This window comes from Rattus norvegicus, chromosome 8 (genome assembly GCF_036323735.1).
Source record: "Rattus norvegicus strain BN/NHsdMcwi chromosome 8, GRCr8, whole genome shotgun sequence".
In the NCBI taxonomy this organism is placed as follows: Eukaryota; Metazoa; Chordata; class Mammalia; order Rodentia; family Muridae; genus Rattus; species Rattus norvegicus.
In genome coordinates, this window is record NC_086026.1 from 108,812,997 (window position 1) to 108,935,858 (window position 122,862).

The window sequence follows — 122,862 nt, forward strand, 5'->3', positions numbered from 1 at the left end:
TTGACTATGCTTAAACATCAAGTGTCGATGAAGAACTTGACCAGTCCATGCTATTTATCGTAAACAAGTGGGTGGGACTTTTAAGAGCTATTTTACTCATTATTATTGTGTGGGTGCATGGGGGGGGCAAGTACATACCGCAGTGCACGTGCGGAGATCAAAGGACAGTATTTGGGAATCAGTTCCCTTCTTCCACTGGGAGTTCAGGGGACCAAACTCAGGGTCTTAGGCTGGAGCGCATGCACTGTCATCCACTGAGTCACATTGCTAGAATTCATAAATAGAATCTCAAGGGTCCCACTAAGAACTTCTATGTCATTGAGGAGAAGCAAGTCTGTCAGAAAACCAAGAAGGCCTGGCCTTTCATAGCAGGACTCTCTACCAGTACACACAGAAGGCGATTTGACATCGTCTCTTGTTAAATAGAAACAGGACAAATAAACGACCTTCTTGTTGGTGCACTTGTGAAGTAAAGGGTCCAGTCCCATCCTTCCGGAGGCGGGAGTTGTTTATGAGTTGGTCTTGATTTTATGACCATCATCTTGTAAGCAATCCATGGCCGACTGCCCATTTCTGCGTCTCTGGCCATTTCATATTCGATCAGCTTTGCTCTCTCGTTTCTTCGCGTGACGTAGCTCTGTGGCATTGCTGTGACCATCTCCACTGAAGACTCGAACCTCAAGGACCTCTACTCTCGCCATCTTTTATCTAGCTAGCGCAGTAAAAAGTTCCGAGAGGTCCACGGTGCCGTTACCAGCTTCTGCCTCCTAGATCAGATCCCGCAGTTCGGCCTCTGCTGGGTTTTGACCATGTGACTGCATGACAGTTGCAGGGTGCTTTGTGGTGACTGCCCTGTCACCATATTTACTGGGTGTGGAGAAGATCCTTGGTTGGATTCAGCCACCTTCTCGAGCCAACTGATCAGCCATGGAGATGCTGGAAGATGGGGATCTGAGAGTGAAAATGGCTGCGACAGTGACAGGGCTATGATGGTGCATGCAGTGGTGACTGAAGACACAGGGTCAGGCTGTGTCTCTGTCTTGTGCTGTGCTGCAGCCCAGGGTCCCGAGGCCCCCAGCACTATTCTTTGTTGTTGTGATGGTGGCGATGTTACCGTGGTCTGGAAATGGTGATATAGAATTCCAGTGGCCTGGAGGAGAAACAGGGTCTCTCCTGGGATGAGTGCATCATCTTGCCCTCGGGTCCTCTGCTGAGAGGCTGAAGGTAGCGGCTGTTAACTTCCCCGTGGTTGTCAAGGCCAGAAATGCAAAGTCTGGTGTTGAGAGGACTAATTTGTTTTCTTTTCTTCTTTAAACAATGTCGATATTATCATGACTTGCATGCACGTATGAGCACCCATGGGAGTATGTACCACGTTTGTATGTGACCGAGCAGAGGACACAGGAACCCTGGAGCTGGATTGTTACAGACAGTTGTAAGCCAGCTGATGTGAATGCTTCAAACAAACTCAGGTCCTCTGGGAGAACAGCAGCACCATTAACCACGGTGCCATCTCTCCAGCCCCGGGACTAGTCCCTTCTGAGGCTCCAGTGTGTCCTCACCTCTTTCTTAGCTTCTAATCACTCTAGAACCTCTTGGGGTTCCTTGGCATGTAGACACAGGTTTGGGACGGAGTTATGGCAGCACCTGCCTGTCTTTACAAATTCCTCTACCCGTAGTCTCCAATCTCCTCTCCTATATCTATCATATGAGGGTGCCAGTCATTGGACTCCAGGCCTCCTTGAAATTGAGATGAACCCATGAGATCCTTCCCCACTTCTACAAAGACCTATTTCCAAAAAAGGTCACATTTACTGGAGCTTAGGGCGTAGACATATCCATTCGGGGCCTGTTATGGTTTGACTATAAAACCGTAGTCTGATGGGTTGAGTACTTCATTCTGGGGTGGTGTGCTATGTCGGGAGGGTCTGGGCACTTTAGAAGGAGGAGGAGGAAGAGGAGGAAGAGGAGGAAGAGGAGGAGAAGCTGGCAGGATGGAGTAGGCTGGAGGAAGGAGGGAAAGTCTTTGGGGCTGTATCTTATCCTCCCCTTTTGCCTCCTGTTTGCCATGAGGTGACAAGCCTCCCCAACATGTCCCCTGACATGACTTACTTACTACCTTGCTATAGGCCAGAGAAATGGGGCCAGGCGAGCATGTCCTGAAACCTTTGAAACTGTGAACAAAATTAATCTGCCCTGTTTTTATAATTGTTTTTTTTTTCTTTTTTCTTTTGCCATGCACACTATGGCAAGAAGAAAGTGAGCCATCGGGGACCGCTGTCCAATGCACATGAATTTGAATTTAAAAAGGAATCAAGGGCCCGGGCAGTGGAGTCCTTGCTTTGTAAGCACGAGAACCTTGCTTGGGATCCCCATCACTGAGGTAAGACATCTGCATGTGGGGGCTGGTGCCCCAAACCTTACTGTGGGAGGCAGAGACAAGAGGATTCCCCAAGACCTGCTGGCTGAGTGTAGCTGGACTGGAGAGTTCTAGATTCAGTGAGAGATCCTATCTTGAAAAAAAAAGGTGGATGACACCAACATCAACCTCTGGCTTCCATGTGGACATACATGCACAAGTACTCAACTGAACACATGCGCACAGACGCGCACGCACGCACACATAAGTAAAATAATAAAATATATTCTGGAAGCTTCCAGTCATAATAAGAAATGGCCCTTGAGCCATATTCTCAGATATTAGGTCTCTCTCTCTCTCTCTCTCTCTCTCTCTCTCTCTCTCTCTCTCTCTTCATGTGTGCTGTATTTGAAGGACAATTCTAAGCACTGTAAAACCTTTCTCGGGGGTGATCAGTGGGAATCACACTTTCTGCAGGAGCCTATCTGGAGATTTGATGGTAAACTTCCTGAAGAGTATGTCTGCACCTCTCCTTCCCCAGAGCTTCAAGCTTCTCCTTTCCCTTGCTCTTACACAGGGAGGGACTTTGGCTGGCCTCACAGGGCAAAGAAAATACTGCCTGCCTTCTCTCCCCTCCCTTCTGGGTCCCAGTACCACCTCCCCCAGCCTTGAAGGAGACAGTATCACAGAGGGCTCACGTTATCTGACCGTGGGCTGTCTGTCCTAAGTCAGGACTCTCCGCTAAGCAGCTATAACAAAACATGACATCTTCTCCTCAGGGATGAAGGTTAAAGCCACAGCAGTGTTCCATACCAACATACAGAAAAAATGCTTAATGTTACATGAGACTGGGAAAACCTCGTCCTGGCCAGTGATAAGTTGGACTGTTGGAACATTTCAAGAGCAGCTTTACCTGTCTGTGGAAGGGATCCTGCAGCTCCCAAAGTGGGGAGGTGTGCAGGCCAGGACGTCCTCAACAGCCCCATGCTACTCCAAGAGCTACCTACTTAGCCTTCCAGCCTCACCCCAGAGACTGAGATGCAGTGGGTCTGGAGAATATCCATTTTTTTTCTTCTATTCTTTTTTTTTTTTTTTTTCGGAGCTGGGGACTGAACCCAGGGCCTTGTGCTTGCTAGGCAAGCGCTCTACCACTGAACCAAATCCCCAACCCAGAATATCCACTTTTTTACAAATCCCCAAGAATGTGCCTTTTGTACCGGGACTTCAGTACTTGGAAGGCTCCTGACCCAGTCTTGGACTTCGGAATCTTTCTCTGAAGCCCCACCCACAGAAGTGGCCCTCACCAGACGACACTGGATACTGGATGAGGGGTGTGCAGGAAAGCCAAAGGTCAGCAGGAATTTGGAGCTGTCGAGATGCGGGTGATTTTCTAACTGAAGAAGCTGGCTGGATTCAAAGAAGACGCTCTCTCCATATGTCGAGTGTAGAAATGTCCGAAAAGTCTCCCAAAGGCGCATGAAGTCAACCGTGAGGGACTGGAGCTGAGCCTTAGGCACAAAGTGTCCAGAAGAGCCAGCCTACCCTGGAGTGGCAAAGTCTAGTTCCAGGACGCTGAGCATCCATCCAGTTGTCTAGATGGGCCTTTGATCTGGCAGTTTGACAAACATTTGACACATGAAAATGGTGGACTTGAACTCCAAATGTATATTTCCCTGGTACCAGAAGTCTAGAAGGTTAAGAAGTCCCACAGAAAGGAAAACGGGCAAGCAGGCTGACTGACATACCTGACCTGTGGCCCAGAGCTAAACCTGGAGATTCAGCCAGAAGACTGTTTTTCGCTCTACGATAGCGCCCTCTGGTGGTCAATCGAGGCACTGTCCCAGCTTCCCAGGACAATAGCGATACTAGAAGTAACAGATACTGAGGAAGCTTCTTCAGCACGTACTCAGGATACTTTGCTAGGATCTTAGGACGCATTAAGTCGTTTGATTCTCACATTAGCCTTAGAGGTGAGTAGCCATGTGATTCCAGCATCAGAGGAAGAAACCCAGGCCCATAAAGTCATCAGCCCAGAAGAGACACAGTGAGTGTACACCACCTTGAGGGTTAGAAAGAAATGGAGTCAGAGTCCCGTGTCTAGCTTCGTCAACAGGCCTGTGACATCTAGGGATGCCCAGTTCTTTCAAAAGAGCTAGGGGGATGCAGGAAATAAAGGTTTTAAGGTTATTGGCACACTGGCTGCACCAGCGTTTGATATACTGATGTAGTATTTAGTTATTTAACCATCCCCTAATTATGCTTCACCTAGGTCCTTGACACTTTGGTTTGCAGATGCAAAGATCACCTTTACCAACTTCATATTTCTATTTCCTAGGCGAGAGTAGAGATTTGGGGGTAAGAGATTTTAGGCTGAGACCTGGATTTTACTGGGCTTATTTATTTTGTTTATTTTACTTTTTGAGACAGGGTCTTACTGTATTGTATAGCACTGTCTTGTCTGGAACTCACTGTGTAGATCAGCCTAGCCTAGAACTCACAGAGATCTGCCTGCCTCTGATTCCCCAGTGCTGGGATCATTCCCAGGCAATGGTGGAGCGTGCCTTTAATGCCAGCACTCAGGAGGCAGAAGCAGGCAGATGTCTGAATTTGAGTCTAGCCTGGTCTGTAGACCTAGTTCTAGGACAGCCAGGGCTACACAGAGAAACTCTGTTTCGAAAAACTGTGTACCACCACACCAACTGACCCTTTATTTTTTTTTAGACAGATTCTTTCACTGAACCAAGGAGTCTCACTTCAGCTACATTGGTTGGCCAGTGAGCTCTGAGGATCCTCTTGTCTATGAGCCTTCACCATGCACTGTTGCTAAAAATGTCTTCCCATAGGAGATCTAAGTCCTGTCTAAGTAAGTCCCTCTTCCTAATGTCCCAAAGACAAACTGAGGGGCAATTCTATTAGAGTTCACCCTGGAAAACTGATGAATTTAGTGGGCTTTCTTACAGAGTTACAGTGAGCAGTTACTTACCGACTGAGGTGGCAGGGGTTTCCCTCAATAGATCACACTTGGAAAGTCTTCACCCGGTAGGGAGGAAGGGATCCCGGAGCTACAAAGTTAGAGCCCCTCCCCTTGGTCTTCCCCTGCCTATATATCCCAGCTCCTCCCTGAGATCACCAGCAACTAAGGCAGAGTGGTGAGTCACTCAGGTGAGGGTCTCATGACCCTCCCCACCCCTCAGTGAAGAGGTGTAGAGAGTGAACAAACCCAGCTGGGGATAATCCTTCTGCAAGAGGGGGCAGCTGGATTTCCCAAGATGGCAGATAATTGGCTCAGCAGATAGTTGTAGACAACAGCACATTTCATTCCCCACGTTTTACATGGGTGCTAAGGATCCAACCTTAGATCCTCATACATCTCAACACATCTCTCCATCTCTCGACCTGGACTTTTTTTTTTCTTTGAGATAGGGGCTCACTTTGTATTCTGGGTTGAGCTGAAACTTGTGCTGTGCTTTATAAAAAGATAGAAGAGGACAGGAATATGTACAGAGGCGCAGTATGGTGTGGGGGAAGGGGATGCCTCTGCAGGCCCATGCTGACACTCTGGAAAATGACTGTCACTGAAGCTCAAAATGCAGTGCTGAGTCACTCGTGGGGAAGTGTGATGCGCACTGAAAGAGTTCCCTCAAACCTGGGTAAAACTGAAAATGGGTGTGGGGAGACGGGCTGGGCTGGCTCGTCTTCAGTGTGGCAGGGTGGTGGGGAACAGGGCGCGGGCTTCAGGAGCAGAACTGGGTGCGGGAGCAGGCTGTCGTCTCCGTCCTGTTGGCTGTTTCCTTTTCGATGGAAGGCGGTGTCGCCTACTCTGCAGGGTGGCCATGAGTAACGGAGCTGGGTGCAGACGGACAGTGTCTGGCTTACAGGGAGTACTCAGCCACGTGAGCCAGCACTCCCTCAGTGTGTCCCCTGCGTTTGCTGATTCATGCTTCTCCGAGGTATCAGACAAGCAGCGTACTGTTACCTGGAAACTGTCTAAAAAGTAAATCAACACTGCTAAGTAATTAAGCCTGTGTTCTAACTACCCCCACCCCGAGGACAGTTGCTAGGACCTGAGGGCCTGCAACTAATTCATAGTTACTAAAGTCGTTAGGCAAGAACGGGGTGAACGCGACATTCTTAACACTAGGGTAAGGTTGGTCAAGGCCTGTTCTAGACCAGTGACAAACCAGCATCCTGAAAATCCCTTGCCTAAGCAACCTGGAGGCTTTAGGTCGCCTGATTATTTCCCTCTAGGAAGAAATTGTGAGACTTGGCTTTTTAAAAGCATCTGCATTGGAAGGGGGGAGGGGCATTTGACATAGGGGAGGAGCTAAGCTGGGAGAGGGTCTGGGGGCAAAGATCAACTGAGAGGCCATCTTAGGGCCTACAAGTCCTAAGGAAAGTTTAGAGATGGTTATGAAGGTGGGTTTTCTTTGTAGAAGCTGAAGGTTAACTTGAGAAGAGAGGCTGTGGAATGGAGACAGACGATGAGGTCCCCAGGACATCATGGTCTTGGGTCTGCTACAAGCTATGAGACTAGGGGCAAAGAAAGCACATTTGAATGGAGATGTTTGGGTTTAAGGCACGGAGGCCGATATCTATAATAATTATTGATTTATTTTACAAACATTAGGAATCACCTTTGTACTACCAGCTTCTTCCCTGGGCCTGAGGGCATAAAAAGGCAAGGAACATAGAGAAATATCACTGTAGTTTGTGACTAGCCTCCAAGGGGACCTGATTTATGAAAATTAAGAGTTGCCTGCCAGGTTGGGGATTTAGCTCAGTGGTAGAGCGCTTGCCTAGGAAGCGCAAGGCCCTGGGTTCGTCCCCAGCTCCGGGGGGGGGGGGGGGGGGGGGGGGGAGTTGCCTGCCGGACTGGGAATCTAGGTCAGTGGTGGAATTCTTGCCTAGAATGAACAAGTCCTGGGTTCAATCACCAGCACTACCACAAATATATACATACACACACACACACACACTCACATAAACACACACATACACACTCATGCACACTCACACACACATACATACACATACATAGGGTCACACACATACACACACTCACGCACATACACAGTCACACAGGCACACATGACACACAGAATCACACACAGAAACACACACACACTCATGCACACTCACACACATGTGCAATCACACACACACACACAGAATCACACATATAAACACACATCCTCACACACATACACACTCACATACATACCCTCACATACTCACACATAGAACCATATATATATATATATATATGTACATATATATATATACACACACACATAGTCATCATACACACTCACACACATATGCACACTCACATACACACACGCACTCACATGCACATAAAATCAATGGTGTTTGCCACAGTGGGGAAGGAGGTAGTTGAGTCATGGGTCACACACTTGGTCATGTAGAGGGAACTGGGAAAAAGGCAGCTTGACCCCCGTCCCCTCCCTCAGGATATTGTGGGAGGGCATGCAGGGACATGTCCACTCAGTTAACAATTTTGTCAGCACTTCCTCAGAGTAGCTGGATCTCCTCTCCTTTCGTTTCCTCTTCCTGTTCTCCGTGGCTGTGAGTCTGCCAGAAGGGCCTGACTGACATCAGAGAAGAGCGCTGGAGAGGCTGCTACATCTCCTCACAGCAGCACCCTAGGCCCAGTGAGAACCCAACACAATGTGACGGTCACCAACCCAGAGGTGTCCGCCACCCTACCTGCAACTGTGTGGAGTTAAGGTCAACAACCCTGCTCCTGGGAAGGATCTTTAGTTCCAGATGTTGGAGAGTCCTTATTAGATGTGGGAAGGAAAGAGGTCCTCCCACAGGACCACAGCTGCCTTGCAGATGAATCACCCCTGTAGCTGTTCATGTCCACAGGATGGAACCATGGTGACTGGGTGATTCTCAAACTTCAGGGAGCATCAGAGTGCCATGGAGGCCTTGTCAAACACAGCGCAGGGCTTCAGCTCAACTGGAGGTCTGGGGTGAGGCAGGATGGTGGATATTTCTAATAAGTAGGCTGTTGATGCTGAAGCCACTAGTCTGGGGGACACACCAAGAAGCACTTGTCCCAGGACCTTAGCTCTGCTTGTCAGCCCAGGCATGGGTTTGGGAAAGTGTGGTCAGCTGTTCCCTGTACTGAAAGCCCATAGCTTCTTCGCCTGGTATGACTCAGCCCTTTGTATACACTTAAATATCTGTATTTCCTAATAGTCCTTGGTGACCTCTGTGAAAGGGTCATTGACTCCTGAAGAAGTTGAGAGCCACAGGTTGAGAGGCAATGCAGGTTGGATATGGGGAGCTTGGCTCAGAGGCTGAGAGGCAGCAAACCTGGGCTGAATGTTGCTAAGTTACTATGCACACAAACCATTTCAACTCTTGCTGAAATTAAGATTCTGATTGAGAAATTTGTGACAGTGCCCAGGGTAATGACAATGTCAATGTCTGTGACCCAGGGTCCTTTTATCCACGGCCTCTTCAAATGAAATCAACATGGACTCTTCAAGTAGTCCTTCTGGCGATGCAGGGTGTCTCCATTGGTAGTGTTTGTTGTGCGAGCATGAGCACCTGAATGCCAGCGCCCGTGTGAAAGCTGGGTGAGCGTGTGCCATCTGTCAGCACAGCACTGGTGAGGCAGACAACCAGAGCTTACCGGCCAGGTAGCCTAGCACAGCGCATGAGTCGCAGGTTCGGTGAGAGAGCCCGTCTCAGGACAAGTAGAGAGCAGTTGAGGAAGACATCTGTTGTTAACCGCTCCTCTTCAAAAGCACATGCACACAGTGCTTATGCACCAGCATGTACATAGACCATACAGATAGGGGGAGGGAGGGGAGGAGGGAGGAAGGAGAGGAGGAAGGGAGGAAGGGAGGAAAGGGGGGCGGAGGAAAGAAGGGTGACTTTGAAGGCAAATCTTCACTCCTTAACAGCGATGTAATTAGCGAATCCAATGTGGCTGTGGTTTTCAACTAGTCAGGGGGACAACCTGGTTCTGATGTCTCTGGGACCTTGCTGAGGGGCTCAGAACTCAGTGAGTGTTTGACATCAAGTGAAGGAACATGTTAGGCTGCTCTTCTAGCTAATGCCCACCTGCTCGTTCCTTACTTATGTGCATTGGCATAGCCCACCTTGGCATGGCTGGAAAAGGGGATTGGGGGAGCTACTGGGTGATGGTGATGTAGACAGAGTGGAGATGTGAATTCGCTTTAAAGTTCCCCAGAACTTCTGTGCTGGCTGAGTTGAGAGTGAACTGTGAGAAGACAAGAGCAAGACATGAAGAGGAGCATCGTCGACTCACCCGTCCGCTGGGAGGTAGAGGAAACAGGTAGATTCTAGACACATTTGCAGGGTGGAATCGACAACCTTCGCTTACAAGACAGGGTGGAGGGGGGTGAGAGCAAGTCCAAGACTTGAGAACCAGAAGCAAGGAGCTGGGTGATATTGGCACGAAGGATGACAGGGATCAGGAATTCCATTTGAATACAAGAAAAACAGTTTCCCACAAAAGGCAGAGGGACAAGTGGAATCCCACTGAGGAAGTGGCCTTTAAAGAAAAAAAAAGGGGGTCTGGTCCTTTCTCTCAGACACATGCTTCCAGAAACCAAACTCAGACTTTAAATATATTTACAAATACCTTGGCCACATAGCTAGGCTCTTCTCCGACAAGTTATAACTGAAAATAACCCACGTATTCTAATCTAAATTCTGCCACATGACCATCTCAGCACACCTTCCCGGGGAAACTCCCGCCCCCAGAATCCTTCTGTCTCCTGGATGTCCCACCTCCTATTTCCTGTCAAGGCACAGGCCATCAGATTTATAAATGACAGGTGCCACGTCCATACAGACATAAGATATTCTCTCTCAGGCTCCTGCAGGGAAAGATACCTTCATGACCACCACTAGGCTCCCTCTTTACCTGAGGTTTGACTAAGTCCAGGGCTTAGTTCATGTTTCAGTAAAGAGCTGAAAACTCCTCGCAAAGCCAGGAGTGTTTGAGGAAGAGGAAAGAAGACAGGAACTCTGTTTGTTTATTAATAAGTAGAGATACACAAAGACTTGATAAAAAGTACATAAAAGGCTCAAGCATCAACAAGATATCCAGGCATCATCATTCTTGCTTGCCGCATGACAACGGCCACCTGCTAATACTGTCACACAAAGGGCTCAGTGTTTCAAGTATCTGGCATTCTGGGTAAACCTGACCCAATGTGGAGTCTCCAACCAGGTGGGCTGCTAAAAGAAGAGACCCCTCTGTGGCTCTGGACTTAGTGTGGTGGGTCTGAGGGGCTTTGGGATTAGAGCTGACATGGTCAGTGGGTCATCTCTCCTGGGAGGCAAGACAGGCCGCACTAATCCAATCAGGTACTCCACGTCGAGAGTCATGGGGAGATGGGGAAGTCCTAAAGGAAACATCCAGATGTTCCCCGTGTGGCAAGGTGCTTGAGAAGGAGGGGGTCACAGCATAGCCCTATACTGGGGGAGAGGGGATGGCTAGGGGGAGAAACGAACCTATGAAGAAATGGCAGAGTAATGGAAGAAAATCAGCACACAATAGAAGCCAGGGGTGAGGGGATCGCAGGGGTGCATCGGATGTGATGGGAACACAGGTTTCTGGCTAGAGGGGACCTCGGAATGACAGCTCAATACAGACCCAAAGGATCCTCGGTCCTGTGGTGTCACGGCCAACAGTTTCCCGATGTCCCCTGTCAGCTGGTGATGGGGACTCACTAGGCATACTCTGCCTCCCTGGAAACTCTGTCAGAGGGCTCATTTCTAATTCTGATGTGTCAGCTATGCGTGTCATACACGGGGAGGGGGCGGGATTGTGGGAGATGAAAGCCCTGCTCTAGAGACTGCAGAAGGCGGGATGCCAGCCGGTTTGTCCATCCGCATGTGCAGTCAGTTTAGGACGTGGGCAGTTTGGAATGGATGCCCTGGATGATGGGTCTGAATGCACTGCTGCCTCGGAGAGGGCCGGGGGTGCTGGGAGCCTCCCTTCTGGTTATCTGTGTGACTTGGGGGCTTTGGTCTAGGCAGCTGTTCTGCTTCCGGGGAGAGTCCCCACTCTGCACAGTGGAGGTGCTGGTCCACAGAAGCAGGGGTGTGCCGGGAGCAGGTGGCAGGCAGGACATGGCTTCTCTGGCAGTGGCTGCTGCCCTGAGTGTGGACTATCCTGACCTTTCTTCCAACTGTCCTCTCTCCAGGCTGCAGCTACTGTGGCCCGAGGCTGGAGCAAGCCTGGTCCTTTTAGTGTTGAAAATAATCGTAAGGATTACAGGATCCGAGAAATGGTGTGATACCTCATCTGGCATCCTTTTAAGGAATAGAAATAAAAATCGGGGTGGGTGGCAGTTTGGTAAGTAGGAATTTTGATCTCTAGCTGGCACAAGCGTTGGGTCATCTCCTTCTGCAGCAGAATTTTCCCTTGAATGGGGGCCTTCTGTCCTGATGACCCTGTGTTTGAACAACTTAGGACTTTCTGGGTTGAAAAAGAATCACGAGGCTGGACATCCATTCGGTGCCTGATTTCCTTGGACTTCCTTCCACCTGTTTCTTTCTCCACATTGGCCCAGCCTCTGAGGGGAGCCTCAGTTTTGCAAGGTGAGCTGACAGGTCACTAACTATGCTGCCACCTCCGCTTCTGACCCCCTCACAGGGTGTACTTTGTTCTTGCTGTTCCTCCGTGGGGAATCTTAGCTGGGAAAAGGCAATCTCTACCCCACTAGCAGCACCAGAGAGGGAGGGGTGCATCATGGCGGGAGGTGTCCCTGCTGAAATAAGTGTGTGGGCCATGCCACCGGCTCAGCTTTTCTTCCACTTTGACCAGAGAGCAAAGGAAGTGTGTCCCAAAAGGCAGCCATACCACTCGTGCTAGAAGGCGCTTGCTCATTGGCCGGACCAATAACGGTGATGGTCAGCTGACCCAGGTGGAGATGGCTTCAGTCCTGGGGCTTCCCAGACAGCAGTGCCTTCGGTTCAGAGCTGTCACCTTCGACTCCTTGAACATGTCCCTATGTTTGTGTCAGAGGCACGGCAACACACAGTCTGAGAGCAAACAGGGACACTTTCGAGAAGCCCAAGGTCCTGTCCACATCTGAACACAGAATTTATCCACTGCCCAGAAAGCAGGAAAGCAAATGAGTACTTGTGCAAAACCAGTCAGTGGCCTCTCCACACTCAGGGAGAGAGAATCCCCTCCAGGGGTGAAGCGGGTCCAGCTGGCTCTCACTTCAGTGTGGGCGGGGATGGGGATGTATTGGCGAGGGGGTTTTATTTTCTAATCTCTGACATTTTCAACCACACCAAAGCCCTCAAGGTAAATCCACCCCAGTCTCTGGGGTCTGTTTGCTTCCTGGGTTTGACTCCAGGCTTCTGATAAGAATCCACTCGATTCGGCCGGCCGTCTTTCATCCATCCATGGAGTTTGGCACTGCTAGGAACACTCAGTTAAGAAGACAACAGCCCTGTTCCAGACATTTATCGGAGGTCTGCCAAAGACTTGGGGCTTTGCCAGGCAATGGGCACAGACCTCTTTAATAAAATAATCATTACTCAAATAATTTAAAAATCTACAAAAGACACAAGAGCTCAGACACTGGGGACGGGGTCAGGGAGGAAGCTTGCTCATGGCTTGTCTGGTGCGTTGAATGTGGATAAAAGCACTTCCACAGCAAACCAGCCCTATGGAGTTAAAAGAAACAACAAGCCCACCAAGAGACTGGGAACTGGGCTCAATCAACAACAAGGGTTTGGAAGCTGTCTCCATGTCTCCATGGGAGAAGCAGCAAAGCCAGCCCCTGCCTGCTCCTGCCCCTCCTCCCTCGTTCTCTTCCTGTGCCCAGTCCAGAGCCAAGGGCTGTGGTTAGAAATGGTTCTCAGTGCAGTTAGGCAGTGGGCTGGTCCCAGGGCTGGCAGTTCACGGTTGCTATGCCCAGGGCTTCAGGCTGTCACAAGATGACACACTGTAGTTTGTGAGTGCCGGTGGCCCTGTCCCCTCGCCATTTTGTCTTCTTTTTCTTCTTCTGGTTTTTCTCTGGAACCTGTTGCCTATTGAACAACAATGGAAGCAAAGACAATGTCAGAGTAAGCCTTCTGCTTCCTTTGTACTGTGACTCCCTCTCTGTCCTCTCTGTGACTCCCAGTCTCTGACAGCCCTAGGCTGAAGGACAGCTTGAGAGTGTCACTGTCCTAGCCACACAAGGAGACCAGGCTGGGTGGCATCTCTTAGTTGGAGAAAGCAAAAGCCGAAGAGGAGGGGAAGGGAAAATGAAATCCTCTGCCGTCTGGTGGTGACTACATTTATCCGTAGTAAGCCCACTGGCTTTATAACGGAGTTGGCATTTGTGCCCAGTTCTCTTTTCCATAGTTTAGATAAAATAACTGGCCAACCAGGTACCAACGCTTTTCCATGTTTTCTGCTAACATTTCCTAGACCCAAGGGTTGCTTTTGGTGTTACGGCTCCATGATCAATACACGGCAGCATGGGAAGCCCATCAACAGCCGACACTAACGTGAAGTGAGGGCTGTGCGGGGAAACGAGGGTGAACCCAGGCTGTGGAGGAAGCGTGTGTGGGTGTGTGCAGGGGTGTGCACATGGCAGGGGACCAAGAGGCGGTAAACAAGGGGCACCTTTACAGACCTAGGTCTGAGTCACAGCTGACCTGATTCAACAGCCTGAATCATCATATAAGACAGACATAAGGTGCTTTAACTGTTGTGGATGCTAAAGGTTTAGAAACTGGATTGGATGTGGTGGGGCCAGAGCCAGGACTCAGCTTCCATTATCCAACCGGGAGTGAATACTGTTTTAAAGGAATGAACATCCAAAGTCTGTTCTCAAGGCTGCTGGCACTTGAAGACCCACAGGTCTTGGAAGGCACACACAGTGTCTCTGGAATTTGAGTTCAGGGACCATACTTGGCTATTTTGGGGCCTCTAATATCAAGGGCAGTAGAAAAAGGGGCTTGTTCTTTGCTGTGTTGGATATGTTGAAAGTTTGGGGTTCTAAGGTACTAGGATACCTGATCTCCACTGCATGCCTATAGCCCCACCCCACCCCCAGTCCCCACTTATACCTGGGAGCAGTGTAGAGGTAGGAGGGCAAAGGGCAGAGGGGAACTGTAAGGTCACAGGAAATGGCGAATGAGGCCTGGACACGCCCAGTCTCTCAGGAGTTCTGTTCCTCACGTGTTCCTGCTGTAGTCTGACTTCCCCCTTTCCACCATAGAGGGTGTAGCCAGGGAGGAGCACAACTGTCGCGGAGGGTACAATGCTTACCTAATTACTCTAACTAGGTCATGGAAGGTTTTGTCCACGTTGAGAGGCGGGTCCTTGGCACTGGTTTCTATATATGGGATCTGGAAAGCAAAGCTCAGCTTGGTTAACCTGGCACCTTGACCCACAGGGCCCTCTTCCACCTTTAAATATACGGGTGTAAGCCGGGTGGTGGCTGCTCACACCTTCAACCCAGAACTCGGGAGGCAAGGGTAGGTGGAGCTCTGTGGGTTCGAGGCCAGCCTGGTCTACAGAGCTAGTACCAAGACAGACAGAACTGCACAGAGAAACTGTCCCAAAACCAAAACAAAACTCCAGAGGTTCCAAGGATCTGGCAGAACCCCCAAGGCTCTTCTTGCCTTGTAAGGCTGGAGAGTTTGGCTAATGGCTTCTCTAACTCCCTCTTGTTCTCTGGTCACAGAGAGATACTTAATAGCTCCCTAGAATGGAATCCAAACACTCTTTTTATTCTCAAGAGCAAACTGTTTCGCTGCTCACACTGAGTTCTCTCATTCTTTTGGGGGTGACCTCTGACCTTTTCCCTGGACTCCTCCAGAGTGAACTTCGGTGGGGAAGGCAGGCTGAGGAGGTGTGAGCTAAGAAGGACCCTGGACCTAGGTCACCCTGGTCTCTTACCTCCAGCTCTCCAGCCCAGCCCTGCTCTTGTTTGCTCTAGAAGCCTAGGACCTTGGCCATGTTTACTCAAGGATGATGCTTTGATGATAGTCTCTCCCTGGAACTAGAGCCGCACCGGGAAGCTGTGGTTGACAGGACCCCATGGGCCATGTCCCCAACCAAACCTCAGACCAGCAGGGAGGAACAAAGGCTCAGGGAGGATAACACACAATTCTAGGTCCTGTGATGGGTATCCCAGGAAACTAGGAAGTCCTCCACACACAGGGCTTGGGAGTTCAGGAAAACATGCCCTGGCCTCCTGGATGTGAATGACTTTGCACCTTCCCAAAACTTATTGTTCCTGATCACAAAATTGGTGCCTTTTATTCTAATACATTTAAAGAAGCTAAGTATGGTGGAGAGGGTAAGTCATCTGTTCCTTAAATGCATGGGGAGGGTGGCAGAGCAAGCTTCAGAGCTGACAGTTAGGGAGTTGACGGAGTTAGGGCAGTCAACGTTGCCTAGGGAAGCTTTTCCCAGGACACACAGGGGTCAATATCCATGTTACCACCCTGTGAGGTCAGATGCTAGCAGGTTGCAGGCTTCAAGCAGAGGTCTTACTGTAATGCAGAGACAAAGGCCCCAGGTCAAGCCTTTGACATTTTTATTTGAGCCTCTGCTAACTCTAAAAGGACAGTGCCCTCCACAGTGGAATAACCATTTGGCTCCCCAGTCTCCCATTTCCTACCTTTGCTGAATTAACCAGCAGAGGCAAGCACGATCCTGCTGTGAGGAGACTGAACTCAGAAAGACAGGCCTGCAAGAACTCTACACTGCTGGGTCAACAGAGAATCAGTGTCAGCCTTCTACTTGGCCTCCCACGGGCACCTGTGTGGTAGGTCAGCTTTGGAGCGTCTCGTGAGCTGGGCACCACCCCTGTGCATGGCAGACGTTCCTGATAAGAACCAGGTAGAATCCTACCTATGGCTGGAGACACTGTGCAGCCCGGGATACATGCAGAAGCGAGGTAGGAAACCACGCACAGCCAGATCCCCTTGATAGCCCTCCCTCCTGGGAGTTCAGCCAGCCCCAGCATCTAGGGGTCTGCTATCACAGATGCCTGCGGATCCACCTTTCTTTCTCTTGCCCCATATCCAATCTGTGAGCAAATGCTGTGGGTTCTAAGACATTCAGCCCAAATCTTGCCACCCTCACGTGCTTCTCAGCCTCTCGTGGGGCACTGGGGCAGCCCCTGCGTGACTCTCTGTGCGTCTTCTTTCCCAGCGGACTATTGTCAACATGTCACAGGAGAGAAGCTGCTCATCTACAAGTCACATCTCTCTTAAACCCTCCAGGGGCCATCCTCCTCCGCCTCCATGGGAGCCATAACTGCTTCAGTCACACTGCACTTCTCGGGACTCGCCCGCAGGTACCTGTTCCGCCACCTCAGCTCATTTGCCGACTCGCAAACTCCAACCCTGGGGCTCACAGATAACAATCCTTTGCTAGGATGTTCTTTTCTCAGATACCTGTCTGGCCATTCCTCTGTCTCCTTAAGTCCCTGCTAAGGTGGACCCAACCCACCTGTTAAAAAGGCACTTCCTCTTCCCATCCCCCCCATTTGTTTGTTTCCATAGGACCTGTCACCTCCAGACAAATGGTAATTTACTTTGCTTATTACCTGTCTCCATCACTAAGCACCTAAAGACAGGGAATCATTGCTCTCCAGGACCAAGGATGATGGAATTAATAAAGGAATTAATACAGAAGACAGACAGACAAAACTAGCTCCCAGCATGCCTTTCTCTATGTGTAGTCCACTGGGTAGAGATAGGGCTACCTTGCAGCTGACTTTCCAGCTGGTAGGCAGGACCCAAGGAGACCGGCACACTGTGCCAACATAAGGTTGGGGAGCAGAGACCTGACCCAGCACTGTGGAGAGGGCAAGGACATTACAGTGACCTGAGAAAGCTAAAATGCTTCTGGTAGGGTACAGCTGAAGCAACCTCAGTGCCAATGTCTACCAAGTAGGGATAATGATGGCTGTAAGGGTAGAGGACTTGATATCTATGCTTCCCTAGTACACTCTGGACCTGGAGGGGGCGGGGGCTCCTCAGAGAACACAGCAGGTAGCAGCGACTCAGCATAAGCAGGTGCTAGCTCTCGAGCAGGAAGAGCTGACACCTTCCTATAGCCCATTGCTGGATATGTGCTACCTCAGGCAGGACGGCTCTCAGCCAGGAAAGCCCTGAATACCACAGCTACCAGGTCAATCTGAAGGCAGCTGTTCACACCTCTACCCCAGAGCCTCTCGTGGCTGCAGAGGGTGTTTTCTCTGCTTGTTTCAAATAATATCCCTCAACACGGCACCCTGTGGCCTCCCTGTGGAGTCTCAGTAGGAGGCCTCAGTCCTATTTCCAAAGACCAGCACTGCAGGAGGGATGGCATATGGGCTTTCACACATAGCCCTGAGGCCCAAACACGTAACACGCACGCACGCACGAATGCACGCACGCAGGCACGCACGTCACCTACATTGTATTTGGTCGCCATTTCTTTTCCTTGGTCCCTGGTGATTTTCCTTAGGTGCATCAGGTCCACTTTGTTGGCCACGAGGATCATTGGGAATGACTCCCTGGGAAAGAGGAGAATTCAGATAATAGCGGTGAGATTCGTGAGTCTACACCAGCAGGGGATGCCAACCAGACTGTGAATCAGCCTACTCCCACAGCAATTCCCCAGTGGGCCTCCTCTTGTCCACAGGAGACAGGGGCTCAGGCAGGAGGAGCCTGGGTTCTGTTACAAGGCTAGCCTGGAGGTTGGCCTGAGGCTGTTGCTGTGGGACCTGGCTTCCCAGACTCTCCTCAGCTCTCCAAGGCTCTGATATACAAACCATGCAGGCCTCAGCCAGGATCCATGAAGAGTAGCAGGGACAGGGGCTGGCACGCAGCTGGCACAGCACATAAATGGCAGCAGCAAAATGAGAATGGAGAAGAGAGACCTCCAGAAGTGGGGCATGACGAGGCACGCCCCCGTCAGCACCTTACTTACTGACTTTTGAACTAAACAAAACAGCAGCCCATGGCATTTGGGGTAATGTTGATTATTTTCACATTAAAAAAAAAAAAAAGAAACCTAAAATTCAAAACGTGAAAAATGCTACTTTTTGTTTCTTTGATTAGCGAGTAAATTAAGATTTTCCCACCTCTGGAACACTTAGGGTGTCTCGTTGGAGGGTGTCTGAACTCACATTAATCAGCTGCCGATCACTCTGGGTGTCTGTGTCCCCCTGCCAGGCACCGTTATAAGCCCTTCCTGCTGTGGAATGGCCATCGCCTGGGTTTCTCCATCTTTGCTGGGTTTCAGTCAAAGCTTGCTCTTCTGCATTTACATTTTCGTTTTGCACTGCTTCTTTGACTGGCAGCGTTAGACGGGCTTAAGCCAGACACTAGGCTTTGATTTGTTATAGATTTGATTTGATTATGTCATAGAGTATGAAGAAAAAAAAGCCGTTAACGAGGGACTTGTAAACCTTGTTGCCAAATGCAATTTAATCAATTTCAATGTGTTCCGGAGAGGAAATTCACTTTTCTCTTTGCATATAATGCAATTGGGTTAAATCGGGCCTGGGTGGGAAACAGAGCTGTTAACAATGATTCCTTGATTGAGGGAGTTTATGAAAATGGGAGGGGCTAAGGCCTGGTGCCTTTGGAGCGGCTTAGAGAGCCAGGAAAGAGTCAGGGGAGACCTTAGAGCAGTGGTTCTCGACCTTCCTAATAACCCTTCAGTGCAGTTCCTCATGTTGTGGTGACCCTCCCCCTCCGACCAAAAAATTATTTTGTTGCTACTTTGTAACTGTAATTTTGCTACTGTTGTGAATCACAATGTAAATATCTGATATTCGACCCCCAAAGGGATTGTGACCAACAGGTTGAGAACTGCTGCCTTAGAGGAAATAACAGAGAAATCTGTAGCGGGAGGGAAAGAAAAGGAGAGGGAGGGAAGAAGAGGAGAAAGAAGAGAGGGAGGAGGAGGAGGAGGAGGAAGAAGAGGAGGAGGAGGAGGAGGAAGAGGAGGAGGAAGAGGAGGAGGAGGAAGAGGAGGAGGAGGAGGAAGAGGAGGAGGAGGAGGAAGAGGAGGAGGAGGAGGTGGTGGTGGTGGTGGTGGTGGTGGTGGGAGCTCCCATAAGCCAAGGAGGAGAGTAGGGAGGCCCTGTTTGCTGCCCTCACCTGTCCTTGACACGCAGAATGAGCTGGTGGAAGCGGTCCACGTGCTCGAAGCTGGCCTTGTCGGTGACAGAGTAGACAATGAGGAAGCCATCCCCTGTGCGCATGTATTGCTCCCGCATGGCACTGAACTCCTCCTGCCCAGCTGTGTCCAGAACTGGAGAGGAATGAGATCATTCAGAGACTGCCCCCCGCTCCCATTGAAGTCACTACAGACTATAGAACCCCAAGATACTGCTGCTGTCCCCATTGTGGCTGGCTCAGACCCAGCTGTCCTCACAGGAGGAGTTTCAGCCACCTCATAGCCTGCTTCAGTGTAAGCCTCTTCCTGGCTCATTTCAACCTCCTTGCTCACTGGACGGACCACAGTGCTGTGGCCCAAGGACAAACCTCATGAAGTCAGAGATCAACTTTCCCAAGGCCCTCTGGGAAACCCCAGAGCTGGGTTTGGATTCCGAGGTTTAGCTCTTTCAAACTGAGGTTCTCTGTGGGGTGTGCCTGCCTCTCTGTGCTTCTATTTCCTCCTGCACATGTATGGAAACAGGGCCTCCACCTTGAAGCTCTCAGGTGGGGAGGGCTCCAAAGACACCAGGCCAGTTAGAAGGGCCTCTTTAAGCCTTGTGTGTGTGGACACATGCAGAGCTTGGAGGAGGACGAGCCTTCAGACATCAAGGTCCACATCACAGGATGGAAATGGCAGGAAGAGGCATCTGGGGCAGGAATCAGGTATAGGTAGGAAGGCACTGCAACCCTCAACCATCCTCAAGACTCCCCACTGCACAGACCCCTGACGCCCACTTTTCATTCCCTGACATACAGTGCTCGTGTCTAATTGAGACCTAACCCCAAAAGTACCCATTTTGTATGTGAATAATTAAAGGCACATGCAGCTGGGCAACTTCATCTATTCACTTAGGAGATACTTGAGAGCCTACTGTACGCCAGGCAGGCTGTGGGCCCCTTGGTTGCAGGGTGAAGGAGGCCAAAACTTAGCAACGAAGCCACAGAATGATTGCTATAACCTTACTAGACATAAATACATAGACTAAAGGTTGATCTAGTCAGGTGAAGGTCGGCTGCAGATTTTATTATCGTTCTGAACAGGTCAAGAAGCTACCCCCTCAGTAGGTGACCTTGAGCAATGACTAAGTACAGGAGGAATCACAGCCTCATGATCTGGGGAGCAACATTCCAGCAGGGGGATACCCCGGAACTTCAGAGGTAGAGGTGTGGTCAGTACCTGATGGTCCAAGGTCAGAGTCTATTGCCCTATGCCCTTCCTCCTGCTGAGCATGATAAGGCCCAGTGGAGAATGTGGGCAAAGAAAGATGCCATCCGAAGGACATTGTGCAAAGGCTAGCCCAATGCTGGGGGTCAGAGGGCAAGCTATGAGTGGAAGTGGAGAACTAGTTAGGAGCCTCATGGTAATCTAGGCAAGCCAGTGACTGGACCACGTTGGGAAGAGAAGTGACCAGATGCTGAACACTTTCTAAGACATAGCTGCACTGAGGGTGCTGCTGGGCCCTGAGCTGAGTAACTGAGGAGAAGACAATGAGTCTTGTGGGGCTCAGATTCTCACATGCGCTGATCCTGGCGGACCACATGTAACGAGTCAGATCTCGAGAAGAAAAGAGGTGAGAGATACTCGTGTAGAGTCAGCGGTGGGCAGGGGGCAAGGAAAGTCACAGAGTGAGGAATCTGGGGACCCCCAGATTCTAAGGCGGGCTGGATTCCGTCAGTTCTGCCCCTTCCCCTAAATAAACCCTACCCTACCTGGCAATCCACAAAATGTGTGAAAGTGAAATGATTTCTCACATGATTCATTTCTTCACGAGAAGAGATGAATGCGAGATCAGAAATCATGATACTAACGTACTTGATGTACTCGCAGACTTTGAAGGTTTCTGTTTAAAAAAAGGCAGACATCATTCAAAAGTTAATATAAATCTAGAAATAAGAGCGACTCCTCTGAAGCCAGCGTCCCTGTACCCCCAGCACTTGGGAGGTAAAAGAAGGAACGGGAGTTCAAGGTCATTCTTGGCTACACAGGGATTTCAAGGCCAGCCTGGGGTACAAGAAAAGCCTATCTTCAAAACAGTAATGCCAACACAGAAACCCTCTGTGAAGGGAAATGCTCATGTCTGACATTGCAGGAACCCCCTCATGCTTTCTAGAGGGAACGTAAGTCATTAAAGTGAAAACTAAATCCACAGAAGAGAAACGGCGGCGGCGGTGGGCAAAAGGAAGGGCAAGCATTTGGATGCAGTAAAACTTGTCACTCAATTAGAAGACTGTGGAAGCCAGCAGGCTTGGTGGTCAGGTGTGTCCTCTCCACCACTTATGAGGCTGAGAGAGGAGGATGAGACGTTTATGTTGATCCCTTGCAGGCAACTTACCAGGACCCTATCTCAAAATAAAGGTAAAAAAGGTAAAAAAAAAAAAAAGGGGGGGGAGCGGGGGGGACTTGGATGAAGTTCAGTGGCAGAGAACTTGCCTGACATGTGTGAGGTACCAGGTTTAAACTGCAGCAGGAAACGGTGATGGTTACAGGCTGAATAGACCTAACTAGCACGTTCGACATCTGAAGGGCTCTGAAGTAAGAAATGCCGTCTTTCCAAATATAAAACCCCCTCAAACCTAAAGCAATTATGGTATTTAAAAACCGCTTGTTGAGAAGAGGAGGGGAGCATTAGTTTAAATTTTAAAATTATTCTTATTTTTAATTGTGTGTGTGTGTGTGTGTCTGTCTGTCTGTCTGTCTCTGTGTGTATGTGTGTTGGGGTTTCACTAGAGTACAGTGCCCAGAGGAGCCATAAGTAGACATCAGAAACTCTGGTCTGAAGTTACAGGCTGCCGTGAATCCCTCAGCATGAGCTCTAGGACCCCAACTCAGCTCCCTACAAGAGCAATATTTTCCCTTACCTTCCAGCCATCTCTCCAGCCTCAAACACTCTGGTCTTAATGTGCTGTCCTTATTCTGGTAATGGTTAAAGGGTATTTATCCCCACCTGAAGGCCTCACTTTGTTGGGGAAGAGGCTCCGGGTCCTGATTATATCCTGATACTGATAGAAAAATACAAGTTGACACACTCTTATGTCTGTGCCGTAACTTTCCGAAGAACAGAGATAAAGTCTCAAGCTTCCTAGTCAATAGAAGAGAGAGAGGCAGAGACTCTCTCTCTCTCTCTCTCTCTCTCTCTCTCTCTCTCTCTCTCCCTCCCTCCCTCTCTCTCTCTCTCCCCCCAGACACACACACACACACACACACACACACACATGTAAAAAGGAGACTATCTGAAAATTTTTAAGAAGGGGTGGGGGGACAAGAGAGGATCATGGGAGTAATTGTATATGTGCATGAAGATGTCATGACAAAGTCTGTTATTTTGTGCAATGTATGCTATTAACACTTAAATAATTATAGAAAATTATGAATGATCAAAACACATACAGCCTGATATACCAGTAACAACAGCATATAAAACTGAAGACACAAATGGCTGAGAGTTACCCTTGGCCCGAGGGGACATGCAGCCGGAGGAGGTGGCAGCCTCTGCTTTGACTCACGTGCCTGGAAACACCTGAGACAGACCCGACCCCATGCCCTGCCACCCAGCCTTCCTGGGGCAGCTGAAGGTCCCCAACTTACACTCTCAGGAAAGCAGCTCTGCCTGCTTCCCTCCCTGGCTCATGAAGGTGGGAGGCCTCTGCATAAGTAAGAAGCCTTCATCACTGTGGGGGAGAGGTGTTCTGCCAGCATGTGGTGGTGCAGGCAGCACTGGGAGGCAGAGAGAGTCTTCAGATGGAAAACACCAGAACAGCAGGGTCATGTGGAGGCTGCTCTGAGCTCTAATCCCACATGCTAACACTGCACAAGTCTCGGGTGGGCGGACAGCCAGCATGGAAGGGTGCCAGACTGGGTCTTTGATGCATCTGTCAAGACTGACTCCTCCCTTCCTTCTTCCCCTTTTCCTTTCTCTTTTTCCCTTTCTCCTCTCTTCTTCCTGTTCTTTATCTAGATATGGGTCTGGCCGCCTAGACCCAGGCTGGTGTCCACATTCCAAACACATGCTGAAGCTATGGCCTCCAGGCCTATCCCTCCTCTCTGGTTTGTTCCAGCCACCCTTGCTCAGAGGCAGACCTATGAAGAGGTCTCCCTCAAGGACCTGTGCCTTGTAACCTGGCTCAGCCCTACACTTCACAACTTCACAGTGAGTGGCAGAGATCAGGAGTCAGGCACTGTTCTCTCTCTCTCTCTCTCTCTCTCTCTCTCTCTCTCTCTCTCTCTCTCTCTGTGTGTGTGTGTGTGTGTGTGTGTGTGTGTGTGTACACATGGGTGATGCCCTCCCCTGAGGCCCTGGAGTCATGAGACTGGGTGAGCTGGCCCTGTCTCTAGTGACTGCACCACTTGGGAGAGCTGGCCCTGCTCCTGTCCTGGGCAGCACAGTGGAGCTGGTCCTAATGGCGGCGAAGGCACAGGTGAGCCAGTGTGAGGGTGTGAGAGCAAGAGAGCTGATCCTGCTTCCTGATGACGGCAGCAATGATGGGTGAGCAAATCCGGGCAGGGCTCCACGTGGTAGTGTGAATAAGGGAGAGGGGGCAGGCTGACCAGCTCATCTACCACCTAGGCCCAGACCCAGGGCTCCGAGTTGGCCCACCCCAAAATCTCTATCATCTCTGAATGGTTGGGACTCAGGAAAGGCCAGTCCTGCTGACTCAAAGCTGCAGGATCTTCATGACGCAGGGTAACAACAGGATAATCGGGAGGAGTCCCAGTGAGGATTCAATATTGATGATGTCACAGAAGCCAGAGACCTCACTCGAACCAGACCAATGACTCATTGCAATGAGCACCTGCAAGTGAAGATGCGTGGCCAGAGGGATAAACTGTGGGACACACTGTGACACACTACAGATGATGACACACTTGACGACACACTACAATGAGATGTTTTCTGTGCTGTGTGTGTGTGTGTGTGTGTGTGTGTGTGTGTGTGTGTGTGTGTACGCACGTGTGCATGCGTGAGTGCTATTTGGGGGGGACTGCAAAAGCAAAGGGTGGATTTGAAGGGATAGGGAGATGAGCAGGACTAGGGTGTATGATGTGGAACTCACAAAGAATCAATAAAAAGTTAGCATATAGATATAGATATATAGATTTCTAGAGATGATATATCCCCAAGGACCGCATCTAAAGTTTGTTCTTTCTGTAATCCAGGCCTACTATGGGGAGGGAGGACAATCAAGCCTATTTTCCAGGCAAGTTAGGTGGGAAAGCCTGTGTCTCCACAGCTATAATCCATCCGCATCAAGCCACAGCACCTCGCAGAGCATACATACACAGCGACAGGCTTGCTCCTTCCTGTCAGCACTGCGCTCCCTCTCTAGGTCAGGTGTATAATAGGTCAAGGTTGGGTGCCAGGAATCATGGCTGGGTGCACCAACCACTCACTGTCCCTAAAGAGGAACTGCTTTTCTTTTCAGCTGCAAAGCCCTGGCAGGCTGTGAAAGCCAGGCCACCGTGGACCGTCTCCAGGGAAGGAGCCAAATTTTTACAGAGCCTCCAGCTGGCTTCCTGGCCACGAGGAAGGATTCCCTCTGGCAAGGACACCAGCTTTCTCAACATGATGGCCAAAGGACAACAGTAAGTAATATTCCACAGCTACTAGCCCCAGGGATACCTGTTCATGATGCTATACTATTCCAACTGTGAGGAGACTATGGGGTAGGTGTGTATGAGGCCTGAGATCCCCTGGGTTGGTGTACAAATTGTAGGCGTGAGCGCCCCCATTCTGGGAACTCCATGACTTTGCAGAGTTCTTAGACGAGCTAGGGACACTCGTCCTCTGATGCTGCTCTCAGGGATGGGGATGTTATGACTTGAATATAAAACACACTGAAGGCTCGGCTCCCAGCTGGTCGCTCTATTTTGGGAGGTGGTGAAAACTTCAGGCAGTAGGGCCTAGGTAGAGAAAGTAGGTCACTGGGGACAGGCGCTTGAAGGGACTCTTGCCTCAGGTCCCTTTCTCCCCGCCTTTCTCTCCCTCCTTGCTTCCTGACAGACAGGGAGGAGGAGAAGGTGCAGAGGTCAGCAAAGGCCTCAGTGGCATGACCAGGATCCAGGAGCATCACGAGAACACAACAGAGCCCTGGCAGCTGGGAAGAGTGGAGACACACCACGCCGGTCCGCAACCTGGATTCCGTCTCAGGGCCACTCTGGGAGGCCAGTCAATTACAGTGAGGAAACTAAGCCTGCTGAGCCCGGGAAACTTCAGGCTGGTGTGCCAATGAGCCATGGAGGAGGTTTTGAACTCACCTTTGCATCTTGTTCCTGATGCCTTCCTGTCTCTGAGCTTGTCCAAATCTTCACAGCAGACGGGTAGTAAAGGGAGGGTAAGGACAGATGCCTTGGCTGTGGAGGGCTTAAGGCTGCTCTCCCAACACCCACTCCCAAATGGCTTCACCACCCTCTCCCCAGACTCTACAACTGTGGGCAGACATGTAGACCTGGGAAGAGAAGGTGTGTGGCTGTGCCTAGTGGAGTCCTGAGCGCCTAAGGATTCTAAACACAGTCGCCTCCATCTAGTCCCCTGTCGCCATTTTCTCCTTTGTTCTCACCTCCATTCTTATCTTAGAAACAAGGATAAGTTTCACAGTCTCCCTCCCCTCCCAGAACAGCTCACCAAGTGGGCCCCTCATACACTGTGGGAGGGACACAATGTTAAACACGTGACCCCTAGCAGTACACCCAGGAGAACCGAAAACTTTAAATCCACAGAGAAACAAGAAGCTGGGTGTTCCAGCAACACTTTCCACCCAAGAGCAGACAGAGTGTCATGCCAGTGCCGTCCAAGGGGAGACAGTCCCAGGAACTAATGGAAGAGTGAACAGAGCCTGTGTATCTGTGCACCAGAATGTCAGCCATACCCGAAAGAGATGAATCTGAATGCCTTCTGCAACTCAAAGAACCTTCCAAGCACCTAAACTATGCACGAGGCTCATGCCATATAATTCCATGCATACGAGACGTGAGAGCAGGTAACCACACAAGGGCAGAGAGTAGAGTTTGGGGCCTGGGGGAGGGAGGATGAGGTGTAGCTGCTCAAGTATGAATGTCTGGGGGATACAAAAACATCCAGGAATTAATGGCCGTAATCTTAGTGATTATTAATTTGTGAATTGATTGGTGATTTATAAGTGCACAACTTTGATAGGCATGGTGGTTTGGATAGGTATGGCCCCCGTAGACTCATCTGTTGAATGGGTTGGCATGGGGGGAGGGTAGCACTTTTCAGAGGGGTGTCGCTGTGGAGTCGAGCTTTGAGGTCTCCTATGCTCGAGTGTGGTACGCAGTCTCCTTCTGCTGTCTGCGAATCAAGATGGAGGATTTAGGCTCCTCAAGCAACATGTCTGCCTGTATGCTGCTGTGCTTCCAACCCCTGAAACTAAACCCCTGAGACTGTAAGCCCAATTAAAGTTTTCCCTTATAAGAATTACCATGGTCTTGGTGTCTTTTTCACGGCAATGAAACCCTAGTTAAGGCAATAAGCATGCTAAAAATTGCAATTGTGCATGTGGACTCTATGTTTTTCTTCCTTCCCTTTTTCTTTTCTTTTTTTCCCCATCATCACCATCGTCGTCGTCGTCGTCGTCGTCATCATCATCATCATCATCATCATCATCATCATTTCAAGACAGGGTTTTTCTATGTGGTCCTGTTGTCCGGGAACTCACTCTGTAGCCTAGGCTGCCCTCAGACTCACATAGATCCGGTGCCTCTGCCTCCCGAGTGCTGTGGCTAAGATGTGCACCAGCCCTACCCGGCTGACATCTTAATGAAAACTTACATGAGAAAAGAAAATCAGCCTCCCTCCCCTTCTCTGAAACCCACGCTCCACCCCTCCTCTCCTGGTGGTAGATATCGGTCTACGGTTCTAAGTCCATCGCTTCCTCTAGAAACACCTTGATTCTGCTCTTGATATGAAAGGCAGTCCATATATGATAAGCCCCTCGATTCCCAGTTCCACTCCATAATTTTCTTCTCTTTCCCCATCCCACGCCATTCTCTATCTCTGGAACCTTCTCCTTCTTGTTTCCTCCCCCATAGTCCTCGGCTACCACCTCATTGTACCCCAGTTTTATTCCTCTACACACGGACCAAAGCAAACCTGAACCAGTCAGATCACATGCCTCCCTTATTGAAACCGTCAGTCCCATCTCGTCATCTCCTCACCTCACCTGCCTGTCCCCTTTTATTATCTGTGCAGAGCACCTGTGTTTACCTCAAGGCGAGCTCATCTTACCCGTTAGCTCTCTACATGCTACCTAACCTGGCGGAGCTGCCAAGGACTCGAAGGAACAATCTTTGCGAGACCTGGTGGCCAGCAAAGAAACCTGGTCAATAGCCTTCTGCTAGCATAGCGCGGAGTCAGATACCAGCAAGAAAGGATTTAGGAGCTGGCCCGAGTGAGGAGAGCTTTCTACCTGCAAAGCCTGCCCCAGGCCACTGGAAGCATTCCTGCAGGAATGGCTCACATGGTCAGGAGAACAGGTCAGGCACAGACCTGTAAGGCTGGATTCAACACTTGAGGTCAGTGACCATACTTACTCCCACAGGGGAAGGGGGAAATCCCCCCAAATCACTGTCTTTAGGAAAGAGTACAGAGAGTAGAGGACATGGTGAGTCTACTCCATTCTTGCTTGGAGGCACTTGATGTGCCCCCTGTATTGCTGGCCGCGGGGTGGCCAAATGGGTCAAAGCCCCAGTCCAGAAAAATCTCTCAATATGCTCTCTAGTTCCTTCCTGCCCTTCCCATGTCCTCCTCTCTTTCTGCTCTCCACAAAGAATGTGGACTCAAATGTTCAGGGAAAAGCCAGGTCCAGGCCCCCCAAAGAAGACAAGAGCACTTGTGTCTAGCTTTGGTCAGAGGCCAGGGTGGAAATGTCCTGGTTTCCGAGGGTGCCAGGGGACACATGGCCAGGCTTTTGCTCTTCACAAAGAACGAGCCCTTGCTAAGGAGAGAGGCACAGCGAGGTTATGAGCCTGGGACCAAGAGCTCCTGGGCAGGAAGGCTCTGGAGAATGGCTCTTTGATGTTTTGTGGCAATGGATGTTCCAAAGGCTGGCAGGCAGAGTGAGCCTGGAGTCAGATGGGGAGGGGAGGCCCAGAAACACTTGCTTCTCCTGTGAGTGGACAGAGGTGTATGCCAACTGCTGTTCTGCATGCTTAAAGCTTGTGTCAAAGCAGAAGTCAACATGAGAAGATGGAGAACAGACTTGGTGGGGTCTGGAGGCTGAGGCCTGGCTCGGCCATTAGTCACACAGGTGTGGTTCCAGGTTCAGGTCACTTCTCCATCGCACTGGGTTGAAGGAAGAGGCTGATCTGATGAGCTAGCAGCCTTCAGGCTCTAGCCCAGCAGAATCAACAGGGACACAACATTGCTAAGACAAAGGACTGAACAGAGGAGCCCAAAGAGATACAGGCCACATTTATAGTGGTGCTTTTCATAGCAGTGTTTTTCATAGCGGTCACAAGAGGGGAAGGCACAGGCGTCTATCATTAGAGGACGTGGCATCGGATAGTGATATACAATGTAGTGTGGTATTATCCACCTCGTAAAGGGAAGGGAAGTCAATGCTAAGTAGAAGAAGCCAGCTATGACAGGACAAGTATACATCCTCATAGATGCTCAGCACATGTATTAGGCATGTAGTGTTCCCAAGACAGCAAGGAGAATGCCATGATTGGGTAAAACAGGAAGTGTGTATGTAGATAGCTAAGCAGGTGTCAGTGCGAGGAGGGTGAAAAAGTTCTGGAAATGGGTGGTAATACACTGAATAATATATCCAAGGTTATACACTGAACAGCACATACAACTACATTTCAGTGTAGTTCCAATAGTAGATTTTATGGTATAGATATATAGATATAGACAGATATAGGTGTGTGTATGCATACATATGTGTATATACATATATGTGTGTATATATATATATATATTTGAGTATACACATACACACACACAACACACACCTCACAACAGAAAACCTCAAACATACAATTCCAAGACTCTGCTAAGCTTCCTGATTCAGAACTGGAATGAAGTGAGAGCCACACAGGTACAAGCCAGGGTAAGGAAGGGTCCAAGAGACCAGGAGAGAATCCAGACAGCCAGGAGGAAGCACTGAAGAGCATCCACAGTCAGTGGGTGGACAGACTGTATAGAAACGTTCACAGCTCCAACCATGGGCTGTGAAATGAGGGTCTTGAGCCCTATGGGAAAGAAGTCAAAGGCATCTTGATCCCAGGGGCTACACAGAGAGGGATGAAGTGGCCTTCTGCCTCCACCCTCCAGGTTCTGGAGGACATTGCTTCTGTAGCTCCTTGAAATAAAACAAGAAACAGGTTTGTAATATGGCAAGAACCCTGAGAACCTCCTGCGAGTGGAACCTCAGAGGCATTCTCCTGGTGAGCCTGCACACATGACCACAGACAGGGGAGAAGAGCACAGGAAGACAGGCCAGGGGTGGGATGGGACCCCGACAATCCAGCTGTGTGACTTCTCCCTAGAGCCACCAGAATTGGCTGTCACATCGGAGACGATTCTCATGCCCAACCGATTATGCAGTATGTGTGGGGGTCTCTGGGTGTCTGAGCCAGTGTTAGCTGTCACAAAACCAATGTATTGGTTGGTTTCACCAGCACTGACCAAGTACCTGAGAAAACCAGCTCAAGGGAGGAAGGATTTACTCTGAGATTTTTAGTTCACATTCTGTTGGTCACGGGACTGTGCTGAGGCCATGGTGATAAATGTGGAGGGTAAAGCTGTTTGTTTCATGGTGGACAGGAAGCAAAGAGCAAGGGAGGGACTGGAGACTGGATAGAACTTTCAAAGACACACCTCCAGTGACTGCTTCCTCCAAGAAGCTCCCACCTCCACAAAGATTGCCACTATCTAGTGACCAAGCATTCAACACAGGAGCCTGTGGGAGCCAGACATTCCATATACAAATGGTAACATTGTCAACCTTATTTTCATCTCCAACAGGGGTCACCATGACAGCATGTGTAAGAGGTAAGGAATGCATTCATGGGTTTTCTAGCAGTAACGGTTGATGACATCATCACTATCACGATGACCCCACCCCATGACATCATCACTATCACGATGACCCCACCCCCATGACATCATCACTATCACGATGACCCCACCCCCACCACGACCGTCACTGCCGTCATTGCTTAGTGCCATGTTACCATGCTTTTACCCTTCCTCGGTCTAGGACAAGAAAAAAGCAAAATCCAGAGCACTTTGAGATTGGTGGGGTACAGGGCGACTGAAGGCATCTACCCCCAGATTTAGCACATCCCCAGATGGTACCCAGCAGAGAAGCAAGACTCCAGAGCACTTCCACTTAGGAAGAGCATAGGTCCTCCAAGGTTTGCAAACCTCCCTGAAAGAGACTGACCCCAGAAAGGGTCAGTGATGTTCAGGCCTAAATATAACAGGCGTTTGATTAAGGTTCTCTGTTGAGGTTTGATCTGTTGCTGTGTATTGTAGTGCTAAATACTGGCCCTGGTTGCCTCAGGGATGCAAAAATCAACACGCAAACCAAGTGATGTTATGTGACCTTACTCCTTAATTTAAAACTATTGGTTGATTAAAGATGCCTACAGCCTATAGATGGGCAGGAGAGAGGTAGGTAGGTGGAGTTTCAGTTCCAGGGCTTGGGATCTGAGGCAGAGACCAGCAGAGGAGAAGAAGCGGGTGGAGAGGAGACGATGCCATGGGGTAAGAATCTTGAAAACATGGCCACGAGGCCCAGCCAATTGAAGTCAAGAGCTGCCCAGGTAGAACGTGGCAAGTTATAACTCTAGTGTATTAGAGGCTTGTAATAAACATAGACGTTTTGTGTCTTCTATCTGGGAACTGTATGATCAGGGAAGGGTAGAAACCCCCTGGTTGATATTTATTATTATTACAGCATTTTCTATGTATGGGGGATGCTTTTAAAAAGCCGTACTCAGCTGAAATGTTTTCAGCCTTGTTTAAAGTAGGAGAATTTATGTTGTAGAGTGTGCTAGTCTGGGCATCTAGTATCTATTCTTAGGGAAGGCCTAGGTGGGCAATGCCATATGCTAAGTGTGTTGGCTAGTTTTATATCAACATGACACAAGCTAGAGAGGAGGGAGGCTCAAACTGAGAAAAACGCCTCCATAGGATTGGCTCTGGGTATGCCTGGAGGGCACTTTCTACATTAGTGATTGATTAAGGAGCACCAAGCCTATCATGGGAGGGGCCACCATCCCTGGGCTGGTGGTCCTGGGTTCTATGAGGAAGCAGACTGAGCAAGTATGGGAAGCAAGCCAGTGAGCAGCGCCCCTCCATGGCCTGTGCACCAGCTCCTGCCTCCAGGTTCCTGCCCTAACTGACTCTTCCTATCCTGACTTCCTTCAGTGGTGGGCTGTGATGTGGAAGTGTAAGCCAAATGAACCTTTCCTTCCCAACTTGGCTTTGGTTATAGTGTTTTATCACATAAAAACCCGATCCCATTAAAACAGAGAAAACTTAAGACACTAAGTCAGGTCTGGTCTCACGGATCTGAGCTTCTGAAGTAATCCTATGACCGGGCTTAGCCTGTCTCTGCTGTGAAGAAATGTTATCACAACATCTAAAAGGCACTCTGGAAAACACTGGTTTCTCCCTGAGAAGCAAATGTTCAAAGTTACTTAGAAAAACATTAAAGAAGCTTACATGGCAATAAAAAGAAATAACGTTGACTGAGCCACAACTTGTACCAGGAGGTGTTCTCTCCATGTATTATGCAACATTTCTCTGAATGTTTTCTGTGGAACACAGCCCAAAACGAAGTGCCAAAAAAATGGTTCTTTTGGGGGAATCCTAACAATATACTCTACTAATGTGCTCCTAATATACACTTTATGGGAAAGGGTTTTTATAAGAACTGCAGTTAGGAAACTTATTTCCCTGTATTTAACTTAGCCTGTCCTAAAGTGTAGTATATATTCCAGTAGATGGTGCCTGCAATTATCTTAGAAAGTGCGAGCCGGGTAAGACAGTGCAAGGCTTTCGTCCAGCACTCTGGAATCAAAGGCAAGCAGGTCTCTGTGAGTTCAAGATCACCTAGGTCTCCATAGAGAGTTCTAGGCTAGCCAAAGCTACATAGTGAGACCTCATATATTAAGGAGGAGGAAGGAGAGGAGGAAGAGAAGGAGGAGGAGAGGAAGAAGAAGAAAGGAAGGAAGGAAGCAACAACAAAGAACGTGCATAAATGTAAATTTTTAATAGTTACATTGTATTCTTTATTAAGAATTAGGAAAACAATTAGGAGAATAATGTAACTAATCTACTGAGCCTGTTACTGCTTTATACATGGTCAGTGTTTGATAATTCATCTACTTATTAAAGAGTATTTAGTGATAGAAGTAACAGGGGTGGGTCGATACTAGTGTAGCTGTCTTGGTCATAGAAGACCTTACAAATAGTGACATTTAAGAGGCTATGACTGTTTCGATCCCCAGCCCCGAAAAAAAGAACCAAAAAAAAAAAAAAAAAAAAAGAGGCTATGACTGTAGCTCAGTTGGGAAAGTTCTTGTCTACCGTGCCAGAAGGCCTATAGGCGTACTATCCTAGAACTCAGGAGGCAGAGGCAGTAGGGTCAGAAACTTAAGTTCAACTTCAGCTACACAGTGGGTTCAAAGCCAGCATGCCACACAAGACCTGCCTTTAAAGAGAGAGAGAGACAAAATCTTAAAGGATTATTTCTTCAGGAAGAACATGCTAGAAGAGAGAAGAGCACATGCAAATTTCCGAGTAGGGACCCATCTGGCTACCTGTGACCCAGTGAAACTGTTTGCAGACAAGGTCCCAAAGGCTGATGTGCTTTCCGTGAGACGAGTTTCATACCATAGCATGTATGGAGTGCCCAGCTCAAGGTCCTCACGGTTTCAAGGTGCAGCGTAGGGAGCACAAAGTCAGGAATGATAAAAGCCATTTTAATATGACTAAAGGGCCATTTGTCAGGTGCATAAATCAGTCCTAAATCAGGCAAAAGCCCAGTAGAAAATAAGGAAACTTGCAATTACAGCCTGACACATGCAACACGCCCCTCTCAATAACTGCCAGTTAAGTATTCAGAAAACGAGTGAAGATGCAGAAGATCAACAACGTTATCCACCGGTGTGGGAAGCACTCACAGAGCATCCCATCCAGTGACAGCAGACTCTGGGAAGGTCTATGAAGACAGCCTCAATAAAGGCTTCAAATAATGTACTGTATGTTCCCTGACACGCTGGAACACAGAGACTTTTGGACAATTCCCAAACACTTGAAAACTAAATAAGATACTTCTAGATAACCTAGGGGTCAGAGAGGAAATCTAAAGAGAAACTAGAATTTGAACTGACTAGAACGAAAACACGAGCCACGCACACGCTTTTAACCCACCCAGCACTCAGAAGGCAGAGGCGGGAAGATCTTTAGGAATTGAAGGCCAGCCTGGTTTACCAGTGAGTTCCAGGGCAGACAGAGGTCTATACAGTGAGAGACTACCTCGGGGACTGGGGGCGGTGGGGGGGTGGGGGGTGAGGAAGGAAGGAAGGAAGGAAGGAAGGAAGGAAGGAAGGAAGGAAACATAGCTAGCATGCTACAATTTGTGGAATACAGCTAAAGGAGTAATTCCGAGAATTCATAGCACCAAATGAATATCCCAAGTTAAAAAATAAAATGACTCAAATCAACAATATCTGCTTGCATTTCTGGCAATTAGAATAAGGCGGGGCACTGAGCTGTGTCCCTGCAGTCTCAGGTACTTGGGATGCTGAGGTAGAAGGATGATCATTGAGCCCAGGAGGAGACTAGCCTGGGTGGGACAGAAAGACATTGCTCTTTGGGGACAGGAGAACAAGAGAAACTTAAATCCAAAGTACGAACAGAAGCAGAAGCAATGGCTGTGAGTAAAAACCAATGGGACCAAATGAGAGGACAAAAAACCCAACCGTGCCTAATCAGGAAAAGGAAGGGGAAAAAGAAACAAACCACCAGTATTGAGGATGAGAGATGACATCACTGTAGAATTTATGAGCATTAAAAAGATAATAAAAGAATATTATCAAAAACTGAAACTGATAAGCTGAGCAAATGTAAAAAAAAAAATCACAAACTACCAAAGTTCACTGAAGGGTAAAACGGTGACTCGATGACCATGTATCTATTAAACACATTTAATTTATAGTTTAAAAGCTTCTCCATGGGGCTGGGGATTTAGCTCAGTGGTAGAGCGCTTACCTAGGAAGCACAAGGCCCTGGGTTCGGTCCCCAGCTCCGAAAAAAAGAACCAAAAAAAAAAAAAAAAAAGCTTCTCCATACAGCTCAGAGTCCAGATGGCCAGTAAATTCTACCGAACACACAAGACAGAAATTAGAAGAGGTTTGTTTAAACTCTCCTAGAGAAATTTAAAAAGAAAGGTTCATTTCTAAACCATTTTTGAAGGCCAGAATTAGTTCCATATGAAAGTTAGTCAGATAAATTATAGTAAGAAATATGGCCTAAAATCACTCAAGAACAGAAGTAAAACATTTCTGCATCAAATCCTTTCAACTGAGGGTACATAAGATTCGTCATCGAATTCATCATAACCACGTACCATTTATTTCAGGGATGAAAAATTACTTACACATTGAGGAAGGCGCCAGCAACAGGTTCAGTGCATAGAAGCACTTGCCACCACGCCTGATGACGTGAGTTAATCTCCAGGACCCGCATGGTGGGAACGAGAACGGATCCCCGAAGTTGGGCTCCCACTTCATATACAAGCAATAGCTGCACCCCCCCCCCAACATATACCCTAAATAAAAGTAACTTAAAAAGCATTGGGGGAAAGGTCAACATAATTTTCTACATTAACAAATATTTTTTAAAAAGTCACACGATTATATCAGCCAGAGAAGGTGTTTGACCGCATCAGCATCCTTTCCTGATTGAAACTCCTCTGCAAGGAGCTTCCTTAACCTGATAAAGAGCGTCTCCACCAAACAGATCTACAGTTACCATTCAACTCGGGCCAGAAGACCGACCACTCCCTTAGGATCACCGCAGGGATGTCTTATTAGGTCACTCAGCATTAGGGCTGGAGGCTGAGTCACTTAAATAAGGCAAGAAAAAGAAGTAAAAACCATTCAGATCAGAAAAGAAAACTGCCTCTACCACAGCTTGATCATCTCAGGAAACGGAATCTCACAAAGAGCCAGTAAAGCCAATAACCAGCAGGCTGTGTGATTAATATAAAGACACCAGTTAATATAAAGACACCAATTCCAGTGGGGGGGGGGGGGGGTTCAGCAGGCACAGGGAATGCAGTGCAGGGCGAGGAGTAGAGTAGAACAAATTACATATAATGAAATATGTTAAAAATGCCTCAATGAAACCCGTTCCTTCATAAGCTATCTTAAACTTATTTTAAAAATTAATTAGAAATCATTTATCTATTCTAATAGCAAACGACCATAGCTGAAATTAAAAACATTTACCACAACATCAATGCAGATGTAAGTAGAACTCTGACAAAATGTACATAAGAGACCTAAGTGTCTGAAGGTACAAAACAATTGAAAGATTATTTAAAAAGATGTAAATAAACAGAGAGTCAGAATGTGTCCACAGGTTAAAAGGCTCGGCTCTGTCAGCTAAGACATCAGTTCTCAAGGCTGAGGATGTGGCTCGGGGCTCTGTCATTTGCACAGCTTAAGTTAAAGTCCCAGACTCAGTACCAAACAATACAAAAAGTCCTTCAGGTTGTATACAAATTTAACATTATCCCGAACAAAATCAGAAACTTTAACTGTGTCTATAATCCATTCTCATGGCTTTGACTACTGAGTTTATTATAACGTTATAACTGTTAAGGCGATGGTAATTTGTCTTAAATTAGACATCCAGACCAAACACAGATTGCACAGGGAATTGGTTGTCAGTAGAGGGACGAAGGCAACTGGGAGCTGGAAGGAAGAATCTCTTCGACAGGGAACTCTGGGAGACTTGTTCCCACACAAAGTATACAGAATAGGCCAAAACCGAAATGAAAAACCCCAACAAACTCAAGGAGAAACCATGAGAAGTACTGTTGTGACCTTGGGTTAAGCAAAGATTTCTTAGACAAAATACCAAGAGCACACTCTGTAAAAGAACGAATAAACTAAACATCGTCAAAACAGAGACGTCTAGTCTTTGAAAGAAACTGTCTTGAGAATGGGAAACAAGACACAAACTGAGAAAAATATTTGGAAACCGCATTTATCTGAAAGAAAGAACCTTGTAAGTCGGCAGCTTCCCAAGTTCTCTTAGACCAGCAGCCTGGGATTAATGGGCCTTTGTTTAGGAAAGAGACTTGGGCAATAGAAAATCATGACCAGTGGGAATCTAGAGCAGTGAGTGGCCTCCAGCTTCAGCAGTCCCTGCAGGGTGTGCTAAAAACAAGCCACAGTCCTTTATCCTCCAGGTTTCAGAATGAGAAGGGCCTGGGAATTCACGTTTCCAGTAAGTTCCTTGATCACCACACTAATTTTGACCAGATGTAAGATCTCCCAACAAAGGAGATCCAACACTTCCTAAGTAAACTCTGGTTATTGAGTGAACTGGCTGATTTCATGTGTCAACTTGACACAAGCTGGAGTTATCACAGAGAAAAGAGCCTCAGTTGAGGAAATGCCTCCATAAGACCCAGCTGTAAGATGTTTTCTCAACTAGTGATCATGGTGGGAGGACTCAACCCATTGTGGGTGGTGTCGTCCCTGGGCTGGTGGTCTAAGGTTCTATAAGAGAGCAAGCTGAGCAAGGCAGGGGAAGCAAGCCAGTGAGTAACATCCCTCCATGGCCTCTGCATCAGCTCCTGCTTCCTGACCTGCTTGAGTTCTAGTCTTTGGTGATGAACAGCAATGTGGAAGTGTAAGCTGAATAAACCCTTTCCTTCCCAACTTGCTTCTTGATCATGATGTTTGTGCAGGAGTAGGAACCCTGACTAAGACATTAAGAAATAATTTTTCAGGCATTTTGAGCAACTCCTATTCTTGGGAGTTCGTTCTCAGCTTTCCTTAATAAATCTGAGAGAGAGAGAGAGAGAGAGAGAGAGAGAGAGAGAGAGAGAGAGAGAAGAGAACGAACTCTAGTTTCTCCACTTTTATTAGTTTGAACTTCTATACCTGTCATCAGTACGTCTGCTCAAGCAAGCAACACCTGACATAGCATTTCTGAGCTGTCAGGATCCCACCCTGGCCTTGCTTGGTGTCCACTTTCATTGCCACTAAGGTCTTTAAGCACTCTAGCAAGATATGAGCTCTATCTAGAATTCTCCCCAGGAAGCTGCATATTACCTCATAGCAACCATCTTACAATAACAGGAAACCATGTTGCCCCACTAAAGCCTATCAAATTTCCCTGATCTTCCCCATGTAACCACCCACCCCATGCAAGGCTGTCATCAGGTCTCACCGTCCAAGATGGCCCATTGATTGTCGATCTCTGTATGCTTCAGGTAGGAGTCTTCAATGGTGGGGTCGTAGTCAGGCACGAAGATCTTCTGGAAAAACTGAATAGTGAGAGCACTCTTGCCCACACCGCCATCTCCCACCACTACCAGTTTATATGTGGGAAGGTTGTCACTGGGAACAGCGCTGGTCGCCATGCTTCTGGTAGTCAGACCTAGGGAAGAAGGACACATGAAATGAGGGAAGGAACTTTTCCTTTTGAACTAGGCGAAAATATTCATGGGCTATCTTTCCTGAGTTGAGAAGAACTATTCATCTGTTTGGTTCTAAAGGAACACAGACTCCCAACAGTAGATTTGAATATGAAGCAAGGCAAAGGAGTGTGAGCTTTGTCACGCATGACCTTACCACCCTGAGACGGCCACTGTTCAAATGGTCCGTTCACCATTATATGCTGAACAGCAACTACGTGCCAGGTCTGGTCTTATTCACACCATGCTACCGATCTTTTTTTTTTTTTTTTTCAGTTTGCAAGAATTTTATACATGCTACCGATCTTTAATGAGTACAGCCAAAAGCCGTGCCAAGGGACTTCCCTCACAGCTAGCCTCTGCCCCCAGAATGATGCGTGTAAGTAAGAGGGCTCCGGGCTGAGCAGATAGAGCAGACATGTTCACCTCTCACATCTCTTATCAACTAGAGCATCTCTCATCCACTGGACTGTGCTGCTGAGAAAGTGCTGAGGCCATTGTCGAGTGCAGAGGACAAAGAGGACATTAGCACGGCTGTGCTCTGGGAGGCCCCTCCCAACTCAGCCCTGCTGCCTTTCCCTCCACCTTTTAGTACTTTATCCTACGAGTCAGGAATCTCACCTGGAGCCCTTGCTCTGCCTTGCCCTGCCACATGACTTACAGTAGAACATACCTAGGCTGACTTTTACATAGCGATGACTGTTAAGTGTGATCTGCACTGTATGGGTTTCCACTCAGGGCAGTAGAGAGGAAGCGGAAACTGGGCACAGAGGGATGCAAAGTGCACAAAAGAGTTAGGGGGGGAAAAAAATCACACATTCGGATGCTTGCCTCGCAGAACCTAGGCCAAGGGTGTGTGCTGTCTGTGAAACATCGGGAAATGTATAATGTTCAGCTCTCATCAGTAATGCTACATGCTACATGCTATATGCTACATGGTGATGGTTCTCGGCCAAAGGCAGTTCTCTCCCCTACTCCAGGATATCTTCAATGTCTGGATGTTTCTAGGTACCACTGGCTCCTAGTGGGTAGAGGCTAGAGACATTGATAAACATTCCAGAAAGCACTGGGCGGGCTTCCCCTAGAGGTCCCACAGCTAAGGCAGAGAGGAGACAGCTGGAAATGTGAGTGGATGGTTCTGAAGAACAATGGGGTCTTCACAGGTCAGGACTGACTGCGAAGAGGTGACAGAGAGGGTGAAGAGTGAATGACCTTGGGAAATGGTGTCACAGGGTGCCAGAGAGAAGGGCTGGCAGAGATCATAGAAGGAACAATCAGAAAACCAAGAAGAGACTCAGTGGGAGTGCTGTCAGCCTCCAGTAGTCCAGCAGCAGAATCACACAGTGGCGAGGGGAAAACAGTCTGTACGATCCAGTGGTGGTGGATGGCTTCAATGAAAGTATTTTCCAGAGACAGCGGGGCACTTGCATACATGAACTCACAGCATGCTATGCATAGGACCTGAGCAAGGTCAAGCCAGGTAAATCCCACCAAATGCTACCATTAGCTTAGTAGGAACCATTGATGTGTGTGTGTGTGTGTGTGTGTGTGTGTGTGTGTGTGTGTGTGTTTATTTATTTTTATTTTATGTGCATTGGTGTTTCGCCTGCATGCATGTCTGTGTGAGGGCATCAGATGCACTGGAACTGGAGTTACAGACAGTTGTGAGCTGTCATGTGAGGGCTGGGAATTGAACCCTGGTCCTCTGGAAGAACAGTCACCACTCTTAACCTCTGAGGCACCTCTCCAGTCTGCTATTGACATCTGATAGCTGCTAGGAGGAGAGTCAGCCTTCTGGTGAGTTAACCACACACCAGAGCAGCCCCCACGCCCAAGAGTAGTTGGGTAACAAACCAGATTCCACAGAAAGAGGAGGAGGAGAAGAGGAAGAAGAGAGACTCAAAGCTGAGTGGGTAGGGAGGTGAGGGTAGAGAGGGTAGTTGTGGGAGGAACAGGAAGGGGGGTGAATATGATCAAGACGCACTGCATGAGAGTCTCGAAGAATTAATAACAATATTTTTAAAAGAACAATTAGGAGTGCTCGTACGAACAAAAACTGCCCACTGAAGGCCCTGGCAGGGAAAGCAGGACGTGCTGCTGGCTGGCCATGTCCAAGCAGCATAAAAAATAAAAAAACAATTCTAACCGTTGAGGAAGTAGGAGCTTGCTCCTATCTCTGTACAGATGAAACACACACACTCACACACACTCACACACACACACTAGTGCTACTCTGGGGTTAGACAGAGGCTGGGGTGTAGCAGAGAAACCTATGCTTGTATAGAAAAGCAGGGGGCTGGGGTTCAGACTCTACTACATGGAAGACCACTGTACCTGCACCCCCAAATCACAGTCTCCTTCTGTATCAAACTAGCAAGCTAGTTCAAGAGGTTTTTTTTATAATTATTTCCAGCTCTACGAGATCTTCAACTCTAGGCTGTGACAAGCCAGTAGTCACAAAAAATGTGGGTTATGTGGCTGTGTTGATTTGCATGTGGCTAAAAGCCAGCACTGTTGCTGATCCTTTGCAGTCACTGAAACCTGATGTTGACATTTAGGACTCCCCCAAAGTATGGGGGAAGTGCGTGCCTTGCTGAAGGGAGGAAGGAGACAAACCTCTCCAAGCTGGGCTGAGAATATGCCTTCAGAGGCGGATCAAAATTAAAAAGGGGCATCCCCTCTTTTACACTCTTATCAGGTGAGAATTTATTGCAAGAAAAAAAATCTAGTCAGGGAATGTCACAAAAATGTTAGGAATGGGGAGACGGAGGTATGAATAATTTAAATGTTGGGGGAAAGAAGGGGAGGAAGACAGATAAACATAGCAATCAGGCAACTGGGTGTGGCTAAGTACAACTGTACTGGTGAGGCTAGGGCAGTAGGTTCACAAGTTCAAGCAAACCTGGGATACACAGGGAACCCTCATGCATACATAGAAACAAAACCAAAACAGAATGGTTAGCAAACCTAAAAAAAAAAAGGTTTTTTATTATGTATGGAAAAACACCAGATCTCAAAACAGCAGCAAAGTTACACTGTCACTGTTCCAGAAAGGCACCCATCCCTGACTGCCCCACCCAGGGGCGGATCCCAGAACAACAAGGTCTGGAAGGTGGCTCTTCCAGAATCAGACTGCAGGGCACTTTGATTTCCCGTGCCTGTTTCCATGAGATACACACACACACACACACACACACACACACACACACACACACACACACAGTGAAACCTCCTTAGCCATGAGGTCCACATTTACAGATTCAGCCAACCATTTTGCAACTATTTTCGATTTTATTTGAAAGAGAAGCCCTGGAGATCTAGAATGGCCACTCTGACCTTCGTTGGTAAGGACAATGGGGAATCAGGTGCCCAGGTACCCGCTAAGGATGAGCAGCAGGCCTTAGACGGGAAATTACTGGTCTTAACACACCGTTAGTGAAAATGGCCAGTGTTTCACTGGCCTTAGCTGAAGCTGGCACAGGCTTTGGGAACTGTCCACAGAACTAGAGAGAAACCAGGAAAGACTAAAGGCTCCCTCCTCAAACAATAGCAACCAACCTTCCCTGGGAAACAGATCAGTAAGAAACGGAAAGCTTCCCTCTTGATTCTAAGCACAGAAGCAGCAGGGCTCTTTCCCTCCAGCCTGACGGACTGAGATCAGCGTGGACCAGACTTGAAAAGATGCTGCACCTGGGCCCCCTCGGTCTAAGAGGATCACCGTGGGAACAGTCTGTTGTACTCCTCAGCCTTCCCTCCACCCTGGATGCTGAATTACTACCATTGTGTCACGATACAGACACTCAGGCTTGTCACTCTGCTATCGCTTGTATATGTGGTAATAAAGCATGTTTGCATCGGAAAGCAAAGTCTCTGAGGTTGGCTCTGTAGCTGGGTTGGCAGAGCGCTCGCTCACTTAGCTCACTTAGCGCTCACCTAACCCCCAGCACCTGCAAACCGGATATGTGATGCCTGCCTGTGACTCCAGTGCTGGGGAGGTGGACGCAAGAAGGTCAAAAGTCGGAGGTAGCCCTTAGAGTAAATTGGAGCCTAGCCTAAAATATGTGATAACCTGCCTTTAAATATTTTTCCCCTGACATATATGGACCATTTTTCTTCCCATTATTCCTTAAGTGCTGTGATATCATTATTTACGTAGCATATACACTGTATTGGGCATGTAAGTAATACAGAGGCAATATTAAAGTATATGAGAAGGTACCATAATATTTTATATGAGGGACTTGAGGGGCTACAGATGTGGGGGGTCTTGAAACCACCTGACCCTGCCTTGGATACTAATGGATGACTTAGTAGATTTGCGTACCGAAACAATTTGACGGTATTAACATCCCTCACAAAGTAAAACGTTCAGCTACCTGAAAATATTCTTTCCTCTTTCATGTAAGCTCTTTGAGTGTTGGAGTTGGGTGTGGCTGCAGCCCCAGAATCAACAATGGGGATGAGCTATGGTAGGGTCTGTCTGTGCCCATACACAAGGGTCGAAGGAGAGTCGTGGGACCACAGAAACACGGGCAGGTAGGAAAGACAGACATCTTTTCTTTGCCTCTCTGGTCAGGGAAGCCTGGTGCCCCTGCCCCTTTTTAACAGCTACTGTCCTCTCCCCTGTGGACAGCGACACGGCCAGGGCTCAAGGGCTGTGAAGAAGAGATGTTTCCATTCTCTGCTGGAAGCCACATGAGTGAGCGCCTCTAAGAGGTGGAAAAGGATGAGGAAATATAGCCATTTCTGTTGGGTTCTTCAGAGAACACAGGGTAAGACACACATTAGTCACAGAGGACTCAAACTTGACCTTCGAGTCAGAGTTCAGACCACCCACAGCAGAACTACCTGAGGACTTGCCATAAACAGCCTCTCGGTGCTAAGGCAGCTGGTAGGAAGTGGTCAGATGAGGGCCCCCTCCTTTTTGTGGTACTCTGGTCAGCCTCAGTGATGGAGGAACCCCGGGCTGCAGGGAACCTCATCAGACCCGGGGTTCCTGTCTATGGGAGTTTCCTTCTAAGTGGGGCTCAGTAGAACAGGGTCTCACAGGCTAAAAATCCCTTTCATATCATCCACATCTGATGGGTCACCTAGGCGTTACTGAGCATCTAACCTGTCACCAGTAACCCTCAGTGACCACTCCAGCCACGCCTGTGCAGCAGACACACGCTTCTGTCACCCCAACCAGCTTTTGCTCTCCCGGTGTGTCCCTATAGTCATGATGCCCAATGTATGTAAACAACAGTATGCAGAGGGGACATAGCCAACTCAGTCAGCCCAGGCCCAGGACGCACATTCCAGAGCAGACATAGCCTCTACCTCGTGCTTTGAGCTCCATGGTCCCCATGAAGAAGCCACCATCACACTGGGAATCTTCTACACACCAATTATCACCCAAGGGCATGGGCTCTTGGTGTCCCCCACCCCTACCCTACCCCCTGTCCTCACAAAACCTGACACAGAACAGACTGAATGCACTCGGGCTTAAAAGCTCTGGCATTTAAAAAAAAAAAACTTAGACAAACTGCCAACCTCAGAGTTGGCCTCAGCATACACAGGACTAAGGGAAATCCTCTCGGCCAGGCACTGGGACTGTATCCAAGGGGTCAGATGAATCGCACAGATAAGGAATAAGTGTAAAAGCCAAAAGGCTCGCCAGGACAAAATGGATCCGGAAAGCTCCCCAATACAGAAGTGTTTTTAGCTGTGTGTCTTCTCTTGGTGTGGGGTGGGGGAGATGGGGAATATGTTTTTCACCCAGAAAAAAAAAAATCAGACCAAATGAAGTCTTCGTAAATGGAATCATGAAGATGACAGGTTACACGCCTTACTTCTACAAAATAAGCTGGTCTCCGTATGGTACAGGGAAAGAGATTCTTAAACCCCACTCAAAGGCTCTGACTAAAGTCTCCACGGCAAACTCGGTTGCTGGATAGCCGTGGAGCAAACTGCTTATAGCCCCAGTGCTCTGCTCTTCTGGTGGAAATCACTGTTGAGTGTTAGTCCTTTGCCTTGCGGAACTGTAGGTGGCCCTTGAAGGTAGGGAGGAAGCTTAAGTATGGTTTCTCATCACAGTTTGTCACTCATCTTTCGTGTTTCTTTCCAGTTGTATAATCTCGGGCAAGCTTCCTTTCCAGGCCTTGGGATCTGCTCTAAGCATGAAACGAAATGGCGCTAAAAAATGTCAAACTCAGAGAAGGCACACATTCTCTCTTGCCTGCTTACTTTGCTCCCAGGAGCAAGAACGGCCCATCTCAGTCACGTGATTCCTAGCCGCGTCCTCTTTCCTCATTTGAAGTCGCGCTGCCACTTCATCTCCATTACAGCAAGATGATGTGGGCCTGTGTGGGAATGTCGCCCACCATTTAGGGCATTGTTTCCATGGGAAAGGCTCTGAGGTTCCAACACCCTCCACATAGGAACCAACTTTTGGAACAGCAGCCAATTGGCAGTGAAGGTAGCTGAGCTGGTTCCCACGGCAACCGTTGCTCCCAGAGCCCCACCCAGCCCACAGGCGGCACCAGCAGCCTAAACCATTACTCCACCAGAAACTTCCTCCTAAAAGGTCCTCCATGTTCCTTTTGAAAATGATTTTAATAACATGTATAGAAAACCTCAAGCATCTTTAAATTGAGAAGTACGCTTTGGGGGAGGGGTACTGTCGTTGGTGTCATGTCCCCTCTAACCCCTTTTTCTTTACTCATAAAACCATTTTACATGGAATTATTTTCTGAATTCCAGAACCACCTTCCCAAGCAGAACATCAGCTCCATTGGGATGACAGCCATACCTTGCCACTGCCTCACAGGGCTGGAGGGGTCTGTGTACCCCCTAGCCACTCCATCCTGCCCCATTTAGCCTTCTACCCTCTCTGCCCTCTCTTGTGCCAGCTCTCTCTCTCTCTCTCTCTCTCTCTCTCTCTCTCTCTCACACACACACACACACACACACACACACACACACACACACCCTAAGAAGCAGGTGACGCCAACATAACCTTGTCACTCAGCAAGTTTCAAAGCATGGTGGGTACAGGGGGCCGTAGAGATGGTTCTGCTATTAAGATCACTGGCTGCTCTTTCAGAGGACCCAGGATCAATTCCCAAAATCTACATGGTGGCTCATAAACATCTGCAACTCTAGTTCAGGAGACCCAATGCCCTCTTCTGTCTTCCTCGGGCACACATGGTACACATATGGTGCAGAGCCACCAATGCAAGCAAAATCGTCACACACATATAAAGTGAGTAGATAGATGATATTGATAGATAGATAATAGATAGATAGATGGATAGATAGATAGATAGGCAGGCAGGCAGACAGACAGACAAAGGAAGTGTAGAGGGTATGTCTGAGACAATCTGGAAACAAGAGCTCAGTGGCTGTCAGTATGGCAGCCTAGGGAGTCAGTAGCAGACTTGATTCTGTGGCCGGGCAGATGATGCCCCATGATGAAACTTCTTCATCTCTTAGAGCCTCCATTTCCCCAGTGGAAATAGCACGGAAGGTGCCAGAGCAAAGGCATATGTGCAATGACAGGGAAACTAACCTGCCCTGCTTGCTCTTCCAACCTACTAGGTTCCGGTGACTTGGTTGAATTCCTTGTCCTGCATGGGTCTAAGGGCACCTGTGCACAGGAAGGAGAGAGGATGCCCAGGACAACAGTCTGCTCCCTTCTTCCCAGGTTCTATAGATTCCACAGAGCTTGTTTCCCAGAAGACTAGCCCCAAACCACTGTCCACTGTCCCAAGAGAGCTGTGCATGCAAAAGAAACAGTGCTGGCGGCAGACACCATCAAATGGGTCTGAGGAGGTCCCTGGACACCCAGGGACCCACCTACCACCTAACACTAAAACCAACAGTGCCCAGAGTGGTAGCAACTGTCATTCCTTAGCTGGCCTTTGCTGTGGACTGATCAGATGCTAAAAGTTGTGCTTCGAAGTGCCATTCGTCTGCGGACCTCGAATTCATTTGTAGCCTCACACAGATTCACCTGCCACTGTGATTCAAACCAGGGCCATTGTCCACCCTGTGGTAGCTTCCCTGACATTGACAACAAGGCCACAGATTGTTAAGAGGCCGCAGCAAGGGTACAAGTACCCCAGAGATGCCACCAACTGATACTCAACATTCTTTTAACCTCTCTATTTTGGCACTAGTGGTTTTAAAGATTCCCCCTCAGCCCAGCAGTTGGGCTGGGTTTTCTAAGTAACGCAGGCTGGGAGAGGAGGACAACGAGTTCACAGGGAACTGAATCAGTCCTGAGAAGCTAGTCTCATCTCTGTGATGTCTGGGTGTGCCCAGCACTGGGGGATGAGGACACGCTAGGGGGAGCAACCCAACCCGCGTGGAGGAAACAGCTCTGCATTCCAGGAGCTGCCCTTCCCTTCTGTACAATTCCCAGAAATGGGATGCTTCCCCTGCTGACCCACAGCCTGTGTGTTAGTAATGCAAGACCCGTCAGGGGTTTGGGGCACTTGGCATCTCTCCCTAAGACGTTCCCCCTCTCCTCTTGCCAACTCAGCCAGCGCTGCCCCTGGACCACTCATCACCTCCCAGCAGCCACCACTGCACCCAGCTCCCTCCATCCCCACAGCCTCGTATGTGTGTAAGTCTCGTTACTGAGGACCTTAAGCCCAAGTCCATATGATGAGTGGGTGGCTGAGAGCTACTCTTTCCCAAAGCCATGGCAGATGCCCCTGACCCAGGATGGGCCCCTTCCTTCCTTCCTTCCTCTTCTGTCCCTTTCTACCTAGTGCTCCTGACAGGCAGAAACAAGGTGATTGGCATGGATAGAAAACGTATTTGGCACTCCGGATCTAACCCACTGCCCCTCTTGTTCTCTCCCAAGCAACTCATGTAGCTGTCATCCTTTTTCTTGGGAAGGGCTTGGGGCCTTCACAGGCATCTTGCTTGGTCATCTTTGGATGGCTCTATCATTAGCTCATGTTAACTCAACAGCTCCTCTTTCTCCCAGTATCCCCCACCACCAAGAGAACCAGAAGGACAACACTGGAAACAAACAAGGAGAGGGCCCTAGCGACCTGGTTCACCCTGTACCTTAGGTTTATTCTATCATAGCCATTAACATTTGGGTTCTCCTCACAGGTCTAAGGTGTCTTCTGGACAGGGCCTGGGCACCCATCTACCATCTAGCACTGACTCTGAGCGGTGTGCTGGAGCCTCTGGCTGCAGTCGCAACATTATGGTCATGTCAACAGTCAACGTTTTACATAAACAATGTGTCGGAAACCGTTGGGAGATTCTGCTGTCCAATTAAGTCACTTAATGCTCAAGTACTGGTTCGATTAATCTAATTTTACAGTTCCAGAAACACAGGGCCAATGAGACGGCTCGGTGAGCAAAAGCATCTGCTACCAAGCCAGACAACCTGAGTTCGATCCCTGAGACCTACATGGTAAAAAGAGAGATCTGACTTTCACAAGCTATGCACACCGGGTGCCTTGTGTGTGCACATACACATGAGCTAAATAAATAAATAAATAAATAAATAAATAAATAAATAAATGTAATTTAAAATTAGAACAAAAACAACTGAGACACGAGAGAAGTTAATATAACGTCACCAAGGTCTCCCAGCTGAAAAGGAGCAATGTGGTTCCAGAGCCCCCACTAGCTCACCACTTTGGGCGTCCCCCAGTGGCTCAGTGAGCTAGGGAGGGGGTGTCAGAGTCAAGAGGCCATATCATTGGCCTCACAGACACAGAACAGCAAAGCAGGCAAGAGTAGGGCAGACGTAAGATCCTTTGAATAGGCACCCAGTCCCCACTGTAGGACAAAGCCTGCTGCACAGATGTGGTCCCACCTTGTGATCCAGAGAGGAAGTGGGAGAAACCCCTCCTTTGGTGTGGTATCACTCTCCTGTGGAACTTTGTCTATTCTCGGCGTTCCTGCCCCAGCCCACCCACATACAGAGTTGTTGCTTCCAGCTGAGCGCCTCACCTGGAACTCCAGACCAAGGAACCGGCGCTATGGCTTGCAAACTGGGAAGCTTGAGCAGTCACTCACCCTCTGGAAAAGTGGCAAGAGCAGCAACACTTGTCTCAGGGTGCTAGGAAAAGCTACATTTTGTTTGCTAGTTTGACCCAATTCTGACACAGAGTAACTCTTTAGGATGCACCAGGTAATCAGCAGCAGCAGCAGCAGCAACAGCAGCAGCCTTCCAAACCCATTCCAGTCCTTCCTCCTGCAGGAAGAATCCCTACTCTTCGGAGAGCTCAGGGGTGGCGTGCAAACTAGAGGTTCAACAGACAGCTAGGTATAACTCAGTCCCTCACTACCCCACTGTTGGAAGGTTCTCACCATAGTCTGTCCTAGCTTCATTGCGGAATCCATGCTGGAGGGTAGCATCTATCTCAGCCTGCAACGGTCCTTACAGTAACTCCCTAGGACAGCCAGCCTGCAAGTGCTCACTGACTTGACAGGAACCATGCTGTCTTCCGCATGTCTCCAAGAGCTTGGCAGACAGCTGCTCTCACAGCAGAGTATGCAGAAGATGGCACATTGCTAGTGGGTTCCACAATCAACAGTGTCTCTCTCAAGTTATAAAATACCAGTGCTCTCTACCAGAAAAGTAAGCCGTCTTGGTTTGTTGGGTGTTTTGGAGAGTATATCACTGGGGAGACAAGCCACAGGGCATAAGAAATAGCAAAATTACACCCAAGTTCTAAGAACAGTAGACTGGGTAAGGAGCCAGTGTAGGAAACTTCTCAGGACTCATATCTGCTCACAGTCTAGAACACTGGTTCTCAACCTTCCTAATGCTATGACTCTTTACCACAGTTCCTGTTGTGGTGACCCTAACCACAAAATTATTTCACTGCTACTTCTTAACAGTAACGTTGCTACCGTTGTGAATAGTAATTTAAATATCTGATATGCAACATCAAAAGGGGTCACAGCCCACAGACTGAGAACCACTCACTGGTCTGTACCCTGATGCTGTAATGCAAAAGTCTGGGAATAGGGGCATCTTAGCCATGCTGGGAGCTATGGGAATGTCTTCTGGTAAAGGAAATGCCAGAATGGAGTCTTGGAGAACTGTAAACAATAAGCAAGCATGTCCCAGGCAAGGAACAGAAGCTGCAAAGCCAGGAAGCTCAGAAGCATGAAGCCAAGGGCGTGGGGAATGCTATAAGCTGTGAGATATGGCTCAGTGGAGAACGCCAATATGATCACACAGGATAGCGAGGGTCGGAGAGAAGCCAGGTGTCATTATCTTTGCACCTTTACACTAGCGTGGTGCAACAGCATCCGTCAATGAAGGAACCAGTGGCCAGGGCTGCAGGGCTAGACAGGTGAGGCTGAGCCTGCACACGCTAGAGGCTGGTGGATCCTTTCCTACCCACAGGCCAACAGTCCTGCAATTTGGCTTGCGGCATAGCTGCCAGTGACCCAGGGCCCCGATTCATTGTGAAAGCCACAGGGAGATTACACAGTAGGCAAATCCCAGCAGAGCCTGTGTGAGGCTGGATAGAGCACACAATACAAACTCAAAGTACTAGAAGCTTAGAGAAAGGGGACTCAGGGGAAAGACTAGAGAGTGGGGAAGGGTTGGCTGGTAACCCAGGCAAGGTCCAGCGGGCTCACCCAGGTCTGAGGCAGAAGCCAAGGGAGGATTGCTACTCCATTTTATGAAGGGACTTGTGGTACTGAGGCATTTGCCCAAAGGTAGCAAGTTAGTAAAGGGAGAGGCTAAAGCTTTTGCTGTCCCCCGAGCCCTGGCAAGTTGCAAGACTACAAGTTACTCTCTCTTCCTAGAGTCGAAGGGTTGACAGGGGCCTCACGTCTCAGGATCCATGCAGCCTTCAAGTCATGGTCCTTACCTGGCCTCTGGAACCCCAGCTCTGCTTCTCATTGTGTCTCTTAATACATCATCAAAAAAGGTGTGCGCGTGCATGTGTGTGCGCGTGTGCGTGTGTGTATGTGTGTGTGCAGGGAATGGGAGGATTGCAGCCCAAAGGTGAGGAACAGAGCTCCCCTTGAAGTGCAGGCTCTGTGAGGGTGAGGCTCCAACTTGAGCAGCCACTGACAGGAAAGGCAGACGTGGTTTGCTTTGTAAATCAAAGTTCTCAGTCCCTGGAGGTGGGGGCAGGCATCAGTTAATATTTTCCTAGTACTGGGACAGTCTCACCTGCAGCTAAGGGACAGAATTTCTTTAGCCTGTCATGGGAATCTGCATGTGACCAGGGAGGTCACCCTGGTGGGCCTTGCACAGGAAGGGTTCCCCATACTTAGGGCTTCCCAAACCACAGCCAAGCAGTCTGCAGTGCTACTCTGCCTGAACTGAACCCTCGTGGCTCCTTTTACCTCTTCACTGCTACTCCACAGTCCTGCCCAGCTCAACCGTGTACAGACTAGATTCAGATAATATCTTCCTGATGCTGTGACTCTTCTAATACAGATCCCCCACCACCATAAAATTACTTTGTTGCTACTTTATAACTGTATGTAATTTTCCCACTGTTATGAATCGTAATGTAAACCTCTGTGTCCTCCTATGGTCTTAGGTGAGCCCTGTGGAGTGGGTCTCACTGACTGAGAACCAGTGAAAAAGTTAGCGCCCCTTCCCACGCACTCAGGCAGGCCCCTTTCCCGCCTCCCCCACTCCAAACTAAATCTCTTCTGCTTTCTTCCATTTCTAAATCTCTTCCTCATTTCTTCCATTTACCTCAAATTCAAAACCAAGGTCTGGGAACTCTGCTGCATGTGGCTTTCCTACTCAGTGGCTACAGTCTGCTCCAAACTTGAGCTCCTTTCTCCAGCCCCATCCCCCCAGTCCTTCAGTCCTGTTACTCCTTAGCTGCCCTTGAACACAAAGACCCTCCTGGAAGATGGTGCATGGGAACCTGAGACTTTCAGAACAGAGCCTTCTAGACTTTCCTTCTGCAGCTCAGCACCCCTCCCCCCATATAGTCTGTGTCCAGACTAAGTCCTAGCAGGGTGTCCTTAGGGGGCAGGGACAGTGCCCAGGCCTCAGGTTGTTAGTACCTGTAGGCAGCCTTCCAGTGAGGGCCTTCTAACTAAACTCCCTCCAATCTCTCTTGAAGGAGCTGCCTCTCTCTTCTCAGGCCCTTCTGCACTATACCTCAGAAATGCTTCTTTCTCTGGGTCCCACTCTCCCTCATCCTGTGGAGCCCTTTCTTTCAGTCTATGGAATTTTGGGCAGACCCCCAGTGGCAGCTATTATTCACTGCCCCACCCCCACCCCCAAATCCTAAAGAATAGGGTTCTGGGGCTTGGTACATGTCTAGCTGAGGCCTGACCCCGCGCAACCATACTGCCTCTCTTAAGGAACATGTCCCTCTGTTCCACCCCACCCCACCCCCCCACTGTCAGATTCCTTGGCTAGCATGGAGAAAGGAACTAAAGGCAGATGCTCAACGACTCTGACCCAGCTGACAGCTGCAGCCAGAGAATGCCTGTGCAGGGGCAGATGTTTTGTTTGGGTCCGTATTTGAGGCAGGGTCTCCCTGAATGGTTTAGGCTGGCTAGTAGTTTGTTATTCTGCCTGCACCTCCCAACAGATAGCTCACCTTTTTAGGGTACCTAGAAGTCTAGGTTTTTGTATCAGAACTTGTGATTTTAAACCACTGTATAAGCCAAACAAATGACCCCCCTACCTTATGATGGTTCTGCCCCGGGTCAATGGCTACTTCCTTGGCCCTTTTCATCATGCACACAATCCTAGAGCTGAGGTGGCCTGGGACAGATGTCTCTTTACTGCTGGCCTGGCTTGGATCTGGCTGCAAGGAGCCAGAAGAGGAAAGCAGTAGACTTGACCCCATGCAGCTATGAGGGTTCCTCAGCCTGAAGGAAAATTTCCAGGGGCATGTTCACAGAGAGGGTCATGCAGCCTGCCCCAGGAGTGGCTCAGACCCAGGGAGGTGGAGGGCAAAAGGCACATTCAAAAAAGATACTGTTTTCCTCATTTATTTTCAAAGCATCCAACGCTATTATCAAAGAATGTGAACATTTTTTAATGCTTGACCAAAAAAAGGGAAGAAACAGGGACTAGGCTCTTCCCAGAGGTAGAGTGAGGTAATCTAATTTCCATTTTTAAAGAGTAACCAGATGGATGGGCCAAATAAAGGGGAAACTTCCTGGGCATGAGACGAATGGGCTGATGGGATTTTCCTATGTCTCGGGTCACATAGAGGAGAACCAGCTACCGGGCTCTGAGCATCCAACCAGGGCTCAGGAAAGAGAGAGTCCTTTCTCCGTGTGTGACTCTAACAACCCAGGATTCTAAGTTTTCTAGCTGAAAAAGCAGGGGGCAGCTTGCCACACGTCCTCCTGCAAGCTCTATGGATTTCTCTGTTCTCCCTGTTTTCTCTCTGCCTCCCTAACCAAGCAGATCTGACTTGGAAAGGAGAGGGAGAACAGGCAGAATGGTCATCACTGACTGGGCAGCCAGTCTTCCCCCAACCTCTGTGGTTATTTTATTTTTGTTTTCTTTTTTGAGACAGGTCTCACTGTGTGACCCTGATGTCCTAGCACTCACTCTGTAGACCAGGCTGGCCTCAAACTCACTGAGATCCACCTGCCTCTGCCTCCCAAGTGCTGGGATTAAAGCTGTGCACCTCACACTTCGCTCCCTCTGCTTTCCACATAGCACTTCCATTCAAAACCATTCATCTGGGGGCTGGAGTTGCAGTTCAGTCAGAGTGTTTGCCAAGCATGCATGAAATCCTGGGCTTGACCCCCAGCGCTTTGTGAACCACACAAAGCAGCTTACGCCTTTATCCCATAACTTGAAAAGTAGAGACAAAAAGATCAGGAGTTCATGGTCATTCTTGGCTACACAGCAAGTCTAAAAGCAGCCTAGGATACATGAGATGCTGTAGTGGCAAAAAATAAAGAAATAAATAGTGCCTATCTGCCAGCTGTACAATCTACAGCAAAGTAACAAGTGTGCAAAACTATTATTGGTGAGTGTCAGACAGCAGCAGTCCACTGAAAGTAGAACCAGGCTGAGGCCTATGGCCAGAACATATCATTATAATACCTGTTTACTAACTCCTAACCACATACCAAGCTCCATAATAGTAACTCCCCAAACTTTCAATGTGCCTTGGACTTGGTGAGATTCCAGTTAGAGAGCCCTGTGCTCTACCATGATCAAATTTCACATGCTGGTACCTCAGGCTTAGTTTTACATGATATCTTGTGACTTCCCCATGCCATGGCCAATGCACATCCCCTACAGGGTCCCGTCGAACATCCGTGGACTCACCAATGCTCCTCACAGATCCTCTATCAAAAAGAAACTCCACCCCAGGTTTGGTCGTTAGAGACACAGTCTGACTTTAGAATTTATGCTAGCCTTATTAATGGCAGTACCCATCCTACAGCACCCGTGCTCTCACTGTGGATCTACGATACTGAATCCTGCTTAGAGGAACTTCTTAACAGACCTTTTTGGGTTTAAAGGGTGTGGCTCCAGCTTAGTCTAAAGTTATCGATGCTCTGCTATCAAGTGGTGGAAGCTTAGAGTTTTCACCTCTGGAAGAAAGCATCCAGGAAAATGGATCCCTGGGAAATTGTAGTAAATGAGGTTTGAGAAAGAGAGGGACAGCCGCTGAAGAAGTTCTCCAAGGGTGTGACCAAGCAAGAGGAGAATATCACTCATTGCTACCTCTGGCTCTTGTGAGCCATGGGCACTCCCTAAGCTCTTGGCAAAAGCCTGTATAACACAGTACTTCGTCAGTAGGACTTAAGGAGCAAAGAAGCCAAGAGTACTGGACACACATGGGGCACAGCAGGTAGCTGGCCCTGGAATTCAGACAGTCACTAGGCATGGTCCTCAGCCTCCAATATTCAGAAATACTGTGGATATGGGTTTGTTTGCTTTTGGTCTTTTTCACTGATGCTTAGGTAATTTTTAAAAAATGCTACCCTTGGAGAACTCTAGTAACTTCCTTAGGAAGACCTGAGAAGTGCTGGGTGCCCGCCTCCCCCAACACATGGGAAATTGAGGTCCCACCCCAGGGAAACTGGATTAGAAAGGAAAGGGATGGGGGCAGCTCTTCTATTATACATGTGGAAGGTTCACAGGAATAGAGAACTCACTTCAGATCGCATAGACAACAGAGAGTAGGCAGAAATGAGAGCAGAGGCTTCTTCCAAGAAAGACAAGCCAGACAGTCCCTAAGGGCAGGTTGCCTGCTCTGAAGCCTAACTGGGTGGCCCAGGCCCCTGTCTGACACTGATGGAGACCCAGCCTGGGGCAGAGCCACTCCACCCTGTCCTATGACATTCCGCCCACTCCAAGGCTTTCTCCAAACTCTCTGCCCATCCTTCCTATTCGCCCACACCAACCCTAAATAGAACAGTGCCTCTGAACGCTTGCCCTATTAGAATGGTTATTTTGTTAAGGTGCCAAGTGGCCAGTCCCTGCACCCCTTACCATCCTTCCAGCCATCCCCAGTTGGAGTCCACGAGTAAGACAAAAGCTTTGTTCTTTATTTTTATTTCCTCCATAAAATGTTAAACATGCAGGAAACACCCGCCCAGTCCCAGATAAGTGGACTCGGCCACCATCCATGGAGGGAGGGTGGAGCGTGGGTCAATGGGTGGAGAGGACAGGAGCTGGGAGGCCATCTGGCCTTAAATGCCAAGAGGGTACCTGACCTTTGGAGAAACCGATTTCCTCAGCAGGAAAAGGGCTTGGTGTGTGCAGTGCCTGACCTTCCCACCCTCTGCCAAGAACCCCAACCTGAAGAATGTGGGTGTGGAAGGATGGCTGAGGAGACACATCCTATACGCATTTTCAAAATATATATATATATGTCCCCTAGGCATTGGGACATCGCCTCCACCCTTCTTCCCTCCTCTCCAATAAAGCAGGCTTTGAGAGAGCACACCACAGGCTATTTTGGGCTGTGGGAGTGATTCCTGAGGAGGTGGTACTGGCTGAGAAAGATGCATTGCTCTGGGTCTCTCCACTGAAGCTCTGGTTTCCACAGTCGCTAATTAAAACACAGAGAGGTGAATTTGGGGTTATCTACAGAAGAGGGGCAGTTTTCCAGAAAGTATGCTGGGATTCTAAAGGATGAAAGGAAGAAGAACAGTAGATAACTTGAAAGTGATTCTTTTGAAATGAATGTAAACATGTAACACTTTGGGGAGGCAGGAGTCTATCCCCAGGTTCCTCTTAAAGAGCTGGGTGGCCCAAGTTCCCTCTCAATTGCTGGTGATCCTCCCAGTCTGTGTCCAGCTCCACATAAGTACCAACGATTCTAATCTCAGTGTCGGTATATACCGTGGGCAGCCCAACACACCGTCCAGGTTCTTGTAAAGCCAAACTTTTCTTTAGAAATTAAGTCTGTAACACAGCACATTCATATATTTCTGTGTAATCAAATAGAACTTAGTTCTAGAGCATATGCAACTGCTTTTGCTGGTGCCACCTGTATAAAAGACGACCTCTAGGTCCTTTCAGCCTTGGTGACTTTTGTAACAGACAGAAGAGGATCCAGCAAGGCTGATCTCTTGCTGGCAACTCAGTAAAACGTATTTCATCTTCGACAGATCGTATTGAGGATTTGCGGACCCCCTCAGGTCCCCAGAGCATATTATAAGACTAGTTCAAACCTCAGCCCCCCATTAGTGTTGCGCTTGAAAAGATCTGCCAGTAGGGAAGGCCTTCCAGAACAGTCTGCGTCCCCACCAACAGCTCTACCAGAAAGCAGCACTCTGCTGTTCTTACAGAAGGCCCAGTTGAATGCAGATTCAGACTGTGGGTAGACAGGCGAGGTTGCCTCCAGTTGTCACCGGGAATGTCCACCCTCTGCAGCCGAACAGCTAGTTATCTGTGCTGGGCAGAGGAGAGAACCCCCTACAAAACCCCCCATCCCGGGGCCCATTCTAAATGAAAACCTAGAACATGCAGTGTTAGGGATCAGAAAGCGTCTCCACTGGACTTGGTCTGTCTCCTCAAAGGTAGGCCTATACGTCTGTTTATGGAGTTGGGATTTTTGGTTGGTTGGTTTGGTTCGGATTTTTTTAAGACAGGGTCTTTGTACAGAGTCCTGGCTGTCCTGTAACTCACTCTGTGGACCAAGCTGGCCTCGAACTCAGAGATCCACCTGCCTCTGCCTCCCAAGTGCTGGGATTAAAGGTGTGTGCGGGCCACTATACCTGCCCTATCCTTCTGTTTTGAGACAGGGTTTTATGTATTCCAAGCTGGCCTTGAACTCACTGTGTAACTCGGATGACCCTGAACCCCTGCCTTGACCTCTGAAGTGACAGGATTATAAGCATGTACCCCCATGCCCAGCTTGCACCTAACTGTGAGGTCAGAATATGGACATTGACAATGACTGTTCCAGATGGACTTCACAAATCATCAGGTTCTAAAAGGACAACCACAGTTCTTCTGTCTTTTCCAACCTCCTGCTCCAGTCTCCATTTAAATTACAGATGGTTTAAAAACACCGACGACTAAATTCTGCTCCGAAACCCAGTGATCGAGGCAGGTATTTGTGAAGACAGATGGACAGGCTTGAAAAAGACCTTTGAGAAAAGTCAAAGCCCACCAGAGGAGGAGGGCACTTTCCTCAGCATCTCAGTGGGGGACTCACTAGCATTTTCGGTGGCTTACCTGGACATGAGGGCAAAGAGACGTTTAATACATGGAAACCAGCTACGGCCCTTGACAGGCTCATGCTGGGCCCAAACTCACCAGGCCAAATGACCAGGCTCTTTAAGTCCAGTGCTACCATGGGAAGGATCAAGTACAGATAAAACAGTCATACCCGTCGTTTCTGAGTCATGGGTTCAGAGTGTTCGTTACGTTAGCCTTCATAGTTTTCTTTTTCAAGATTAAAAACTCTAAAGTGAGCAAGTGATTTAGGGGTTTATCTGCGGCTGAGTAATAGAGCCAAGGTTATCGAAGGTCTGTCCTCCCAGCCCATTATGAATCAGCCACAGGTTCGCCTCTGTGTTTCCTGCTGCCTACGGTGGTGTTTTCGGTGTTTTCGTGTAAAAAGTATCCCGCCTCTCTCCGTACAGGCCCTGCCCCATGGCGTTGACTACGTAGAATCAAACCTCATAGCACCAGCAGAGCGGGGCTGTTGTTTGGTCTGCATCTTCGGCAGATGCAGCTGAAGTGACATGCGCCTGAAATGGAACATGCGCAGCCGCCTCCCTGGCACTGCATCTCTGAGCTCCTGACGACGGAGACCGGTTTAACCTTCCAGTATCCTGGTTTCCACAACCATAAAAGGCTAACAGGAGCCAGGGACACTGTCACGAGCAAGTGTCGCCACTAGAAAGTGTCCGGAACAGGGTTAAGTCCCCAGGTCGATGCTGAAGGGAAGATGGGTAGGCAGATGAGTGGGCAGGTGGATGACGGACAGACAGATGGATGGATAGAAAGACAGACAGATGGACAGATGGATCCGTGGGTGGATATATAGATGGCCACATAGACAGGATTATCTTTAAACCAAGCCACCGAGGAGAGACTGAAGAAAGAAAACCCATCTATTCCATAAAACACTGAACTGAGCGGTTTGTGTGGGTCAGGGTAAGGGATGAAAGGAAAGACCTTTGATACAATGAGCAAACTTCCCAGTGGAGCAGCCCACCCTGAAGGGCAGTAGGTACCTTGTCTCTACAAGGGTCCAGGAAGCAAAAGTTGACACAGATGAAGAACTCCTCTATGGAGAGCGTCCTAGCCTTAACACAGGGGGACAACTTCACACTCAGGTCATATCTGACCATTCATAATCTTCACTTTAAAATTGTATTTCCCTAATAAAAATTTTTCTTGCAGGAGGAGGTGGGGGGGGGAGCACCCTCACAGAAGCAGGGAGAGGAGGGATGGGATAGGGGGTTCCAGAAGAGGAAACCAGGAGAAGGAATAACATTTGAAATGCAAATAAAGAAAATATCCAATGGAAGAAAAGAAAAAAATTGTTTTCCTTCCTTTCTGTTCTGATCAAACTTCATTTGTTCCTTTGCATGTTTGTTTCTGGGTATGTGCACACAGAAGTCAGAGCAGGCTTTGCGGGAGTTGAGGCCTATCCATTTACCATGCAGGTCCCAGGGACTGAACTTAGGCCAACAGGCTTGGCAGCAAGTCCCTTTGCCTACTGAGCCATCCCACTGGCCCTCTTTGTAGTTTCTGAGTCAATCTCATGTGGCCCAAGGCTGGCCTCAGACTCACTGTGTAGTTTAGGATAAGGTTGAATCCCTGCTTCTACCTCAGGTCCTGGGATTACAGACGTCTATTACCACACCTGTCTCTAATTCTGTCTGGAGCATTAATCTAGCAAGATAGCCATTGAAATAAACAAGTCTGGCATGATGACTGCTGGTATTTTTTATTTTATTTTATTTTTAGTAAAGCATAGTAAGAACTACTCACTGTCCGAATGGGAGATCAGTCTGTCTGTCTGTGCCATGTCATAAGTTAACTCCCCCATTCAGATGAGGAACGGTTCTGCTGGGTGTTACTCTACGTTAGATGTGCTAGAGGGGCCTGCTGAGTCAGGATTCTGTTATCTGAGACAGCCACAACACTGATTATGCCCTTTCTCCTGGCCTTTCTGGTCTCCCAGCAAATTTCATCTGTGTATTTCATCTAATCCCTATGACAACCCTGGGCAGAGAAGCCACAGACAGAGCCTAGGACTGCACAATGCAGGATCCACCCAGGCCCTCAAGACAGGGCCAGGACCAGGACTGAAGTCAGAGCTTCCTCGCTGCTCATTTTAGCCCACCACTCCTTGCTACAGCATCAATTCCATCCTTGGTGGTCTTCAAAATCTTACTAAGGGAACGATCAAAATACAGATGATGAGAGGTAGTCTCAGGCCAGGCTATGCAGACTTCTCAAGCCCTTCTGAGACTCACTGTGTCACCTTAGCAGCTGAGGAGACCCAGACTTGCATTTGGCCATCTGGCCATCCTCAAGCCCATCTAATGAAGCTGCCGGGCATATTAAAGAAAAACAACAGGCTAAATTCACGGGGTGGTTTCATGCCTCCCATGGGAGAAATGCCTGAAGAAAACTCTTGGAGCACACAAGTCAGCTACAAAGGTTTACAGGGGAGTCCGGAGGTGTGGAAGGCAGATTAAGCAGGGCTGATGAGGTGACGCTATCAAGGACCTATAGAACAAAAGATGCCACTGAGACCTGCGTAGCCGCTAGTATGGACTCCAGCCTGACCCCTGGCCCTGCATCCAGGACACAGCTCCTGTCTCAGACCCTCCCAAGGAAGGCTGCAGGTTGAGAGCACAAAAGCACAGACCTTACCTCAGCCTGAGGGCAGTATCCCAGCCGCTGTAGATTCTGGATTCTGTCTCTGTCCCTTCAGGATGCTCTAGAGATGAATAGTACCCAGCTGTGACAAAGGGACACACAACAAGTCTCCAAACACCATTGCTGAAACAACGGGCATTAGACCAGGGGTGGCCAACCCATGGCTCGTTTTCTGAGATTCGTAACTGCCCCCAGTTATATGCTATGACTGCTAATCTTATTACCTGGATGAGATTTAGAATCATCTAAAAATCTAACCCCGCCTCCCAGGCATGTCTATGAGGGTGTTTCTAGAGATGTTTAATATAGGAGGGAATACAGGCATCAGAATGAGCTGGTGCCCCTGAACTAAATAAGGAGGAAGCACGTAGAAAGCCAGCATTCATCTCTCCTGCTCTCTACCTACGGATGCAGCATGACCAGCCAACTCTTATTCTCCCTGTCCCAGCTAGAACCACCCTCATCACCTTGCCTTCTCTGTCAGGAGGGGCTGAACCCTCAAACTGTCCATCAGTCAGCATGAACCCTTCCTTAAGTCTCCTTTTCCAGTCTTTTTCCAGTCTCCTGCCATGGTGACAAGAGAAGTAACCAACACTCACGCTTGACTCTGCACATCGAACAACATTCTCTGATGTTCTCGTACACGTAAACAGCGGCTTCTCAAGATCATGAAAACCGTGAGTCTAAACTGCAAGCCTCATCCTTCTTGACTACCCACATAATAACTGACTGGAAGGGTACAAGGCTCTCCCAAGAGCCAAGCGAGCCTCTGGGAGATCTGAGCTGTGCCTAGCCTATCCTTACTTGTGTTTTGCTACTTGCAGCCCAATGCATCCCTGCAGATTTAGACCACAGGGCCTAGAAGCATCGTATTAAGCTCTAAGGGTAAGGCTTCAGAGTCTACGGACAAAGCGTATCTCAGCATCTGTATCATGGGCACCTGGTACGCGCTCCAAACTGCAAAATGCTCAAACCCAGCTCCTCCAGTTTCCCCATCTCTCCATAAAGGTCTGGATGCCTCATTGCTGGCTTTTGCCTGCACTCGTACCCTTTAGATACTAGTGAGCATTCCAGCTTTGCACATGAACCTAATATGTTTTCTGGTACCTCCAGGGAGACGCACTGTCTGGGGCATTTCACTGGTAGACAGGATTACTGTGATAATAACACGTGTCCAGTATAGAATAGAGATCCCAGTTTTCTGAGAACCGAGTAGATCCAGAGGCTGGCAAACATGTGATGTTAGGACTTGTCACTCAAAGGGCTCAATCCATTACCATCCTCCCTGGTTCTGAATGATGATCGCTGGAGCTCAGGGACCAAGCTCAGGGGGAAAGCGACTTGCCACCTTATAAAAGGGTATGAAATATCTGGGCCTAAAACTAGAAATAAATAAAAGTTCTGTTTGTCACCAAAACAAAACAAACAAACAAAAACAATCTTACATACGCAGCCAAGAATAGCTATGTGTCTCTAATCCCAGCACCCAAGAGGCAGAGGTCAGAGGATCTCTATGAGTGCCAGACCAGCCTGGTCTACACAGTAAGTTCCAGGCCAGCCAAGGCGTTGGAAATTGCTTTAGGCAGGAGCAAGGCCGACTGCTCTAGGGGGTAGTCAGTCACCTGCCTCCTCGGAGGGCCTCTCCTCTCCATAAGGAAATGTCAAGGTCACATCTGGGGGGTGGGTGGCAGTTCCCAACAGAGCACTGGACTTGCTTAACCTCCCACTACAGAGACCAACCTTGAATCCCACTGCAACAGAGCCCCTCACCTCCCATCCCCCGGCAGAGAAAGGCCAAACCATGCCATGAAACACAGACAGGGATGCTAACTGCCTGCTGGGTAGTATGAGCAGACCCATGAGTAAACACCAGGGCCTGAAACATTTTCAGCCCCAGTCAGCAGGGACATGCAATTTACAGGAAATAAGGAGGTTTACGGAATGTTAGCAGCTCAAATTTCTGCTCAGGGAAAAGGGGCAGGGGAAACTCTATGAACTGCCTCAGTAAAAGTGCTTTGTTCATAGCTAAGCCCTGACGTGCGTCAGTTATTAGCTGCCACCTCACATTTCAACCCACCCCTGCAGAACGTGCGTGCGGACTGGTACGCTGTAAATGCACAACACAGCCCACACAAGCTTCGCACCCCCAGCATCTTAGAGCCTCGCTCACAACAGGCCAGAATAGACACATGGTCAAAAGCACAGGCTTAGGCACAGTTCTGGTAGGTTACCTTCCTATTTCTGGACACCATAGCAATAGCATCTTTCTGGAGGTGTCCTGTCCGAATATGGGCGAGTGTGAGGGCTTGGTACTCTGCTTCTAAGTCTTCTCTGCTCACTCCTCAGCCAGGCAGACCTCTGGAGGCCCTGTTTCTGAACGTCATCAGACTCTCTAATTTGGTCCAGAGAATCAAAAACCATTGTAACCCAAGAAGACTCCCCACCACCAGGAGCAGGCCCCAGCGCTCAGGTCAGAGTTCAGGTGACACTGTCTTTGTCCTATTCTCCAGAATGCACTTTGTCCCCAAGCCACCTCAGCTCTGCAGGGGGTTCTAATGTGATGTCAAGGGCCCACTCAGATGGCCACATCTGCTCTTCTGAACAGCCGTCCCTGACCTAACCCTGGAGTAGAAGCTCTTAAGCTCTCCCACTGACCACCTTGAACTGTCACTCAGTTTGTGCCCCTGCTTTCCGAGCAGAACAGGATTTGGCATTGAGCCTGACACACGAAGAAAACTGGGCCCACATCAGTTTAATGAGTGAGTGCAGGCCCCAGTTGTGACCAGAGAGCCAGCCCCAGCAACCCGAACCCGGGGCGCAGTAAAGAGTTGTTTATAAAACAACAGTTTTTTATTATCCCCATGAATGTGCCATCCCTCCGCGGATCCTTACCGTGGTTTACGCCATTTTAAGCCGGGAGAGCCCCTACCCGACCCCGCAGCCCATCTCCCTGCCGAGTCCTTACCCCAGGATGACTACAATCAAAGGAGTCTGTCTGAGCGCCGGCCAGGCCCTCCTACTTGGGTCGGAGTGACGAGCGACTTCTCCGCTGCACACCGTTACGCCAGAGCGGGTGGTAGGGACAGAGGCCACGCACAGCCGGAGCCCGCCGCCGCCCGGGTGCAGCCGGGTGCAGCGTAGCGCAGCAGGACCAGCGCGGAACGGGCCACAACGCCGGCCACACCTCCAGCCCCGGAACGGAACAAAGCGCAGGGCTGCCGGGTGGCTCTCGGCGCGCTCCCGCCGGGGCTGGGTTCCCACCCTCGGCCACCGCCTCCTCGCTCGCACGGGGAGGAGGGAGCGCCTCGCCCGCGCCCGCCGGGCCCCGCGCTGCCGACTGACGGCTCCGCGCCAGCCAGCGGGGCCGCCGCCGCCGTCCCCGCCCCACTGCCGCCTTAAAGCGACCGCGCACCTCGCACCTCGGGCACTTTCCGAGTGGCTGCGACGACCACCCAAACACTGTGGGCCCTGGAAGAGCTGGCACAGGGCAAGGGTCCCTCGCCTGCAAGCACTCACCGCAGGGACCTACAGCCCGCGAGCCGCTGATGAGCCTGGGACACCTAATCGGAATTCGCCCCGGGCGGCTTTAAAAGAGCCAGAGCTTCAATCTTTAACTCTCTGCCTTGGGCTGCCAACTTCGGGACCTGCGGGACCAGCGAACGCCTTCCCAGTCCTCGAAGACTCCTGTCGCTTCAACCACGTCCCCAGAATCCCAGGTTTCCGAGGGCCTGCTGCTGGCGTTAGCTAGGTGCGAGGCTTCAGGCCTCAAAATTAGTGCGAATTGGCTAGTGACCTGGACAGGAGGCGGTGACGGTCACACACCGTTTAGCTGTTCCACTCGTTTGGAGTCATCCCCTCACCCTGGCTTTCCCTTTTACAAGACTTGAGATATGATCATATAACGCTGAATATATGTTTTTAAAGGCGTACGGTTCAGTGGGGTTTTGGTATAACAAAGTTGTGCAACCACAGTTATTTCTCTAATTCCAGAACATTTTGGTCACTACTCCCTTCCCCAATAAATAAAAAAATCTCTGTGGTTAACCTTTCCCCAGTCTTCCCTCCTCCCAGCCTCTGGAAACCTCTAATCTGCTTTTCAGCCTTGGTAGATTTGCCTATTCAGAACATTTTCTATAAATGGAGTCATACAACATGTGGTCTCTGTGACTGGCTTCTTCCACAGCGTTTGCACACTGGATGCATGCGGTTCCATGCAGTGATGCCTCAGACAGACTCATCTCCCACTTTGTGCATATGAAGCATTGGTTTAGCCATTCATCGATCGATGGTTATCTGCGTTTCCTCTTTCGCGTGTTGTAAATAAAGTGGCTAGAATGTTACCAGTCTTTATGTAAATACGTTGATTTCTCTTGGATACAAACACCTCCAGTGGAATTGCCAGGACAGTTGGGCACCTCTTTGGGGGGATATATCTGTTCCCAAAGCAGCCACAGCATACTACACTCCCACCACTTATTCTTTATGTGGGTGGTGTACATAAGTGTGTACCTGTGCATGCAGTCACGTGCATGCACACAGCCGTGAGGGACAGAGGACAGCATTGGGTGTTGCTTTTCAGGTGCCAGTCACCATTTTGCTTTGTTTTGATCTTTGGTTGGGGGTTTGTGGTTATTGTTGTTGTTTATTTTGAGGGGTCTCATTGATCTGGAACAGAATGAGTAGGCTGAGCTACAAGCCTAGGGGATCTGGCTGCCTGCCTCCCTTCCCAAGTAGGGAGACCCTGACTTCTAGGGAGACCCTGGCTTCTAGAGCCTTGATTTCCATTTTTCGTTCTTGCCAACACTTGTAATTGTGTGTCTTTCAGATGATTACATGGGGGGTGGGGGGAGTGGTCTCTTGTTCAGTGCAATTCTCTCCTCCCTCTCCCTCTCCCTCTCCCTCTCCCTCTCCCTCTCCCTCTCCCCCGAGATTGGATCTCTGTACCACCACCTCCACTTCTAGGTCATTTCTGAGGACATTCTTTTATAAATGAGCCTTGTTGACTTGGAACTAGCTTTACTTATCCGGGACTGCCTGCCTTTGAATGCTTCCCCCCACCCCTAGCCTCAGGGAACCTCAAAGCTCTGTTATCTTGCTAGTGGAGCTAGAGATTCTGCCTAAGGCAGTTTTCCTCGGGCCTCCCAGCCACCACCCATCTAAGGAGAGTGTAATCTTTACATCCCTACTCCCATCTGCTGCTCTAAAAGCCCAGGTGGCCTTCAAGAGCCTCAGGGCGGAGAGAGAACATACTGGATGCTACTGAAAGTGCCTTTCACTGGCTGTAGGGAGTGAAACCCTGGACTAAGGAGAGGGGCCTTGAAAGTCAGAAGTCCACCTTGACTGACTGGGTCCTGCCCTGGTACTGCCTTTCTCTCTCATTTTTGTTTAGCTCAGGCCTCAGGGAAGGAGGGCAGAGGGCTGGGTAGGTCCAGCTCCCCAGAAATCCTTCTCCCATCTATACAGAACTGGGCCTCACACGGCTTCATCATTGTATGCCTAGGAGTCTTCAACAGTGAGTCTGCAGCTTCAGGCTGTCGCTCAAGATGGATATCTCATTTAGGCTGCCCCACCCCACCCCACCTGCTCCTGGAGCCCTGTAAGAAAGCTGTGGCTTAGTTACTGGTGAACCGACTTTAAAAAGAAATAGATGACTGCCCAGCAAACGTGAGTCCTCTGAGTTCATTGGGGGTGGGATAGAGGACTGACAGAGTACCCACCGAGTGCCGGGATAGAAACAGGGGCGTTAGGGAGAGAGGGCTGTGTGGGAGCACAGAGAAGAGCCCCTAGTCCACGGTGCAGAGGGACCAAGTGAGAGCCGATGGCTGGGCTAGGTCAGAAGATGGTGTGTGGGTGCGGGGATGTGTGAAACTAAACCCAACAGCCAGGCTAAGAGACATGAGACAAAGCTTGTATACTAAGGTATGACTGAGCTGAAGCCTTTGCAAATGGCAGATCAGGTGTGTCCGAAGCGTGGTGCACCAGAAACTTCTGGCCAAGGACCCAGAAAGAACACAGACCAGATTTCATGCCTTGAGGTCCATGGCCAGTCAGTGGGACAAAAGCCAATTCCTGTAATAGAATAAAGGTCAGAGCTGCTGGGCTAATACAGTGAGACCTCCTAGTTAGTGACAAAGCAAGTGAGCTGTACCACTCTCCCCCCACTCCCATCCTATCCCCCCCCCACCTCCCCATCCCCATGCTGAACAATGGATTAGATCAGACCAGAGCTAATGAGAAGCCTAGAGTGGGCGGGGCCTCCAGGTCCTTACAGACTCCAGGCTCAGCATGGTCTGTGTGGATAAAAGTAGCTCTGAGCCTCTGAGCACTCACAGGTGATGTGCAAGCTGGTGGAGACAATGATGGCTGCGTGGACCTCCCAGTGCCAAAGGCTTTACCAGCCTTCGTCTAGATGTAAAGAGGTTTCTGGTCCAATCCCACATAGCCCACAGAGGACCCAAATTCAATCCCAGCACTCACAGCCACCGAACAACCACCTGTAACTCTCTGGCATATATATATATGTGTGTGTGTGTGTATGTATATATGTGTATATATATATGTGTGTGTATGTATATATGTGTATATATGTATATATATGTAAACCTAACCCTAATATGTGTGTGCACATGTATACATATATATGTGTATAAATAGATATGTGTGTATATATATATATATATTGCCCACCCAGCACATGACGTTTAACATAAAATAAAATCTTAATAAAGCTACCTGATAGTGATAGCAGTTGGGACAGTAGGTCTGGCTCAGACAGGAGAGTCATAGAGAACCAAGTGAGAAACACAGTGTCAGACGTGTGCTACATCCGGGCAGCAATCACACCTGCCCATGGAAATCTGTAAGCACTCTGTGCTACGCGGTAATGATTCTAAATATCCCATGAATGATTAATACACGGAGGAAAGTGCCCATAGGGTTGATTAAGGGGGGAGAATGAAATACCCCAAAGGGTCCAAAAAGTATATAATTATAACTAATTATATTGCGTTAAGTCGTTTAATGGGAGATTGGGCACAGTTGTGTGGAGGCTTGACAGTCTAGATGACAGTCCCAGGATGACATTGAAACTAAAGTGCAGGGAGAAAAGCAGAAGCCCAAGTGACCGCAGCACAGAGGTTACACAGGGCACACTCAAATCCTGGTGGATTCTGGAGGGAGGTTCAGGGAAGGAGTGACAGAGAATTCTGTTGGCAAAGGGAGAGTTACGGGGAGAGGATTTTCTACAGTTCACGAGATCAACACAGATTCGAGGACTGTGATGACAAGTGTCACCAAAGACAAGTGCTGGTGAGATGTGGGGAAAGGACCCCCTTACCCACTGCTGCTGGGAGTGTATACAGCACAACTGCTATGAAAATTGGTGTGGAGGCTCCTCCAAAAGCTAAAAATAGAATTCCCATATGGCACAGCTATACCACGCCTGGGCACATTCCCAAAGGACTCTGTGCTACCACAGAGATGCGTGCACATCCCTGTTTATAGATGGTCTATTCGCCATGGCGAGGAAACGGACCCAGCCTAGACACCAATCTACAGATGAATGGATACTGAAAAACCGATGTGCGCACAACGGCATTGTATTCAGCTGTTAAGGAAATTGAAACTTGCTGGGAAATAAATGGATCTGGAAAGTATTACAGTAAGTGATGAGACTTAGTCACAGAAAAGGAAAAACAAGTTCATATGCAGATCCTAATTCTTATGTATTTGCATGTGTAAATGGGGTCTATCCAAGTGAATACAGACTGGGGAACTGGATAGGAGACCAGGAGTGGGGAGTGAGAGGCGTTGGTAAAGTGGGCAGGGGGGTCATAAAGCTGCACAGGACATGAAAGCAGACAGGTGGGGGGTAGAAGGAAGATGAGGGGTTAAAAAAAAAAACAAATGAAAAAAATGCCAAAATGAAAATGCATTTTTGGAAGCTAGTGCAAATATTTTAAATCTATTTTCCAAAACGAAAACAAAACCTCACATGCATGTCTATTACAGCTAAACCACTGAAAAATGAAAGATATTTGAAAAAGCAATGAACAAAACAAACTCCAAAACTGTCAGCCAGATGACTCCATGCTGAAGGATCTCCACAATCCCTGTGCATAATCCGTACGTGTGCACACACAGTGAGTGTGCACACACAGTACATGTGCATATACAATGGGTGTGCATACACAGTACATGTGCACACACAGTGGATATGCACACAGTGCATGTGCACACACAGTAAGTGTGCATACACAGTGGGTGCACATACACAGTGGGTGTGCGTACAGTACAGATGCACATACAGTGCATGTGCACACATGCATGTACTAAAGTAGGCGTAAGCGAAGTTTAAGTTGAGAATACAGTGGGACTGAGGAAAGCTAGGAAATGGAGTGGTTTATTTAAGGTGCAAAAGGTAGGAAACCCTAACTTTGAATCTCATGGTTACTGACCATATCCTCCAATGAGGAAGTGAAATAAACTTTCAAATGGACCTAAACTGAGGAAATTGATTACCCACTGGCAGTAAAAGAAATAGTTTCTAGCCAGAAAGAAGCAGTTCCAGGCAGAACTGTGGACGTGTAGGAGGAAGTGGGGGGCACCTGAAAGAGCACCACTGAGGATGAACTGTGTTGTGAGCATGTCCGATCTGCAGCCTGCAGGCCAATTCGAGCTTTCGATGCAGCCCAATGCAAAGTCATAGACTTGGTTAAAGCACTGTCTGATGTATTGTGGTAACTCCATCGCACAGCTCTTATGAACTTTGAGGATGACAACGTGTCACAGTGGCAAACAGTTAAACATATCTGAGGGTCATTATGCCGCGTCAGCATAGGTTTTCGATGGTGACTATGAAACACTGGTGGAGGATGCTCCCAATGGGGCAACTCTGCATAGATGTGGGCAAGAAAGGAAGAAGACAGGCCAAAGGCCCCTACAATGTTGTCACTAGCACAAAGGGATGTAGTAGCCAGTGCAGCTGCAGAAGCTGGAGCAGTGAGGTGGCAAGTCCCACGAATACCAAGTGCCTCTTTACTGAGCAGTGACACTGGTAACTGCAAGGTAACTCCAACAATGGGGTTTGTGTTAGGAGGAAGCCTGGAGTAACGGTAAGTAACTGAGACCAACCCGACTACCAGCTGGGCATGCAACTGGCCAGAGCTTAACTCTAATACCAGAGGGAATGATGTTTCGAACACAAATCAGCTGTGTGGGAATTTCATTATTGCAAAGTGGGAAAGGGAAGAAAGGTGAGTGCTTGCCATGGAGGGCCAGGAAGCTTCTGGGAGAGGTGATAACTTATTAGCATGTAGAGCTCTTAGAAACATCACTGAAAAAAGTAAGAAACTGAAATGAACGCATAAGCCTGTTGTAGGCTGAAGTACACACACACACGCACACACGCACGCATGCACGCACACACATGGAAATGCATCAGAAGGTTTTCTGTGCGCGGTCAAAAGAGGAAAGAGGGTTTCCTACCTATTATCTAGAAGACAGAGCCCAACCAAACCGTATGTACTAACAGTCCTTGGAAGGGAGGTCTAATCTCAGAGTGGCAGAAGTGAAAGGTTAAGGCTAGTGGGGCTGAGGAGTTGGGGGAGTGTGTGAAAAAAATGTCTCCACTCACTGCTCCAAGCTGGGTGAGCAATGGCTTTCAACCTGTACCTTGCCCTGGGGATTCCATTTGATACAGCATCATCTGGCCCCATTTTGAGCGCAAGTGCAGAGGGTGGGATGGATGTAGTAGACACGACCACCTGCCTGACACCATCCCTAAAGGTGTTAGAAAGGAATCCTAACATGGCAATGTTATGCTATAATGACTTGTCATGTGACCATCTGGTACCCATGTTAAGAACCCAATAGGCAGAGAACTTTCAACTTCCCCCCAGAGGTATGTGCATGTGAGTGTGTGTGTGTACATGCACACACATACTTTGTGTGAAGAGTAAGGTGTGGTCAAAGAGTTAATATTAGTAATTACGATTGGAAGAAAAGAATCTACAAGTAACTAGATAGGTGCTGAGTGGTTGAAGGCACTGGCTGCTCTTTCAGAGGATCTGGGTTCAAGTCCCAGTAGTTACACACAGTGGCTCAAAAATGTGTGCAATTCCAGTTCCAGAGGATCCAATACCCTCTTGTGCCTTCTTTGAGCATCGGGCATGCACTTGGTGCACAGACATACATGCGGGCAAAACATTCATGCACATAAAATAAAAAATAAGAATTCCTAATTGCCAATGCCATGTTATCAAGGAAAAACATGGTTAATTGCAGCTAACAAAACTAAATGTAACTATTGTGTGACAAACTTTTCCTGGAGCAAAGAAACACACAGGTCTATTCACCCCAGACAGGGAACCAGACAGACCAAAGAATGGATCCCATCGAAGTCCAGCTTGGTGAACCACTGAGTTTTACTGGGGTTACTTACAGAAGTCTGTTTGAAGAGTTACAGAGTCTCAGAAATGACTCAGAGACAGCTGCATCACCCAGGACCACCAAGCATGAGTGACAGCTCACAAAGCTGGGAACCTGGAGCTCACTGTGCAGCGTGTAGACAGCTCAACAGGCTGGAGAATGTTCTTTTCAGGTGCCTCAGTTGGCCTAAACATGGCTTCTGCTTCTTTCAAGTAGCTTGTCTGATTTCAGAGTCTTCTTTGCAACTCAGCTCTTTCTCATTTGAGAGGTATTCTCAGCTTGTAAATTACTTACTCTGGTAGGGGAGGGCCTAGTGAATCTGGTCAGCTTCAGGGATTTCCTGAAGCTAATTGGAGTATACTTCCTGGAGTTACATTCCTGGAGTATGGAATGTTTCCATCTCAGAGGAAACTTATGAGGAAGCTAGTGAATTTAATGTTACTCAATAAACTATGATATTGTGGAAAAACACTAAGGTGCCTATATTTCTGACAGTGTTTTCAAACTCACAGGTTCCTAAGAAAACAAGTGCTTTTGGTCGATATTGTATGACAATTGGGGCCCTTGAGCCTTAGAGAATGCCACTAGGGAGCAGCTCCCAGCCTGTAGGTCACAACCCCTTTGGAGGGGCAGGAATGTGGAGCAACCTTTTCTTCACAGCTTTGCCTAAGATGAGAAAGAAAACCAACAAACACAGATACATACAGTAGGATTCATAACGGTAGCAAAATCACAGTGATGAAGTATCAATTAAAATAATTTTATGATTTGCAGAGTCACCTCAACAAAAGGAACTGTATTAAAGGGCCACTGGACTAGAAGAGTTCAGAACAATTGTACTAGGGGAAAGGGAAAAGTGGGCCACTTCTGTCTCTCAGGGTCAACGTTATCCTCAAGATGGATTCAACCATGATTCTGGCTTCGATCATTCAGCTTCGCCATGCATTGGGGCTTCGCCTGCCTTCAGAGGCGATAAAACAGACCAGAATAAGATCTGGGAGCAGAGACTGGTTGCCAGGGCTACCACAACTCCTACTACGAAAGCCCTGGCAGGACTTGGTTCTCCCCAAGCTGGAGGCGTGGCGTGGGATAGGAGGTGGTGTGGTGGCAGCTGGGGAGTTGATTGGGTAAGTGGATAACAATGCTGGGCCCAGTAAATGCCTTTGCACAGGTTTCCTATGCACAATTCTGCTCAAGATCACTACATGCTTAGGACAGACTTGCAAGTTTGCCTGTCCAATCCCTTGAAGTCACAGCCTGATCCTGCATGTGAGCAGGGGACCTAGCCCCTGTACATCCTTGTCCTGATCCTACTGTCACCGAGGCTCAGTTTCTCTCCCTCGCCTTTCCTCAGGAACAGCTCTTCTCTGGGATTGCATACCTTTTCACTTCATGCTGGGAAATGCAAACGAGACCCGGGTCCAGCACTGACATGAACTCATATTTTAAATATAGCCACCATGGTCAGAGTGTTAATAAACTAACCTTCCCCGCTCCCTCTATAACAAAATGAGTTGGAGCAGAGGCCAGAGGGACAGTGGCAGAGCAAGGAGCCTTTGGCCTCCAGACCAGGGCTGGTTCTTATATTTGTGCTTCCCCATGCTGGCTCAGTCTTAGGCTGTTAAGGAATGGGCTTGCTTTGCCAAAATATTGGTTTCATTATAAGAGTTAAAAGAACGAAGTTTTGCAATTCCATTCCCTTTTTCGTTTGTCTGTTTTTTAAACAAAGATTCTATTCATTTTTATTTTATGTCTTTGAGCAAGTTTGTACACCATGTGAGTGCCTCCTATTCTCAGAGAAAGTAACTCCATCTGCAGCTGGGGTTACCCATAGTTCTAAGCCACCATGTGGGTGTCGGGGGTTGAACCTAGTCCTCTTCAAGAACCGCAAGCTGCCTTAAGCACCAAGCCACCTCTCCAACCCCTATTTATTTATTCACAGCGGACAGTATCTTATGTATCCCAGATTGGTCTTGAACTTGCTAAGTTGCCAAGGATCACCTTGGACTTTTTCTGGCCTCTGCTTCCTGAACGATGGATTTCAGTATTGCTTTTCACCCCGCCTTTGTCAGTGGCCGTGCTGTGGGGCAGTTGCAAACAGGATACCCAGTGCCTTCTTGTCTTCTTTCTGTGACTCGCACTCCCAGAGACTCCTCCAAAGGCAGGATACAGCGAATGCAGTGAAAGCCTGGAGCTTTGATTCCCTGGGAATTTGTGGAGATTGCTTTTATGGACACAATCAGGAGAGTGGGTGTGGTTCCAGAGTAGGTGCCTTTAGGAGAATGGGTTTCTACTGGCGTCTCTGTACACACCAGTGTTGTGCCTGGTGGGGGCTGGGGGATGGGACGGCTAATTTTCTAGATGGCAAATTTGATGTCTTTAGACATTAATGTCATCACTCCCCAAACCTTGAGAGTTGGGTAAAGAGGAGTGTGAGTCATTTGAGAAACATGTATTTACTCAAAACCCGACATTTTGGGTAATTTACATTTGATAAAAATGATAGCATGAAAATTAAGCAATATTTTTAAAAAGCATCCGGTGGCTTTCCTTACTGAAAACTAACATCCTCGGTGAACATTTCCTGGTAGCTGCAGAGAGACAGCCAGAGCGAAGGCTATGGCCTGCCGCGTGGGCAGTGTCTGGTCCTCGAGACACGAGTCAGTCTAAATGATACTCTAAATACAGCGTGTAATATTCAAAAATGCACACAAATCTTTGAGATAAATATTAATGAGGTTTGGAGATCCCAGAGGGCCATTTAGTACAATGCACTCAGCTCCAGGGCAACTTGAGGAAGCTTGTGGGGTTGTGAGGGAGGAAGTCCTCATAATGAAGCCTGTGGAGTGGCTGATTTAAAGCCCTGCCTCAGAAGCTTGTCGGGCGCCACCTAGCTGGGAAAGGAGTTGTGAATAGAGCCCAGAAGGTCGCGCTCTCCCTAACCAGTCAATAGACAACTGATCATTGCCACTCTCTAGTTGTCCAGGGTTATGAAGTGGGTGCCACCACGGTGGCTCATGCCCGGTTATTTGGGAAGATAAGGCAGAGGTTCACTTGAGTTTGAGGTCACCCTGGGCAAATACTCTGAGCCCGTCCCAAACAAACCACGGCGATCTGTGATTCTTACCTTCTTTGCAAGCGAACAATTAGCTTTCCGTAGTATCATGGGTGCGGGCAGAAGATGTGAATGGTCTAGGTCAGGGACAAAGAAGAATTTATTAGTCAAAACAAAAACGGTAGGGGGAGGAGGGAGGGGGGAGGGGAGGGAGGAGAGGGGAGAAACGGTACCAAGGTCGCTGAACCTCCTCTGTTCCCCACAGGACCACGAAAAAGAGGCTGGGGTGTGTCACGGGATAGGAATTCTAGTTCCAATAAACCAATGCTCCTACATAGAGAGTAAATGTGCTTCTGGAAAGGGTGCTTTGCTCTAGAAAAGCATTCTATCTTTCTTTTTTTAATGTTTATTTATTATTGTATATGAGTACACTGTAGCTGTCTTCAGACACACCGGAAGAGGGCATAGGATCCAATTACAGGTGGTTGTGAACCACAATGTGGTTGCTGGGAATTGGACTCAGGACCTCTGGAAGAGCAATAGTCAGTGCTCTTAACCACTGAGCCATCTCTCCAGCCCGCATTCTATCTTTCAAAGCTGTAAAACATTCCTGAAAAAGATTATAAAGGAATGAAGACATCCAGCACTTCTGTTTGCACAGCGTGCAGAACATGAGGGATTGTTAGGAAAACATCTGTCACTGGGTTAGAAGGTATACAGTTTCCAGGACCACTCTTAGCCTCTCTAATGTTGAAGAAGCCAGGACAGTGGGCAGCACAGGGCTCTGGTCTCGATGGCGACCTATGGCTCTGATAGCAAGTGCACTAGGAAGTCCCACCTGGACTCAGCACTTGGATGTCAAGCTAAGTAACTTTGCAGCTTGAGGAAAACGCAGCCCAATGAATATAGGTTGTCAGGCTCAGAGAAATATTTTGTGGCTGGCTTACTATCTTCTTGGCAAAGTCATCCCCACATATCACATGCCTTTAATCCCAGTGCTGGGGGAAAGGGAGGCAGAGGCTGAAAGATCTCTGTGAGTTCAAGGTCAGTCTGGTCTACATAACCCTATCTCAAACAACATGAACAACGAAAGTCACCCCAGCAAACACCAGCAAAATACTGTATATATAAAGCGCTAATTAGACTAATAAGGAGTTTATTAATAACAATAAGAAATGAAGGAGGAGCAAGACAAGATGGGGGCACTAGGCTAGAGGGAGATAATTGTGGATGGATATGATAAAAAGTATATATGGTTTATACATTGTGTAAATGTATGAGATTGTCATAGAATAAATAAACATGTTTCTTAAAACTAATAGTAGTCAAGAGATGGCTCTTCCAGAGGTCCTGAGTTCAATTCCCAGCAATCACATGATGGCTCACAACCATCTGTAATGGGATCTGATGCCCTCTCTGGTGTGTCTGAAGACAGCTACAGTGTACTCATATACATGAAATAAATAAATGAATCTTAAAAAAAAACAAACTACTAGCCATCAACAGTAAGTTTAGCAAGATCTCAGAATAGTGGTCCATATGCAAAACAAATGAATGCATCTCCATGTTCTACCAGCAATTAATTGAAAATGAAGCTAAGGAAATATTTCAGAGCTGGAGAGATAGCTCCTTGGTTGAGAGTGCTGGCTGCTTTCCCAGAGGACCTGAGTCCAGTTCTCAGGTCCAGCTCCAGCTTCAAGGGGGGAATCTGAGTCTTCTGCTCCCCACAGACACTACCCCAATACGTAATTAAAAATAAATCTCTTTAAAATAAATAGAATATTTCAATAATAACATAGAGGAACACAAAATGCAAAATGGCTTTTGATTTTCCAACAACTAGAAAACATCGTTGAAACAAAAGAAAAAACAGAAGTCTGATGATTTAGCCTGATCTACATGCTCGAGACCCTGGGTTCTATCCCCAGCACTGGCAAGAGGAAATAAAAAGGTCACTCTGTTTGCAGATTTGGTGACTCACCGTCAACAAAATGCCAGTTCTCCCTGAGTTAATTCTAGAGTCGGCACAATTCTACTCAAATTTAACAGAATTAAAAATAAAAAAAGTAACAGGCTGACTCTGAAATTGATATAAAAAGCAAAGTGATTTGAAAATAACCAAAGGGCTATTGAAAAGGAAAACAACATGTATGAAAAACGCCATAATTAAACATAGTGCTTCATATACTAAGCTAAAAGATAAAATAAAATTGAACTACTTTGATGAGGTGATGATCAAAATAATCTTGATTGTTATCTAACAATTAAAGACAGCAACAACAACAAAGTCCTAAGACACATACACACCAGTACAATTAATGGATGTGTGTGTGTGTGTGTGTGTGTGTGTGTGTGTGTGTGTGTGTGTTGTTTTTCCAGATAGAATTTCTCAGTGTAACCAGCCCTGACTGTCCTGGACTTGCTTTGTAGACCAGGCTGCCTCAAACTCACAGAGATCTGCCAGCCTCTCCTGCCTCTGCCTCAAGTGCGCCATCACACCCAGCAGTGGATTTTTTTTTTTTTTTCAAAAACAGGGTCTCACTCCCCTGGCTGGCCTGAAACTTGCTACATAGACCAGGCTGACATGGATCTGAGAGAGTCACTCACTGTGCCACCTCAGTGCTAGGAATTAAATGTGTGCCACCACGGTTGGCCTATCATTTGGGTTTTTTGTTTTGTTTTGTTTTGTTTTGGGTTTTTGTTTTTTGTTTGTTTGTTTGGTTGGTTGGTTGGTTGGTTGGTTGGTTTTGGCTCTTTGTTTATTTTGTTTTTGTTTGCAAAAGAGAAAAGTAATTCAGTGAAATAAAGGTAACCCTTTCCAACATCAGTTCACACAGTCAGAAGTATATGGGGTAGGATAAGCCTTGACCCTTCCCTCACATCCTCCACAAAAGCTAGTTTGAAACAAAGTAGGGTGCTCCAAGACTGTGGAATGCACAGCCATGCAGAAGAATTAAATTATGAATACACACAACAACTGGGATGCTGGCCAGGGGAATTTCAAATTCTGAGGGAATTATACCAGATGAACAAGCTGGTCCTCAAAAGATTACATATTGTTTGATATCATTTATATAATTTTTATATAACTTTTTCTAATGACAAAAGTTTAGATACAGGCTACGGGAAGGGCTGGGAAGAGATCCAGGAAGAAGGTGGGAGTGGCTAAAAAGGGCAACATAGTGTTCCTTGTGTTCAAACTACTGAGTAGTAGTGAATACGTGGACTTGTACGATTTATAACATGTTTCTAGAACACAGAGAGAGAGAGAGAGAGAGACAGAAAGAGAGAGACAGAGACAGAGACAGAGAGAGAGACAGAGACAGAGAACGGCAATCTGAGATGAGTAAATTGTGTCACCATCACTAATCTCTTTATGATACTGTATTATATTTTTTTAAAAATTGTTACCATTGAGAGAAACACCTCGCAGAGCACACAAAGAATTTCTCTGTGCTATTTGCTACAACCACAGAAAGAACACAAGAATCAGAGTAAAACCTAAAATTAATTGGGCAGAATCCTGTGCACTTCAAATGGCAGCTTCTTGGAAGGCTAAAGGGTTATTTGAACTCATAAGTTCAACCAGCCTGAGCAACAGAGGAAGACTAAAATGACAAGGAACTGGGTGCCCAAAAGTAGCAGTAACCCGTTCTGGTTAAGTGTGTGCATCTGAGTGCATGGATATGCCCACGTGTGCAGGAGCTGTGCTCAGAAGAGACCATGGCATCTCCTGAAGGGAGTTTCAGGTAGTTGGGTGCTGCTCTGTGGGTATCAGGAAATGAAATCAGGTCCTCTGCGAGAGCAGCAAATGTCCTAAACCATTTCGACATCTGTCCAACCCTGAGAGGCCCCTAGAGGTAATTTTGTAATGCTTACTTTCCTTATACTTTTTCTTAAATTTTCAAGAATTGGAGCTTTTTATAACTTGTAGAAAACAATAATAGTAATGACCTGTGGGTAGGCAAGGATTTGCTAAGGACAAAAAAAAAAAGCTATGAATCTGGCATACATGCAAGTCAGGTAAATTGTAGTTCATCAAGCTATGGTTGTTCATACCTGTCATCCCAGAGCCATGAGAATCACGAGTTAAGGCCAGCCTGGGCTACATAATGAAAGAAAAGAGTGGTACCCACCTCTCCCAATCTGACTGAGGAAACTTAATCAAATAGCTCCATCAGAATGCAAGGGATGGACGGCCACTGTGGTCCTTGCCTGGGGAAGAGGACATGATTCCACAGCAGGGGCAACACTGCTGTTAGTGTCCACAAATTCGAAGAATCATCTTTTCTACACCATTCCAGGATGCCAAGAATTATAGTTCTCATTAAAAATCAGAAGCCAAGGCTGCCCCTTGTCCAGGCTTACAGAGGGAAAGGTAGTAGAATTGGGAGCTAGCTAAGTTGCTCTGGCTGAGAAGTTTTCAATTCTCCTTCTGAGTTTCTATTTCCTTATCCTTTAAGATGAAAAGCTAGAAGATGACACATGGTCAGACAAGATTTAGTCTCCTCCTCCTCCCTCTCCTCCTCCTCCTCTTCCTCCTCCTCCTCTTCCTCCTACTCCTCTCCCTCCTCCTCCTTCTCTTCCTCTTCCTCCTCCTCCTCCTCTTCTCTCCTCCCCCTCCCCCCTCCTCCACATTCTTTTGGTTTTTTTGAGATGGGGTTTCTTTGTGTAGCTCTGACTGTCCTGAGACTCTCTCTGTAGATCAGGTTGTCCTTGAAGTCATAGAGGTCTGCCTGTCTCTGCCTCCCAAGTGCTGGGACTACAGGCAGGTGCCAACACTGCTGGCTTTTTTTTCATTTTTTAAAAAAAATTTACTTTACATTCAGATCTCTGTCCCCTCAACCTGTCCCCCCACCCTGTCCCTTCCTCCCACCGTACCTTTCCCCTTCATCTCTGAGAGAGTGGAGCTTCCCCACCCCCCACTCCACCCTCGCTCCCCCTATCCCCGCCCTGGCACATTATAGAGTTGGGGGAAGGATTGAGGGGCCCATAGGGGATAGGAACTCCACCCAAAGACCAATAGAGTCAACTAAAGAGCATACACAGGCTGGACCTAGCCCCCCCCCCCCCGCCACCAGCCCCCCCCCCGCCACCAGCCCCCCGCACCCCCCCCCCCGCCACATGCACACATATGTAGCAGATGTGCAGCTAGGTCTTCACATGGGCCCCAAACACAGGAACGGGAGGCTATCCCTAAAGCTGTTGGCTGTCTGTGGAATCCGTTCCCCTAACTCGGCTGTCTTGCCTGGCCTCAGTGGGAGAAGAACCGCCTAGCCCGGTGCTCCATTCTAGTTCCACAGATCCGTCAGCTCTGGATGGCTTGATGAAGGTACACCTGCTAATTTGGGCCTCAGCAGAGATTCTTTTGAGCAAACCACCACCTTGTGGCAAAGAGCATGACTTGCAGGAGAAAGTTCGTCTTTCAGACCAAAGCATTTCGTTAGGCACAAAGTTTGATATTTTTGCATTAAAACAAATCAAAATAATATCTGCATTCCTTAGCGTAAGTCTAATTAAAAGGTACGTTTTCCGGAGATTTGGTTTTGGACAGAACAATCTCACTGACTAATATTATCATATATAAAAAGACCGAGTTCCAAGAGCTGGAGAGATAGTTCAGTGGTTAAGAGCGCTGGCTGCTCTTCCAGAGGACCCACGGATCAATTCATCACCCCACATGACAGCTTACAACCATAGATAGGTAGCTAGGGTTCCACAGGATCTGGCGATCTGGCGCCCTCTTCTGACCTCCTTGGGCATTAGATAGAGACACTGCAAGCAAAACACTCATACAGCATATAAAAATAAAAAAGCTCCCCCCCCCCAATTCCTTAAATAACGGCATAAAATGCATGGTAGCCCAGAGTGATGGATATGGGGGTGGTGGAGAGTTGATTCAAACAGTACGCCTTTTTTTTTTTCCGGAGCTGGGGACCAAACCCAGGGCCTTGCGCTCGCTAGGCAAGCGCTCTACCGCTGAGCTAAATCCCCAACCCCCAAACGCTTTTATTTGTTCTATATTATGTGTATGTTTCCCCTAGATAAACGTATGTGCACCATGTATAGTGCCAGAAAACCAGGAAGTCAGAAGAGGCTTAGGATCCCTTGGAACTAGGGTTGTGATCCACCTTGTGAGTACTGGGAATCGAACCCTGGTCCTCTGTGAGACCCATACGTGCTCATAACCTCTGAATAATCTCTTCAACTACACACCCCCTGTCTTTTAATGGCCTTTTAATCAAATCAAACTACTGATATGCTTGGATTAATAATTACTATCTGTACCTCTTGGGAGTATGTGGACTTGACTTTGAAAGTTAATTCTGAATTCACAATTACTACAGACCTAAAAGCCAGCTCTCATTTTCCTGAGACACCATCTCCCGCAGGTCACTCCTTCAAGGATTTCAGGGATGGAAAGCTGTACACCGACTCTGGCAAGCAAGCAGGAAGGAGGCGGGACGGAAGGGCGGGATCTTTACCTTAGTGCCTCCAGACCGACATTCCCTTCGACCAATAAGAGGTAACCAATGGAGCGAAGGGCTGAGTGCTTGGTTACCAAGACAACAAAAGACGCTGCCAAGTTAGAGGCTCTCTGGCTTCTTCCAGGTCTGATATTTGGTATCCATTGGGTAATATCGTTCAAAGAGATTGTTTCGTAGTAGTTCTCAGGGACTTGTAGGCACTACAGAACCCTCTTTATCTGCTCAAATTCCTCATTGGACACTCTAATGTGACAATCTGCTAGTGGTGCCTACAGGCTCTTAAGAGAAGGGGTTTCGCAGCACCCCCACCTCCGCTTGCCAGAGAGAGAGAGAGAGAGAGAGAGAGAGAGAGAGAGCGCGCCTGGCTCCTGGGAGGAAGGAGGATTGGGGGGGGGGGAGCACGAGAGAATCAGTTTATGTCTCTGTTCATTTCCCATCAGTACTCTGGACCTCTCTGGCCTTGCGTCTTTGCCCAGAGGTGGATCAGCTACCTTGCTCAATCCCTAGGTAATAGTCTGATTTCTTTGCAGAGCGATGGGCAACAGGAAGAAGGAAATTGCCCTGCAGGTAAGCCTCAAGGGACATTAGCTACAGGCACTTGTTTGAGAGAGTGGTGTGGGAGTGGGGTGTGGAATCAAGATGACTTTCCACTTACTAGCAGTGTGAGCCAGTGTCCCGGAGCTCAAGTATCCTATCCTTCTATGATAAAGTAGAAATAAATTCTCTGGAGCACCCAGTAATGGTGACTTTTTATATAAATCCCGACCAAAGCACAAGCTCTTAATGGGCCTTTGCAGCCGCAAGACTCAAGTGAACATTAATATAAAACCACAAATCGGAGAGAAGATAAGTCAAGCTTATTTTCTGTTGGATAATAATTGCAGAAAACGCACAGGATATATACATTTGGGCATACATCTGTGTGCTCTGTGGTGACCAGTTTCCCTGCACTGTTCTGTTCTAACATTGTGACTTGAGATGTGTTGTGTGATGAGTGTTTGCTGTGTAGAGTGCTTTACTCCATGTGCACATAGGACAAGCCAGCTCTTCCCTCCTCCTCCTTCCCCCTCCTCCTCCTCCACCTCTTGGTTTTAAGACAGGGTTCCTCTATGTAGCTCACCCGTGAAGTGAGACTGTGTGGCTATCCAAAGGGTCCTGAAGTTTTGACATACTAGGACTTCAGAGTGGGGGACCTTCTGCATTAGATTCTGAGGATGGGGTTCCCCCATTATTCTTTTGGGAACCATTTCCTCAACCTCTGAGCTCCATGCAGAAGTAGGGAGAGTAAGATATAAACGGCAGAGTTACGGTGATGAGACTCTGGACAGTTGTAAGCCACCTGCACGTGTGCTCTCCATGTGTCTCCCAATAGCCCGTGTGCTTCTCAGTTCATCCATTAATGTCATATATCCCTGGGGAGGTCATTCTTTGAATGCCTTGCCCAAGAGCTCCAGCCTAGGAACCCCATCTTCTCTCTGTCTTCCGGGTTCTTTCATATGACGTCAAGGTATCAAAAGATGCTAGGAAATCTTTTCATTCTCTCCCAACACAGGTCTTGGGGGGGGGGGGAGTTCAAGTGTTTTCCATGCCGATACACCCTACAGCCAGGAGTAGGGCAGTCATCTGGCCCCAGGCCTGGTGTGGTTCACTCCATGAAGGGGAGCAGGAGGTAGAGAGGTGCCAATGACATCAGCTAGGCCTCTGGGCAGTGACAGAGCTCTTCTGATGGTTCCGGTTCTTGTCACTTGCTTCAGGGCAATTGCTATGGGGACAGGAGAATATTGGTCCAACTCTCTCTCTTAGGGTTCAAAAAAGCTTTAATCTTTTATGTCTAACACACACACACACACACAAAGAGACAGAGAGACAGAGACAGGAGGCAGACAGAGACAGACACACACAGACACAAAGAGAGAGACAGAGAGACAGAGACAGAGACAGGAGACAGACACAGACAGACAGACAGACACACACACACACACACAGAGAGAGAGAGAGAGAGAGAGAGAGAGAGAGAGAGAGAGAGAGAGAGAGCGCTTTCTCGGAAATAGAGACTTACAATAGAGGATCTGTAAACCTTATATAGTTTCCTGCCATAATTGGTGGGTAATACATCCTAACATTGACCTTTCACATTTTTATCAAGAAGTTGTAGGGGGCTGGAGAGATGGCTCGGTAGTTAAGAGCACTGGTTCCAGAGGACCTAGGTTCATTTTTCACCACCCAAATAGTAGCTCACAGCCTTCTGTAAGTCCAGTTTCAGGGGATCCAACACTCAGCACCAGGCACACAAGTGATGCACAGACATAGAAGCCAAACACCCATACACAGAAGATAAAAATAAATCTTAAAAGAAAACTTTAAACAAGAGCAAGTTGTAATTTTCACGATCTTTTCAATTGAATAATGTCAACCCAGTGTCCTATATCTGTTATATTTCTCTTCGCTGTGACAAAATTCCAGACAGAAGCTACTCGAGAGACGTTTATTTGGGTTCCCTGTTGGGGGACAGATAGCAGAAATAAGCAGCAGTGAATGGCTTCATCTTTGGCGATGGGAGCTTGCAGCTTAGCTTGTTACATCCGGGCAAACAGGAAACTGAGACAGGTCCGGAAGTGGGTGCTGAGCCATATAACCCTCAATGCCTATCCTGACTGGGTTACATGTGCCAACGTCGTCCCGTGCTGTAAAGGCTCCAGAACCTACTAAGTGACATCACTGGCTTGGAAGCATGTGTTCAAATGCAGGGGCCCACGGAATGCATCTCGTGTGAATCTGTAACACTCCCTATGAAAACATGTTAAATTGAAGGAACAAGAAAGTCATTGTCTAGTGGAGGAGCCTGGCTGAATTCCATAAGCGGTTCAGACAGTGTGGTCTCTAGTAGACGGCTGGAATCACCTGATTGGCTGTAATGAGAGCAAATGTCTGCAGCTTCTCTAACATGCCAAACCAACCCAGGGCTACACCACAAGAGTCAAAGCAGCAGAAAACAGCATGCCGGACTGAGGGTCAGTCCCCAGGGGAACTGCCAAACAATCCCCAAAGAGTCCTGTGATGGAAATAAAACAGGTGGTGAATGCCAGGTGGGGGTGGCACAATCCCAGCTCTTGGGAGGCAGAGGCAGGCAGATTTCTGTGAGTTCAAAGCCAGCCTGGTCTACAGAGTGAGTTCCAGGATGTCCAGGACTGTTATACAGAGAAACCCTGTCGAAGAAGAAGAAGAAGAAGAAGAAGAAGAAGAAGAAGAAGAAGAAGAAGAAGAAGAAGAAGAAGAAGAAGAAGAAGAAGAAGAAGAAGAAGAAGAAGAAGAAAGAAGAAGAAGAAGAAAAAGAAAAGAAGAAGAAGAGGAGGAGGAGGAAGAGGAGGAGGGGGAGGAGGAGGAAGAGGAAGAGGAGGAGGAAGTAAAAAAAGAAACAACAACAAAAAACACACGATGAGCAGTCCCATATAATTATACAACAGAAGCATTATAATTAATTATCCAGAAACATTGGAACACTAGTGTGCATGGGTAGTGTGCACGGGCTTGCATGCATGGATGCGTGTGTGCACATTCACACACACACACCTGTATGGTGCATGTGTCTGCCAGAGGTTGAAGTCAGGATGTCCTTCTCAGTTGCTTCTCTTCCTCAGGAATTAGGGCCTGCAACTGAACCTGGACCTCCCCATTTGACTAGGAGGACTGGCCAATGAGCTCCAGGAGCTCCCTGGATCTTCCTGTCTCTACCCTCAGACACACACAACCATTCTCCACTTTTTACATGGGCGCCAAGGATGCAAACCTAGGTCCTCAGACTTGAACAGTGAGCACTGTACTGAGCCATCTCCCCAGCCCCCCACTCTGAGGTGATGAGATGTGAGATTGATAGTTTACGTCCAGGTAACTAAGAAGTACCCGCAAATAGTCTATATAGGTACTTACTTTAAAGATTTATTTATGTATGCCTGTATGTCAGAGAGGGCATCAGATTTCATTACAGATGGTCATGAGCCGCCATGTTGGTTTATTGGGAATTGAACTCTGGACCTCTGGAAGAGCAGCCAGTGCTTTTAACTGCTGAGCCATCTCTCCAGCCCCTACACCATACTTTCAAGTACATGTTATTTTTGTGTGTGTGTGATTTTGAAAGTATTTTAAAATAAAGATGTGTTTTGTGGGTATGTATGTATATATATATATGTGTGTGTGTGTGTGTGTGTGTGTGTGTGTGTGTGTGTACCTTTATATCTATATATTTAAAATAAAGGAGTGGAGATGGATAGTAATATTCATTTCTCCTTGTATGTCGTATCTAATATACCAGGACTCTTTATAAATAAGAAAAGAGTGAGTGGATGACGAAAAACTCCATAATTTCTGAAACTGACTGAATGTAACTACAAGGGGCCTGTACTGTGCTGCTGCTGCTTCTAAGAACACGAAACCAACCACCTCCATGATTCCCACACACATACACATGACACTTTTTAACGTCTGAGAATGGCCTATGTCATTGGTGGGTTAATTATCTTTCCCACCATATAAGAGGAAAGAAAGACATAAGATTGTGAACAGAAGACATTTAGAACTGCATTTGGGAATACTGCAGAGAGAAGGAGATGGGGAGGAAGGGAGGGAGGGAGGGAGGGAGGGAGAGAGAGAGAGAGAGAGAGAGAGAGAGAGAGAGAGAGAGGGCTGCCATTTCTGCCCCCATTGACACTGCTTCTGCTTTTGATCCTCTCTGGCCACAGGTCAACATCAAAACCCAGGAGCGTTGGGAGGAAATGCTCGCCTCCAAAGGACTGACTGGTAATTCCCCTGAGCCGTTCTTTTTGAAACCATTCAACGGTGCAAGGGGCTACATGGGTGGGTGGTATTGTCATAAGCCTGGGTCTCAGTCTCCAGCGCTGCCTTGGCCAGCTACAGTGGCATACTCCTGTAACCCCAGTGTTTGGGAGCTGGAAGCAGACTGACCAGAGTTCAAGGTTCACGGCAAGTCTGTGGCCACCGTGACTTGGGGAAACTTGCTTCTAAGCTCTTTTTATGTGGTCGTTGGCGGATCGAGCTCACTCAGTTGTTGGCAACAGGGTTTACGTCCTCACAGCCAAAGACGAAATTTCTGGCCATTGGTTTCTATGTGAGGCTTCTCACATCATGCTAACTTGCTCGCCCCGGACTTAGGCGCTGAGAGACCCCTGCTGCGAGTCAGCCTTTGTTAACTTAGGAGTCAGCGCCAAACTCTATTGTGCTTATTTGGGCTGACAGGACGGTGTGCATACCAGGAGGCTGGCATCTTGCAAGGGACCATGCTCTCCTTCCTACCCTACCCATGGTTCCTTCCTCTTCTCCAGGCAGCTCTGCCTCCTGTCATCCTCCTCTATGGACAAACCTCCATGACTCGTCAGCAATCAAGAGCGCTCCCTCTCTTCACAATCCCACCTCTTTCCAGCCCCTTCTGTTACCATTTCCTGAGATGTGTCCTGAACTGAGATGGCTTTCCAGAGTGTGTCCTGGGTTTCCTTCCCCTCCACTTCTTACGTTCTTCTTCTTTTTTTTTTTTTTCTCTCTTACGTTCTTCTACTCTACGGGCGATCACCGTTCTCCTTCCAAGGCTCACCTCAAAAGTAGCCTATCCATGTGGACTCTCTTTTGACCCCCACTTCTCTCTTCAGGGGAGACCCCCTAAGGCTCTGTCAAGGTCCCCACCATATTTCCTGCCATACCTGTCTGTCACCCAGACTCTAATACAACAGCGTTAACTTTTCCCATGTGGCATCTGTAGCAGACTCAACCTGGAGCCAAGTAGACACCAAATAATGAAATGATGGTCCCGTTGATCCAGAGTGTGTGTGTGTGTGTGTGTGTGTGTGTGTGTGTGTGTGTGTGTGTGTGTGAGAGAGAGAGAGAGAGAGAGAGAGAGAGAGAGAGAGAGAGAGCATACTCTTGAGTCAGAGGGATTATGAAGCCCTTTGATGCCAAGGGTTAACAGTTGTACCTATATGTCTGGTCTTGGAAGGTAAATTCAGCTCCAGAATGAAATGAATCATTACTTTTTTTTTTAAACCAATGGTGAAAGGGACAGTAGCATGTAATTTTGTTTTTGGAGACTCTGCTTTGTGCCAGCTGCCCTGATAGACAGTCATGTGACCGTGGCTAATATTTCCTGAGCACTATGTCAAATGTGAGGCGGCCTTTCAGTAGTTCAAGAGTGAAAAGCTCTTCCAAGACCTCTGACCTCTGACTGGACAGGCTAGAGGAATGAACACACGCGTACATGCACACACACACACACACACACACACACACACACACACACACACACCTACCTCCTCTACAATGTAATGCAGGGGTTGGGGGGTGGAGGGATGAGCGCAGACTGCATGGATGTGGTTGTCTGGTGAACATTGTCGTTCCTTGCCTCTGGCAGTTGTGGATGTCTACCAGGGCTGGTGTGGACCCTGCAAAGCTATGGTTAGCCTCTTCCAGAAGATGAAGATCGAGGTTGGCTTGGACCTTCTCCATTTTGCTTCGGTAAGATTCCTTCTCGGCAAAAAGTCACGCCAACAGCGTGAACAAATTAACCATGGAAGAAGCAAGGGCCAGGATGCACAAGCTGCCTTTCAGATGTGTCCTACAGTTTCCCTAGACGTAAAAGGCATCAACCTCACCACCAAACTGTATGCAAATATGTCACTCAGACCCATCTGCATATTGTCTTGGTTAGTGAGCACTGTTGGCCAAAAGGTCACTTCCAGAGCCTAGTGTTTCAAGACTTCCATCTTCTATGTCATAAAGGGGTCTTTGAGCAAATGTTTGCCAAAAGTACTGAAGTGGGAATTCCATGGAGATGCAAAAGACATGGACAACCCACACACTGATGGATGAGGTTCACAGACACTAACGACAACAGGAGCCAACAGGGTTTATGCTAATCTCTCAGGAGGTCAGACTCCAAGGGCCAGAGACAATGTAGGGGATGTCTGAGGACCCTCGGGCCTGTCACTGCACTGCCAGGCACAACCCCAGGAGAATGTCAGATGGTGGGGTTCCCTGGACCAGTCAAGTAGCTGAGTGGGGAGCCAGAGCATCTCATTTCCTTCTCTTCAAGGCGATGACGCTGGCACAGCTGTCACCAATGTGTTGACAAGACAGTGAGTCGGGCTTCATTTGAGAGGTGCATCATGAGGGAGGGTGTGGCACTGCTGTGACCCTGGACTAGCTGCATATAGGGTACCCACTGACCACTTGCTCTCTTCAGGCAGAGGCTGACTGCCTTGATGTTCTGGGAAAATACCGAGGGAAGTGCGAGCCGACCTTTCTGTTTTATGCAGTAAGTATCTTTGTGGACATGGAACTGTTTGTTGACTGTGAAATCACTGGTGTTCAGATAGACAGATCGGGTCTCAGGAGCCACCACGAGGCATCTGCCATTCTAAGGGGTGATGATGTCTCTGACACGCCCTCTAGAGCGATTCACTACATTCACAAAGAACTCCTTCCCTAAGGCGTGGACATGCACAGGAGCGCTCACTCACTCCTCCTGAGGGCCCTGTTCCACAGGAGATGAAAGGCTCGGCTTTATGGTAGCAACTGGTGGCTGGTCAGCCCTCCTAGGTCACTGCATGGCAAAGGACACACGTGTTCTAGAATGCACATGTGTGACTTGGCTGACGGACCCTCTAGATTGTAGCTTTCTTTGCTCTCAGAGCACGGTTTTGAGATTTCTCTTCTCTGCTGAGGGCAACTTTTAGGAGAAATGAATACATTGTACTTTTAGGGGAAATGAATACATTGTATAGAGAGAAACTGTGTGTTTGCCTTGATAACCACAGCACAGAGTGAAAGAAAAGCAAGGCAGCGTCCTGGGAACCAAAGGGTTCTGTGGTGACAGGTGACTTGGATCTTCAAATGCGCCATTCATTTCCAGTTTCAGTTCCCTGGCGCCCGCGGGTGCACTCCTGGGTTCCCAGCTTGAGGCTGCCTGCCAGACCCAGGCGGCAACTGGTGGATTTGCTGATCCAGACTCAGCCCTACCTACTCAGTCAGAGAAACCAGGGGCCCACTCTTCCAGGACCCCTGACATCCAGAGCCGGGATATTTAGTTCATGTCCGCCTCAGTACCACAAGTGTCACATATTAGAAGCTCATCTCGATTATTTGGTAGAGTTCTATTTGTCTTCCATGCACTGCCTGCTGTAAGCACGCATGTGCAGATCGGATGACAGCTGCTTCTCTCCTCCTCCCACGTCGGTCCTGGGGATTGAACTCAGATCTTCATCCCCAGCGAGAGGCATCGCCACCTGCTGAGCCACCTTTGCCAGACCCACAGCAAAACCTTGGGCTAAAATATCACCTGAGCTTTCAGGAGGGAGACCCAGCTCCTGCGGTGGCTATATGGCTGTGGTTGGCGGGAGAAAGAACGTTGGGTGGGAAGGAGATGACCACGTCCATCCAGCCACACTGGCCTTCAGAGCTGTCACAGAACACGGTTGTTATCGAAGTAATTTGAATGCTTAGGCCAACGGTGGTTAAAACAAAACTCACAGTCATCTGTGGGGACTCAGGCCACAATCGCCATCCCATGGCGGTTCACGGAGGGGTGGAGAGAACCAGCAGGGCCATCATACAGGAACTTCTCAGTGACGTACATAGAGAAAATGAGCAGAAAACCCAGGTCCACACGAAGCATGAAGATGTCTTTCCTGACTACTGCAGCCTGCACCGTGAATCCCTTCTTCCATGTTTATTCTGATAAGCTTTGGTCACAGCCGTCATTGTTTGGAGTGGCCACACCACTGCACATTCACTGAGACGATAACATGTCTTTCTCAGGTTAGCGCGTGTACTCTCTGTCTCACCCTAAGTGCTTGGTATAGCAAGAGCTCAACAAATATTTGTTAATTTGTCACATATAAGTCACATTTAGCCACCCAATCTTCTGTGTATTGTTCCTCCCTTAACTAACTGCTGGCTGCCCTGAAGAAAGCTTTGACAAGAGGGATGTCAGGGAGAAGGTGGAGAACAGAGAGAAATTGTTTGAAGAACAAAGAGCCAAATTGAGGGTCTCACGGTGGGATGGGCCCCAGGAACTAGTTGTCCCGCGTGACCTCGCCAGCAAGAAAACACGCGGGGACATACGAATCCTTGCTACAGCTAAACGTTTATTGAATCTTAAGGAGAGACGCCACGCGCCGGCATGGCGTGGCTTATATACACCCTAGCGTGGCGCATCCACACCTGATTGGTCGCTTACCCATGATCTCATTAGGCACGCCCCGGAGTGGGCAAAGACCTGGCACGAAGGCACTCTTGCACATGTGCACACAGTTAACTTCCTGAAAGGAAGTCGGCTGGCGCGGCGGAGGCCAGCGCCATCTTGTCTAGCTTGGCCTTCCACGTGGGGCGCAGTGGAAGCCAGTGCCATCTAGTGGTGGCGAATGTTATTGCGGCCCTCTACAACTAGTAGCAGGGGTGAGGGCAGAGGATGTGGGCCTAGGGGTTGATGCACCTTAGGCACGGCCTCCTGAAACAATGACTAGCTGTGAGGAGGGTTTCACGTGACCTGTCACATTCCAGAGAGGAGAACTGGTGGCCGTGGTGAAGGGAGCCAACCCCATTCTGCTTCAGAAGACCATCTTACAGAAGCTGGAGGTCGAAAAGAAGGCTCTGGCTGAAGGCCGGGAATGGAATGTGGTAAGTGGAGGTCACCTGTCCACCAGGTCACAGGCAGGCTCACAAGAGTGCTCACACGGGCCCCTCCCCACGTGGACCTGGGCCTTGGGAGGATGCACATTAGAAGTCTCTCAGGAGTGAGCCTCTTTCCTCTCCGAAGTCCCTGGAACATCTTGCATCCATTTTCCTTTCAGTCACAACTAAACTCTCAGTAAGGACTTCAGGGAGGGAGAGGAATTGACAGAACTGAGTAGTGACATCGTCAGACTTTTGGTCCCATCACAAAATACTTGAGGCCGTTGATTTTAAGACGAAAAGGTTCACTCTGGCTCCAACCTTAGGCTTCAGTCTATGGCCAGTTGTGTCTGCTGATTTTGAGCTCTTGTTGAAATAGCATGTGGAGAAGGCTGTTGGTCCCAGAGGGGCTGGAAAAAGTAACCTTCTCTTCTAATCACCTTCAAGTTTACTCCACTGGTGACCTTTACAGCCCCGTCTCTTTAGGTTCTACCACCTTGCCAGACTGAGTTTAAGACATGGGCTTTCAGAGGGGTCAAAAATACCACAAGAAAATGAGCGCACAGAATCAACCCACCTGGGCTCACGGGGTCCACAGAGACTGAACCACCAGCCAGGAAGCCTGCATGGCACTGTCTTGGTCTTCTCATGGGATTCCTAAGAGTGGGAGCAGGGGCTGTCTCTGACTCCCTTGTCTGCTTTAGGGACCCTTTCCTCTTATTGGGTTGACTGGTCTAACCTCAATAAGAAGAGAAAGAGGAGGTGCCTAGTCTGACTGTAACTTGCTATGCCATGTTTGGGTGCTATCCAAGGGAGGCCTGCTCTTTTCTGAAGAAAAACAGAGGCGTGGATGAGGCATGGGGCAGAGGGGAAGCTAGGGGAGAGGAGAGAGGGGCAACTGTGGTCGAGGTGTAAAAAAGAAAAAAGTATTTATAAAAATAAATATCTGATAAAAAAAAGACATGGGCTTTTGGAGGAAACCTAAAATACAGCAAATTATAGGAGGGTCCTCCCCCAGCCTCATATTAAAGTCACTTCCAGTGACTGACACACATGCACAGACATGCACGCACGCACACACGCTCGCTCGCTCGCTCACTCACTCAGATTCCTAAAGGTTTTTAGGCCATTTATTTAATGTAGAAATTTAGCTCTTTAATTACCATGGCAGACAGGATCAGCATAACCTGTGGCTTTGAGAAACTATGTCCATAGTAATACAGACTGCGCCAACTTCACAGCTCACTGGCAGTGTTTTAAAAATCCATACATCATACGTGTAAGAGGTATTTCCCGACACACTTTGTGTGTCTGCCGAGAGTCCAGCACCCCACCTTTGGGAGTTCACTGTCCAAGCTCTCATAATAAGTTCCAAAGAGCATAGCCCATTTTCTAGAACATACAGCATCAGGCCATACTTCCACATTTCTATAGATACTGGCCATATTTCCCTAAGAAGGAAAAACAGGCTCACACTGCCATGGAAAATGATCTGGAAGTCCCTTGATTTCTCTGCACTGGGTGACTCGTCCCTTGTATTTGAAAGCCCCTGTCTCAGTTAGGGTTCTACTGCTGTGAGCAGACACCATGACCAAGGCAACTCTTATAAGGACAACATTTAATTGGGGCTGGTTTACAGGTTCAGAGATTCAATCCATAATCATCAAGGCACGGATATGGCAGCATCCAGGTAGGCATGGTGCAGGAGGAACTGAGAGTTCTACATCTTCATCTGAGGGCTGCTAGCAGACTGGCTTCTAGGCAGCTAGGATGAGGGTCTCAAAGCCCACGTCCATGGTGACACACCTACTCCAACAGGGCTACGCCTACTAATAGCGCCACTCCCTGGGCCGAGCACATACAAATCATCACACCAACTGTCCACTCTATATCGTTCCTTAGTCTCTACCTGCATTTGGTTAAGAGGCAGACTTTAAAGGGCAAGACGAGCAAGGATCTCTCCCCCCAACCCCAACACACACACACACACACACACACACACACACACACACACACACACACACACTACTAAAAAGGCCCTCGTTGCCCAAGCTCTGATGACCTGTCCTCATCAGAGGCCTGTCGTGCCCCGTGTTTTGAACCTCCATGTTTTGATGCTGTCTTCTGAAGGTGTTGAAAGTCTTCACAGTAACTCGAGTTGGCTGAGTCCTTTCTGTCCACGACTGACTTGTCCTAGGTTACTGATGAGAATCATTTGGGTGCAGCCAAGTGGCCTCCCCGCAAAAAGGATGGTGGCAAAGATGGGGACATAGGTGAGTACAGACCTGATGAGCAAGGTGGATTCCGACTTGATGTGCATTTTAAACAAGCGAGTCACCAGGCTATTGGGCCATCTCAGTTCTGGGAAACCAGCCAAGAGCATTTTTGTCTCCAATCACTGGGCTCCAAACAAATGGTATCAGATCTCCCTTTGTCCATTGGTGGCATCATGGGTACATTTGACAGCTGTCTGATGATACTCAAATAAGACCTTGGTGGAAATCACTGGACATCAGGAAATGATCCTTCTAGAAACTTCAGTAGTAATGGAGAAGAGGAGTCATGAATTCTGAGCTGGAGAGTTCAAGTTTCCCTATCTATCTCCTTCTAAAACACCAGAAGCCCTCCCTTCCATAGCCTCACTTCCTCTGTTCCCAGGCCAACCCCCTCTCTCCCTCATCCTCTTAGCTGCTGTCAGCCATAAGTCTCATAAGCACTGTGCTGTGTCCCTTCCTGAGCCTTACTCTGAGAAGAGTGGCCAGGCTACATCTGAGGACCAGGGAGTTAGACAGGTTGCTGCTGGGAAGATGTCTTGCATTAACAGTCAAGATGCCAGGGATCCGGGACTGCCTACAGCCGGAGGAGGGAAGCTTGAGATACACGGCTGTTTCTCATGGGTGCACAGTAAGGACCTTTAGGATCAGAACCTGGACAGAATGGCTTAGGAAAGCCAGGAAACCACGGAGACGATCTGGGATTTGACTCTCACAGGAAATAGCCTTTCCACACTATCACCTCTTCTCTCCTCTGTTCTATCCTCCTCAGTCAAGTCTCTTTGATCCAGTACACTACCCTTTCTCTCCCTCAGCTTCTTCTCCCTCTTAGTTAAGATGCATGAACTTGGTCCACATCTTGGTGCCACCCCTCCTCTCCACTCCTGCTGACCTGCTGTGGCCTGGTCCTAAACTCATTGCTCCTCTAAGGGCACTCCCTGCTGCCAAAGGTCACAGACTCCTTTTTTTGTTTGTTTGCTTGGTTTTTTTTTTGTTTTTTTTTTTTTTTCGGAGCTGGGGCCCGAATCCAGGGCCTTGCGCTTGCTAGGCAAGCACTCTACCACTGAGCTAAATCCCCAACCCTGTTTGCTTGTTTTTAAAGACTTATTTATTTTATGTATGTGAGTACACTGTTGTTCCATCAGACATACCAGAAGAGGTCATCACATCCCATCATAGACGGTTGTGAGCCACCATGTGGTTGCTGGGAATTGAACTCAGGACCTCTGGAAGAGCAGTCAGTGCTCTTAACCACTGAGCCATCTCTCCAGCCCCGACCACAGTCTCTTGAATCAGAAAAGGTTGATATTCATTGTGCCCATGTGCCTCCCTTCTCAATGCCTTACCCCTTTGTACGTGTGCGTGTGTGTGTGTGTGTGTGTGTGTGTGTGTGTGTGTGTGTGTGTGTGTGCAAGCCTGTGCCAGTGTCTCAACCTCTGAGCTACAACTCAAGTCCCCCTTGTCTGGCTTCTGAGATAACATCATTCTCTTTCTCTGGCCTCTTTTCCTGGGTTTCCCCCCTTTGAACTGAAGCTGGAGGATGAGGCCCGCAAGAGCTCCTCGTCTTTTCCCCCTCTGCCCTTTGGGTGTTCTCATGAGCCCACCACTTCAACACAGAATCAGTCATAGGAGTGCCTTAACATCAAGTGTCCCCAGCCTATCAGAAATGGTAACCATAGAAAAAGGAACAGGCTGTTGCTTAGGGTGACGTACACTGTGTACGTCAGCTTTCTGTCGCCATACTTGGGATAATCATCATATATAGGCAAGATGTTTCCTTTGCTCAGAGTTCTGAGGGCTTCTGCCAAAATCAGTTGGTAGAGACGCTTTCAAGCCTGTGTGTGGTAAAGCAGGTCTAGGCAGGAGCATAGCATATAGCAGGTACCTCACAGCCAGGAAGCAAAGGAGCAAGAGTGCCACAACCTGCCTGTCAGTAGGCCCCACCTTTCAAGGGTTCAGCCACCTCCCAACAGGCCACAGGCTGGGGATCAAGGGTCCTTAGGCAACATTTATTCAGTGGATAGCATATACCTACTTAGTGCAGGCTTTACAGCTATTCCCAGTAGAAACCTTCCTTAGACACAGATGGTTTTATTTCCTTGTGGCACAGCAGATATAAAGATTGAGAAGCAGAAAATAGACGGTGGGAAATGTCGACTCTATAGAGGACGCAGGTAAGTTACCAAGGAGAAGTTCATGTCAATAGGAGCCGAACAGAGATGGGCTCCTGGACTACACAAATGGTTCCCTACAGAATTGTCATAGCTTGGACCTATGTGGCCTCTGGTCATTGAGGCTGACCCCAAGCACTGTCAGAATTGAAGCTAAAACTGAAACAAGGTAAAAAGGTTCAAGCTGTTCTGTCTGGCCTTCTCTCAGGAAACCTGAAGTGGGGTAGAGGGATTTGAAGCTGTAATTTAGTCGTTTGTGCTAGAGTTGAGAAGCACAAAGTTCAGATGCAGAGCTCGGGGCAACTATTTTTACTGCATGCAAGAACGGCAAAAATGGGAGGGGGCTGTAAAGTGGCTCAGTGGTCAGGAGCACTGGCTGCTCTTCCAGAGGACTCTGCTTCTCCCCCGGCACTCAGATGGCAGTCCACAACTGTGTAATTTGTGTCACAGGGGATCTAAATCTTTCTTGGGCCTCCATGGGTACTGTATGCCCATGATGCACAGGCATACAGGTAGGAAAAATTTCCATACACATAAAACAAATTTATCTTGAGGAAGCAAAGGAGTCAGGAGAACAAGAAGAAAGAAAGACAGACAGCAGTGAAGCCGAGAACCATGAGAGGGGGATAGGAGGGCCTGAGGGCGGCCGGGCCTGTCACCTCTGCTCCTGTGTCACTTGTTCACCCATCTCCAGGCAGCTCATTCAGTCATTCCAAGTGTGCTTCTGAACAGTCTTTCGGAAGTGTCCACTGCTGTGTGTCCCCAGACCAGAGTTCAGAGAGTTAGGCTCTGCCCGCCCAAGTCAGACTGGGGTTCCTGGTGCCAGGTTGGTGCCATTCCCTAGAGTCTGTGTCTATGAAGACCTGGAGCCCAAGCCTATACAGTGCAGTGGATGGCTGCAGTGGGGCCAGCATAGAAACAACACTGTCCCTGCCAATGGCTTCCCAAAACCACTTGACAGCACTCCCCTAGTTAATTTCAGCATCATCAGGAAAGGCCTGTACATTAGGCCTCATTAAGCCCGATGCAGTGGCCCACGGGAGGGCTGATGAAATCATCATGAAGGTGGGAGGCACATGACATACCTTGCCTGACTATTCTTGGGTCTCCTGCGGTAGATCCACAGGGATGGGGGCAGCAGGAGCTGTGTTGCACTGATGAGTTCTAACTCAGACTCTGTTCAAGGTTAGGACAATGCTAGACTGGGGTGGATGCTGAAGGTGCTAAGGGCCTGTGTTGCTTTTACTTTTAGCTTTCCACTAAGATCACTGCAAATGTGGCCTGAGGCACATCTGCAGAATACACACTTATATGTATAAGTATGTGTGTGTGTGTATGTATGTATGTACGTATAATGCATATTATATATATTCTGCAGATCCAGGAAGCAGGATTTGACATACTAACAAACGAGGAGAGAACCCTGACAGAGGCAGAAATGCAAGTGTTCTATTCGCACAGAGCCAGAGAGGTCAGCTGATCTGCTTCTGTTGGTCCATCTCATTCTCTCTTCTCTCCTCCTCCAATGCTCTGGTGTTAGGTTGATAGAAGCTCAGGGGAATAACAAGAACATGCAGGTGGGTGGGTAATGAATTTGCACTCCGAATATGATCAGGGCCTGTAGCTCACAAGTACCGAGGCTGCAAGGAAACTGTGTTAACAGCCAGCAATGGAATAAAGATGTCTATTCGAAGGATGCTTCACAACTCCCAGAACTGATGACAGGGAATGAAAAGGGTTAATGAGAGTGCTTGGAGAGAAGAGGAACCAAGAAAATTCTAGGGCCCACAGAAGCCAAAGCCTTAGGCAAACCATTCAAGTTGTCGCTACCTACCACTTAAGGTCCACTTGCTTTTTCTGCTTGCTTATGATTATGATTTGCCTACTTACGATTTGGGGAGAATGGCCGATGGCTCTTAGGCCATCATCCCGCTTCCTAGGTCAGAGGTGTGACAGTTGCTAAGCGTCACGGTTGTGAAATGAACAAATTGAAGAGGGGTCTTCCCCGAAGGAAACTGGAAGCATTGGTGTTGAAGGAGAAGGGCTGCAGGGTATGGGGAGGAGAAGTGCCATCTACACTGTGCCCTTGGAGACCCAACACCCACGTATTACATATCCAAACATATCATTCTTTTAGCATGCCACTACCCAACTTAACTCATGTTCCACCATGGCTCACCTTCCTGGGGTCCTGGGGTGTGGCTGGTCATCACCACAGCAGGCAGAGGTGGTCGGATCATGGCTGAGTGTCCACGAGCTCACAAGGCTGCTTACTGACTGTCCCTTCCAGTCCGTGGGTAGTCTGGGTGTGCAGGTCTGTTTCAGGTCTCCGTAGCTCCCACCCAAGGTCACCATTTCCTCACCCGTGTCTAGGAGGCATTTGAGAAGCTAGTACACCATATGTGTAGTGGACCCAGCCACCACCTGATCCTCACCAAGACCGAGGGCACCGAGGACGTAGTCACTGCTTGGCAAAACTTCCTGGGACCTTGTGACCCTGATGTGGCCAGGAGGGAACAACCCGAAAGGTGACAACTTTCACCTGTGATCCTTTCAGCCATCGCAAGCTTCATTTAGTGTTTGGTTCAGAATTGTAGGTGATGCTGTCAGCTCTCTGGTGGCCAGGAGGTGGCCTTTCTATATATCTGGGAAGTTTTTGACATCTTCCTACTCTGAGTTTCTCAGACTCCCCAATGTGTGATCCCCTGCCCCCATGCTTTCTAAAGGCTGCTGCCGAGGTTGGCTCAGTCACAGATCTCAGGGACCCAGTCTAGCCTTCCCAGTCAAAGGCAGCAGTATTGCCTGTCGTGTGGACTCGACTCCCAGAGCCACAGTTGTCTGGAGTCAGCTTCCTGTTCAGCACACCTATCTAGACCCGCTCAGCCTGCTCTGCAGCTAGCCTGGAGTCAACTGTACCAAATCCATGGGTCCTGGCTTTTGAAGGTGACAGAGCCATCCATGGTCAGACAACAGGAAATAACTTAGCAAAAAACCACACAGAAAACCAACCAACCAACCATAAAGCCCTATAGCTGTACTTTGTAGTCTTAAGGGACAAGAGCCTCTAATTGAGGCAACAGGACTGAGCAAAGGGACGAAGGGCTCAGACCTTAGGTCACCACCTAATGGGTCAAGTCCCTCCTTGGCTTCCGTTCAGTTCAGTTCAGTTCAGTTCACTTCCCCAGGCTGGAAAGTGGGACTATCCACCCTCAGGCAGCACAGAAGCATTTAGAACGGCGCTCAGCACATAGGTCCTACCTAGCACACCAGGGTTACAGCTCTTATCCAGGTCAGTCACAGAGCTGCAAGATGAGATGCAAGGTGCTCGAGCCCGGCAGTGACCCAGCACGGTGAGAACTGTAGTCTGGGCAGAAGTGAAATGTAGCCAGACCCTATGGCTAACACCCCTGGGCAGCAGATGCTGGCATGGTGGTGTCCTCCAGTTCTCTACCAAGAGCAAAGCAGTCTTGCTTATTGGTAGCTGGTGGTCTTGCTACCAGAGAGCAAAGCATTTCTCTTCAAGTGAAACAATTGTTTCTTTTACATCCTACTGACCCTTCCAGTCTCCCGGCTCAGAAATGCCTTTTAACGCTGTGCATGGAAGCCGAGACAGGATGCCAACAGAGAGCTGGCCCTGCCCTTCCCCAGCTTCCAGTTCAGATAAAGACATGGAGGCCCCACAGGGTAAGCTGATCAGGCAGATTTCTTTATTAAATCTGAGATGAAAGCCACTTATGATTGTGTGTGAAACTGACACTTGTTTCCTGATTAGCCAATAAAGTCCTGTTCTGAAACACAGGTCACCATGTAACTGGTGACAGCATTAAGCCATTTTGTGCATTCATGGAGCAGAAGAGCTGCTTTTAAATATCACATTGGGATTTCTTTTTTCTTTCTGCTCATTGTGGAGACCTAGTTCCACTAGTCAGACACTTTGCTTTTTTGCAAACCATGGGGGGAAAAATCACATGACTTTAAACAAATTAAAAGTTTATTTTCTGCTTTTGCATGTGTTCTTTGCACACTGATCACTCTCACCCCCTCCCTCCCCAACAAATCTCTCTCCAGTATTCATATCTGTTCATTTTGTTTTGCGATCCACCAAGACTAGCCATGGCCATCTGTGCGATCATGGGTTTGAAGCTGTTAGCGAATGCCTGGAGGACTGAGAGAGTACACCACGCTAAAGACAGTGAAGTTGACCTTGTGTGGGCCCAGTGCAGGTAACAGTAGCTGATGGGAGTTAATGATTACAGCAGTTTTATGAGTCTAGGGTACGGTGCCTCCCGGCCCTCTCAGCATTCCCGGAGCCTTAGAGGGGTGGCACATGACTTACTTAGGGCTCAGCCCACTCCTGTCACTCATGTTCCACATCCTAGGCATCTACAAGTCTTTATCGCTGTCAGGAAAGGTTTCTGATTAAGGCTGAGTAGTGACACCCTTTATCTATTGGTCTCTGCATTGGGACTCAGAAGGCAGTTGCTAATAATTCAGTTTAGTTAACCATGAGAAATACATTCCCCACAAAGGCCTACTCCTCCCCAGACCTGGGTTGTTGGCTAGGCCACCAGGCACTGGTCCTGCCCTCTTAGAGACAGGCTTGAATCCCTGCAGATTGGTCATTCTATCAGCCGTCAAGCTGCTGCTGCTGCTGACTTGGGCTCACCTCGCTCTTTAATGGCTTCTTGGCACTTGATGTTAATCCTCAGCCCATCCCACATCCTCATCTACCCAGTCTCAAGGCCTCCTTCCCTGCCTAAACCTTTTCCGCCCATGCTGCCCCCATCTTTTTAATTATGTTCTTCTATATGCCTTGCCTTAAGGTAATCCTTACCTCACATCACCTTGCTTCCTTGCTTGCACAGGCCACATGCTACAAACCACACTGAACAGGGGACACTGGTCCTCTTACGAGAGCACATGGCATTTGGGCCTGGATTACCTTACATGAAATAATTTTCTCCAACCCCACCCATTTCCTTGCAACTTTGTTTCCTTTAGAGCTAAGCAATAAATAGCCCACTGTGTCTGTACAAACCTTAATTATTCGTCAGCATTCCTTAGCCACTGTGAAAAGGGCAGTAACGAGCACAGGCTATTATCCCTGTCACAGGGCCTAGAATCCCTTGGGTATGTGCCCAAGAGCGGTATACTTTTTTTCGAGAACCCTCCAGACGGATTTCCAGACCTGCTTTAGTAGTTTACGTTCCCATCCATGGTATTCAAAGGTCCCCCGTCCCCACATCTGCTCCACCATTTGTTTTTAGTATTCTCGAAAGCCATTTTGTTCGTGTGAGATAAAATCTTAAAGTGGTTTTAATCTGCATTTCTTTAATGGCTAAGGTTGCCGAACACCTTTAAAAGCAAAACTTTCCTAACTTTCTGAGGTGTATTTCGAAGTCAAGTGTCCCTCTCTTGTTCCTGTGCCCTCCCCACTTCCCTGGCAGGCTTGCTAAGAAACCAGACTGCCCCTCAGTCCATATTAGAATGGGCTATGAAGGTTATCTCTATCTCTTCCTCCATGGGAAACATTGGCAGTGCTTGGGCAAGATGGGCCAGGCCATCACCTTCTCCAGATATGGGTGAGAAATCACGGAGTCCAAGGTGCACAGAACATTGATTCTGTAGTCAGAACTGGGTCTGGCTAGCCCCGAGGCTGCAGTGAGTGAAAGGGGGCAGGAAATGAAGAGTCTGGGAAAAGCCCAAGGGTGAGAACATTAGTTTCTTAAGAGGAGGGAAGTCTGGTGGTAGTGGCAGCAGCACGCATACCTTTAATTGCAGCAGTTGGGATGCAGACGTATGTGGATCTCTAAGTTCAAGGCCAGCCTGGTCTATGGAGTGGGTTTTAGGATGGCCAGGGCTACACAGAGAAATCTTGTCTCAAACACACATACACACACACACACACACACACACACACACACACACACACACACACACACACACAGAGAGAGAGAGAGAGAGAGAGAGAGAGAGAGAGAGAGAGAGAGAGAGAGCGAGAGCACGGTTTGGATTTTAACCTATATATTTGCCTAAATGTTTTGCTGCTGTGCTTAGGATATCAAGATCTAAAGCTCAGCATGTTAGGATGGGTAGGGTGGGGGTTGAGGAATACCCTGAGAGCACCAGTTCAGCGGGTCAGGAAGCCCTGGGGAGTATAGCTCTGTGGGGGACCAGAGACCCAGGTCCACATAGCCAAGCACGTGTCCTTTGGTTCTCCCACTGTGGTGGACAGCCCTGCCAGGCCAGCTTCCTTCAGAGCCCATGACACATTGTTGTCCATTCCAGGGCATAACTGGAGGCACAAAGGTGTAAGTCTGGGCCAGCCTGGGGTAGATGGAAGTGAACTGCCTGGAAACAGCTGACTAGGGCTCCTGGGGAGTGCTGAAGAGCTAGGATCTGATATTTTGGCCTCAGCTGATAGTGATGGGGAAGGTTCTAGAAGGGACTGAGCCCAGATCACAGGTGGCTTCTGTGAAGCAACCTCACTGGGAGGATCGTGCACCTTCACTTACTCACACACACACCCCCCCACCCTTGTCCCCTGCAAGCCCGCATCCCGATCTGGGCTCTGGGACAGATCCTGGCTCCAGGGATCATAAGCTACAGAGCCTCTGGAAATTTACTTACCTTTGCTGGGACCATTTCTTTCATGTGTAAAATGGAGACACTGGCATGACCATTAAAACCCCAAACTAATCATTCCAACCGCCGTCTTCCTCACAGTTGTGAGGATGAAAAGAGACAGGACTTAGAGGTTATACCTGTAACTGACCTACCAGAAATGTTCCTTCTTACAACCCTGTAATCATCCCTGACGCATCCACTAGGAACCCCATGGCTAGCTCACTGGCCAACAAATTCCAGCAGTGTCCTCGGTTGGTTGGTTGGTTTTTCGGGGAGGGGTGGTGGTGGCAGGAGGCCTGGCTGTTTAAGGAGTGTCATAGAACAATGTTACCTCCTCCCGTTACCTCCTCCCCAGGCGCTGAGGCTCAAACTATGGCCGGCCCTGTGGAGGCAGCTTTGCATCTCTAAGTGTATCTGAAGAATGGGACGCTGTATTGTCTTCTGTCACAAGGTCACTAGAGGAGCCATCGGTGTGCTGCTGTCTGCACAGAAGGACCTGCAGAGGAGCACCAATATGTTCTTGGTTTAGCCCTATTTTGTGGACAACAAAAATAACTGTCCATACTTCCCTGTCTTATTAAACAGTCAGTAGAACATACCTACTCTCTCGTCACTGTATTCTGCTGAGGCATGGTGTCACCTTAGAAGACACTGGGTCTCTTCAACAATAAATCTACTGCATAGATCCCTAGCTTGCTACCTTAAAAAAAAAAACATTTATTATTGGGGTGTGTGTGTGTGTGTGCGCGCACCCGTGCGCCCATGTGCTCACACGTGTGCATGTGCACATGCATGCACACCTTAAGGAGTTCCACTACGTGAATCCTGGGTATCTAAAGGTCATCAGATGTGGTGGCAGCAGGGCCATCTTGCTGGCCATCTCAGCAGCCTCAACTAATTTGAGGATCTGAAATTAGCTTGATAGTTATGACACTGCCACATACTGATAGAACAGGTACGAACTGGCTTCAGTGCTATCTGTTACCTTGGGGTAGCAAGGGCAGCCACTAATGGTGGAGTTCACCACACATGGGACACACTCCTAAGAATACCTGACTATTTCTTCAGCATCTGATGGGGCTGAAGCTCAGTTTTAAGACCTGATCATGTGCTCCTGTGGGGCCACGCAGCCTTCAGTGTTCACCGAGTTGCTGGCTAAGCTGCCCTTCTGAAGGATTTAAGACCAGAATTTAAAAAGGAATTTAGGACCCTGTGATGTTACCTCACGTGCATGGCAATCCACGACCACCCTGCTCTTGCATTAGCTGTGAGCTGGGCTGGCCAAGGCACATTCCACTCAGGAAGGGCTGTGCTCTTCCACACCATGAGGCAAGTGCCAGCATTCTCGCTGGTCTCTAGAAAACGCTCCTGTGGTTGCAGGCTCTCAGCCAGCAGTTTGCTCTCAGTGGCCAGCTCCTCACTGGGGGCATTAGGTTCTGTCCCTGTAACGTAAGAACTCTGTCGAGCACTGTGTTAGCTCTGAAAAGGATGGGTCAGGCTTTCATGAAAAAGGCCTGTGGTATAAAGTTCCATGGTCTTAGGTCACCTCTGATGTGGACCCCATGATATTCCTCCAGTTGTCCCGGGTTCCCTCATGACACTGTGCTCAGCGGTTAGGATCTACTCTTCTGAACTCCAGGCACATATAGCACAGTGAGGCCATGCTCTTTTTGTGCATGGGCTTAAGAGGCCTACAACGTTATGGCTTCCACACAAGCATCAGTACAGTGGGTGGGGGTGGGCCTAAGGGTGAGAGGTTTGCACTAGTGACCTGAGCCCCTCTCAGGAGGTGGCTGCTGGGATGAGGCTGCAAGGTGGGAGTAGTCATGTGACATATTCCTTTACTGCTTTGGCCTGGAGGGTGTTGTGGGCTCAGTCTTGTGTTGTTTTGAAGAATCCAGAAGATCCAGAAGAATGAATGCAGTTTGGGGAGGGGCTCTAGTGAGTGGCTGTTAATGCTGGGCCACTTTCTGGGGGCAGCACTCTTGTTAGGGAATCTTCCTTGGCTTGGCACCCCAACAGAAATCAGCCAAAGGCAGCTTTTGGAACGGACTTTTAGAACTCTCATGTCCTCTGTTCAAGTGCCTGATGGGAGATGTCAAAGGGGTGGCTCCACTTTAAGGCTGACTGCGGCCTGCCTTCCATGAGAGCCCCACTGCCGGGCAACAGCAAAGCCAGATCTTGGCGCTGCAGAGGCAGTCGATGGCTCTGCCATCTACACCATGGTCCTTTCAGTCTCCTCAGCTTTCCCTGAGGACAGGACCTGAGGAAAAATGTGACTCGAGAAATGAATGAGCCTCTGCTCACAGATCAGGGAATGCCAGGGGCAGGGTAAGGCAGCAGATCTACCCCAGATAGGTGGGACAGCTTCTGCTGGGTCTCCAGAGACCTGGAGTGACAGTGTCGCCTTCCTTAGGCCTTGCATTTTCTCTAGGGAATTTATGAAAAAGGGGGCCACCTGGTCATCCATCTGCAGTCACTTTGAGTACCCAGAGATTCATGCCACCAAAATTCTCTTCCCTTAACATCCACCCCATTGTTGTCCTCCTCTGCCTTCATCCTCTGGGGCAGATAACTCCTGGCTTTCTATTTCTAGTGAGGCCTTGACGTGGGAGCTGTGGTAAGGGTTAGACCTGAAGGCAGCACAGTAAGGAAGTGAGGGACACCTGTATGTCCCTCAGAAGGGGGGCATACTGCTGGTAAACTGTCAAACTCAGTCTGACTTAGCAGGTGATAAGAGGGACGGGTGAAAGGGAAGAAACAAGATGGCGGGTTGGGGGGTGGGTCTTGGTGGGTGGGAGCGGGCACCTACAGAGTCTGCAGGCCTTCCAGGGTCACAGAGGAGCCCTCAGACCAACTCAGGTGCCTCTGAGAGCCATAACTGGCTAGAGGATTGGCCTCCAGTCCACAATGCAAAACCACCTCACAGCCCTTCATTTACCACAAATCACAGCCTCTTGAAGCTGGTCCACCTTCTCTTCTGCCATTTCCTAATGTTCCAGTCACTTGGAAAACAGACTCCTTTAAAGAAGTTGCCATGACTTTTCTTGGCTTTTATTAGCACGTGTTAAAATCATATTATCCAAACACTACCAGAAGAACATGTATTGTTCTGAATAAAGTGCTTAAGGAAAAAAAAATGCAACTTATTAAATTTGACATTCTTTTCTAGTTTATAAATTTTGGGTTACAATCAGGGCACAAAAAGAGGAACAGAATGCAGTATTAGAGCCAGAAGCTTCATTAAGAACTTGGGTGTAGACATAAAACCATGCCCCATTCTCCCCGCTTCCTTGCTGACCAAACACTGCACCTGCATAGAGCAGCAAACAGCTTTGTTTTAATAAATACATTTCCCTTCATTCGAATCAGAAATTAATTAGAGTAAAGCACTTTTTATGTGACCATTGCTTATACCCACAGGAAAGATTTATCCACGGAGTTCAAGGGGTCGTCAGCCCTCTCATGCTATTTGGGTTCACGATTGTCTCAGCAATTGGTTTCTTTATATTTACTGGTACTTTCTAAAACCGATGCTGCAGCATCTTGTGACAATATGCTATCAAAGGGCACAGTCTTAGCACCAGGAGCGGCAATAAGTGGCCCGGGTAAGGCTCCATTCCCAGATTTTCTCACATTAGCACTCTGACATGTGCATAAAACCCAAGTTCTGTTGTGACAGCTTTTAAAGTCAGTGATGTTCTGGAGAAAACAACTTGGAAATGTTTGTATCTTGGGTGGCCATATGGAGAACAGGAAGCATTGCATTAAATACAACATTTTAAAACATTCATTTGCAATCAACCATACGTAAGGCTTCCAAGGAAGGTGCAGGCTGGTGACGACCAGCTCTCAGGTGAGCAGCCTTGTCAGGCAGGAGTGGCTGGAGGGAGGGTGTGGGTCCCAGCAGTGCATACCCTGCCTGCCGTGCCTCCCACAAAGGAAGGCAGGCTGTTTGCTACTACCTCTGCTGAGTCCCACTTGAAGGGACCAGCTAAAGCAGATGCCCCCCAGCCCCCCAAAAATGCATTTTCAGTCATCACGGGGAGATTCTCTTCCCTTTTCTCAACATGAAGTACTTCAGCTTCATTCAGGAAAAGACTTCCTATCTCACTCTAGATGAGCGCAGCCCAGGGCGGCAGTCCCCTGCTACTGCATGACTTTTTCTGGGACACTTAAGAGGTGGCTTTATAGAAGCTTCCTAGGACGTTTGCAGAACAAGCCAGTCTCCCAGCAGCACACACTGCTGCAGGAAGCACCTGGTGATCCGGCTTGTCTCCAGGAAGTGGCAACCTGCTATCCAGGTTTGCTCTGAGATCCTTCCGATACTGTCACCCTAATGATAGGATCGAGGGACGCCGGGAGGCTTTCATCCCAGTCCTGTCAAAGCCAGCCCACCTGGTCCTCGCTAGGCTTCCACTATCGTCCTCTCTCTCCCATCGATGTTTCCAAGCCTACGGTGACCGTTCCTCACTTTGCTCTATTTCACCAGCCTTCTGACTTGGAAGCCTGAGAACTTATTTAATTATGCTAGGAAAAAAAAAAAAAACAGAACAAAATAAAACAAAACCCAAAGGTTTTGTACCTGCTAATATCGATGGCAGTAAGATGCTAGCTTACTATCTGCACAGCACCATGCACAGCGCCTGTTACTCAGGCAAACTGTAGCCAACTTTTTCTTTGTCTTTTTTGTCTTTTTTTTTTTGTTTTTATAAAGAAAATCTATGTAAGTTGAGGTTCAGAAATGCATATATTTTTTTACTTACAAATATTCATCTGACCAAAATTCAACATAACTTTTATGGAACACTAAACAATTGTTTTGCTTTTAAAATAACATTTCATTCAAACTGTATATAATTCAGTAATTTTTTTTATACAGCAAGCAATGCTTAAACCCTGGAAAATCTGTAGAAAAGAGATTTTCACACAAAATAAGAAAAGAAAAATCTGAGGTATCCCTCACCCACATGGTCACTCATTCTGACTGCCGTGTGTGTGCATACACACACACACACACACACACACACACACACACACACACACACACACACACACACTCATTCTTGCTCACAAAGTGGCTGCAGCATAGGCAAAAAATTGTAGGTCCAAAGGAAATGATTGATTGTTCTAATAAAGAGTCCAGGTAGCTCAGAAAACAACAACAAAACACAACAGTCCTCTGAGGAAATTACTACCTCAAAAATGCTCTCAAGATGAATTTGAGATCTAAGCCTACTAAATTGCTTTGCAAAACAGCTCCCTGCAGTCCAAGGTGACGTGTGCAAATAGAAGGAGTCAAATGAGACGAGCTCCTGTACTTCCTTTCACAAAGCTGGGGTGCTCGCAGGTGCCCGGGGCTCTCCGTCACGCCAGGTACTGCTGCAGCGCCGTCTTCGCCCTGAAATCACAAAGTTCCTGTTAGCCAGCACCACACAACTGCAAGTGCAACTGCGGGGGGGTGGGGGGGGGAACCCTGTGGCTACTGGGAGTCGGGAGTGAGCCGGGCTGAGCACCTACCTTATGGGGCAGAGACCTACGGTGCCCAGGCATTTGTCTCCTTGGGCTTCTCCTGGATGGCTCTGCTTCCTCTTGAGCTTACTGTTGCTTGGCAACGCCCCACATTCGCTGGCATAGCTAACAGTCTGCAGAGTCCCCACAGCTGACACGGGTCTGGAACTCTGCCTTATTCTTATTTGCCATGTGCATTTTATGTAGTAACGCCCAGGACTAAGGGAAGACACTGGTAGGCTGTTGGAAGCCAAGGTGCTGAGGCTCATGCACAGGGGCCAGGAGCCTGTGGGGTCCAGATGCCTCAGGCTCAGGACTATGAAGGAAGGTTACAGTGTTACAGTTTGGCAAACTGTAATGATGCGGCCATGGAGTTAGAAAGTCTAATTTTAGAAATGACTTCTCTGCCTGGCTTACCAAAAGAAAAGGCTAAAACTGGTAGTTGCTGTTAACTGAAGAAAGTGTTACTGAGGAAACGAGGCCAACGGTAAATTAGACTCAATTACAGCTGCTATGGTAAAGCCAGGGGTATAGGCGTAAGAGTTTGTTTTTCTGTGTGTGTCTGACACAGAGGCTCACTCTCTCAAATCTATGTCGGCCTAGTGTAGCCTGTTTGGCCTTGGACTTGCAACAATCCTCTCGTACCTGCTCCCCCGTGCTGGAATTCCATGTGTGTGCTGCCTGACCCCGCCTCAATCTGTAGTCTTTAAAGTAGAACCCCAAATTTGTCTGGTTAAGCTGACAGACTATTGTGCCATGTCAGTATGCACACATGGGCATTTTAATCAAAATTCTGTGTTAATCTTTAAAACTATCAATTGAGCTTGTGTGGTGGTGAACATCTATGATAGCACTAGAGAGATGGAGGGGGGAAATCCTGAGTTCCAGGCCAGTCTGGGCTAGGGGTGAAGAACTATTCTCCCTCCCACTTAGATGACAAAGGAAGCTGATGACTGAATCGTGGTAGTAGGCTGTTTGGTTACCTGGAGCTCCAGCATACAAGCTTATTGTGGTTAGACCACCTGTTAGCTAAGGGCCAACAGGCTAAGTAACTCCCTTCTTAGTTCTCTTTTTGCTATGTAAGCCAGTTTGCACTGCAGCCCAAGCTGGCCTCAAGCTCCTGATCCTCTTCTCAGCTTCTCGGGTGCTGAGATCACTGGTGAGCATCCCCACCCCCAGACGGCTGCCTTTTCTTTCAAGAAGGTTTGTGTGCTAAGTTCCAAAAACTTATGTGCCATATAAATTTGGAGAAACAGTACCAGATCGGCCTAAAGAATACAGGCCAAACCCCAAACCTATTCTGTTCATGTTGATGAGGCCTTTCTTTGTACTTGGACTCCCTTTAAGTAGAATTGTTTTCTATTTCCAACAGGTCTGAGCAAACGATCCAATTAGCAGCCTGGCTTTCAGTCAGGAGATGGGCTAACAAAGTCCCGTCTAAGCCAGCAGCCATGGAGGGCAGGCAGAAGCTCCAGCCTGCAGCAGTGCTCACTGCTGTTTGCCTTGGTCTAGACTCATCTGATGGGCACCTGGGGCTACAAACGCCTCAGCCTCATCTTCTAAGACCTATGGGACAATAAACTTCAGGAGGCAGAAGCCCTGCCTGCTCTGTATGCTTTGGAAGTCAGGAAGAGCAAATCCCTAGGCAACCTCACAACTGAGATAGTGAGCGCTCTACAGCCACTACAGGAGCAGAGAAGGCCAGCATGGTCACCAAGGATGCAGAGCTCTTAGAATGGGGAGTTGGGAAGGGAGAGTAGCGACCTCTGGGCACTTCTGCCCTTGCTTCCAGGGTAGCTACATGGAGCTGTCCCTTCTGCTCTCTTGCTGGAAGGTTTCTCATCTGCCCTAAATGTGGGGGGTCCTAGATCTCAGCTCTTAGCGCTTCTCTCTCATTCTGACTCTCCCTCAGTGACTTTCTACAGCTCCATGGCTTTGAACACCATTCAAATCTACATCCCAGTCACAGTTTTCTGAGTCTTTGGATATCAGTCACCCTGGAGTCAGCATGTCCAAGCAAGAACTCAATTCTGTCCATCCCACCCTAATTCCCTTCATCTTGGTAAACCTAAATCCACGTCATCTGAGTAAGCATAATGCTCTCGACCTAGTTGTTCAGGATCAAACCCGGGCACCTTCCTTTTCTCTTGCTCTATGGCACTGTATTAAGTCCATAAGCAATTCCTACAGACCTGCTTCTGTCTCCCTAGGTCAAAGCTCTTTAACACCTTCCTTTCAGAACCCTGAATAAAAAGTCAACGTCCTTACCAAGAACCTTACAAAGAGCCTACAAAACTCTCTGAGGTTTGTGGAGGCCTGGCTCCTTCCCCCATGATCACATCCTTCATTACCTTTCTCCAGTTCTACTGCTCCTCTTCTATATCCCTCAGCACGTGAAATTTACCCCCTGTACCTCAGGGCCTTTGAACTGGGCTCCCTGCCTGAAATTGTCTCCCTCTAAACCCTGTAGAGAGGACTCTTTCGCTCCAACCCAGCCCATGATGAGCTGTCAGACCCTCAGAAAGACCTTTTCTGACTACAATATGAAAGAAATGCTCTTCATTCTTTGTCACGCCTGCCATCACCTGACAGATCTATTTGCTTATCTGTTTGTTTGTCTGACTTATGACCTAAGTTGTACGTGAGCAAGGACTTGACCAAGCAATTCACCTTTTTATAATCAATGCCCAGAACAGTGGAGTTACTGGAGTAGAGAATGGGAAAATAAAATAAAAACACTGAACAATGGAGACAGGAAGGGGAGATAAGGAACTAGGATGGCACGTCACATGGGGCAGAATGTACAATGCCTGAAAGTATGACATTGTGAGCAAGTGCCTACATCACGGGGTGGGCACATATGTGAAAGGCAGAGCCACACCATGAGGCAGCAAGAGGGATTCTGAGTAATCTCAACATGTAGAGTATGCTCCCTGCTAAGCAGGCAGGACTAGGAAGGCTGTTGTAAGATAGTATAGGAAAAGCATTCTTGGTGGGCAAGGGTTGGGCTTGAGATTGGGGGGCCCGGGAAGGGGAAAGCTATCCTGAGGTTGTCTGGATCTCTGATTCTACCTCTTGTCCCTCCCAGGAGTGATGAGCTCCCTAGGAGGGGGCTTCTTTTGCAATGGTGTAAGGCAGAGCTCAGTGAGGCTCTGAGCCAAGCTGAGTCTTCAGTACAAGGCTCTGTGCTTCCCTAAATGCCGCATGCATTTCTATTTTAATGGTCAAGGGAATACAAGGGAGCAGCCTCCGGATGCTCTTCATAACCACTACAATGGCCCAAACTAATATTCATTCAGCATGAGTATTTACACCTCAGATGACACAGTCGTGCACGAGCAGGATGACAGTGGGTAAGGCTGCTTGATGACAATCATGTGAGTTTGACCGCCATCTCTACACTCACATGCCGGAGGACGAGAGCCAGACAAGTTGTGCTTTGACCTCTATACAAGTGGCATGCTGCACATGCGCCCACCCATATACACACATAGAATATGGAAATGTAAAAACATCAAACATCACAGCTGGTTCACACAGTTACCAATGAAGCACAACAGTCTAAGACATTTCAAAAGACTGGCCTCATGGGTCACCAAAACAGCTCAAGCCTTTCACAACAGAATGGAGGGCGGCGGGAGGCCAGGCCCTTTTATGTGGATACTCACTTGTCACAGAGGTTGGAGTCTGTCGACTGACTCAGTTTGTGTAAAATATCTACAATCCCCATGTCTCGTAATTTATCCTGGCGTTCCTGTGAACCTAAAACATTGACACTACTAGATTAGTGGGACCATGATGCAGGACACTGCTGGATTCTAGCGTTAGCAGAATCACTGGCGCCAACCCTCCTGCCCCTACCACCCCCCCGTGGCTGGATTCCTCCGTGCCTGAACTTGCTCACAGCCTCCGAGCTAGCCTCTCTGCCTCTTGAACCCTCTTTCCTTCAAGTCCAGCCTGGGTTCTGCCGATAGGTTAGGTCTTGCACAGACTACAGAGTCACAGTCACATTCTTTGGCCTGACATAAGACCCTGTGTCAGTTGGCTTTGTCACTCTTTTAGGACAAACCAGAGTCTCTGGCAGAGCACGCTTTCCCATTCTGTGTTTTTCACTTCTTGATCCTCCCAACAGTTGCCGCCTCTGTGGTAGCAACATGGCAGTTCTAATTTCATACTGCTCTGCTTTATCTTCTAATTAGATGAGCCTGAAGCCTGGTTTTGATGTCTTGAGTCTCATGTAACTCTTGGTACCAAGGCCTGTGGGTTAAACCTGGTGTTGCTTCCCTCCACTTTGTTCTGTAATATTCTAAATGCAAACATGAACCTCCCTGGACTTTCTTCTCTGGGCCTAGTGACTCGTGCATGCACCACACTCTCTACCCCAGGGCCTGGTATAGCTGACTGTCACAGCCGGATGACTGTAATACTGGGAGCCAGCTAGTCCAAGTGTGCAAGGACATTCCAAAGGCAATTCTGCTTTCCTATGTAAAAATGTTGGTCCAGAACTTTCTTGGGAACAAACCTCCCCAGTATCTTACCTTCCTCTTCATTCCATATGAGGTTTGATATACAAAACATGGCGGCAAGCTGCAGTTTGACATGCGAATGACCCTAGTGACACAGAAAAAGAAAGAAGATCAAACTGGGCTATCTACTGCAGATCATGTTCTTTGTGACGTACTACAGGTAATTCCAAGAGCTTCCGAACCAGAAGCTACAAACCCGAGGAGCTGTAAAGTTAACATTAATGAGAGTGAAGGTCAGGATAACAGCAATTGGGAATGCTGGGAAATTTGGCCAACAGAGAAGTGCGGCCCTTGCCAAAAGACAGTAAAATTGAAAAAAAAAAAAAAACATCCGGTGTCCAATCAGAACGGTTCTCGAGGCCACGAGGAGAGGTTGGCACTTTTAACACATGTTTGCTGAAACAAAAGTAGCTAAGAGCCCTGCACTGTCAACCAGCCATGCACTCTTGGGCACTGGCAGCTCCGTGCTTTGACTGTCAGCGGCATGAATGAGCCGGGCACCTAACATGTCATGCTCTCAGTCACTGGCAGATGGTGAACTGGATGTGGACTTCATGTTAGCTCTTGATCTTGCTCAAGTACTCCAACAATTCCCCTGGGTTAGGAAACAAAGCTATGGTCAGGAGGGTCAGGAATGACCAGATTTAAGCGCAGTTTATAAAAAGTTTACTCTCCTGATACTACTTCTGAAAATAAGAATGATAGACTGCTTTTGGCTTCTGGAATAATGAAATTAGTCTTATTTCTATAGTAATATCCAAAGGACTAGATTAAATTGCTACCTGACTTATCAAATGTCACAAGTCCGACTAAGGAGCCTTACATTCTAACACACGAGGCTCATGTTTCCAGGAAGTACTGCAATGCTCTCTCATAAACGAAAGACGACTCAAACAGTAAGTAACCTTTAGATCACTTCCCTGCTTGCCCATTGTAAAGGTTTTAAATGAGGGCTGGAGAGACAGCTCACAGTTAAGAGCACTTGCTGTCTTCCAGAGGACCTGGATTTGATTCCCAGCACCCACATGGCAGATCCGTGCTCCCTATAACCCCAGTTCCAGGGAATCCAATGCCCTCTTCTGACCTGTGTGGGCACCAGGCTCACATGTGGTACATACACACACCCAATCAACACATACACATAAAATTAAGTAAAGAAATAAAAAACTGAACCCTTAAATAATTAATGCATGTCTGAAAGAACACCAACTGCATGATGTGCTCAAGGATTTCTGGTAGACTTATCCCTGCAGGCAGAACTACACATATACAAAGACAAGACAAAGAACTGTCCATGACTTCCTCTCCAGAATTTTTGGTGACTCTTCTTTTGCTGTCAATGGCTTTAAAAAAATATTCAGTTTGTGCTCATTAAGCCAAAAGAGAATAAAACCTGTCATCTGCGTACAGTGTCAGACTGAGTAAACTGAGCAAATGAACTTAGTGTATTTACTAAAAATGAATCTGTCACTCAGTCACTAATGAGGGAAGCCGCAGGGGAAGGAACTTAACGTGAGCACACACAAGATCTCTCTGAACTTGGCAACATTTAAATAGAGGCTTTTAAAAAAGAAGGAGCTAGATGCATGAAAATCATGGGGCTGTGAACTCCAAAGAGAAAACTTCTCGAGGGGATGTGATGGGTGCACAGTCTACAAATAGTTTACTCTCCTGATACTACTTCTGAAAAGAAGAATGACAGAATGACAGAGCTTGTGAGCCCTTGTAGGCTAGACTAGGAACCGTGGCTTTCACTCTGCATTTACAAGACACAAGGTCTGAGACAGTTTTAGAGGATCGTTTGGTTGAGGGAACTGGAGTCAGTTCTGGGAGTCGACCCCAGTCCCACAGGCCATGAGACAGGAGCCATGTCGGCATGGACTCCAGCCGGGGCAGTGGCAACAGGAAGAAGTAAAGAAATTCAAAACTGTTTTTGGAGAAAGGGTTCAGACAGATATGTGGACAGGAATGACAAAACTCAACGCTGCATCTGATCTGAGCACTGGAGTAGATGGCAGAGGAGGAGACATGCCAATGTGAGAGACACTGACTTATACAGAGCAACGCAGCAGGCCGGAGGACAGCATGAGAAGATGCTGAGGGTACAAGTCCAGAGTCCTGAAGAGAAGTCCAGGCTTCAGACATACCTTTTGAAAGAACTTGCCCAGATGGAAAAACAAACCACAGTACAGATGAGAGTCTGCTAGGCCGGTGGTTTTTCTCCATCTTAAACGTAAGAATGATTTTTAAAATATCTGGCTACCTTCGTCATATCCCAGAGTTTTATTAGACTCCTGGGAGGACAAGGATAAGGTAAGCCATAAAGCGCCCTAGGAGGCTCCGCTGTAGCCGAAGCTGCAAACCAGCATGCGGGAGGGCAGGCCCTCAGTAGAGTAGGTACAGCCGCGTGAGGACATGGAGCCGGAGTACGTAGTTTAGGGCAAATTCAGAGGCAAGAAAGGAACGAGAATACGCAGAAGATACTTCTGGGGAGAAGGGCTTTGAATAGCAGTGGGAGAACTGATGGATACCTTGGTGACTCAGCGAGCAGAGGAGAAGTCAGGCTCCTTCCTTCCAGAGCTGCAGAGTGAGCCCAGGGATATGTGCACTGGAGATGTTCTAGCACTAAGGGAACGTACGAGAGACAGAAGATGCTCCGTGGTGATGAAGACGAGGGCATTACCAGTTAAAGTTACAGGTCTTTATTTAACAAACGAGAGTAGGGACTGGGCAGGTACTATCAGGATGGTAGACACTGACGCACATAACTGACTCAGTGCTCGCTCTGACGGAGACAGGAGAAGCACATAGACACATAGCTAAGCCGACTAAACTGCTCTAAAGAGAACCATGCTGTAACAGCTCCCGCAGAAGGCCCCAGAGATGAAGTACCAGTTCAGCTGGGATCTGAAGGGTGAGGAGTGGGGCAAAGAAGTGCCCTGGGTGAAGTCAGAACAGATACAGGAGAATGTAGTGTCATTTAGGAGCGAGAGTGGAACCATGAAACGAATCAGCAGTACTGTGAGTGAGCCACATAGTAGTTACCAGGCCAAGAATTCAACTCGGAGGAGCTGGGGTGTGGGGCATGTGAATTTCGTCTCCTGTTCTTTTAGTACACGGAACAGTAAGATGACACAAAGTCACGGGGACTATGCGGTTAAGTGTAAAAGACCAAGGAGGAAGGATGACCCTATTCAGGGGAGAATGGAGGCACAGCGGAGGAGAGGACCAGTGAAGGACACATGACAGGGCTTGTAGACAAATCATCCAGCTTGGTTCTGTGCCTTTCATTATTAGCTATGAAACGTCCAGCACAGAGAGGACAGCTGTGCCGGAGAAGGGCATGGGGAGACGTCCCGCATGGCTAGAGTGCGGTTGTGAAGTGGACACAGTGAAAAGATGGGGTGTTAACATCAGACGCCAGTGCTAACCTGGCAGTTTCCCATGGTGACAATGACAGAGCAATAGGTGGCAGGCTGTACGTGGAAGTAAGCCTGTGGAGGAAGCAAGCAACCAGGAGGCTAGAGGGCTTATCATCACGGGTTGAGAGACCCGAGGGAGACAAGACTGAGGAGAACCAGGAGCTCAAATCTTCAGTGAGAGGAAGCCAGAGGGCAGAAGAGCAGGATGGGAGCTGGGGGGAGTGCTAATACTGCTGCTGGTGGTGTTTCTAGGAGCGGGACTCGTTCTTTCTACTTTAGTGTACAAACTCTGGTTCTGTTACATTCTTCTTTCTGCAGCTTGTTTGAGCTACAGTGCTACAGCCTTTGTCTTCTAGTTCTGCCGTAGGAGGGACTGAGGCTTACCATATAGTATTTGATTTTCTGCAGGATGTCATCATTGGTCATAATAAGCTCTTTTGCTGTTGTCCCATCTGCAATGTTGGCTAGGATGCACAGTGTCTGGAAAAGAACAAAGCGCCAGTGACCAAGAAAGCTCCCTCAGGGGGCTAGAGAGATGGCTCAGTGGTTAAGAACATGTGTTGCTCTTGTAGAAGGCCCAAGTCTGGTCCCCAGGATCCAAATGGTGGCTCAGAAAAACCCCTAACTCCAGTTCCAGGGGATATGATACCCTCCTGTGACCTCTGTGAGCACTAGGTACATACATAGCATGTGTGTGTGTGTGTGTGTGTGTGTGTGTGTGTGTGTGTGTGTGTGTGTGTGTGTGTGTGTGTGTGTAAGTGTATGAGTGTATGTGTGTGATCAGGTAAAACACTCATACACATAAAATAAAATTTTTAAAAAAAGTTCCCAGATCATGGGAAACCTCTCATTGGAAGGCACACAGCTCTTCATGGGTTCTGTCAATGCCCTGATTCTCATTTCCTGTCGTTACTGCCAAACTAAGTAACCACATCCAAGAAAATTGTATCTTATGCAAATACGAGCTCAAAACCCTTCTGTGGTTTCTTGCTGGGCTGTAAGCCACAGCCATGTAAAGATGGCTGTGCCATCGCACTGATGTTACTGACTAGCATACACAAGAGCCTGGCTTGGATGCTGGCACCACCGAACTCCTCCTACAAAGAGAATACATTTAGAAACTCATTTCTCAGGGAAGATCCTGCGACTGATCCCAGCTTCCTCCGAAGATGCAGCCTCTTTGCTGGAAGCTTCCTAGGAGCTGCAACTCCCTTCCCTTCCCTAGGTCTCCATCTGCAACTTGCTCCCATGCTCATGACTGAACCTCTACATGTCACATTGGCTATTACAATTAGAGCATGTTGATGGGTTCTGAGGGACAGAAAAGGAAGCAATATGCACGTGTAAAGGATCCTGGTCCAGGTTGGTCTGATGAAGAGACTGAAGGGACCCTATGCCAGCTGGTAGGACAGCACATTTTGACAGGGCACTAGCAAGTGGAGATTCTGCTCAGTAGAAGAGACCATGCTTACCAGATGCTCCCTTTTCTATAGCCAGGACTAAGGTAAAGGTAAAGGGACTTTGGCAGGGAAATCAATACAATGCCAGATGGAGCTCAGTGTAGACCGGTTTTCTGCAGGGCATCTGGGGGAGATGGGAATAAGACACCCTGACTTCACCATTACATAAACAGCTATGTTTCACTGACGCAAAAGGAAACCAAGAACACAGAAGGTGCTGAGTACTATAAAGGCCAGGGAAAGCTTCTGGGAGGAAGCAACATGACCCTGAAGCACAGGCATCAAAGACAGCCTAAGAATGGGGCACAGACTCAATTTCTTCCAGCCTAAGCCAAGTCTTTATAAGACTTTAATGACTTAAGCTAAGGAAGAAACTGTTTTCTTACTGAGGCCCAAGACCTCAAATGTCTTGAGGGGTCTTTGATTTGCTTTCCCTTTGATTAACACACAGCTGTAACTAGATTACTAGAGAGTAAGATATGAAGTAAACTAAAGAAGGCTGCCTCTGGGGCACAAAAGATAGAAAATACAACTTCTATAATTCAAGGCCTAAGCAGGACCACGACAAACTGCAAGAGTAGGGCCTTGAGGAAGGCGTGTGACAGGTTCTCTCAGAAAATCAATAACAGTGGAGTTGTCCTTAAAAAATGTTATTTCCTTGTAATAAAAGAATTACTATTAGCATGTTTATGGGGTAGGTTGGTGTGAGTAGTATGTGACACAGTGCATATGTGAGGTCAAAGGACAAGTGTGTAGGGTCAGGTCTTTCCTTCTACATTTGTATGGACTCTGGAGAACAATTCAGATTGCTGGAATTGTGAGGCAAAAACTTTTATCCTCTGGACAATCTCGGCAGCCTTCTGCGTGTGTATGATATGTGTGTGTTTATTTGTAGCTTCACTGTGTATCGCAGACTGACCTTGGATTTGCAGCAATATTCCTGCCTCAACGTTCCCAGTGTTGAAATTAGGGTCATTCAGTTTAACCTCATGAGGTAATGGGAAAGGAGCTGATAGCAACTGATCCCAAGGGATTCAAGTTCAGAACCGTGGGAGCAATGGTTGTTCTGTCTACATTCTGGTCTCAGTTCCACCAAGAGGGCAGGGTTATCGCAGATTGAGTATCCAATCCTTTCTTTCTTCTACCCGTGTCTTTCCATCCAGATCTGCTGACCCCAGATGCACTAATGCAGGCACATTGGCATCACTTATGGAAACATACATCTTCCTTTACTTAGCTCGCCCTTTGTTATGCTGATTACAAAATGATTTCACAAGTCATGTAAGGTGATACTCCTAGGTGTTGGGGTGACGGTCCTCCCTAAGCAGGCATTACCAGAATTCACTAGGACAAAGCCAAAATGCCAAGAGCAAGGCCAAGCAGTATGTAGAGAGGTGAAGCTGGCAGGAAGCAGGGAGAAGGTGGAATACAAAAGAACTACAGGTTCCACCCCTGTGTCTTGTTTCCCCATTTCTCCTCAGAAAGTCTCAGACTGAGCTGGCCAGGGCAGCCTAATAGAAAATGACAAAAATTACTGACTGTGAATGAGAATTTTAACAGGCAAAATTTTCTTGGGAAAGGAAGAAACATAAACATGTTAACCTCACTGTGGAAGAACTACCCTTCTCTTACTTACTCAAGAATATAAAGAAAAATTACAGAAGACTCCTTCAGTAAGACAGCAATTGATTTTGTTTTGAGCATCGGAATAGGTCTATGAGCCTCAAACAAAAAAACAAAACAAAACAAAACAACAACGAAATCCCTTATATTTCTATAGACACAAAACAAAGACATTCAATTAGTTCTTGAACTAAGTCAACTCAACATACCAACTAGAAAGGGGAACGATAAAAGCTACACACACACACACACACACACACACACACACACACACACGAAAACATGCATGCATGCACACTAGTGTTTGCATAATTTACTAGCATCAACAACTGAAAATCACTGAAATGAAGCTGAGACCGGCACTCTGTGGCCTGTGAGCCAATGTGACACCTTGCCTACTGGAATGTGGAGCTCTGTTGAAGCAGAGCCATGATGCCTCTTGCCGGTGGCTATTAGGGCAGTGCAGCACCAGTACACACTCTTCCAACAGCTGCAGAAAAACTGACTGGGAAAATTATCCAGTATCTACTCACTGAGAGTCAATAAACTATGTAAAATTTTTCTTTTCTTAATAAAGAGGATCTATTAAAAACTTAAACCTCTCATACTCAATGTTGAAAGACAATATTTTCTTCCAATACAGAGAACAAGGGAATATGTCTACTTCTATCAGTTCACTCTAACAGCAGTTACCACAAAGAATGCAGAGCCCTGCAAAAATGAAATTCCTATCCTGCTCTTTACAGAAAGTTTACCAACTCTGAAATAGAGGACAGAAAAACAGTAGACATGAAACTGAAGACAGTCTCTGGTTAGGCTCATCTGTTAAAATGTCTGACAACACACAGAACAGGAGAGGAGGTGGCTTCCACCTTTTTAGTCCCAGTACTTGGGAAACTGAGGCAGGAAGACTGCCAAGAATTTGAGGCCATTCAGGGCTACATAGGGAGTTCTGGCCTAAACTATATTAAGACTGCCTCATCCTTTCCCCAATCAGGAGGGCGACACTAGACAACACTGCTTACTTATAAAGGGTAATAAGGGGAAACAATAATCAATTTTATGGCAGTAATTTGAAAACTCATATGAAGTGAAGACTTCCTTGAGAGACTGATGATGTCATATTATACTTAAGAAGAAATAGCCTTGAATAGTTCTCTTGTTAGAGAAACTGGATTTTGATTTAAACACTTCCACAGAAGTTTTAGGGTCTTCACTGAACAGTCCGCCGAGATTGAAGACAGACAATAAATAGTATTAGCTCAGCACAAATTCTTGCAGAAGTTGGAGAGACCACTTCCCCCTCCCTCCCAAGTCCAGCATGCCTTTGGTTTGCTTTCTTTTTACTGCTGTCTTTAATACATCACTGTATGAATGCAACTATCTCACATGCTGGGGTCTGAACCTGGTTTCTTTCACATGGTTCAATGGACCTAAGATTCTTCCACGCTCTGGAATGTATCAAAACTTATCCACTGTGTTACCCCACTGCCCAGCTAACCAGTTTTCCAGTTTCCACATTACTTTCTTCAGTGTCATCTGGTTTGTTTCTAGTTTCTGGTGACCATGAATAAAAATTCTTATAAATACTGACAGGATTTCTGTGGAAATAGGTTTATTTTTTATATGAACTAATAACTAGGCCAGGACTAGATAGCTGTGTGGTAACTACTAGACCTCTGTTCTGTGGATTCCACACACAGATAGGAAAATTCTAGGGGAAAATTTTTTTGTAGTGAGTGTGTATATATATTTTTCTGTCATTATTCCTTAAACAATACTGTATGGGACATTTACATTGTTACACAAGAAGAAATTCAGATAATTTAGAGTCAACAGGAAGATGTGTGTAGATTATATACAAGTATTATAACCGTTCATGTTATATATGGGACAAGAGAATGAAGACTTTGGTACCATGGCTGAGAAGGGGGAGACCAATCGTGCACAGATACTGAGAGTGACTGTGTACACTAACCTTGTAAGAAAATGACATATCATTTTCCAGTGTGTCATTTTGCACTCTCCATGCATGCATGCTAGCAATTGTACAAATGGCCATTTAAAAATGGTTGCCACACGGGGTTGGGGATTTAGCTCAGTGGTAGAGCGCTTACCTAGGAAGCGCAAGGCCCTGGGTTCGGTCCCCAGCTCCAAAAAAAAAGAACCAAAAAAAAAAAAAAAATGGTTGCCACACTAGGGCTGATGACATGGTTCAGAGGTACTTGCCACCACAATGGACACCTGAGTTCCATACCTGGAACCTACAGGGTAGAAGGAAAGAACTGACTCCTGCTTGTCCTCTGCCCTCACAAGCATGCCCACCCCCACACAAATAAATAAGTAAACGTAACAATGTTTTTCAAAATGCTCGCCATTCTAAAGGGCTGTAGTGGTGTTTTACTGTGGAGTATCCTTGGCTGGTTGTTCTCTTTTTGTTCTGAAGGCCTCCTGTATCTTTGAATACAAATCTTTGTGTCCAATGTGTTTACACAGTGATCTCCCTCAAAGGGCATGTTGCTGATCCATGCTCTTCAGAGTACACCCCACAGAGTGAAGTTTCACAGCCAGATGAAGATCAATGTACCTTTCTTGAATGCTATTCTAATGGCTATAGTGTAAGCATTTCATTTTTTCTATAATATTTTAAAAGTTTTGTAATTTTATACTTTATGAATTTATGAATACAACTTTAAGGCGTGAGGTAAAGTTTAAAGTTAAAGTAATTTTTGGTCTTTAAAAAAACTGACATCCTTTTTCCACTGAATTTCCTCAGTAACTGTACATTATTACAAACCATAAACACGTGGGTCTATGTGCACACGTTAATTGGTTCTATCTTTACGCAGTGATATACGTCTTCAGATTTTATTTATCTTAATCAGCTAGCAGGGAGTTTCTACTTGGTTATTGTTTGTTTTCTGTTCCTTTTTAATGGAATTGGTTTTCTAGTTCTTTTTACTTTCCAGAGATTTTAGGACCTAAAAGAATTTGGTAATTCACAACTATATTAACACTTCTTTACTCTGGGATCCTGACTGGAATCTGTAGCCATTTAAGGAGAGCTGACACTGTTGATGTTTATATCTTTCTGCTAATTTAACTCTTAGTTCTATTGTTCAGAGTCTTAAAGACTTTCAGGCCACAGACCCTTATGAGATTTAAATCTAAGAACTTCGTTTTTCTCAAATTAGTGCAAATGTTCTTTTTAGTATTATCACTAATCCCTCATTGCTTAATTGTGGGAAAAAGCTGTCTATATTGTCACCTTACTTAACTTAGTTCTAGATTTTTAAAAAATGAACAGATTCTATTTTCTACGCAGACCTTCATGCCTGGGGACGGCTCAGTCATCCCTTCCAATCTGTGTGCCTTATTTGTTTTGTTTGTCATACCCTAGTGCCCTGTTGACTGGGAGTGATATGAATGGACAAACTTGTCTTCTTTCCAATAAAAGGTCAAAAACGGGTATACTCCCTCCCGTGGTTGCAGTGTAGTGGCTTCCCGGGTAAATGTGGCTGTGACAACTTAGGTATACATGCTTTTGTATCCTGCAAATGCGTACGCAGCTCAGCGAGTGCCCCAACACTAATGACTTACTACACACCTTGGAGGAGGCTGAAGTTCCAACTAACGACTAAGCTTAAGCCTCTAGTGGGTTATTTGCAAGCTCTGCGAGTGCCCGGCTCTACATCAGGGTTCTGTGAGAGCACACTGCTGTCAGCCGTTTCGCCCAGACCGAAATCCTGCCTGGCCTTTATGGCTTGCTTCTTTTCAGACTGGGGAGTTCTATCCATGTAAGCTGTCTCTACAGACAGAATACATCTGTAGACTTTCCAAGTAGCAATTTTTTTTTGAATGGTGTATTTCTTTATTCTTATATCCCAGTGATGGCTTTCATTTCAACTACGTCCAGTGTTAAATTATTGTTTATCAAAGTTTACTTCTAAATTTTAAATCACCTAAGATATTTGTCTTAAAATGACTTAGTCAACTCTTTTTTTTCAAGATTAAATTTAGGTCCAGATCTCAAGTCCTAAGCTCTCTGATGTCCAGGACATCTCTAAGTCAGGGACACAAAGGATAAGCCAACTCTCCATACTGATGCCAGACAAATGTCTTTCTTACACACTCACATATATAATATCATGTGTTCATGTGAGCATGTGTGACACACACACACACACACACACACACACACACACACACACCTCAAGGAATTTTGAACATGAACAGATTTGTTTTTACAATCAACTATGTCTAGAAAGCAAACACTAGCTGTGTGTCAGTCTCTGTGTTAACATCTTGGCAGGTGACTTTTTTTTCACAAAACAGACACAACTTCTATTTTAAACAAATTTTAGAAAATGTAGACAGTAACTCCCAACTGACTCCCTGATAACATAGCTGCTGTACTTTTATACCTTCCCTAAATGTGACCTATAGAAATAAGGGATTGAAATGGCAAACAAGGTAAAGAAACCAAAACTGTTTTCAGGACAAGGGATTACCAAGGAGTAGTGGGTTTGAGTTGAGACCTTAGTGACAGAAGGGGACAGTGAGCACTGGAGGAAGCATTAAGTCCAGTGTGCTAAAGGAGGCTGTTCCTATAGAGACAGGACAGTGCATGTGGCATGTGACACAACCAAGGAAACTGCAGACTCTGGCCATGGGAAAGGAGAACCTCTCTTCTTGTCTCCGAGGTCTACCCTGTACTTACAGGCAGAAGGCTCTCCACCACACATACCTGCTCTTTGACTTCCATGCTATGCTCCCCTTCCAGAATCAGGGTGACAGCCTGCATAATCTGCTTTCCGTGAGTACTCATTATTTTATCTATGTGCTGCAAGACAATGGAAAATGCACAGTTACCATCTGGGACAGAGCGAGACCACAGGAGGCCGGCCGGCCTGCCCGCCTTTCCTTTTTTCCGTTTAGTTTATTGAGAGGCTTTCATGCAGCTGATCAAGAGCTTGAATCTTGACAGTGTCTTAGCACTGGGCTTAGAGGCCATGTAAACAACACCCGTCTTACAGAACATCTCTCAAGTTACACGACGCACAACTGCCTCAAGCAGAACAATACACAGAATCAGATTCCAAGGACCAGTGTTTACTGTTATTCTAAAGCTGCCCCCACTCTGTATGTATGTGTGTACATGTGTGCTTGTGTGTACATGTGTGTGGATGTATGTATGTGTGTATATATATGTGTTTATGTGTATATGTATATATGTGTGTATGTATATGTATGTATAGATGTGTGTATGTGTATGTATATGTATATATGTGTGTGTATGTATACGTATGTGTGTGTACTATAAAGAACTAGAAGCACTGAGAATCAAGAAGCACAAAATGAGGAATAAGAGCAAAAGACATGGAAAATATGACGTAGGTCACTACTATGGTCTTAGAGTATGTGTGGTAAGGAGGACTGAGAAGACAAGTAAGGCAGAGAAGGGCCTCCTGTTCTCTAGCTACCTGAGAGTCACTGATGACGATGGCCAGGGACTATCAGAGAATGCCCACAGTGACCCACTAGCTTAGTCTCTCATACTCTTTCAGGCACCGTTTCTTGCCACAATGACTTCAATATGTGACAGGTGACAGATGTGTCTGTGAAATGATATTGAAAGGAAGTTTCAAATAAACAAACAGAGGCCTCAGAGACAAAGATCTGGCAGATGAAAAGACAGACCCTGGTCAGCAAAGCAGGTAACAGGAGTGACAAGTCAAGACAGGTACACATCGCACATGGGGAGAGGGAGACCTGAGAGCAGACAGCAATGGCGAGTGGCGGATGATACAGGGTGCCAGTTCCCAGAGCACTCGTTCAAATGACAGATTCATATGTGAGCCTGTTTCTCTGGAATGATTGGCATTTTTGTGAGTACAGATGCTGAGCGGTGCAGTGAACTTACGGAACCCTAGGGGTGTTACTTACAGGCCGAGTAGAGAGGAGATTTCTAAGAAGTCCCAATGTCTTCATCAACACATTCATATCAGAATCTGATAATAACCGGAATAGCTGTTCAGTACTCAAACTTCGTAAAATATCTGCTTTTATTTTTTG

At 47.8% G+C, this 122,862-nt stretch overlaps 3 protein-coding genes and 1 long non-coding RNA gene across 22 annotated transcripts in view; 2 read left to right on the forward strand and 2 right to left on the reverse strand.

Annotated features, from left to right (window-relative positions):
- Positions 1-10,377: 10,377 nt before the first annotated feature.
- Mras (muscle RAS oncogene homolog) lies at positions 10,378-73,108 on the reverse strand. 6 transcript variants are annotated; one of them, XM_039080884.1, is made up of 7 exons: positions 62,497-62,863; positions 59,526-59,592; positions 37,993-38,202; positions 19,490-19,643; positions 17,796-17,895; positions 14,649-14,728; positions 10,381-13,417 (listed from the first exon to the last, which is right to left on the reverse strand). In XM_039080884.1, the coding sequence occupies exons 3-7, from the start codon at positions 38,183-38,185 to the stop codon at positions 13,318-13,320; spliced, it is 627 nt and encodes a 208-aa protein (XP_038936812.1). In that variant the 5' UTR covers positions 38,186-38,202; positions 59,526-59,592; positions 62,497-62,863; the 3' UTR covers positions 10,381-13,317. The 6 variants fall into 6 exon arrangements, with proteins under 6 accessions (NP_001375430.1, NP_037113.2, XP_038936812.1 ...); XM_063264949.1 differs by having other exon boundaries at positions 59,521-59,592; NM_001388501.2 differs by lacking the exons at positions 59,526-59,592; positions 62,497-62,863 and adding an exon at positions 63,048-63,151 and having other exon boundaries at positions 10,378-13,417.
- LOC134480219 (uncharacterized) lies at positions 24,827-26,976 on the forward strand. The gene is made up of 2 exons (XR_010054461.1): positions 24,827-25,130; positions 25,549-26,976. It is a non-coding gene; the product is annotated as an uncharacterized LOC134480219 (long non-coding RNA).
- A 6,456-nt stretch (positions 73,109-79,564) lies between the features above and the next one.
- On the forward strand, positions 79,565-100,632 carry Nme9 (NME/NM23 family member 9). Its single transcript, XM_063266445.1, is given in 11 exon segments — positions 79,565-79,626; positions 80,033-80,069; positions 84,239-84,296; positions 85,915-86,115; positions 94,601-94,683; positions 94,997-95,089; positions 95,992-96,162; positions 97,182-97,227; positions 97,230-97,275; positions 97,277-97,841; positions 100,601-100,632. Coding segments are annotated over 9 exon segments (798 nt in total). The 5' UTR covers positions 79,565-79,626; positions 80,033-80,036; the 3' UTR covers positions 97,344-97,841; positions 100,601-100,632.
- Positions 100,633-103,277: 2,645 nt separating this feature from the next.
- Positions 103,278-122,862, reverse strand: part of Armc8 (armadillo repeat containing 8) — a 94,604-nt gene continuing 75,019 nt past the window's right edge. For 11 of the 14 annotated variants that reach the window (XM_063265591.1, XM_063265589.1, XM_063265592.1 and 8 more), the window contains 6 exons: positions 122,734-122,862; positions 121,535-121,630; positions 114,089-114,184; positions 110,295-110,367; positions 109,425-109,518; positions 103,284-105,646 (listed from right to left, as the gene is read on the reverse strand). The exon at positions 122,734-122,862 is cut by the window's right edge and continues 21 nt beyond it. In XM_063265591.1, coding sequence (XP_063121661.1) covers positions 105,613-105,646; positions 109,425-109,518; positions 110,295-110,367; positions 114,089-114,184; positions 121,535-121,630; positions 122,734-122,862 — 522 coding nt within the window. In that variant the 3' untranslated portion in view covers positions 103,284-105,612. Of the gene's footprint in view, positions 105,647-109,424; positions 109,519-110,294; positions 110,368-114,088; positions 114,185-121,534; positions 121,631-122,733 lie in introns of all 14 variants that reach the window. The other 3 variants (XM_063265588.1, XM_039081544.2, NM_001173354.3) reach the window with 2 other exon arrangements.

Coding starts and splice junctions, on each gene's coding strand:
- Mras (XM_039080883.2), bottom strand. CDS start 44,531: ATGAGGAAAGAGGACGCGGCTAGGAATCACGTGACTGAGATGGGCCGT. Junction 38,203..44,464: donor TTCTTGCTCCTGGGAGCAAA/GTAAGCAGGCAA, acceptor CTTCTTCCCTAG/GTCTGACTACCAGAAGCATG. Junction 17,896..19,489: donor ATTCTGCGTGTCAAGGACAG/GTGAGGGCAGCA, acceptor CCTCTTTCCCAG/GGAGTCATTCCCAATGATCC.